General features: G+C 48.3%; 7 protein-coding genes and 1 long non-coding RNA gene across 18 annotated transcripts in view; 6 read left to right on the top strand and 2 right to left on the bottom strand.

Moving 5' to 3' along the window:
- Nucleotides 1–3,247: 3,247 nt before the first annotated feature.
- LOC119845361 lies at nucleotides 3,248–7,089 on the bottom strand. The gene is made up of 2 exons (XR_005289576.2): nucleotides 6,530–7,089; nucleotides 3,248–5,734 (listed from the first exon to the last, which is right to left on the bottom strand). It is a non-coding gene; the product is annotated as an uncharacterized LOC119845361 (long non-coding RNA).
- An 85-nt stretch (nucleotides 7,090–7,174) lies between these two features.
- On the top strand, nucleotides 7,175–21,693 carry BSDC1 (BSD domain containing 1). 5 transcript variants are annotated; one of them, XM_038377558.2, is made up of 11 exons: nucleotides 7,175–7,313; nucleotides 8,700–8,760; nucleotides 10,363–10,479; nucleotides 11,508–11,675; nucleotides 12,279–12,333; nucleotides 13,131–13,246; nucleotides 14,296–14,364; nucleotides 14,654–14,735; nucleotides 15,534–16,094; nucleotides 18,176–18,279; nucleotides 19,388–21,693. In XM_038377558.2, exons 1-11 carry the CDS (start codon nucleotides 7,246–7,248, stop codon nucleotides 19,418–19,420), a joined length of 1,434 nt encoding a protein of 477 aa, XP_038233486.1. In that variant the 5' UTR covers nucleotides 7,175–7,245; the 3' UTR covers nucleotides 19,421–21,693. The 5 variants fall into 5 exon arrangements, with proteins under 5 accessions (XP_038233486.1, XP_038233488.1, XP_038233487.1 ...); XM_038377560.1 differs by having other exon boundaries at nucleotides 7,299–7,357; XM_038377559.1 differs by lacking the exon at nucleotides 7,175–7,313 and adding an exon at nucleotides 7,322–7,357 and having other exon boundaries at nucleotides 8,676–8,760.
- A 1,644-nt stretch (nucleotides 21,694–23,337) lies between these two features.
- TSSK3 (testis specific serine kinase 3) lies at nucleotides 23,338–26,961 on the bottom strand. The gene is given in 3 exon segments (XM_038377564.2): nucleotides 23,338–23,999; nucleotides 26,792–26,865; nucleotides 26,867–26,961. Coding segments are annotated over 3 exon segments (831 nt in total).
- Nucleotides 23,969–32,195, top strand: FAM229A (family with sequence similarity 229 member A). 3 transcript variants are annotated; one of them, XM_043505958.1, is made up of 3 exons: nucleotides 23,969–25,045; nucleotides 28,684–28,821; nucleotides 31,408–32,195. In XM_043505958.1, the coding sequence occupies exons 2-3, from the start codon at nucleotides 28,703–28,705 to the stop codon at nucleotides 31,568–31,570; spliced, it is 282 nt and encodes a 93-aa protein (XP_043361893.1). In that variant the 5' UTR covers nucleotides 23,969–25,045; nucleotides 28,684–28,702; the 3' UTR covers nucleotides 31,571–32,195. The 3 variants fall into 3 exon arrangements, with proteins under 3 accessions (XP_043361893.1, XP_038233490.1, XP_038233489.1); XM_038377562.2 differs by lacking the exon at nucleotides 23,969–25,045 and adding an exon at nucleotides 27,024–27,583; XM_038377561.2 differs by lacking the exon at nucleotides 23,969–25,045 and having other exon boundaries at nucleotides 27,024–28,821.
- A 7,000-nt stretch (nucleotides 32,196–39,195) lies between these two features.
- On the top strand, nucleotides 39,196–77,613 carry KPNA6 (karyopherin subunit alpha 6). The gene is given in 16 exon segments (XM_043505955.1): nucleotides 39,196–39,220; nucleotides 57,598–57,737; nucleotides 58,672–58,767; nucleotides 59,140–59,239; nucleotides 59,675–59,769; nucleotides 60,790–60,921; nucleotides 61,146–61,234; nucleotides 62,815–62,914; nucleotides 64,753–64,916; nucleotides 66,258–66,336; nucleotides 67,371–67,496; nucleotides 68,105–68,207; nucleotides 68,210–68,231; nucleotides 69,612–69,703; nucleotides 69,706–69,789; nucleotides 70,296–77,613. Coding segments are annotated over 16 exon segments (1,620 nt in total). The 5' UTR covers nucleotides 39,196–39,210; the 3' UTR covers nucleotides 70,484–77,613.
- A 6,358-nt stretch (nucleotides 77,614–83,971) lies between these two features.
- TXLNA (taxilin alpha) lies at nucleotides 83,972–97,839 on the top strand. The gene is given in 17 exon segments (XM_038377838.2): nucleotides 83,972–84,205; nucleotides 85,859–86,002; nucleotides 86,004–86,107; nucleotides 87,089–87,427; nucleotides 89,041–89,082; nucleotides 89,085–89,131; nucleotides 90,870–91,040; nucleotides 91,932–92,126; nucleotides 92,738–92,831; nucleotides 92,834–92,856; nucleotides 93,208–93,282; nucleotides 93,856–93,969; nucleotides 94,603–94,698; nucleotides 95,245–95,284; nucleotides 95,287–95,376; nucleotides 95,379–95,448; nucleotides 95,450–97,839. Coding segments are annotated over 16 exon segments (1,755 nt in total). The 5' UTR covers nucleotides 83,972–84,205; nucleotides 85,859–85,892; the 3' UTR covers nucleotides 95,595–97,839.
- Nucleotides 97,840–104,914: 7,075 nt separating this feature from the next.
- On the top strand, nucleotides 104,915–113,038 carry CCDC28B (coiled-coil domain containing 28B). Of its 3 annotated transcripts, none has more exons than XM_043505953.1 (6): nucleotides 104,915–105,043; nucleotides 108,466–108,709; nucleotides 109,275–109,444; nucleotides 109,739–109,893; nucleotides 110,154–110,176; nucleotides 111,558–113,038. In XM_043505953.1, the coding sequence occupies exons 2-6, from the start codon at nucleotides 108,549–108,551 to the stop codon at nucleotides 111,610–111,612; spliced, it is 564 nt and encodes a 187-aa protein (XP_043361888.1). In that variant the 5' UTR covers nucleotides 104,915–105,043; nucleotides 108,466–108,548; the 3' UTR covers nucleotides 111,613–113,038. The 3 variants fall into 3 exon arrangements, with proteins under 3 accessions (XP_043361888.1, XP_038233961.1, XP_043361889.1); XM_038378033.2 differs by having other exon boundaries at nucleotides 104,918–105,056; nucleotides 108,477–108,709; XM_043505954.1 differs by having other exon boundaries at nucleotides 104,948–105,062; nucleotides 108,374–108,709.
- Nucleotides 113,039–113,175: 137 nt separating this feature from the next.
- The window catches only part of IQCC (IQ motif containing C), a 10,567-nt gene continuing 1,846 nt past the window's right edge, over nucleotides 113,176–121,896 (top strand). Inside the window, exons 1-4 of one of the 3 annotated variants that reach the window (XM_038377974.2) lie at nucleotides 113,176–113,985; nucleotides 117,871–118,014; nucleotides 118,706–119,051; nucleotides 120,618–120,739. In XM_038377974.2, coding sequence (XP_038233902.1) covers nucleotides 117,934–118,014; nucleotides 118,706–119,051; nucleotides 120,618–120,739 — 549 coding nt within the window. In that variant the 5' untranslated portion in view covers nucleotides 113,176–113,985; nucleotides 117,871–117,933. The remainder of the gene's footprint in view (nucleotides 113,986–117,870; nucleotides 118,015–118,705; nucleotides 119,052–120,617; nucleotides 120,740–121,896) is intronic. The other 2 variants (XM_038377975.2, XM_043505952.1) reach the window with 2 other exon arrangements.

Below are 121,896 nucleotides of genomic sequence, written 5' to 3'. Positions count from 1 at the left end.
TTTGAACTACCTGACAGAACATCTCATTGAGATCTGCTCAGCTTCACTTTGTGACCCTCTAATCATCTCCTGAAATGCTCACAATACACCCTGATGATTCAATTCTAACTACTATCCGTGCATCACATAATCATCTGTTATATTTCTATAGCACCTTTCATTCTGAAGACTCCCAAACCACTTTACAAAAATATATAAACTATACATACATTGCACCCACCTCTGAAATTCAGCCTCTTTGGGGTAGAACAAGCAAGCTGAACAGGAGCTCTACATGACAGATTAAAGCAGGAAGTGCAGGAGACAGCCATGTGAAGTTACAGGGGGATTCAGGGAAGCAGACAGTAATTGCTTGATCTGGAATTTGACCAGGGTACTGGGATTAAACACTCCTACTCTTGCAGAAATGGGATTACAGGATGGCAGTTTTACATCTCATCTGAAAGACAGTCCCTCCAGCAGTGCCCTTGATACTGTTCTGGGCCATTAGTTTAATACTAACTCAAAGGAAACAGTGCTTCCCATTGAATCACCAGTACCAAATCCTGCAAAAATAGATAGTCCTCACTATTACATACTACTATAATAAACATCATACTACTACTTACCTAGGCCAACCCTGCATAGCATGAGATCTGAACGAATCATAACATAAGATGGCCATTAGGCCTTTTCCCACTTACAGTCTCCTTTTCGTATATCACTGAAGAGATAGTGATTTTAAAATACTGCTGCATTCCTCGCTAATGATCCAAATCACCACACTTTACACTAATGTTTTGGGCCACTACTGTACAATACTGCAATACTGTTGTTGCAGGAGGGGTCTCCATGGAGTACAGAGAAGGGAGAAGCCTAAAATTAAGGCAGAATTTGAACACTGGGGGAGCATTTCTGATTTAACACATTTTTGGAAACGCATAGGTGTCTGGGTAGGAATGGGCTGGGAGGAATTATTCCCAGCAAATATATACAATACTATGGTTTCAGAGTAGCAGCCGTGTTAGTCTGTATTCGCAAAAAGAAAAGGAGTACTTGTGGCACCTTAGAGACTAACAAATTTATTAGAGCATAAGCTTTCGTGAGCTACAGCTCACTTCATCGGATGCATCCGATGAAGTGAGCTGTAGCTCACGAAAGCTTATGCTCTAATAAATTTGTTAGTCTCTAAGGTGCCACAAGTACTCCTTTTCTTTATACAATACTATGTAAATCTTTATTTTCTTCTTGTTTTGAGGCCATTTCCCATGCCCTTAGAGTCCATGATAGTTCTCCCACTCAAATGCTAAGAGCCAAGGGGTATCTTAACATATGCTATAGAACAGGAAACCCTCCGTTTGATGGGTTTTCCCTGACTTTCATTGTGGTGTGCAGCTATTCACCATTTTACTCTGGCTTCCCTACCTCACCATTATCTCTGGTGCTTAGTTTGTCTGATCCATGAGGATATGAGTGTCTTCCTTAGAAGCCCAAACAGATGCCACACACTGCTTCTGAGAAGGAGTAATGTGGGGTGATCTCTGTAGCTAGACTCCTTCTCCTCTAGATAGCACAATCCTATGATATTGTCACCAGATTCCAATTCATTGGGTGGAGCACAAGGTTCCCAAACCCATCCCCAAGTCTGGGGAAAAGGTCAGATGCCACCATCTCATCTAGGCTTCTTAATGAGATTTTTCATAACTCAACCAATAAAATATATAGTTAAAAAACCTGTATTTGCTCCTGCTGTGTCATGGAGAAAAATACATTAGTCAGAGGTAACTGGGGCAAAGGCTCCACAGGTTTGTTTCCTTATTTTTAATGTACTGAAGATGATAGGTGCTGAGCTGCCAGCTACAACATAAGCAGCAACTAAGCAAGCTTCTTCCTTCATGCGGTTCTTCATACTGTCCAAATAACGTGCTTTGACTCTGCAATGGAAGGAGTACCAATAGAGGCGAAATGGTATTTTTCTTCATGGCCCATTCAATTCTTGTCCCTGAGAATGACAACAAGGATTCTTCATGTGGGGGCGTGGTAACTAATGAAGAGGACAGATCACTGATCCAGAGCAATCTGAATCAGTTGATAAACAGGGCGCAAGCAATGTATGTTTTGATAAGGTTAAATATAAAGGTATACATCTAGGAACAAGAATGTAGGTCACAGTTACACTGTGCAGGACTCTATCCTGGGAAGCAGTGATTTTGAAAACGATTTGCGGGGGGAGGGAAATTATGGTGAACCTGAGATCTCAGCGTGATGCAGTAGCCAAATGGGTTAAAGACATCCTTGGATGCATAAACAGGAATCTCAAGTAGGAATAGAGAGGTTACTTTACCCTGTGTGTTTGGCACTGGTGCAATGGTTGCAGAAATATTATGTCCAGCTGTTCTAGTGTCCACAAATCAAGAAGGATGATGATATTGGTTCAGAGAATAGCCACAAGAATGATTAAAGGATTAGAAAACCTATCTTCTAAAGATGAATACATTGAGTTCCTTGAGTTTATTTTAACAAAGAGAAGGTTAAGGAGTGACTTGAACACAGTCTATAAATATCTACATGGGGAACGAGTATATGATACTGAGCTCTTCAATCTAGCAGAAAAAGATATATGACCCAATAGCTGGAAGTTGAAGTTAGACAAATTCAGAGTGGAAATAAGGCATACATTTTTAACAGTGAGGGTAACTAACCATTGGAATAATTTATCAAGGGTCGTGATGGATTCTCCATCACTGGCAATTTTTAAAACAAGATTGGATGTTTTTCTAAAAGACCTGATTTAGGAACTATTTTGGGATTGTTCTATGGTTGTGTTGTACAGGAACTCAGACTCAATGATCAGAAAGGTCCCTTCTGGCCTTGGAATCTCTGAATCAATCTCTGTGGTGGTCGTGAGCACATGTCCACTAGCAATGGTTCTGAGACCCGATTCATTCCAGCACAGATTCACCAAACAGCCAACAGCTGATAATAACTCAGTAACTATTGACATACACTGTCTTCAGACAGCATCCTAGAAGAGGAAAGACTCCCTAGCCAATTTCTATCTCCTGAGCCAGCCAGCCACCCAAACCCAGAATTGGATTATTGGTTGTTTAAGTGCCAACATGTTCAATGCTATACAGGACACAAGAATAAAAACAGTCCCAGCTTCAGAGAGCCTCTGGGGTTTCTTCTACCTTGTCCAAGATATAGAAATTATAGCAAAAAAGCATATCTTAATTACTATTAATTTTATCTTTACTTCAGATTCTTCAGGTCACTGCCATATCCCTGAGCTCAGGACATGATTTGCATAGAAAAAATCTAGCTCATGCTGGAATAGCTGGTTTTGAGAACTGACCAAAGTTCATGCATTGATTACAGAGACTTTGGCTTTAAATCAATGGTCGGAGGGTAGGAAGGAAAGAGAAAAACCTGCTAATGATGGACTGGGGACAATGGTTATTTGCAGGGCTCATGTATCATACAAGCAACAACTGTTTCCAAAAAGGCTTCATTTTTATTAACGAGCCCTAGGCCAGCAAAGGGACTAATGTCTCCAGAACAAAAGCTGTTAAAAGGGAAATTTATGGACTGGTTTTCATAGTGTGCACATGGACGCCTGCCTCCTTTTGTAAACCACGGCTCTTTAATAAATCATATGAGCGATCCTGAAAAGCAAAAGCCAAGGGTGGCAGCTGGGAAGGATGGCCTAAAGGCCCCTTTGCGGACTCAGCAATTCAGATTTCACCTGGTTCCTTTGCATCTCCTAGTCACCTCTCCAGAATCATCTCATGAGAGAAGAAAAACAAGGAGACATGATGCCCAAGCATAGCAAGGTTATGGGATAAACATGCTCAGTTTTTACAGTAAAATGAACACTCAGTCCTCACCAACTTTAGGATCTGGATGGGGAGAGACTGCAGCAGAAATGACTTAACTTGCATTATAAAGAGCATGGCCCCTGGGAATCTGCCAGCATCTAATAGCACCACATGGTTTTTGAAACACAAATATTGTGCAATCCAACATTCAACATTTCCCCAAATGTCCAATGAACTAGTCCCCATCCCCATCTAAATTCACCCAGATGGGCAGAGGATGAAATCACTAGTTAATCAGCAGTGTAAAAATTAAGCACAATTCCTGACATGCAGGCACATGGCAGCCTCTTGTTGGGATAATGAGAGTCACTGACCCATGTGAAGCTGTCACTCAGCTAGTAATCTGAAGCAGATGGCGTGAATTCATTCGCCATTTAATAGCCAAGCATGTCTCCTGTTCTGCATGAGGCATTCCCTCTGGAGTGGGCTGGGTGTGTGTGTATATGGACAGAGAGGGAGCACAGAAACATGAACATCTTCTCCTCTGTTACCAGCACAGGACAACCTTGTTCCTTATGCATCATCCCACCACTTGAAATCAGCTGGGACATAATACTAGCAGTCCCCAGGTCTTAATTCCTTGGGGGGGGGGCTGGAGGAAGGGCTTTATCAGTGGGGTGAGGGTGGCCTTGGCTCTGAAATCCAATTACTCCATTGGTTTGACAGAGCCAATCTGATGACCTGCAGGGCGTGTTGCAAGATTTACCTGTTTGCTCAGGCTTGCCCTTGTTCAGTTGAGTTCCTTTGCAAGTTGCGGGGAAGAAGGAATTCTTTTGTAAACTGACTTTGCTTAGTTTTGTTCTGTTATTTGTGGTGTTACAAGGCAGTTGTAAATGCAGCCAGCAATTGTGACAGGCACATAGAACTGAGTTAGAGAGAGAGAGTGTGTGTGTGTGTGTGTGAGAGAGAGAGAGAGAGAGAACCGGTGTCTATGAAGGAGCAGCTGGTGATGAGCGTATATGGTATGTAGGGGCTTTTTGCAGTTTGCTCTGTAGATTCCTTGGCTCTCTTTACTGACATTCTGGTGCTAGGACAGTGTGTGAAAAAGAGAACCCAATGGAGATGCTCTATTTGAAGTATCCTTTTCCCTTCCTGAGAAAACCTGGGGTACTGCTTCACAACATTTCTGGAGAGGGCAAGATGCATCTTGTCTTCATATTTTGCAGAGGAGGGTTTTTCTCCCCAGCAAAATACGACCATAATTCTTCCATTTTATGCTACCTCTGAGACTGTTCCATCTTGGGGCACAAAGTTAAAAGACTTGCTACCAACCCGTGCAGGCTACTGAGGCTGAACTTAAAGTACGCACGAATGTGAGAATGCATTGGACAGTTGTGCCCAGGTGATGAGAGCACAGCAATGGGACTTTCTGGACACAGTGACCACAGAGCCATTTCCACTGGGCACAATATCGACGCAACCAGAGAATAACCAATAGGTCACAGCAAAATTGGTAGGAGTCCAATCACCATTGCAATAGAAATGTTTATGAAGCATCATCTGTGTCTCCCTTTTCCTAGCCGAAGATCAAGTGTCTAAGTACAGGATGCAAAAAATTCACTCATAAGCTGAAACCAAAAGCCAGATCCTGAGACCACGAAGACCCCAACTCCTGTGCTCAGCACTTCAGGATCAGACATCCGGCCCTTCATGAGGATGCACCAAATAGGAGTATTTAGTGGATCAAACATTTTGTGGGTGCTGGGATGTTTGTCTTCATCACAGCCTCGCTGTTGGGGGTGGTTTTTCTATGGCTTTCTTTTCATGCAAGGCTGTGCATCTGAGCTAATTACTAGGACCACAGCTGTGCTCTTGCTGACACAGAAGCGCTGCCATTGAAGTCGTTCCCCTGAGGGAAGATGGGGCACGAGGTTTGCCTGCAGCAAAGAAATAAAGTAGAAAGCTGTATAGTGGAAATGGTGCACACATCCCCACCACCATCCTAACTGCCTCTGGCAAGCCCGCTCCTGTGGGGAAGCTCATGCTGCTGGATTCCTTGTTGATTTTGGCAGCTTGCTGCTGTAAGGAAGCTGCTGTAGCTGGGATCACAGCAGTCCCCGCTCTGAGGAAGAGCACTCAGCTGCGGCACTAGCTGCCTGGCACAGAGGAAGCTGCTGAAAGAAATCTCACACGCTGCTGGAGTCCTAGAGGATGCTGTGACACATAGACTTCACTCTACCAGTAATTATTTCCGATATAAAGCTATATTACCGTTAAGCAAACTAGAGAGATAAGGTGCCTGAGGGCTTATCTTTTATTGGGCCAACTTCTGCTGGCGAGAGAGACAAGTTAACGCAAAGAATCCTGTGGCACCTTATGGACTAACAGGTTTCAGCGTAGCCACCGTGTTAGTCTGTATCCGCAAAAAGAAAAGCGGGACCTTAAAGAATGCATCCGATGAAGTGAGCTGTAGCTCACGAAAGCTTATGCTCTAATAAATTTGTTAGTCTCTAAGGTGCCACAAGTCCTCCTTTTCTTTTTGCGAAAACAGACTAACACGGCTGCTACTCTGAAACCTTAGAGACTAACACATTTATTAGAGCATAAGCTTTCGTGAGCTACAGCTTCATGCATCCGATGATGAAGTGAGCTGTAGCTCACGAAAGCTTAAATGTGTTAGTCTCTAAGGTGCCACAAGTCCTCCTTTTCTTTTTGCGGACTAACAGACGTACTGGAGCAGAAGCTTTCCTGAGTGACTACCCGCTTCTTCAGCTGCAGCGGATTGTAGGAATACCCGAGCCCCGTCTCTTTAAGCTCCGAGGGAGGGGAGACAGGCTGGCACCGCCCGGTGGGACAAGTCACAGGCGGAAGCACGGTCCCGATGCTAGGGGACGCAGCAGTCAGCCCCGGGGGGGTTGATGTTAACCGGGAGAGCAGAGAGGGAAAGGGGACCCAGCAAGACCGGCACCCAAGGAGGCGGGATGACCCTCGGGAACGGCTTGAGAAAGCAGGGAGAGGCCAAAGCAGCAGGCAGGGACCCCCCCGCCGCCGCCGCCGCCGCGGGGGGGGTGCCTGGGGTGGGAAGAAACCAGGCGACCCCCCCAGAAGCGGTCCCGCAGCCGGGGAGGGGGCTGCGCCAGGGGCTCCCCGCAGCGCTGTGCGGGGGACCGGGGCGGGGAGGGAGGACCCCGGGGTAGCGCCCGGCGTGGGGCGGCGGCCATAGGCGGGCGCTGGGGAGCGGAGGCCCCGCCTCCCTGGGGCGGCCGGGCCCTGGGCTCGGGCTCCCGCTCCCGGGGGGGTGGGTGGGGGCGGCTAATATTGAGCGCGCGTGCGGAGCTGCCCGGCCGCCGCTCGAGCTCTCTCGACCCTCCGCAGCCACCGTAGCCGTTCCGGGCCGAGCCCCCGCGTGACGTAGGGCGTGACGTTCCCGCTGCGTTGCAGCCCCCGCATGACCCGCCCCCGCTGGGCGGTGGCTAAAAATAGCCCGCCCAGGAGGCGGGGCTTCTGGCGTCAAAGGTCAGTAAATACTGGTGACGTCAGGCGTCCAAAATGGCGGAAGGGTGAGAGTAATGCAGAGCTGGGGGGCGGTGCCTTGGCGGTGGGGGAAGGGATCTGAGGGGGGCGCCCTCGTGCGGGAGGGGTGGGGGGCAGAGGGGGGTGGGAAGGGATTGGTCTGTGCCGGGAAGGGAGTAGAGGAGGGTAGGAAGGAGTCTGGTTGTGTGAGGTTGGTGGGAAGGGAGCTGGCTGGGTGGGGTGGGGGCAGGGGGGCTGGGTGGGAAGGGAGCTGGCTGGGTGGGGTGGGGGGCAGGGGGGCTGGGTGGGAAGGGAGCTGGCTGGGTGGGGTGGGGGGCAGAGGGGGCTGGGTGGGAAGGGAGCTGGCTGGGTGGGGTGGGGGCAGAGGGGGCTGGGTGGGAAGGGAGCTGGCTGGGTGGGGTGGGGGGCAGAGGGGGCTGGGTGGGAAGGGAGCTGGCTGGGTGGGGTGGGGGGCAGAGGGGCTGGGTGGGAAGGGAGCTGGCTGGGTGGGGTGGGGCGGGGGGATGGGTGGGAAGGGAGCTGGCTGGGTGGGGTGGGTGGGAAGGGAGCTGGCTGGGTGGGGTGGGGGCAGGGGGGGTGGATGGGAAGGGAGCTGGCTGGGTGGGGTGGGGGGCAGAGGCGGGTGGGTGGGAAGGGAGCTGGCTGGGTGGGGTGGGGGGCAGGGATGGGGTGGGAACAGGAGAGGCTTAGAAACATGGTCTGGTTAAAATCCAACCAGTTTAAAAACCAACCAGGCCTGCCTTCCTCACTGTTACTGACTCTCCCTGAGATGATTAAACTAAGGGGGACTGACCCCTCTAATTTCCCTGCTTCCTATTTGGGTTGGGTTTACTCTGCAAGTCCTGCGGAGATGGCTTGGTTCATACTGTGGGTCTCGTGCCACAGCCTGGGGTGCAACGTGTGGGCTGGAAATGCTGCAGGGATGGTTTGCATTTAATTGCAACCCTTTTGGATCTTAAACCTTTGAAAGGAGAATTGCTGGGTGGGAGGGATAGGTTCTTTGAAGGCCCAAAGGGTTTGAACACAGCAAAGCAGTGGCTGTAACTCTTACACATGCTGTGGTATGTATCAGAGTAGCAGCTGTGTTAGTCTGTATTCGCAAAAAGAAAAGGAGTACTTGTGGCACCTTAGAGACTAACAAATTTATTTGAGCATAAGCTTTCGTGAGCTACAGTTCGCTTCATCGGATGCCAATGAAGCGAGTTGTAGCTCACGAAAGCTTATGCTCAAATAAATTTGTTAGTCTCTAAGGTGCCACAAGTACTCCTTTTCTTTTTGGGGTATGTATGTATGTTTTAATGGACTCCTTGGTGTGAATTTATAATGTGAAATTCACAATTTCAGCTTCATATGTTTGTCCTGTAACAGGGAAGATGGAGGCTGGTGGAGAAGCTGGTTGCAGCAAAGCTACCAGACTGTCAAAGAGAAGGTAGGAGGTTGCTTGTATGGAACAGGACAAGCTATTGCTTGAGGAGAGCTTGTATCTTCCCATAGAAAAACACAATAGTTTATTTGGATTTCTCACTCTTCTTGTGGGTTCTTCTGTAACCTGAGCAAACAAGGCCCAGTAAGGAGCTTCTCGTAGGGTGTTTTCTGTTTTGCTGTGTAATCCTCTTCCCTATGGAAATTCTTCCTGATTGTTTTTTAAAGTAACCTATGGGACTCAGTCACTCTGTAAATGTCTTTTTCTCCTGCTGAATTGTAGCCTGGTGTTTGACATACGCTGGGCATTAGCCATGATGTGGGTTTTATCATCTTCAATCTGCCTACATGTTCTCTGTTGCCTTCTAAAAATGCTCTTAAGCAACTATGCAGTTCTGGGGTAAGGCAGCCGTATTGCAGTGCAGAACTTTATTTCGTCACTTATGATTAGTATACAGTAAGCTGTGAAATGTTGGTTGAGCCCCTGATAGCAGAAAGCGTAGCTGCTCTGCAAAGTTGTGCATTATCTAGTTGCACTTAACCTAAAAGGAGCCATTGGACAAGGACCTTAGCCAAAATTTCCCTTCTTAACAATGTCGTGTGAGATGCCCTGTACTAGTTGGTTGCTGCAGTTCCCCCCAGAGCTGGCTGTGTTTATGTTATGAGAGGCTTTGGGATCCTTTGGCCTGGAGAGCCCTGTGTTAATGTAAAATGTTACTCTAATAATGGTTCAGTTCATTACTTCTATGTTACCATCTACTCTTGGGGAAAATCTGTTTACTGGAAAGTCTTAACTTAGTCTTATCCAAACAGAAACCGTGTCCTCAGATGTGAGCTGTGAAAAGTCACTTGAAAGCTTGAACTAGATAGTAGTTAAAGATCTGCACTTTGGAAAGGCCTCTTGTACTGGAGGCAGTGGGGAGAAGAATGCCCAGAGCATACTGCCCCCCCCACAGCAACTCGCAAAGGCATGAGACTGAGAAGTTCAGCTACACTATGATTAAAACTAGGCAACATGTGATTCATCCATATATTTGCAACTTTCATTCAAAGGCTATTGAAACAATAATAAAGGAGCCAAGAAAGCGTGTGGTTTAAAAAAAAAAAAAAAATCAAATCAGATCGCTTTGCTATGTCTAAAGTTATCCCGGTAGATCTGTGCACTAGCGACAGCTTTTATTAAGGCCCTGTAAGCACTATCGCATCGATCACCTCTAAACAGTCTGAAAACGTGATTACAGCACTGCTGTTAGAATATGCGCTGGCGTGTCCATGACAACTAAGGAGCCAGGTTTTAGCCTAATTGTCTGCCAGGGTTAAAATGTGATTTTTTTTTTTTTTTTTCCTATCTTCACTGGTAAGGAAGGAACATGCTGTAACGTGGTTTGGGCATAGTTCTGTTTCTCAGATGTGTTGTAAACATGATCATTTCTATGGCATTGGTAGGGCCTCACCTGCGAGAGCCCTGTCATCTCCACATACAGAATAGTCCCTCGGGTTAGAGGCCTCTGTTGCTCCAGGGTTTGTGATGTCTCAAATATTCCTAGGGTGAAGATGGACTTGTGTGAGGATCTGGGGTTGATATGCTCTATGTCCCTCTGTCTTGTAGTCCACGGAAGCATTGGAGTTCATGAAGCGGGACCTGACTGAGTTCACCCAGGTGGTGCAGCATGATACAGCATGCACTATTGCTGCCACGGCCAGTGTGGTCAAGGAGAAGCTGGTTGTAAGTAACAGCAGGCAAGCCACGATTCTGCCTCCTGCTCTCATTAGAGAGTAGAGCTGGCTGTCAAAGAGGATTCTGGCAGTACACAGACTAATCCTTTCAGGAAATGATGCCTTTATAGCATGACCTGAAGTCACATTGCTCTTGGACTTTGAATTTGAACTCCCTTCCCTAATGCAAAGTGTCAATGATGACCCTAAGTGATTCCCTTGTTATGGCTGCCAGGACTGTTTGATGTCAATGCCCCATTGACAGTTGTCAAGATGGGACAGGGGCAGGTGCATGCTGTGGCTCCCTAAAGGGCCAGCTTTTTCCTTTCCGTTTTTGACTCTCAGGGCGGGCGGCCTTTTGGAGCCACAGGCCAGGTTTCTGCACAGCAGTGACAGATGTTGCAAAGGGAATCCTGCAGCTAATTTCCATTTGCTTGGGGCTGGGGAAGCTCTTAGCTGAAAATGGGACTGTGTGATTAGGGGCGGGAGGAAGGTAGGATACCTAGTTGGATCTGCGTTTCCTGCTTGGAGACTGGGTGGAACTAATTTCTCTCCTGCCCTCTTTGGTTCCCCATTCTCTTTGCTGTTGTGAGGCTTGGAATCAGCTTCACCCTCTGCCTACCTGTGCCACCAGGTGAGACACAGAATGTTCTGCCTAGGTGTCAGGATAAGCCTGGAGATGGGTTCCCCTTTCCCAGACCCAAAGGAGACCTTTGCCCTGCACAGCTGTCATGTTACCATGACAACACAGCTCCCTGTCCTCTCCCCAAACCAGCCACTCTTACCTGCCCCCCATCCCATCCCACAGCCCAGGCTTGTTCCCTGCCTATCTGTTGCCATCACCCCGCCTAACCACCCATCCCCTCCCCCTGCTCATCTTAGGCCAGCCTGGACTGCACAATCCCCCACTACCACCCTTTAAGGAGAGGAGAATTGTCTCTCTTTAAAGGGACACTGACACTGGAAAAGACCACATGGGACTGTCTCTGTTTCAGGCACTATTGTTTAGATCATTCCCTTGTCTTTCTCTTTGTGAAGACGGAAGGCTCCTCAGGAACGACTGAGAAGGTGAAGAAAGGACTCGCTGACTTCCTGGGCGTCATCTCAGACACGTTTGCTCCTTCGCCAGATAAGACCATCGACTGCGATGTTATAACGCTGATGGCAACACCCTCTGGTACTACAGAACCGTACGACAGCACCAAGGTATGTGCCGAGCAGTGTTCCCTCTGATTTTTCCCCTGCGTGTGCGGAATGAATTTTGCTATGTGCACCAATATGGAGATGATGTGTGACATGTCCCCTCCATATTGGTGCATATAACAAAATTCATGTGGCTGTGATGGGGTTGAGGGGGTTTGGAGTATGGGAGGGAGCTCAGGGCTGGGGCAGAGGGTAGGGGGGTGAGAGCTCTGGCTGGGGGTGCGGGGTCTGGGAATGAAGGGTTTGGGGTGCAGGCTGCCCCAGGGCTACAACAGGAAGAGAGGTGCCTCACCCCCTTCCCCCCCCCCCCCAGCTCTCTGCCCCCACAGCAGCACCTGGGCTGTGGGGGAGAGGTGCCACTCCCCGCCATGGCAGCTCCGGGGCTGTGGAGCTGCAACCTGAGCGCCTGCGCGGTGCTTAATAGGCTGCTGCTCAGCCGTGCAGCTTAGAGGGGACTTAGGTGCCAAATGCCCCACGCTACCTGCTAGGTGGAAAACGCCTTAGCTCCCACCAGGGATGTATGTGACAGACTCCTTTCATCACTGGGCTCAGCTGCTGCCCCTCATGCTAATGGCTGTCCCTTCCCGTGTGTGTTGTCTCTTGCAGGCTCGTCTCTACACCCTGCAGTCAGACCCAGCGACCTACTGCAACGAACCGGATGGTAAGATGAGATGAGATGGACTGGAGGGGGAGACGTTGAGGTATTCGCGTGTGCGGTGGTGGTTGGTGGGTCTCAGGCTTAGGTTCCCAGTAGACGAGTGCCCTCGTGACCGACCACCACCACAGCTGGTTTCGTGGGCTGCTTGTTGGCAAAGAGGCAATGGCAACTGAGTTAACTTCGCAGCCTATGAGTTGACCCTGCCCAGGTGTGGCTGAGGCTCCATGCCCTGTGCTATGTGGGAACCTGCAAAGCTGCTGCCTGATTAACCTGTTCTGGGATTTCGGAGCTGGGAATCCAGCAGCTGGCAGTGTGCCAAAGAGTGAATGCTGACCCTCAGTTCCAGTAGAGACACATGGGAAGGGCAAGGCAGAGCAAGTGGTGTGTCTGAGATGGGGTGGGGAGTGGGTGGGCATGGATGCAACCCCTCCCCCCTACACACACACACACCTACCCAATGTGCAGTTTTAAAGGGATATTCTCAAGGACACTTCTAGCTCCTCTCAGTCCCCTGCTTCCTCATTGTGACCCTACCGCTTGTGGGCGGGGGCTGGTTGTGGATCCCATCTGTGTTTCTCCATGAGTATGCACCTCAGGCTGCTTAGCCAGTGAAGTGTGCTTCCTGCTCCCTTCCTTAGGAGTCAGGTTGTTGCCTCTGTGTTGCCCCTTGCTGTCTTAGCCTGATCCCTTCACTCCAGTGGCACCTGATCAAACCAGATAGCATGTTTCCCCCTTAACTCCCTGTGTTTCTGTCCCTGTCTCATTTGTTCCAAGGACCTCTCTCTGCTTCCCCCGTGCAGGCCCCATTGAGCTCTTTGAGTCCTGGCTCTCGAAGTTTAACCTAGACGAGAAGAAAGGGGAGATCTCGGAACTGCTGGTGACCAGCCCCTCCATCCGGGCTCTCTACACCAAGATGGTGAGGTGCAGCCTGGCTCCTGCACTCTCTCATGGTTGGGCAGGCTCAGACCTGCCTGAAGCCTCCAGTGTGTGGGAGTCAGAAGAGATATGAGTAGGAAACTGTACTCCTTGGGCTCCAGGGCGTGGGATGGAGGGGAATGGCAGCATGCTTTAGCCAAGCTGGATGGCCTGTGCAACTTTGCTGCCAAGTAGCTCATTGGGCTCTTCTTCTCTACCTGTGGATTCAGTATCGCAGATCCGGAGCCAGTTGTCATATGCTTCTCTGGAGCTGTCTGGCCTCTGTCTGTCTAAGCATCTTGGTGAATCCTTATGTAATGAGTCTCCAGCAGATGTTTGACAGCAAGTCATCTGTATTCTGAAAATGCAGGTTGCTTACGTAGGGCACAGTCTGTCCCAGGAGTGGTTGGAGCCAGGGGCGTATGGGCACTGTGGCCAAGTCATAGGGAGGTTGAATGAGCAGAGGGAAATCGGTGCTGTCTAGTGGTTAGGGCAGGCAATTGCGAGTCTGGATGCCTGGGTTCTATTCTCTGTAAACTGGTTAAGCCGCCCCACCTCTGAACGGAGTGATGGTCAGCCCAGGGAGAGCAAGCAGTTGCTGATGTTGGTAAGATTGGGAGCCCTTGCCTGAAGTGACCTAGAGTGGTGCCCGGTGATCTAAAATAAGAGATTTTGAGTATTGTCTTATTCAGGAAGATGGGATTGGGATACGCAGAGCAAGGACCTGTGGGTGGGAGCAGTGGCCTAGGCTGGGAGACCTGGGTTTCCCTGCTGTTCTCTCCCCAGGTCTGCAGGGCTGGGAGCATTGAGGTGGTGCAGGTGGCCTGTCATAGGTGGAAGGGTTGCTCACTCGTGATCCCTTTACTGTGTTGGCTTTATCAGTCAGTGGGTTCCAGTGGGAGCTCCATGGAGTTGTTCTCTGCCAGAAGGATAAAGGGTTTGCAGCGAGAAGGCAGAGGAACCCCAGTGGGAGTGAGGTCAGAGACTGCAACGTCCCCAGGCTCTCCTTACTGAATTCTTCCCTCTCTTCGTTCCTTCCAATGGTCCCAGGTCCCAGTGGCTGTCTCCCATTCCGAATTCTGGCAGCGCTACTTCTATAAAGTCCATCACCTGGAGCAGGTGCGTTCCGGGGGAGGGAGGTCTCCCCTGCAAGGAAGCTAAAGTGGAGGGTGCAGTGTGGTGAGGAGCTGTGCAAAGGGGCTGTTACTCAACATGCACCCTCCAATCAGAGGGAGAGTTGCTACCCCCTGAACAGCAGTAGAGAAGTGGGCTCCCTTCCCCAACTCCCTGCCATTAGTGACAATGCTGTAGGGAACTTGCAGGGGTTGGAGCTCTGCATACCAGGGCCGGGATCTGGGAGAAGATGGTGTGGGCACAGCTCTTGACTGCAGCTGCGAATTCCCCACAGGAGGAGGTTCGGAGGGAAGCTCTGAAGCAGAGGGCGGAGCAGAGCGTGCATCACGAGGAGCCAGGCTGGGAAGAGGAAGAGGGTAAGTCAGATTGCCGGGAAGCCAAGAGAGAGCTTCTGACACCCATGGTGGATCTGGGAAGAGAAAGGGTGCTGTAGAATGGTTCCTGCTAATTGTCATGAAACCAGTTCCCCAATCCAGCTGCAACACCCTCCCCCGCCCCGCCATGGGCTGTGTCTGTATTCGGCTTTGTGGCCCAAAATAGCTCACTGTCGCTATCGGCTGTACCATGCTAATGCCAGTGGGAGCCCTAGCACGGGCGAGGTGAATGTTCCCGGCACCACTGTGCTGTCTAGACCTGCTCTGAACAGGTTTGGAGGGAAGGCTGGTTAAAATGCTGGGGCTGCCTACTTTATAGGACTGACTCCTGCCACAGCAGTTTCAGAGTGCTTCCCAAACCTGGATGGTTTGATCCTCTCAGGTCCCCTGTGGGATCATCCCCATGTTACAGTTAGGGAAACCAAGGCACAGAGAGATGAAGTGACATGCCCAGGGCCACACTGAAAGTTTTGGGATGGAGCTAGGCATTGAGGACTATCTCCTGTGTGCATTAGCTCCAAGTCGGGCCTGCAGCTCTGGGGTGCTGCCTGGACCAGAGCACCCACTGGCAGGAAATATCTGGCAGGGAGGCTTAGCGAGGCCTATTCCCAGAATGGGCAGGGGGAACGAGCAGACTGTGGTGCTGATGCTGCTCCCAGCAGTGGCTGGAGGCTCTGATGCCCGTGGTTGGGAAGGGAGGTGCCCCTTTCAGCAGTTGTTCTCTGCCTATTTGTGCTTCATACAGAGGTGCTGAAATCCTTTTCCGTTCTCCCCTCACAGAGGAATTTTTGGGGATGTCGCCCCTACCTTGTGTGAATTTGAAATCTCCAGAAGAGGGAAAGCAAACATCATCTGTCCCTGCAGCAGCTGCTCCCCTGACCCTGGAGGGAAGTCCCATCCCCAGTATAAAGGAGCCAGCAGAGGAAAGCTGGTCTGGTCTTGCTGCAGTCCCAGCCCCGGCCCAGGTGACCCCGTCTGAGAGCAGCGAGAGTGTCTCTCTTGTGACTCAGATTGCAAACCCTGCCTCTGTGCCTGATGCACAGTTACAGACTGGAGCACAGCTGCCTGGGGCCAGGGACCTCTCCCAAAGGTTACTGGAAGCTACTTCTGAAGAGCAGGGCTCCCAGCCAAAACCAGCAGAGTCTGCACATCCTCCTACAACCACTCAGGAGCTGGCCGTATCTTCAGAGCAACTGGGGTCTGTGGGGCTCAAGGAACAGGCAGAGAGCAAGCCAACAGGCCAGATAGAGACTCTGAAAGAGGATGGGCTGACAGATTTACGAGTCTTTGAGCTGAACTCAGACAGCGGGAAATCCACTCCCTCCAACAATGGGAAGAAAGGTGGGTAACTGCTGTCAGCGCTGAGCCATCATCGGGGACCCTGCCCTAGGGAACGAAGCTCTCAGGGGAACGGTGCCTGATTTATAACGGACACACTTTATTGCTCTGTGTCCTGGGTTCAGCCGAAATGAGCCTTGAACTGTGACTCGTGGGTGAACAGCCTGTGAGCTGGAGAGTGCGCTGAACTGGTGAGCTGTCTGACGATCCCACGTTGGGAGCCTTTGATTATTCACGTTCTGTGTGTTGCTGACATTGCCAACCCCCGAGCTATGCCCGTCTACCCATGTATGCCCACACAGGCAGATCCTGTAGTGGTGCAAGTTCTAGAGCAGCCAAGTAAATGATTTCTGCGTCAGTCCTGAACAAACATTTCCCAGCTCGCTGCCCAAGGCATACCGAGGAGTGAATATGGATTCTCTGACTTTGTAGGGACTGCAGGGAGCTCCAGGAGGGAGAAGGGTGTGCTGGATCTGACCCTTCAGTGTGATGAATGGTGGCGAGCTGGATTGCCTCGCTTCTCGTTTAGAATCAGTAATGCACAATTTTGCCACTGGGGGCGTCAAACTTTGCAACTCAGTTATTGACAATCTGTGGTCAGGTGGCCTGGGATCGTGGTGTAGCTGTGGCTTCATCATCTCTAAAAAGCCAGAGTGCAGGGTCGGGGGCGTCAACAGTTAGTGATGGTGAGATTCCACCATCAAACTCTTAACCTTGGGGAGAAAGGGAAGAGTCTTGGCAACAAGTCAGACGTAGGCATGGGGTACGAACACCACCCTGACGTGAGCTGCATGTTTCCTGACTGTGTTGGCCTGGCCCTAAAGGTACTGGTGCCACTAGAAATACCTCTGAGTGCCAGGCAGCAGGACCTGGGAAGGAGGCTTAGTATGTTAGATGTGAATTTATACTGGTGGAAGGGAGTCCAATTAGAAGAAGAAATCTGAGTTTCCCAACAGGACACAATAGGGCACCCTCTTCCCCTCCTGGCCTCCCCTGGGGCTACAGAATGCCAGGATGGTGGCAGGTACTTGCGGATGTGAAATTCTTCCTTCCTGAGAGGCCCCATCAGTAACCTGGCCTCTGGTCAACTGGGAGCACTCCTCTCGGCCCAGAGTGCATGGGGGAGAGGGGGTGTTAGCTGGGTCATGGTAACACCGAATGCCTGTGTAGCTCTTGTCCCCTTTTACCTGCTGCATTTGCTCTGTGACTAAAGCTTGGCTCTTGTCTGGGAGTGGGCCTGGGCAGAGCTCCCCTTTGCTCTCGCCTCCCGCAAACAGAAGTGACTCCGGACACAGTGGAAGTCCGGGTCCAGTTCAGCCCAGACCTACTCCCTACCCTCCTCCACCTGCCAGTAGTGAGCTCAGGACACATTGCAGGAGGGCATGGCAGATTTCCCCATCCTGCTCATCTAGCTTCTTGTCTGCCTCGTAACCTCCTTGTTGGCATCTCACTGATGGATCAGAAATCCATGTACACAAATGCTTGTGGAGTGTGTCCTCGGCATGCACGTGCTTTGAAGAGGCTCCACCTGGAGACCCTGGGCACTGTCGGTATCATCTGGAAGTTTGCAAAGACTTGGTCGTGCTCTTTTATCTCAGGTCCCTGATGGTTAGCTATTAGTCAAGCCTGGAGGTAGGTGCCTTGGCATACCTCAATCTTGCTGATACTGTGGCGAGGTTGAGTTGGATTCTGTTACTTTGCACATGCCTTGTGGCATGAGCCAAGTCTTCAGCTCTCAGAACACCTGAGCCAGGAGACCTAGTCTGTTTAGTGGAGTCTGGGATGAGCTGCTTTGGGGACCCTGCTTTGTCCTTACTAACAGCTCGCTGGGGAATAGCGAGGCCAGAGGAGGGGAGGGGCCTTTTCGCTAATCCCAAATCTTGAGTGTCAAAGCTGGGGCAGTGAGCTGGCAGGAGCCAAGTGGGGTGATCTTGGGCTGATGAAATCTTCACTCTAAAGAGCAGGGACCCTGATGTAAAATATTTGAGAAACACAATGTATCATCAGGTCCCACCAAAGCCTTTCACGTTCCCATTTGCTCGTTGCCTTCTAGAGGGCTTAACCTCAGTGTCCTGTGATTTCAGGCTCCAGCACCGATATCAGCGAGGACTGGGAGAAAGACTTTGATTTGGACATGACAGAAGAAGAAGTGCAGCTGGCGCTCTCGAAGGTGGAGGTGTCCGGAGAGGTAAGAGACATTGCGAGTTGCGCGTGGCAGCGCTAACTTGGCAGAAGGTCCCTCCCAGGATGGATTCCACCATGCATTGTTGTTTTCAGTGGCTTCTCATTGCACCTGTGCATGAGCACAACCACTGTTGGGCGGTTCCAGCTTGGGGTCAGCCGCCATCTCCTTCTGTCATGGAGCTGGGTGCAGAGTGATCCAGCATGTCGGAACTAAGGGGAAATCCCTGGGTTTCAGAACAACCCCCATCCTCTCTGCAGACAGCAAGGCAGTGCAGCACAATGGGCTTTAGAGAGACACGGGGTTTGCTGCTTTCCTTGCCTCTCCTCACAAATTGAAGCTGGGCTGGGCAGCCAGCTAACAGCTGAATAACCAGAATTCTTCGCTCTCCAGCAGTGGGGACCCAGGGCACAATAGAACAGCCTTGCGGGAGCCAGATGTGGATCTGGGCTCTTGCCCACAAAAGTCATGCAGGGACTAGCTAGAGAGAGGGAGGGGATTAACCAGGGCTTTGGAGCTGTGCTCCGGCTCTGCTCCCGCTCCAGCTCCAGGCAAAAACCTGCAGCTCCACTGCTCCGGAGCTGCTCGGCGCTCCACCTCTGGGCTCTACTCCAAAGCCCTGCTTTAAACACTACTGGGACAGTTACTGAGTAAGGAACACTTGTTTCCCAGAAAGTGAAACTGGAGCAATCGGGGAGTGTTCTGTGTCTGCCAGGCTTTGCACTGACTTGGTTGCCTCATCTGGCCACTAAGGGCTAGTCTGTGTTACCGTGCTACATCAGCGCAGCTGCAGCGCGTCTGGTGAAGACACCCTTTGCTGACAGGAGAGCACACTCACATCAGCATGAAGACTCCACCTCAGCAAGAGACGGAAGCTACGTCGGCGGGAGAGCATCTCCCACCAACGTAGCACTGGTGTAGACAGTGCTTAGTTGGCAGTAACTTGTGTCGCTCTGGGGGGTGGCTTTTTCACACCCCTGAATGACGTAAGTTATAATGACTTAAGCGGCAGTGTAGACAAGCTCCAAGTGTCCAGTGCTACCGAAAGCACCCGGACGCAGATGGCTCGTGTATTATCTAAACCGACTGATAATTGTCTCTCTCCTGTTTACAGCTGGAAGATGAAGAGTGGGAGGACTGGGAATAAGGCGATTGCTTCCTCTGTGTGTGTCGCAGGCTCATTCCCACCATCCAATGTGAATTAAATCACAGATCGACTATTCCTTTCATGTGTAACTGTACTGGGGTTTTCGGTTCCAGGCTGGAGGAGTTTCTTCCCTGCTAAATCCTAGGGGTAGCTCAAACTCATGACCCATTCAGATGCTGGAAGAGGTGGTAGCGGGTGTTACACTAATATGCATAGGGATGCTAGGGAGTGGGGTGCATCTTCTCACTAGGTCCTAGAGACCTGCAGGGTTGAAACTGCCTGCCCAGATGGAGGCTTGGGGTGGGTGGCAGGTCAGGTGGGGCCCTGGGATCGAACTGGGCAGAACACCTGGCAGGACTGGTCTGCATTGGCATGATGTCAGTTTGCTGACTGTCTACTTGTGTGTGAATATAACCTACAATACAGCAGTTTAGAAGGCTCCTCAGTGCGAATTGTTCCTGTTCGCTCATTACTTCAGACTCCATGCCAGACTAACTCTGAGAGAGACCCCCGAAGTGGGACTGAGCAGAGGCTGGAGGTGCAGCACTGGAAGGCCCTTCATATTGCTACACTTACCACTGTGAGGAAAGGCAGTTGGCTGGAGGCTTTGATCTAGAGCCAGGCTTCTCTAGAGGAAACTAAATGTCGCCCTGCCTCTTCCTGAACCATAGCCTGGCCTGTTGTCTTAGAAGCTGCTACAGAAATCCCGGCACTTCCTTCTGTTTCCTTGGGATGCAGCTTTTCAGTTGAAAACCCAAACTCCCAGCTGCGGGAGCAACAGCCTGCCTCTGAAGGGAGTCATGTCACCCTCCCCCGCTTTGCTATCTGCTCTGCCTCTCTCTGCTGGGCGATGAGCACTTAATTGTCCTTAATTCCTCAGGCAATGTCCTGATGCTTGTAGCTTTCTCCTGAATGGCCTTTTCTGAGTAGGCAGTGGACCTGGGTCAGACCCAGGACAGAACTGCCCCGTCTGTGTGCACCAACCACCCGGCTTGGTCACTTAAACGACCCAATGTAGGTACAGTGGCCACCACTTAAACATTAGCCTTTGCCAGCAGGTCCCCCACTCTTTGCTGTTCTATGTAAAGCAGAAGGCAAAAGTATCTTGTACAACAGATGCTACCTGGTGACAGGGACTGGTCACTGTAGCCATTGATTTTGCTGCTTGAATCCCCCCCTGAAATCCACCTCCTTGGCAGGACCTGCCTGTCCCCCATGCACTCCAAACATTGCTAGATCATCTCTGCTTCTGTTCAGCTGAGCCCCCTGCAAGGCTCTGACTCTTTCTCCCACCCCGGGTGACTGCAGTAGACCCCCTTTCGGTCTGTCATCTCTGTCCATGGGGGGTGTTCCCTTCTCTTTGTCCTTCTGATCTGTCACAAAATGCTGTTCCCCAGTGGATGTCACCAGTACACAGTTATCTTAAAGGGACAGTGTCTAACCCCACTGTCTCTGGCCTTAAAACTATTGGTTTTATCCATGGTTTCTTTAGATCATTCTGCTTCTTTAAGGGCCAATTCACTGGAGCTGTGGGTTTCCTTATATTTTTAGACGGCACTAGCCTTCTGGGGTCTTGGAGTGTCAATTTTCCCATGGGGAGATTCTCTAGTGGCAGCAGCAGCTGATGTAGGTGTATCGAAGGTGGCTGTGTCATCCAGATCCCTGTCTGAGAGCCTGTCTGTGCCACAAAGCCCACCAGGTCTGGGGACCAACCTACAGCATGGCTCCAGCTTTTCATTGTAGAATTGATCAAAAGGGTCTCTGAGCCATGCTACTGCCTAGCTCTGTCCTAGCGATGCAGGTAAAATGCAGTTAGGTTCCCTTTATACTGAGATGGAGCCAAGTCAGGAGACATCCCTGTTATAACTAGGTCCCCCAGTATAGCTGGGCCCTTTGCAAGGAGACTGATGGCTCTCTGGAAGTATCTGAGACCATGTCGTTTGCGCTTGGTGCTGCACCCAGCGAGGACCCCCTTGTATATACTCCTGTCCCATTTAAAGGTATGGTTCCTGGCTAGAAGCTCATGTCCCAAGGTTGAAGCTGGGAGAAAGCACGGAGCTTGCCTTTCTCTTTGTAACTCTTTCATTAGTTAATTAACCTCTTGGTTATTTGTGCAATATTCTCTATTTTAAATTATACTGCATCTCCTGGGAGCATTTTATAGCTGGGGCAAAAGAAAGATTCTAACAGCTGTTAGTTTTGTAATGAGAACTTTCTCCTGAACCTTTTACAGACTTGCAGTTAACAGAAATTAAAGGAATTCTACAGAATCAGCTGCCTGCGTTGGGTTGTCTTTATTTCCACCACCTACAGGGCCATGTGTGGCCATCCTTCTGAAATGGGTCTGGGTGTGGTTTGCTGCCCAGTGGCAGCCCCTGCTTTGGGCATTGAGTCTAGTTTGGGGCAGGCTGGACAGTCCATTCAGAGCAATTTTCCAATTTGTCAAGGTTGTTTTTAATTGTGAGTAGATGACCTATACTTTCCTTCGTCCTTCTCTTGCTCCTAAAGTATTTAAAGAACCTCTTTTCTCATTGCCTATTATGTCCCTTGCTTGGTGTAATTCATTTTGTGCCTTAGCCTTTCTGAATTTGTCCCTACGTGCTTGTGATACTGTTTTGGACTCCTCCTTAGCAATTTGTCTGTTTCGAATTTGTATAGGTTTCCTTTTTGATTTTCAGGTCATGAAAGAGTTCCTTTGGGAGCCATATTGACCTCTTACTATTCTTCCTATCTTTCCTTCGCATCGAGAGAGGTTGCAGTTGTGCCTTTAATATTGTCTCCTTGAGAAACTGCAGCTCCCCTGAACTCCTTTTTTCCTTAGATTTTCTTCCCATGGGACCTTACCTACCAGTTCTCTGAGTTTGTTAATCAGATTTGCTACCAAGTCTTCCCTGTCAGTCAGAATCAAGTCTAAATTGGCTCTCCTCTTGGTTACTTCCTCCACTTTCTGAAAGTGTGTGGTCCGCCCAACCACATCCAAGAACTTGCTGGAAATTTTGTTTTGCCATGTTACTTTTCCAACAGATGTCTGGGTAGTTAGTTTCCTGTTACTACTAGGTCTTGTGTTCTGGATATTTCTGTGACTTGTTTTAGAAATGACTTATCCACCCCGTCCTCCTGATTTGGTGGTCTATAGTAGACCACTACTGTGACATTCCTATTGTTTACCCTTTTTATCTTTACCCAGAGACTCTCAATTGGTCTGCCTCTCACCTCCTCCTGGACCTCAGAACAAGTGTGTATATACTGATATATAATGCAGTACTGCCTTTCTCCTGCCTGCTCTTTTGGAACAAGTTGTACCCCTCTATACCATTATTCCAGTCACGATACTTATCCCACCAAATCTCTGGGATGGCAATTAAGTGATAATTTAGCTTCCAGTTCCTCCTGTTGATTCCACTTACTCCTTTCATTTGTATATAGATGACTACAATCAGCAAATTTTTTTCCCCACTGATTTCCCTCTTGTTGCTCCTAAGACCCTATTTAAATTTACATGTCTCCCCCAGCATGGAGGAGCCAACTTATCTGCTTACTCTCTCCTCTCTGTTGGGGTGTTCTCTGGAGGTGCCATCACAAGAGAGATCTTGGGAAGGTGGCCAGACACTATCCCATGTTTCCCCACGTTAGCAAGGTGCCCAGCTACAAAGGAAACAGCACAAACACTGTTAGGTTTCTTCAGACCATTCCATTTGTTTGAATGAGTAAAATCCCTGATGAAGGTGTGAGATGGAACAACCCCCCAATCCTCCCCTGCAGACCAGCCATCCTCTGCATAAGACACTGGGAGGAGGAGAGGTGTAGGGGTGTGTATGTAAGGATGGACTGGAAACAAAGCGTAACATTAAAATATATGTAAGCATTTTGGAAGCAATCTGTCCCCTTTATTTGGGGAGACCGTGACATGGTCTTTATCAGGAGTTTGCCAGCCATGGGTGCCAACCAACTTCTTCAATGGAAGGTCTCAGGATCATGTCTGGTTCCAAGAGGCTTTTCAGGAGATCCTGGCATTCATCTGAGATCTCCAGGTGCCCAGGAATGGAGACCCCTTTCTGCTGGTGGCACAGCATCTTGGGGATGTCTGTGTCGTCAAAGGGGAGGCTAGCGCACAGCATAACATAGAGAATAACGCCCATGCTCCAGATGTCCCCTTTCCGACTGTCGTGGGGCACGCCCTGGAGCACCTCTGGTGCAGCGTAGGCAGTGCTGCCGCAGAATGTCTGGCTCAGCTCCTTGCGATTCTTTGGGAGCAACTTTGCAAATCCAAAGTCCGTCAGCTTCAAGTTAAAGCCTTGCAGCAAGGCATTCTCACACTTTAGGTCCCGGTGCGCCACGCCACAACTGTGGCAGTAGCGGATTGCGTCTACCAGCTGGCGGAAGAGCACCTTGGCACGGCTCTCAGGCAAAGGACCTCCATGCAGAACGCAGTCAAAAACGTCCCCGTCTTCTGCCAGCTCCATCACCAAGTAGATCTTCCCATCAGCAGACTCCAGCATCTCGTACACCCGGATGATGTTCTTGTGATCCAAGCGTCTGACGATCTGGAGCTCTCGAGGGAGGAATCTCTGGATAAATTCTGAAGAGAGAGAAGACTGATTCATTCAAGGCCTGGGTAATCTCAAGGGAGCCGCTAGCTACTGAGAAGAGTGTGTATCATTTTTCATGGATACAGCATCTCTGCAGTGCCTGGGACTGTAGGCCATTCAGTGGAGGCTGTGTTGTAAAGGGGGGCAGGGGCCCTGTTCGTCACAAACTGGGGCTGAAAGGAGGAGCTTTCCCATTCAAAACCCTGGGAACTTGGCTGGTTGTTAAGTGATGACAGGGTCAGCTCTGTAACTTGTTTACTTTCAGTTGGCTTCATGGATCTGAGGGCTAGAAGGCATCATTCTGATCCTTTCGACCAACCTCCTGCATACTGATTTCACACCTGATTCCTGCATCCAGCCTCCTCTCTTCTAGCTGAACTAGAGCAGATCTTTCAACTGATTAATGAACGACAAACCTGTAGAATTTGCGCCCCCTTAGCAGCTTTCTGCTTTCCACCGAGAGAGCCCCATTTCAATGGTTTTACTTTGCTTTGCAAGGAGATGTAGTTGTTAGAATCTTTTATCTGATTTGTGGCTTTAGTCTAGGACACAGATCTGGCCAAGTAAACACCATTATGTGCTATAGGAAGTGATCTGAAAGGCACTGCGGTTACCCCAACCTACAAGCCGCGTGAGCTGGCTGAAAGAGGATTTGGGCTGAATTCTTGTACACGTGTTCTACGAGGAAAATTGAGCTATCTAAGTGAATCTGGCCCCCTTTGCATCCATTCAGCTACTGCACCACCCACCAGTTGGTGGGAAGAGTGGGAAGTCTGTGAAACACTGGTAGCAGACCCTCCACGTGAATTAGAGGGAAAGTCCACTCCCTTGGAGGAGTTCTGGAGAGACCAGCTTCCCCTTGGAACCCACCTCCTAGTAAACCTTTATTTTAATTCAATGCATCCAGTAAGGAAACCTGAAATGTGTATGTTTAGGGTTGTGGGTTACCAATGAAAAGTTTGTGGCAAGTCGCCGTTCCTCCATTGATGAGATAATGTGGAAGATGATGCGAGAAGATTCTCATGGTACTTCTCTGGTAAGTTGTTTTTTGTTTTTGTTTTTTTTCCCTCTCCAGAGGGTTTTTCTGCATAAGGGGGAAAGGAGGCCCTAAGCCGAGGTGGGCAAACTTTTTGGCCCGAGGGCCACATCTGGGTATGGAAATTGTGTGGTGAGCCATGAATGCTCACAAAATTGGGGGTTGGGGTGTGGGAGGGGGGGTGAGAGCTCTGGGGTGGGGCCAGAAATGAGTTCAGGGTGTGGGAGGCAGCTCTGGGCTAGGGCAGGGGGTTGGGGTGTGGGGGTCCTGGCTCTGGCTGGGGATGTGGGCTGGTAATGAGGGGTTAGGGGTGCAGGAGGGTGTTCCAGGCTGGGATCAAGGGGATCAGGGCTGGGGTGGGGGGTTGGGGCACAGGAGGGGGACAGGTGCAGGCTCCAGATGGCGCTTACCTCAAGCAGCTTCTGGAAGCGGCAGCATGTCCTCCCTCTGACTCCTAGGCAGAGGCATGGCCAGGCAGCTCTGCACGCTGCCCCATCCGTAAGCGCCACCCCTGTAGCTCCCATTGGGCTCCCAATGGGAGCTGTGGAGGCAGCACTTGGGGCAGGGGCAGTGTGTGAAGCCCCCTGGCTACCTCTACATGTAGGAGCTGGAGGGGGGACATGCTGCTGCTGCTGCTGCTTCTGGGAGCTGCATGGAGTCATAGCATGCGCTCTCCGGCTGGAGCTCGAGGACTGGATTAAAACATCTGAAGTGCCAGATGTGGCCCCCGGGCCATAGTTTGCCCACCTCTGCCCTAAGCAAAGCAGTGGAGATATTTGATAGGATGTGCAGTTAAGTGCACCGATACCTTGATGCCGGGCAAACTACAAGAAGACTAGTTCAAACCGGAATTATTCTGGGAAGTTCTCTAGCCTGCGTTCCAGAGAAGGTCATGGATTCTAAGGCCAGAAGGGACCATTGTGATCATCTAGTCTGATATCGTGTATGGTACAGGCCAGAGAACTTCCTCAAAATAATTCCTAGAGCATATCTTTCAGAAAACATCCAATCTTGATGTAAAAATAATCAGTGATGGAGACCCTGGCAAATTGTGCCATTGGTTAATTACTCTGTTAAAAAATGACAGGTTTCAGAGTAGCAGCCGTGTTAGTCTGTATTCACAAAAAGAAAAGGAGTACTTGTGGCACCTTAGAGACTAACAAATTTATTAGAGCATAAGCTTTCGTGAGCTACAGCTCACTTCATCGGATGCATAGCTCACGAAAGCTTATGCTCTAATAAATTTGTTAGTCTCTAAGGTGCCACAAGTACTCCTTTTCTTTTTGTTTCCCATATAGGTACTTATAGACTGTGATCAAGTCACCCCTTAACCTTCTTTCTGTTAGACTCTAAGAGCTCAATCCAGTTAGTTTTATCACTAGGCAGGTTTTCTAATTATTTAATCGTTCTCAGTGGCTGTTCTCTGAACCCTCTCCGATTTATCAACATCCTTCTGGAACTGTGGGTGCCAGACCTGGCCACAGCATTCCAGCAGCGGTTGCACCAGTGCTAAATACAAAGGTAAAATAACTTCCCTACTCTTACATGAGAGTCCCCTGTTTATGCATCCCAGGATCATATCAGCTCTTTCGGCGGCAGCATCACATTGGGAGCTCATGTTCAGCGGATTATCCCCCATGACTCCTCGGCCACGCTGGATGATCAGAGTGGTCCCTTCTGGCCTTAGAATTTATGAATATTCCCCAACCATCTAACCCAGAACCCTCTCCCAGAGCTGCCTCTTACCTTCCGGGCCCCGCATCTTATCAATAATTTTAACTGCCACTTTCTGCTGGTGCTTTTTGAGAAGGCCTCTTTCACTTTGAGTACGTCCCCTCCCCAATGGTCTTGCCCAGCTGGTAGCCATTGGAGAATAAAAACTCCTCCATCTCCTCTCTGAATTTTGGACTGGTCATTCTCTCAGGTCATCATGTAGATGCTGGGAGATGACATCTCTGTGCTCTGCTTCTCTCCCTAACCAGGGCCTGCAAGGGTTGCAGCCCTGGACACTAGATCATTTTCCTGCCTAGACAAAGTCCCGTGATGATGGGGGCAGCTGGGGCAGGACATTTTAAAACTTTCAGCCCCTATTATGATGTAACATTGTGTTGCATGGGTCAAAGGGGTTGGATTTGCACCAATCGGGGGGGCAAGTATCCCAAATGGGCAGTTACTTAACCTGCCCACAACCTTGCACTGAGTCACTCCAGGTGCAGTGATGGGATAAATCTCCAGAGACCTCTTGGTGGGGATCGTGGGTAAGGGGCTCCTATAGCATAATGTTACACAGGCTTTGGCATAATGAACAGACCCCAAATATTCCCCAGCCTGCTGCTGTATTATGACTAAATGTGCAGATCTGACCAAGTTTTCAAGGCTGGATCCAAGTGAATTTGAGGGTGGGAGAGGGAGGGTCCAGACCACACCTCAAATGAATACAAGGGCTGGGATGTCTGTTTGTATTGCATAGTGCTTAACAATACTACCTAGCTCTCATCTAGCACTTTTCATCCAGAGACCTCAAAGCGCTTTACAAAGGTCAGTATAATTAACCTCATTTTACAGATGGGGAAACTGAGGCAGAAAGAGGGAAGTGACTTGTTCAAGGTCACCCAGCAACCCAGAGGCAGATCCAAGAATTTAACTCGGGCCTTCTGAGACCCAGTCCAGTGTTCTAGCTAATAGGCAACACTGCTTCCTTTCTCTAGGGAGCCTTTGTCCTGGGCATTGCACAGACATGGAACAAGTACAGTCCCTGTCTCAAAGAGCTCACAATCTGAGTCTGATCAGGTGGACCTGGTTGGTCAAACAAATTGGCAGGATGCCTTTATTTGTTTAGTTTCTGTTTACAGAACAGGGTAAGAGTCCAGGGTGAGGGGCTACCCCAGATCTCCCTCAAAACCCCATGTTGTATCCTGACGGGGATCAGCTTCTAGGAGGGGGCAAAGATCAACCCCAAATACATCTCTGATCTGGGCACGGTCAAGGAAGGGCCCTCCTTGTCATGAGACCTGGAGCCTTTTGGGGAAGAGGCAGTTCCTCTGTTCACCTTCACAGCATGGTGGTGCTTTGACCCGAGACTAGCCCTAGATGAGAACTAGGTCAGTCTATTGCTCTGATGCTGCTGCCCCTCATGCTGACCAGTATTGTCTCATGGTTTCCTTGTGCTCCCCCATCTGTCACTTCTCATGTTATACTTAGATTGTAAGCTCGGTGAGGCGGGGCCTAGCTTTTTGTTCCGTATTTGTACAGCACCTCACACACGGTCCAGGACTGGGGCTTCTAGCTGCCACCGCAGTCCAAATAATAAATTGTAAGTAAGAAGGCCCGAGTCTTGTGCCCATGAGAAGGGAGAAGGTCGTACCCTGCCACTCACGGGTTGCATTGTGATGTCAGAACAGCCCTTCCGTGTCACAATGTAACAGCCTCTGGGCCTCCCACTGGCCCCTGTCACATCTTGCCCTTTGCACTAGGCACTGCAGGCTGCCAGGTTTATTCCTGGGAACCCCTCTTGAGCCTTCAAGAGGTGAGCCTAGGCCAGAGACGGGTGCAGCAGCTTGGGGCGAGGGTGGGCCTAAAACCATGGGCTCACCAGGCCCAGTCACGCAGGTGCTGACCTTGGTCCTCCTTTTCCTCAGACAGGTCTGGGGCTAGGACATGAGCTCCCAGGAGACCCCACAAGCTCGGAGATTTCCCATAGAGGCAGGAGATTCTCCCAGCTTGGCAGCTGCTCCAGAGACCCAGGAGCCAGTTGCCACTGAGCACACTGCAGCAAGGTAAGGGCAGCTGCAGCAGCTGTCAGCAAATAAGTCAGCTGGTGCCCTGTGCTTGGGAGGAAGGCAGACATCCTCCAGAGTTATACAGTGGGGAGTGGAGAGCTTACTTCCTGACCCCAGTTAGTAATCATGTTATGCTCTGAAGCATGAGAACTGATGTACTTTCTAAACCTTCCTCTTGATGCTGTAATGGCAGCTGCTGTGCTTAGATGTTGCTATGAACAGTCCCACTTTGGGATGGTCTGGCCCCCCTCCTTCCTTGTCCTACAGCAGAAAATTCCCCCAGGAAAGTGAAGCTTTCAAGCCCGAGAAATAGGTGTGTGGCCCTTCTAATCTTCACAAGTTCCCCCTTTGTGCCTGTTTTACAGGGCAGCGTGAATAGTGGTCATGGTCCCTTCTCTCCCCCTTTCACTAATCTCTGCCCCTCCTCCAGGTCCTCCCCGCCTCTTCTTGCCACGCTGCATCACTGCCAGGGCTGGCTCACCACATGTTCTGCCCAAAACACGCTGGGCTTCTGTGAAGGGCCAGGGATGAGCCCAGAGGGCTACGGCCTTGCAGGGCTGCATTCAGGAGCCAGTGGAACTGCACCCCCTCTTCACCAGGCCCACCCTGGCCTGTGAGCTCAACAAATCAGGCTTTGGGGGACAATGAAAGCCGCTGCCGTAGTCATCCTGCCCTAGTTCAGCGTCACAGCAAGTTCTTCGCTCTGTGCCCAAGGGAAAGGGAAGGAAACATGCTTCCCGCAACAGCTGCTCCCTGTGGTGGTTAGGATGGCTCAGTCTGCCGGCTAAACCATTCTGGGGCTGCAGCACGGCCTGGCTTGGAACATGCAGCGAGACTTGGAGCCTGTTGGTCGGAAGAGTTTGTTGCCATCTGATTTGGCCCCAGGGATGACTTTAGACAACTGTGGGCTGAATCCTGTACAATGGGGCTGAGGCAGGGACCCTAAATAAAGTCAAAATGAGGAAGCCAGTTTGCTGCCTCCCTTCCATCAGAGAGCGAAGGCTGGGGGTCAGACTCGCATCTGTTGAGGCCAAGGCAGCTCCCTGTAACTAACTCCAAGCCTGACCTCCCTGGGCTGTAACAGGGCTGTACCCTCTAGCTCTCCCTAGGGGCGCAAGCCTTGTATCTCGAGGCTTGCTTGCTCTGCCACACTTTATTCTGATGCAATTTCTCGCCCTGACTCTCCCCTTGTTATAGCTGATCGGACAAGGGCAAAATCAAACCCACTCCCTGCTGTAACTGCCGAGTCTGGGGGAATCGGGGCAACAATACATTGGCCTCTATAGGCTGCAGCAAGCGGAGAGATGCAAGCAGGAGCAGGCTCAAGATGTTCAGCTAGAGTGAGGAGCAGAGCGGGGAACAAATCGGGCAGGGGATGCTGGGTTAGTGAGGGGGGGTACGTAGACCAGAGGGTCCATTTATAAGGAGAGCTGGGTGCAGAACTGATTTTCTGGTTTGCCGGTAATTCCATAAAGTAAAAAAAAAAGTTTGGGATCAAACAAGATGTTTTGTTTTGATGTTGACCCTGTTTTACCAGTTGTGATCATTCGAAATAAAATTACAGGACATTTTGAAGTGAAAAGTGGGTTCAAACGGAAAAGTTTAAGCATTTCATTAGAAAACGTCAAAACAAAACGACTGGGTTTGTCTGAATTCGTTTTGATTTCTTCCCACCCAGGCAATGGGGTGAAATTCACAGGGAGTCACAAAATGGTTCAGGGTCACAGGAGCGGCATTTAGCACCAAAAAAAGTTGTGCAATTTTTTGCCCGGCTCAGTCTATAAACCTAACAGAATGGTCATGAATGGAACCCTTGTCTCTCCTGGCCAGGTCTTTAATCACCAGACAACAACCAATACTGTAATTAGCATCCTATCTCTATGAAAACAGGCAGTTCCACCTGGACCCTTAGCACAGCTGTGGCTGTACTGTGCATTTTGCCTCTTACTAGTTGTTTTATATATTGAGTACATGGCCCAGGTTGGGCATTTCTGAGCTGAGAGCCCTCACCATGCTCAGATCACCGCCTGGAAGAGGCGCTCTCGTTACTGCCTAGCACCGGCCTTCTCTCACTGATTGCCAACCATCAGGGCTTGGCCGCACCCCCTTGGTCGTTATCTTTTCAGGCACATGGTCTCTGTGCAGGATCTACGTCCCATCTAGGACTGACTTCGGCATTCAGGGCCCTTATTAAGGGGAGTGTTGGGGTGGGGGTGGGGGTTGGTCCTTTTTCTGCCAAAAGATTCCTAAGGCAGAAAATTCCAGAGTGGCCTTCAATTCCTGCTCCAGGCTGCTAGCAGCTGACAGAGAAGCTGAAGAGGGGGTGAGGCACGAAATGTGTGTCCCTAAATCTTCCCTCCCTGCATAAAGCTGGAGGAGGATGAGCACTGAAGGACCCTTTTGTGGAGTATGTTCAACAAGCCAGATGGGTTCTGATCCCTGGGCAGCTGGCCTAGGGCTCTTGAGATCTGCAGCCCTCATGGTAGGTGAATATGCCACTATTAGACCGTGCACCTGGGATGCTGTGTCTTTGCAACCGCGCTCCCTGGGAAGCTGGACTAACCCCTCTCTCTCATTGTGCAGGCAGCTGAGAAGATGCCCCGGGTGCCACTGCCTGACCCTGCCTAACGTTCCCATTGACGTTTACATTGCCATGGGCGGAACGGGAGGCCACGGACCACCTAACAGTTTCCCTGAGTTGGGCTCGAGTGCTGAGGCCGCTGAGCTGGTCACCAAAACACCCTGATAGCTGGAGAACCGCAAAGGACGCCACTGCCACACAAAACAGTGACGCACATTTTAATAAAAGGACATCTTAGAACGTTTCTGTGGGCACCGTTCCCGGACTGCACCCGGAGAGCAGGAGTTCTCTAGTCTTCCTATGGGATCGCCTGGGCCCCCTGACTTGGAAAGGGGTCACAGCAAAACAAGCCATTCGGGCTGGGTTGCAGAACGGGGTCACTGCATTACCCCTCAGTCCAGCAGAGGGTCTTGAATGAAGTGGTGTCAGTGCTCTGCCTAAGTGTATTGCCCTCCCCTGGGGTGTGTGGTCTCCCCTCCCAGCACCAGCGGTGGGGTGCAAGGGAGACCTGCCTACTTTAACTCTTAGCCTCAGGGTCCGGCTTTCCCCATCCCTATCCAGCTGACATGCTCTGGCTTGCCTGGCACGAGACTCCGCAGCCCGGGGGCAAGCAGAGTGCATCAGCTCCTTGCCTCCCAGGTCCTGCCCTGCACCTCCAGCTGCAATGCCAGGTTTGGCTGGGTGGCAGCAGTAGCTGCCTCCTCCATTCTTGAGTCTGACCCAGCCCCTACCATTGGTGGAGGGAGGCTAACTTGGTTTTTGTTGGAGGGCCTGATTCGGAGATGAGACACTTTTTGGGGGGGTTCATTTAGGGGAGGGAAAGAGGCTGGATGGGGGAGGAGGTTAGCGTGAGGAACGAGTGATTGGGTGGGGCTGGGGTTGATTTTGGAGAAGGGAGCATGGATTGTGTAGAGGTCAAATAGTAGCTGGATTGCGCGGTGAGCTGTGCAGGGTAGGGATCCTCCCCAAATCATCCCACAGGGGTACTGCCAAACTAGCTTCAGTATCCAGGGCGGGAGAGCGAGGCAGAGGGGGCCCTGGTGCTAATGTATGTCTTATGCAAACTGCTTCTCTTAGGCTTTTTTGTGGGCCACAGCCGGCAGATCTGGCTGCTGGTAATAGGTGGAGGTGAGAGTGGGGGTAAGGACGGGGTAGCAGCCGGGGCACACAGCCCAGCTTGTCCTGGGCAGGACGTGCTAGTGCCACCTTTCCCTTAAGGTGGCATGATCCCATGCCTCCAAAGTCACATGACTTGGCCAAGAGGGTGCACGCTGGGTGCTGTGCCATGCCTCCATTCTTGGGAAGTTTGAGGCCAAAGGGGAGAGCGGATTTGCCCCTCTGGGACCCAGCCACTTCTCCCACAGCCAGCAGGATTCTCCCTCCCTGCTCTGGCCCTGATGCATTTGAGTAACTCCAAAGAGTTGATTAAAGGGCACCAGTGAGTGGCTGGAGCAGAGAGGATCCCATTCCTCCACTCCAGGCTGGGCTTAGTGAAACACCCAGGGTTGGAGCCAGCCCAGGTGCTGGCCCAGATAACATGGGCTCTTTTCCCTATGATCTTAGCTTGTATTTAATTTTGTAGAAACAACCAGTTGGGCACAAAGAGCAGAGCAAATCCAGCTGCCTCCACTCAGCAGCTTGCAGGATCCCTGCAGACTTGAGAAAGGGTCCCCTGCAATGGGCATTGCCCTCAGCCCTTGCCTTTTCCAGCTAAGAGTTGCCACTGGGCCACTCTTGGAGGCCCCTTGCCTCCGTTCTCTGGCCTCACTTGCCTTTCCAGGTTGTGTGCACCTGAGCCAGCTGCGCAGGAAGTTACTACCTCAGCTCCTGAGCATTTGTAGCAGGTAACAGAACTTGCTCTGCGTTGCTTTCACAGAGATGCTGGAAAGTGGGTGGTCGCTGGATGTCCCCCAGCCCTACCAGCCTGGAAAGAACACTGATCTTCTGTGCTTGGCCACAATAAAACTTTATTTTAAGCCTCGTGTGTTAGTCCAATCAGCTGTGAGAGTTCAGTGTGTTCTGGGCTCTCCTAGGGATGAGTGGCCACAGTCCCAGCTGGCTCTGTGTATGTGTGACTGGTTGGGTCACAGAAACCCCCTTGGAACTGCCACCTGGTGTGCTGAGATTATCTCTGAACCTGTTTTCCCTGCCAGTTTGGGACTTCAGTACCCTGCCTTGGTGAGCCAGACATACTCGCTTGCTGCAAAACCCAGAGCTAGATCTGAACCACGTCCCCCAAAAGCTGTAGCCTTAACTGAAAACAGCTTAAGAAGTGCTCCTGTCTCCAGCACCCAGATACCCAGCTCCTAATGGGATCCAAATCCATTTTACTCTGTATAAAGCTTATACAGGGTAAACTCATAGATTGTCCACCCTTTATAACACTGATAGAGAGAGATGCACAGCTGTTTGCTCCCCCAGCTATTAATTACTTGCTCTGGGTTAATAAGCAAAATGAGTTTATTTAGTATAAAAAGTAGGATTTAAGTGTTTCCAAGTAATAACAGACTGAACAAAGTAAATTACCAAGCAAAATAAAACAAAAACACATAAATCTAAGCCTAATACAGTAAGAAACTGATCACAGATGGAACCTCACCCTCAGAGATGTTCCAATAAGCTTCTTTCACAGACTAGACTCCTTCCTAGTTTGGGCCCAATCCTTTTCCCTGGTACAGTCCTTGTTCAGCTCAGATGGTAGCTAGAGGATTTCTCATGCCTGCAGCCCCTTTGTTTTGCTCCACCCCTTTATATAGCCTTTGGCACAAGACGGGAAGCTTTTGTCTTTTTAGGTCCCCACCCCTCCTCCTAAATGGAAAAAGCGGCCAGGTTTAAGATGGACTTCAGTACCAGGTGACATGGTCACATGTCCTGTGAGATCCCAACCTTCATTCAAATCTCATGACAGGAAGGCTTGCAAGTAAACAGAGCCATCTACAATCAATTGTCCTAGTTGATGGGAGCCATCAAGATGCTAAACCACCATTAATGGCCCACGCTTTGCATAACTACAATAGGGCCTCAGAGTTATATTTTATATTCCTAGTTTCAGATACAAGAATGATACATTCATAACAAATTGGATGACCATGCTCAGTAGATTATAAGCTTTGTATGATACCTTACAAGAGACCTTTTGCATGAAGCATATTCCAGTTACATTATATTCACACTCAGCATATTTTTATAAAATCATATGGAGTGCAACGTCACAGTATATCTGTGGCATTTCTGCTCTGCTACCTTCTGTAGAGCCATGCCCTGTGACGGCTACCCTTTGACACTTAGGAACTAAGGCATGGAACTTATCCCTTCCTGCCAAATGTGAAATCTTTATTTTTGTTCTTCGCTCTCCCCTGAACAAGCTGATTTTGGAAAATGGTTGAAGCAAATGTGTAACCTGGGACGTGTCTTTGCTTTAATAACAGGGCTAGCCAGTGTTTGGAATTTAATGTTTAATCTTCAATACACAAGAGGGGTCTGCTTCTCTCCTGCCTTGCGCATGGGATAGACTCTTACAGCTGTGCAAAATGGGTGTTAACTAGCATTCTGATTTGGAATCATTTAAGTGACATATTGCAGGTGAAAGGCAGGGGGGAATCAGGACCCTGGGACAACCCACTGTTCTTGACCTAAGAAGCTTCCAGTGAAGATAATAAACAAGCAGTAACAAAAGTAGACTGTACATATGGAACTACCAAATCATTCTCAAGGAACAATCATAGTTTCTCAGTATTTTGGCTGAGGCTTTGCTCCTGTTCCTCTATTCCTTCACTGCCAATCCCACCCTTTGTCCATTATCAGCAGGTTATTTAACTGGGGACCTCTCTGTGTGTTTGCATTGTGATAAAACAGCTGCTTGGTCTCCACAATCTGAAGAAAGAGGTAAGAGAAGAGAGACCAATCAGCCCCCAGCTCACAGACGATTGACCAGCCAGAGCTTCATGGGAGGGGATGTTGACTTGTGCTCCAGCATTGTATTGGTAAAATTTGCTGATGCACATGCTAGCTCACAAGCTGGGATGTGTAGCTGACCAGTTCTGCAGAGCCTGGCTGGCGTACAGTACAGCCAGACGATGCCACCAAAGTGGGGCTGGGGATGTCATGCTGCCCCAGAAACCGTAAGCTCGTCCTCTGAGACAACCAGTCTGTCATTGATTAAGGATGTCTGGCCAGTGGAACTCTACATCGTTATGTGCTTCATAGAGACCATGCTCCTCTCTAAGCAAAGGAGGATGCAAAAACCGGAAGTGACTAGATGACACCTGGGCCCCCAGCTCTTCTCCTTCCATGTCTAATAGAGCTGGAGGAAGGATCATCTTAATGCTGATTTCTTCTCCCAAGGGTTGGGAGAGGGAAGTGCCCCCAGCCACCCTATGAGTGGGAGGTACATGTGGGTTGTTTGTGACTTATCCTTGGCAGAGCCATGACAAAAGCCCTTCATTGGGAGTGGCCAAGCAGTCCAGGGCTGGAGAGAGGGACTGATAGGCAGTGGGAGGGTGCAGGCAGCAGCTGTGCCTCATTAACAGGGAAGCCATCAAAAAAATTTAAGGCGTGCCCATGGGGAGGAGGAGGAGAGCTTCCTCCCATGCAAGAGGAGTTGGCAAAACTGAAGCTGGATTGTCTCCTTTCTGTCCTCCCCCCAACCGCCTCATCCCACATCCTTCTTCCTTTGAAGATTAGAGGAACACAACTGGAAGATGCTGCCACTGAAAGAATTTTATTCTGTACAGGTTCTGTACCATCGCCAGCAACTTCCTCTTCTCATTCACTCTATTAACAAGAGGAGAACAAGCATCAGCCATTTCCCTGGGTTCTTTCTACAGGATGCCCTAGCGCTCTATAAATCACTCCCACCTCCCTTAGTGAGTCAGCAGAACCCACTTAATCCTTTTCCAGCAGGCTTGATGCTGCTACATAACAAACTGGGTTTTGGTGGGGAATAACGGCAGGCTCAGACCTGCACTCTCTCCAGCATGGAATCATACACTTAACAACACTTCCTACCACAGACAGCAAGAAAATGTCATTCACCTGGATGTGTAAAGCTCCCTTGCCGCAGAGACAAGCAACCGGCTTCAACGCTTGCAACCTTTGTGGGGTGGGTAGTGATGCTGGAGGAATGGTTACTGGGCGCAGTCAGAATTGGGAACAGGATGGATCAGGGAATTAGTAGTGGGCAGTGCTGGGTTTACAATGGCTCCATGGAGCTGGGCCCATGTTCAGAAGGGGCCCCAGCTTGCTCCATTTGCTCATACGCCCCGAGACCCCGCTGGCCAGCCAAGGGCCCCCCACCCACCACTTGCTCCTCTCGACCTGCCTGCTGGCCAGCCAAGGGCTCCTCTTCACTCCCTGGTCCCACCCCCCGCTCCTCTCAGCCCCCTGGCCGGACCCCAGTGCACCTCCGGCTCTGGGCAGTCTCTGCTTCCCACCACCTGTGGGGCTCCACCGGTCTCCTTGGAGCTGAGCCATTTGGGACTGGTGCAGAAGCCTGGCCAGTCTCAGCCAGGTGTGTGTGTGGTGGGGGGAACAGTGTGGAGGGCTTGGCTGGGCCCCTCCAGGCAAGTGCGTCTTGACGGACCCCAGCCGGAGCAGTCCGGGCCTGGCTGATTGCAACACTCCCAAGGGGCCAGGGTGATTCCCGGCACTGGGACTGGCCCTGGCTGCACTGCCGGCTCAGCCCGGCAGACACAGTCGCCTCAGAGCAGGGCCAGTGAGTGCAACCAGGAGGCAGGGCTTGGGGGAGGGGATCTGTGGGGAGTATGGGGGTTGCTGGGCTGTGAAGGGATGGGGAGGATCTGTGTGTGTTGGGGCACTAGGGAGTGGGGGTTCTGTGGGGGGTGCTAGGCAGTTGTGGAGGGGCTGTGGGCAGAGATGGTGTTGTGCAGGGTGCTGTGCATTTGTGGGGGATTTGGGCATAGTGGCTCCAAGGGGCTTCTGGCCATAGGGAGTCGGGAGGTGTTGGATGGGTGGGGGGGGGCTGTGTGGTGCTGTATGGGCCCATCCCCAGGGGGAAGGGTCACGCTGGCAGCACAGGGCCAGGCAGGCCACTGTGCCTCTGGCAACTGCCGGTTTGTAAATAGTGCCCTCGCATTGGGTGGAGCAGGGCTGCCTCTGTCATGCCATGCCCCATTGTCTCCGGCTGGCCCCTCGCCATGCTCTATTGCCTCCATGGGGGCCCACAAAAGGTTAATCCAGCCCTGGTCATGGGATACGGAGCCTTTCACCTCTGGGTCCCAGCTCCAGTCTGGGGCGGGTGGCAAGTGGCAGAAAGTCATTGCACTGAAGTCTGCTGGGACATGTGCTACGGGACTAGCTTCGGGCAGGTGAGAGCGGCCAGGCCTAGGCTGTGCAGAGGGGGATGCTGCTGGAGTGAAGGGGAGGTTCTGATTGGCCAGAACCAGCCAGCCTGGTCCAGAGGAGGAACTGAAGGAAACAGGATGTCAGCCAAGGCTGGCGGGAGCAGGGGCAGGGCAGCAGGGCCAGGGCCGGCAGAAGCAGGAGTGGGGCTGGCAGGAGCAGGGGTCAGAGCTGGCAGGAGCAGGGTCTACGTGGCCAGCGCCAGTGGGGGCAGGGCAGGAGCAGGGGTCAGTGCTAGGGGGAGCCTGGCCAGGGCCGGTGGGAGCAGAGGGCAGGACAGGGAGCAGTGATGGGGGGAGCAGAGGGCAAGGTGGCCAGGGCCAGTGGGAACAAGGGTCGGAGCTGGTGGGAGCAGAGGGCAGGGCAGGGCCCGCAGGAGTAGGGGGCAGGGCAGGGGGCGGAGGGGGCAGGCTGGCACCGGGGCCCTGGCACCTCCAGCGGAAGCCCACGGGCACTGTGGGGCTCTGGCCCTGGGCTCCCAGCACCAGCCCCCCCATGGGCCAGGCCTGACCCCTCCGGGCAGCTCTGGGACCCCCTGTCTCGGGCTGGCGCCTTATTCCCCCGGCCCAGCCGCAGGGGGGCGCCCAGGAGCAGACACCTGCCGCGGGCGGGAGGAGGCACCTCGTTCCCCTCCCGCGCGGTCTCTGCCCCTTTAAAGGGCGGGGCGCGTTGTGGCGAGGTTTGTCCATTCCCGGCCGCCGTTCTCCGCTCTCCCGCCCCTCCCCCATCCCCGTCCGCCATATTGTGGCCGCCGCAGCTCGAGCCGGAGCCTGGTGACGAGCCGCCGGAGCCGGAGATGGGTGAGGAGGCCGCTGCGGTCCCTCTGCGCCTGCGGGGGGCGGCACCCACGGGGGAGGCTCCAGCCGGGCGGGTCCGGCCGCCCTTGCCCGCCCCGGGGCCCGCTCGCCGGGCTCGGACCCGGTGCCCATCACCCTGGTATCCGAGAGCGGGCCCCTGGGGTGGGGTTACTTCCCCTCCCCCCGTGTGTCTGGGGTCAGCCGGCCCCTTGGCGCCCCGCCCCCCTCTGCCCCCGGGAGGGATCTGGCTCGAGGGGGCGGGGTCTGACCCCCTGCGGCCGCGGGGCGCTTCCTGCCGCCCCGTGCCCCCTTCTGTGCCCCCGGGCTTAGGGGCGTGTCTGCGCCCCCCTCCCCCGCGCTCTGGGCTCCCGGGGCGGGAGGGGGGTGGCGGCGAGCGGCGGGGCCTGGCGTCGCGGGGCGGCTCGTCCGGGGGCCCGAGTCCTGCCCGGGGGGCGGCGATGGCGGTGCTCGAGGGGGGGGCTCCAGGGCCGCTCTGGGCGCCGGCGCCCTCCCGTCTCTCCGGAGGCGCTTCTGCTTATTCATTCTGCGCGCGGGTTGCTCGGCGCTTCCCCCCCCCCCCCATACCTGCCTGGTCTGTCTCCCGGTGAAAGCGGCCCCCCCACCACGGTGAAGCAGCATCCCGCGTGCATGAATGCCGGTGAGGGGGGGGTAGCTGGGACCCTTGGCTTGGGTGCAATTTAAGGGTTGTGCGGGTTTTCTGGGAGAAGCCATAAAACGTTGCTGCAGCCTGCGGCTGTGGGAGAGGCACAACCCCCCCCTTGACCGTTCACATAATAGGGGTTTGTCCCAGTGTCCTAGCGAAAATTCCCCCCCCCCCCCGCTTCGCTTTTCTTGTAACTAGTCTGTTGGCTGACGTCTTCCACCCCAGAAGCGGTAGCATTTCAGAGGTACTGTCCTTTTCCCCTAGAAAGGAAGGTGCTATATTGCTTTGAATGTTGCATGGGAAAGAGTATTTGTTGGGCTTCTTTAAAAGCAATACTTAGAAGCGAGAAACAGACAACCGTAGTCATTTTGCCGGTACCCAAAAATCATTGCAGCAATGGGATAGTTGCCAATCGTGGGCCTATTCCCCTGGCTGTCAGGCTGATATGCCAGCCATAAAATGCAACGGGGGGGAGGAGAATTGCTTTATCTCTTGACTTATGTGCTTACCTAACCGCTTTTTGGAGCTGGGCATTGTCTATTTGCATGTCTGGGAAGCACCTAGCATACTGTGGCTATCTAAGTAATGGTTGGTGTATGTATGAAGACTAAAACATAAGCTACTCACTGTCTGCTACTTTCTGCAAAATGCTGCTAACTATCCCTTCCCCTCTGTCATTGAATAGATGAGCCTTTTACACTTCCTGAAGGTCAGTGAACCAATTCTTCCTAATTCAAGGCACCCTAGCTCTGTGTGTATGGTATGTTTTTTTTTTTTTTTTTAACCAAAGTCCAGTTCTGAGGCAAAACTTTCACTGTGTATGTGGGATCAGTCTAGGACTGTTTCCTAGTGACTTAGTAGGGGAGATATCCTGAGGAAGGAGAATTAAAAGGAATGAGACTTAAAAATGCTTCTCTGTTCTGCAGATCTATTTAATCTTTTAGAGAGAAGCAGGCTGCTGAGCAGGGGCCTGTATAGCTCTGCACATCTGCACAGATGTGGGTGGGTTTGGTGCTCTGTCCTTGGTTTCAAGCTAACTAGAACAGCTGTCGAAATGTGAGTGGTGCTTACTGGTTCTAGCATTGTTCTCTGAGCAGTATGAAGAGGAATTACTTTTCTGAGAGCTTAACTATATAGCTGATCTCTCCTGCCTCTAAGTACTGGTTATATAGTACTGCTATATTATTCTTGGGTTGGGGCAGGGGAAGCCCTGTTCTGCCTTCAAGGAAACTGTGCCAGAAACCTTCCAGCAGCAACAATGTTCAAATGCAGCTGTTGCTAGCAAATCTTCACCCACAGTGTGAATATGGTCTTGTGTCAGGGGTCTCATTTAATCAATGTGTATCTAGGGATCCTGGACTGCTTTACATTTTAAGTTTCATAGAAGGTGAAGAATAGATTAGCAGAGGATTGTACAGAATGGACTGCTGTGGTTGTGACCCTCCGGTAATGGAGATGCCACATAAGAAGGTGATTGGAGAAAACTAAGCCTGTTTTCCTTGCCGTGTTAGGGAATTAAAGTTTTGCAGGATAGTGCCGTGGTCATGTTAAACATATCTGGGTCTTCCATGGGTAGCCAAGACCAAACTGTTGTAACACTATATTAAAATGGTTCAGACTGTGTTTTAAACACCTGATTAGAGTGCTGCTCCGATCCTGACTTAGGTTAAAATAAAATCCTAGTTAACTGTAACTACTCGGTTTTAATGTTATATGTAGTCCATGGTGGTGGTAGACAAGTACAGTGACTTACTCAGTTCTATAGGCAGCAGCAACAGCTGCTTTAGGAAACTGCAGTCCTAGAGTTCAAGTGCTGATCATGGACTTCACAAACTTTATTAGACTCTTCTGCTGAAGGCAGAAGAGTCTTATCTTCTTGCGTTGTGTAGAGAATGAGAGGAAACTCTCATAGCTGGGCTATTGTCTAGGCCTAAGCAGTGTAGTAAATATTATGGTTTATAGCTGTAGCAAACACATCTACAAACAAATTACAACTGAACATTGCCTTTCAGAGACTACTTTAGTAGCATCCTGAGAAGCTCTGATCTTCTCTCATTGGGCCTGAAATGAAGACTTCCTACCCAGAAAAATGCGAGACTCTGTTTTCTTAGGTTTTAACTAGAAGGGCATGGTTTGATTTGGAGGGGGAAGAAAGGACAAACTATACAACAGACTAAAGATTCTTTGTAAAAGCAAGGACTAGCTTCTTGTGTGAGTTGATATTGTCTAGTAAGCCAGCTCTAGTTCAATGCCCTTCATGCTGGGATACAACCAGCACACTTGACCTTGCCACAAGCTTTTACTTCACCTCCAAATACCTCTTCTGTGGCACACCCCAAAAATCCTATTTAAGATGGCCACAAGTCTGGGAAGGAGATGGTTAAAGATGTTCTAGACTGTGCAATTCTATAAGGACTCATGATAGAGCTTGGAATGTAAAATCCTGACCAGAGAATTAGATATAGATTTAAAAAAATCACAGTAGAAGTGTCCGATGCTCTGAACAATTAATTTTCAAAAAATATATTTCTCAATCTAAAATTAATGGTTTAATCCAAAGATCACTTTCCCTTCCCCTTAATGTCTTACTCTTATTTTAAAGAGACCTACAGTTTTGTGACAATTATTTAATTCAAAAAAGACCATTCATTAAAATCCCACACTGATAGAATGTTAAGGTAGCATGGCATGCTGGGACTGGACAATGGGGGATGGATCACTGATAACTGCCCTGCCCTGTTTGTTCCCTCTGAAGCCTCTGGCACTGGCTGATCAGAAGATAAGATACTGGGCTGGATGGGCCGCTGGTCTGACCCAGTATAGCTGTTTGTATATTAAGTGCTCAAAAGTCAGAAACTTTCAAAGTTGAGGTGGTGCAGATGGTGTTAACTCTGCCTCTTTATGTATCTATAACAATAGGCCAATGATTTGACCATGTATTTTGTCAAATTAAATATACTCTAATATGTAGTGTTAGAGAAGAGCTCCGAAACAGGTGTCCATTCATTCACTGTGCAACTTGGGCATATAAATGATGACGTTGGACTGTTTATCTAGCATACCAAGTAGCACCAGTGTTGGTACGAAGACAATACTGTTTGGGTCCCCAAGTTGGCAAGTTTAAGTAGTTAGGTGGCTATTTTAGCTTGATTGTACATATTGGTCTGGATGCAGTGAGCATATATTTAGTATTGGGATAATTGAATGTGCATTAAAATAGTTAGTATAATAAAGGTAGGGGAATTAATACCCCCATTACCTAGGGTTAAAAAGTAGTAGTGTTTTTTTTTTTTTTAATTTCTAAACAAGTAAGCTTCACATGCACCTAAAATCTTATTGGAAAAAAATACAATACTATCTGACTCTTAACAAAGAGCCCATGTTAGCAAAGATGGGAACGCCAGGATTTATATACCTCGTTGCCTTGAAACTCGTCTTGCAAGAAGGCTATCTGGAATGGTGCAATTGTCATGAGTATTTCAAACACTGAGTTTAACTGTTTGACTTAGTCAAATGCCTAATCCTCTTGTTTAAGCACTTAGCTGTGGCAATATTACACATTGTAGATTTTCAACTCCGTCTATGCTGGGGAACTGCCCATAACATACAAGGAGAGCTGCACTTACTCAGGTGAGAAGGCTGCTGAAAACTTCAGAATCTTGGTTGGGGAGTGGCTTGCAAGCAGAACTGAAGCTGGAAAATGTTTTTGGCAGTCAGCTGAGGAATGGATGGATACCTTTACATGGAGATATGGGGAGAATAAATGCAGCCTTAACTGGATTGAATTTAATGAATGCTGATTCCCCAGAAGAAAAACTTGACTTTTCCCTCTCTAAGCAGCCAGCTCTATGAGTAGACTGGCTGCATGTTCCAGTAATGATGTCACATCACTAGCTCTTGGTAGCTAAAACGGAAGGGAATGAGCCAATAGTGACTGGTGCACCAGACAGCCAAAAGAACTGCGTGGATAAGCGTTTTACTAGCACAGAATGTACTGTGTGCAAAGCACACAGCTATGGGATGTAAGGCAGGCTATGTTAAGACAGTTCTCAGCATTCACTGTATTTGGTTTTTATTTGTGTTAAACATTCAGGAGTATGTTCAGTTAAACTACCTTGAGAAAATGTAAAGGTTGCACGGTCAAACGTTTAACACAGAAAATACCCTAGTTAAAAGAACATTCTAAAGTCGAACTCTTGGCAGAACCTTTTCCCTATTAGTGTTTATAAGTAACACTTAAAAATAGTGCAACTAAAATCAGAATGAATATTTTCAGTTTAATCTGTGCATTTGGTAGTACTTTCCAGTAGTTGGTTTCACTCTTTTGTGTCTTCCACTAGGGGACAAGGACAACTTGAAAAAGTCACTGTAAAACTGCACAAATTAGCAAGGGGACTGAATGGGAGGTGCAATACAAGAAACCACTTTTAACTAGTTGTTGATATTAACTAGACTTCAAGTTGTTGCTGTCCTTTTAAGGTTTATATGCAACACTGACTTAACCCCTTTGTGCACGTGCATTACGACAACTAAAATACAACTTAGGGTTTTTTTCTACAATTGTAAACATCCTGCAAATTCTTTTGGCTTAGTTATGAACTCTTCAAGAAGGGAGTTCCTAAGATAAACGTTGACAGGTCCTTATCTGTAGCTGCTGCTGGTAATCCTGTTTGTGGAGGAATTTCTTTGCCAGCTTGTAAAGCAAAAGACTGTTCTGTAGAAACTAAACTCCTTTTTAATTTTTTTTTTTAAAGGACACTATCCATTTGAATTCTTTAAAAGAATTGTTCAGAATCCACTTCGATAGCACACCTTTGAAATAGTGTCCCGAATTTTACAAGGGTTATGTTTCTGTTCCCCATTAAGATTAGTCTCCCTTCAACAAGGGAGAAACTGACTACAGAAGAAGCCCTGAACAGGCCATATACAATGTGCTGACAATTACACAAAGTAAACTGAAAGAAACAATCTTTTTGCTAACTTAAGTCAGTTACAGTAATCTCTGGTACATACAAAATTTTTCCACCTGTGCTTTTCAAATTGAATGTGTTTCTTTAAACTTTCTAACATAGTGGCTAGGTTGAAGGATGGAAGAAAGGGGAGAAGGATTAAAATGAAATTCCAAAATACTTTAGGAATACCTGTTGCTGTTTCATTATCTCCATAACATTGAATGGTTTAGTTTTCTAATTGAATGTGACAGTTTTGCTGCCACTTCCTAGCAGGGGGTTGGTGATATAGTTTATGATTAAGGAAGTGCCAATTAGCAGATGAATAGAAGAGAGGCTGGAGACTTTCATTTATACTATGTTAGTTTATTTAGTAGAAAATTGTATTCAAAACTTTTGCACATTCATAACTCTTTCTATTCAAGGATCTCAAAGCACTTTTGAATATTAATGAGTTAATCACAGCACCTACAAGGTTGCTAGATAAATCCAAAGTAGTATCTCATGAAACAGCAGGGCATACTACTCACACTGAAGCAAGTTTCCATGATCTAACATGATACTTGCACACATCAGTCACTTAAGATTTTCATGACTAGTCCAAACATTGTATGGTGGTGATCCACTTAATTGTTTGTTTTTTCCCTGTCTTGGTTTCCAGTATCATTAAATAGCCATTAACTCATCCTTCTAACCCATGAAATGCTCATCTCTTTTTGGAGTGAAGGAGGGTGTGTTCTGTAGTAGGTTTGCTTGATTTTTAAACCTAAGACATGCCTTCAGAGCATAGTCTGTGGAAGGGCAAGCATTTCATCAGAAACAATCCCTTCAAAGAAAGGAACCTACTGAGTGTCACCCTAGTAATTATTAAAATTGATCTGTTTCCTGTTCAGTGTATGTGGGCCTGTTGATCTCCTTGAAGATAGTTGTGTAATTTAGCTGAAAATGTTGTTCTCCTTATCTGCTGCAGGCAGCTGTTCGGGATTCTGCAAAATGAAGCTGGGCTTGGAAGACAAATTTCTCAACAGAAGTAGAAACTTCGGAGAAATGGGGAAAGAAACTTTTTTTTTCTATTGGAGCTTGATGATTCGGTCCTTGAGATGCACATGCAGTGCAGTCAATTTGTATGCGTCTGCGGGCAAATACGTGCCAAGCTGTATTGTAAAGCCTTGGCCACCCTATAATGAAACTCTGCTAGCCACGTACACACACACACACAGTGTGTATATATAGCCATTATGAGACAGATCCTAAGTTTAGAGGTGAATGATGTTGTAAATCGGTGTCTAGTCCACTGACTTGTCTATTAGTGCTGCCCTTTGTACTATAGTTTCAATTCAGCAGTACTTTATTGGCATGACAAATCAGGTAAATGTTGACAACATATAAAGGACCTTGGGTATCTGTCAGAGGTAGGTATGAATTGTGTTCTGTGCTTTATTGTGTGCCTTTGTTATTACTATTTCTGCTCCAGAGACAAGATGAGAATATAGCACTAGGCCATCTCTGCCATCTTTCTCCTTTCTTCCAGGCCTGGGTACAGGTTCCACGCCCTGTCCCCCTTCCCCTTGCTGTTTGGTGGAAAGTTTATTATTCTTGATAACTTGAGTATTGGTCTCGCTGATTGGGTTAGTAGGCTAGAGGTCAGGTCGGGGCTTTTGGTTGCTGAGATTGTCACATTCTAACATCTGATATCCTCGATAAAGTAAGAGGAGGAAACTGTGTTAACTGCACTTCATCTAGGTTTGAAGTGTTGGATTGAAATGCTCCAAAACCAGACACATGGGTTCACCCAGGTTGTTTTCCATGCTGTGGTTGGGGGCCCCTCTGATTTCATAATATAGGAAGAGGGTTTTCCTCCCCACCCCCGCTTGGAAATGTTCACTGTCCTGAGCTCCTACAAGGCAGCTCCTCACATCCTCCCAGATGGATAAACTGAGTTCAGTGCAGCTTCCAGTACTAGGATCTCTTGGATGATGTCAGCCCCTTTCTATTCTGGATGGCCATATAAAGATCACACTTGTAAGGAGGCAGAGGGAAGGGACTGTCCCTTGTTCCACTGTTGTGTTCTGGGCAGCTTGACTAGTGGTTTCTTTCCCAGAGATGGTCATGTTTGTGGTGCTGTAGCCTTGTACTCTTAAGTGCCCTGGGATGGACAGAGCTATGGATGTGTACAGTATTGTTTGGGGGGAGAAGTATTTTGATGTGCGAGTGTGACTCTCTTTGAAAACCCCAAACATCTGATAACTTGCCTTCTCAAGGATGCTGTGTGGTCAGAGATGTGCAAAACATGAGCATGAAGTGTGTCTCCTGCTCACTTTCCCCACTGTTCACCCACTCCATCACTGTAAGTCACAAGTCTGCAGTGAGGGAAATCTGAGGGGAATTTATGCAAACTACAGGGTGGCTTCTGTTAGACCCCGGCAAGTTAGTCATCCCAAGAAAGCTGTTTCAATGTGTCAGGTCAATAAAATACCAGGAGACTGAGGTCAGCAGTGACCAGGCATTTTTCAGCTGTGGGTTTTATGAGAGTAAGGAAGGGCTACAATGCAGCAGGAGTACTTGTGTGCAAGCTCTGAGCTGAGAAACTGGGAGGTAGGTCAGAAATTTTGAGTGGTTCCTTGGAACTTGCAGACAAGTCTCAGAAAGGAAGAAACTCACTCAACTAAGATGAGGAAGATACAGCTAAAACAAAGAACATAGTAAGTGGTTGAATGGTACTTGGCAATCTCCATTATTAGTGAATTTTTCTGGAATTTGTCATAACTTATTTGGTGCCATGTCATGGTAACCAGCTTCACAGCTGGTCAGTACTGTTCAGCAAATATGTTAGATTTATACCAGTGGAATTCATCAAATGAATTTATCTACAACTGAGGTAGTCAAATATATATATTTTTTTAAAAAAATGTAACTAAGCTGATGATGCTACAGTTGAATACACCATATAATAAACTTGACACAACAGGTGTCTGTCCTTTTTAAATCTGAAGATGTGGCTTCTTGTGGTGGGGGTGTAGTGGCACGTGTCTATTTCACCTGGTTATTAGGCTGTCTGAGACAGTAGGTGTCAGGTGTGGTTTCCCCCTGTCCAGCAGCAAACTGCTCTCATATTCCATTTTAGCTATAGAAACTTTCTTCCAAAGCTGCCTTTGTGAAAGGGTGTTTGGGCTAAAAAAAATCCATGTTGTTAAATTTGCTAATGTAATTGTTTCCCCTTTGTCTGCTTTTGCCTCTGACTCAGCAGCCCAAGTCCTGATTTAGCCATGTGAGTCCCTGCAATGACTCAGCTAGGAGGCTTTTAACCAGCTGCCAAAAGGGAAACTATTTGAAGCAGACATGTTCTGTAATGCAGGGGGTGAGAATAACAGCCTGAAAATTCCTAGTTTGGTTTCTGGTCCAGCAGCCCTAGACTGTCTCACAGGAGGTTTGTAATGACCGCCGCTGATTTGAGCGGGAGAGTAGAGATTGTAGCCGTGTTGGCCTGCATCCAGATGCTTTTGAGAGGTCAGAATGAACAGTCGTTAGACCAATGTTACATAAACATTTCAGGGATTCTCCCTTTATTTTAATTTCAATTGTTAAAATTATTTACCCTTAGCACTAGTTTATGATTAGGGTTGGGGTGTTTGGGGGATGCAGAGGGAGATGAGCTGCTTCTCTAAAATTGCAACAGCACATTTTAAATTAGCTTTACAGAGCCTCAACGGGACTTAAATCAATGACTTTTAAAAAAGTAAAAAAAATTATTTAAATCCTTCTACCCTGTTCCCAGCTATGAGAAATAATCACTGGCTAACAGGGTATGGTTTTTGTCATACATCACTGAAGCCGAGGATATACTAGTAATTTTAGTGAGGTGACTAGACACCATGATGTTGGGCATGGTATTAAAAACCTAGGTAGGATTTTAACAGATCTTTTGATAATTCTTCCTGGGTTTCCTGGCAGAAATTATTTTAATTTTTCATTTCCTTTTTAATCTCTCACCTGCCAATCTATTGCCTGCCTCTCATTGGGAAGAGGAAAAATAGTCCAACTGTAGAGGAATGATTTAAAAAAAAAAAAAAGAAATATGTACCCTGCAAATAGGACTTGTACTTAGGTATTTGGTTATAATTTATTCAATACTCAAGTGCATTCACCTGCAAAAAAAAAGTAGACCTGTCCATTCTTGTGTATTGACATTTGATAGACATGCCTGGTCTCTTAAATATGTATAATCGGAGGTCGCTCAGTACAATCACTAGAAACATGTCATAGGTGTTATAATGATGCTCACTCTGTCATATGGTAACACCTTGTTAAACAGAGATCTGATGATTTACAATATAATGTCTCTTTAAACAAAAGCTACATAGTTGTAATTGTTTTGTTTACCTGGCAAGGATTTGTAAACCTGTTACTACTACTACTTAAATAGTAAAAACCCACCCCGCCTCCAAAAAACCCTCAGGTAGGATTTTAAAACCACTTCCATTCTGTCTCATTCTGTTGCCAGAATGGAAAGGCGGGAGACTGAAAACAAGTCACTTATTTGTAATCCAGGCAACCACTAGTCTTGTGTTTTGTGCCACAATCCTCTGAAAAGACATGACATACTGTGTAGAAATAGCATGAACATCCAGTTAACTCTCATTAGCTGAATGCCTTACAATCCTGTAAAGTGCATAATCTTATTCACTGTTCAATTTCAATGCATATTCAGAATTGATTTGAAAAGGCTTCTTTTTTACGTTATGTACTTGCATTCATTCTGTGAAGAGTGTGCTATAACTTCTCCCTTAGTCTTCAGTGAACTGAGCTGCTCATCTGCAGCTGATTTTTCTCCTCCTAGATGCAACCTCACTAATGTTAATCCAGTCTCGTCAATCTTTGAATCTGAAGCCTTGTTTGGTTTCTGCACCTGTTCAGGTTTTTTAATGGATTCATCTGTTCCCACTGGAATTCAAATTCAACTTGCCTTTGAGAAGCTATACTGCAGCCACAACCTTCTTGGTCAAGAAATTAGTTTGGTTTCTCACTGGAGATTATAGCATTGCTCCCTCACTTAGCCTTGGGGTGGGGAGTGGTCACTTCCCCTTCTTTCCTGTGTTGCCAAACTCAGACTGAACTCTCGGTCTTCCCTAGACTGGGGATGACTATCCTTCCAGCCCACCCAAGGACTACGTTCAGGACTAGCAATCTAATGTGAGTTTTTTTGCACATCTCTACTGATCCTTTCCACTGCCTGGTCTCCTTGATCAAATCTTCACACAGCCTTGCTCCATTGTACACATTGAACCATGTTGCACAGTTTTTGGATTTCCTGAAATACTGGTCTGGCCTATTGAGCTAGGGCTGTACTATATGCATTCAAGCTGTGGAAGAACATTTACTACTTGATATGCATAGCCTGTTCTTAACAATTTAAGGTGTCATTTTTAGCACAGTTTATTTGATACATTTGATTTGGCATCTTGGGGGCTAATAGCAGATTTGATTTGCAGGTACAGAGCTCTGGGATTCTTAAGGAAAGAGAGGAGCTCTATATAAATGTGAATAGTAGCTCTTCTACTCAATGGAATTGCTGTGAATAAACTTTATTGCAGTAAGGAGCTTCTTAACTATGGAACGCATCAGCCTATGAAGGAGTATGATATCAAAGAGGGATACTTCCATCTATGAAGAAGTGGAAATCTGTCCCAGACTTGGCCAGAGTGATGTGATTAAACTGAGACTAATTAGACTAGCCACCTGCATGTTCCTCTTTAAGGAAGAGTGTGAGCTTTATTTCACATGATTAATGAGGAGCAGCTTCTCAAATGGGCTTCATCCTCAGAGTGAAAGAGCCAGGAGTTCTTAAAGATTAACTGATTTGTTTTTGTTGTGCATGCTCAGAGGTGCTGGAGTGACAGCCCTTCAGTCTGATGTTCTTTAGCCACAGAACAAGCATTGTCTAGGCAGAAGCAGTGCAAACTTCACCTATGCTGCTTTGCCAATGACTGTCATCCCTGCCTGGACACCTGCCACCTGGGAATTAGATATACTCTAGTTATAACAGGAATTAAATCAGGGAAGTCCTGTGGGCTGTGCTGTCTAGAAGGTCAGACTAGGTGATCACAATAGTCCCTTATGGCTTTATAATTTATTAATTGAGCTAAGACCTTCCCAACTCCATTTGTACAGGTCAGTGACCAGCCATCAAATGCCTTAGTGGTCTTCCAGTTATGAAACTAATGGGAACATTTGTGCCTGTAAATTAGGATAAAATCACTTGTGGTGTTGGTGGTGGTGGACCTCTGGGGTGGGGGGCTTTGTAGGTTACTGTGCTTTTTTTTATAAGGGGTGTCAGAGGTTTAGGTGTGTTGATGAAGTACATCTCTCTGTACTTAACAGATTGGCTGCACATCAGTTGATATGATTAGGTTCGTAGCATATAATTCTACCAGCACAAGGGAGAAAATGACTTAAGGCCGGTGAACCTGGCCCACAAGAGGGCAACTAGGACACTGGTAACGTACGCTCTTCATAGCCATTTATGAGGCAAGTGGTAATACTTAACCAGTCCGTAACATCTGCCATCCAAGGATCTTGGATCTTCAGACACCGACTCCCTGCCTCACAGGGAGTGTTGTGAGGCTTAATTTTCTCCTTTTTACTGATGGCAGGCAGAAAAGCAAAACTGAACTAGAGAGGCTGTGACATGCTGGGATTATGCAGCGTGATGGAAGAGGATTCCCAGACAACTAGAGTATTGCTGCCTTTGGCAACATGAGAGGAGAGTGAGGACCAAGGGCAACCTAGTGAAATGAAGTACAGTAGGCTGGGCATGCTGCCTTGTTGTCCTGAGAAAAGGATGTTCATGGTCCCCTTTGCAAGAATCTTCTGTATTCAGGCTTTATGTCCATGTTTTCACTTCCCTTTGAGTTGCCAGAGGAGGGCAGGACTTGGCTCTTGTCAGCCAGTGCTGCTACCAAGGGGGCCAGAGGGTTTGCTACCAAATGTAGAGACCATTCTGCACTCTGGGGAGCAATCGGGTGAGCTGAGCATGTTGCTTGAGCAGCATTCCAGAGCCTAACTAAAGGAAGGTTGAGGGGAGATGTGATTGCTCTCTATAAATATATCAGAGGGATAAATACAGGAGAGGGAGAGGAATTATTTAAGCTCAGCACCAATGTGGACACAAGAACAAATGGGTATAAACTGGCCACCAGGAAGCTTAGACTTGAAATCAGACGAAGGTTTTTAACCATCAGAGGAGTGAAGTTTTGGAATAGCCTTCCAAGGGAAGCAGTGGGGGCAAAAGATCTATCTGGTTTTAAGATTCTACTTGATAAGTTTATGGAGGAGATGGTATGATGGGATAATGGGATTTTGGTAAGTAATTGATCTTTAAATATTCAGGGTAAATAGGATTAATCCCCTGAGATGGGATATTAGATGGATGGGATCTGAGTTACCCAGGAAAGAATTTCTGTAGTATCGGCTGGTGAATCTTGCCCATATGCTCAGGGTTTAGCTGATTGCCATATTTGGGGTCAGGAAGGAATTTTCCTCCAGGGCAGATTGGAGAGGCCCTGGAGGTTTTTCGCCTTCCTCTGTAGCATGGGGCATGGTTGACTTGAGGGAGGCTTCTCTGCTCCTTGAAGTCTTTAAACCATGATTTAAGGACTTCAATAGCTCAGACATGGGTGAGGTTTTTCATAGGAGTGGGTGGGTGAGATTCTGTGGCCTGCACTGTGCAGGAGGTCGGACTAGATGATCAGAATGGTCCCTTCTGACCTTAGTATCTATGAGGAGGATAGGTTTCAGAGTAGCAGCTGTGTTGGTCTGTATTCGCAAAAAGAAAAGGAGTACTTGTGGCACCTTAGAGACTAACAAATTTATTAGAGCATAAGCTTTCGTGAGCTACAGCTCACTTCATCGGATGCATTTGGTGGAAAAAACAGAGGGGAGATTGATATACACACACAGAAAACATGAAACAATGGGTTTATCATACACACTGTAAGGAGAGTGATCACTTAAGATAAGCCATCACCAGCAGCGGGGGGGGGGGGGGAGGAAAACCTTTCATGGTGACAAGCAAGGTAGGCTATTTCCAGCAGTTAACAAGAATATCTGAGGAACGGTGGGGGGGAGAAATAACATGGGGAAATAAAGAAAAGGAGTACTTGTGGCACCTTAGAGACTAACTAAATGCACCTGATGAAGTGAGCTGTAGCTCACGAAAGCTTATGCTCAAATAAATTTGTTAGTCTAAGGTGCCACAAGTACTCCTCTTCTTCATGAGGATAGTTTGCTTTTAGATAAGCTCTGCATTTGCTTTCCTTGAAACAAGCACAGTAGTTAAGATTGGTTCTCTACCCAATATATTTTTTGGCATAGCATAGACATGACTGGATGATTTTGGGCAGTTATCTCATCAGATCTTGACTTAATGGGTAGGAGGACTGAATCAGTGCTTGTAGAGGGGAAACACTCTCCTAAGGGGAACTCAAGGTGACTGGATAGGGGGAACCCTTGTAGGGAGTCAGAACAACTTAACTTGTAAAATGCTTTAGGATCCTCCAGTCAGAGCAGCCATATAAATGCAAAATGTCTAGATTTTAAACATCTAAAACTCTAGAGCAGTTTTTTAAAAAGAAAAGTGCTGATATCCAGGTTTATCTTAAGCTACAGCCCTTCTGGTTGTGAGAAACATAGTAGCATTTTAAAGCAGGACTCGGGACATTAAAATACCAAGTGGAAGTGTGGCTTGAGTGGCATTTAAACATCTGTCTTCAATATTTTAGGCCATCTTGGAGCTTTAACAGATGATGGCTCTTCCTAGCAGCTAAAGATTTTAAACTGTGAATGGCATTATCAGTGGGGCTGTTCTGTAAGTAGTGAAGTGAAGTTTGAGTTAATAGTTAACATTGACACCGCTTGACTTGCAGGTAGGCTTTAATGTGGACTTTTTCTCTGGAACAAACTTAAAAAGAAGCAACTTGTGCACAGAGCATTTTCCTTAGCAAAGTGCTCTCTTCCATATATTTGCATTTGCTGAAGAGCTTGTACTTCACAGCCTAGCTTCTCCTGCTGCTTGTTTGTAGTGAAATCCTAATCCTGTATTTGTGACATCTCTCTTGCCATGGAAATGGGATGTAATGTCACAAATTCAGCATTACAACTTCACTAGAGGATCAAGCAGAAGACACCCCGGGAAAAGAGGGATGAAAGCACCTGAACTAGTGAACATGTACAAAAGGTAATGGAAAATAGAGTGTCAGGTAAATTAATGCCTGAAGTCTGCTGTGCTTTGTTTTAGTCAGTATGAAAATCCCTCTTGAATGGCTCGCTGAATCTACAGGGCCTCCCAGCAGTAGCCCAGCATTTGTAGCACACTCAAATCCATAAGGCCTTTTGCGGGTGAGGTACACGGCAAATTTGGCATATTCTAAGAACTTGGATCCTGATGAAACTTCCTTTTGGTGCTGGTTTCACTATGCTGTTTCTTGGCGCCCAGAACCTAAGAGAGCTGTCCAGAGCACCAAGGCGTGCCCAGCCAAGAACAGAGATTGGGATTGTGCAAGTTTCCAGGCAGCTGAACTGTCATGTGTCATTTGGCTATTTATATGACTAACAGGCTAGTAGTAATCCTGTATATCATACTAAGCCACTTAACTATTTTCCTCCCTTTTCGTTTTATTTTGTCCTGTTCATTAAAACTGCCTTTAACTTGAGCCATCACCTTTTGAAGGGGAAATCTTGATCTGGAATTTTTTGGATGGCTTTGTAATGTTTCAGAACATAATTAGTTGCAGTTACTGTTTACTGTATGCAGCTGTAATAGAGCCATTAATGTTAAGACAGCTGTATGATTATTTATAGGAGTGGTACTAATGGTGTTGCTGTTTGTTTCATCCCAATTAAAGTTTGTGTTTATCTAGTCTTATGATGCTTTTTGCCAAGGGTTAAAAACTACATTGGTTTGAAGTGCAGAGCAAAAGCCCCATCCATAGAGCAACTATATGGTAGCTGAGGGATCTGTCTGTGACACAGAGTAGAACTATATCACCCTAACTGGGTGAAACCTAGACAATCCAAGTTTTTTGTCCAAGTCATAGGGATTTGGTTAGGTCTTCCCTGTTAGAAGAGATAACTGTTGTAGTTAGGCTCCCTGCAGAAGTAGTCGATATATGGACTGTGAGCCAAGTCTGGACCACTAGATGCTTTTGAACACACTGAAATCTTTTTATTTACGTATTTATCGCTGTTGCATTTTATATTTTCTCTGGAGTCCAGACCTTGACTATACTTTGACCAAGAAATTTGGACCTTGACAAAAAAGAATTACCCCTGGGTCCCTGATGTGTGTAGTATAGACAGGGCCTTGGTAAGTGAAAATGCACTGCCATTTAGAAGAGAGACCAATGATTGTTAAGGTTGTATGATCTGCCAGGGCTAGAAACATTTGGAACTATTACAAATGTTTCAGGCTGAAAACTTTTCCAAGCAGTGATCTAGGATCAATGCTCACTAAAAGACCTTTTAGTCCTTGACTTACTGTTTCTGAGAAGGTAAATAGGGACTGCTGTACCAAGGCAGAGCAAGCAATTTTTAATTTTTTAAAAGGGTTTTCATTCTTCGGTTTAACTAGACTTGTACCAATAAGGAACTGCCTTTTTATCTGGGCTTTGAGATGTTAAGCAGAGTTGGAAGTAAATAGTTTGTATCATCTTGCAGTCCATCCTGCTGCTCATTCCATCTCTTGCATCTTTTGTTCTCTGGCCCTCAGTTGTCTTGCTTGTCCATTTCACAACAAGGAACAGCATGGGGTTGAGGGGCTGGCTGCTTGCAACATGCATATTTGGAGTGGTGCAGATATCCTGGGAACCTTGGCTTTTTTGCTTTTTATGTGTTTGAAGAAGAGTTCCCCCCCTCAGTTTTTTTGGCTGAGGGAGAGAATGTCCTCTAAAGAGCAGATACTGTTACAAGATTCTCTTTCTGTGATCATGTCCATGTTAGGGTTTCTTCCATCCTTGTGGCTTTATTCCCATGGGATGTGGAATCCATAATTCACTTAAATCTTACCTTTCCTGTTCACAGGTGAACTCTCCTTACTGTTTAACATGCTTTGACATTAAGATGTTGGTCACTCATACATCTTATTTATATAACCTGCTTGAATAAAAGCTAACCCTAAAACTGGGTCTTACACTAAGCTAGTAACTTGCAACTTAAATTACACTATAGCCTGAAAACCTTTTCCCTTACTGTATCTTGACTAAGGCCATGTCTACACTACCAGCTAAATCAGCACTGGTGAAATCCATGCAACGGTGTTGGTTTAGCGAAGTGAAGACACGCTAAATCAATGGGAGTGTGCTCTCCAATCAATTTGTGTACTCCACCCTCCCAAGAAGAGTAAGGGAAGTCAGCAGGCGAGCGTCTCCTGTCAACACAGCGTGGTGTCTACACCACGGTAAGTGGATCTAGCTACGTCAACTTCAGTTACGTTATTCACGTAACTGAAGTAGCGTAACGTAGATCGATTACCGTGGTAGTGTAGACCAACCCTAAGTCACTCTGAATACTTACCTAATAAGCAGCAGAAGCCTGAGAATGCATAGCTTGCCATGGTCTCAGATTGAGACACAAGCTTTCATACTTACTGCTCTGGTCTGGGTGGTGATTAAACAATAGCAAAATAAAATTTTGACAACTAATCTTGTGCTTTGTCTTTTGAGAATACTTGGTGAATGAACAGGAAAACCACTTCACATTCAGTTTCACTTAAATCTAGGCTACTGTTTGCATTGGTGAGGCTGACCAAAGGTGGAAGGAGAGTGAGCTGTGCTGTAAGATGAGCTGAATGTTGTGGAGGAGAAACTATATACGAGTTCTATTTATGACCCCTTTGTCCTGTCTATGATGCAACTGCTACTTTGGGGTACCTGGGTAACGGTTCAGTCTCTTTTTGTGTAGATCATGGTTTGTGCCTCAGTGTAACACTTTGGTGGTGTTTGCTTAAAGCATCCCTCCCTGATGCTATCCTGCTGGGAAACCTTAAATGATTCTCCTGACTCACTGAGGCTTATGGCTTTAACTCTCCTGAATATAAAGGAGGAGGGAGAACCTTTAGAGAGCTTTGGGTGGAGTAGTCTTGAGAGAAGAAACCTAGGAGCAGCCAAGCTTTTGGGGGGTGAGGAGACTTGTACTGAACTTTGTGCGTGGTGTTTCTCCCGGGAAGGGATGCATGGTTTTACTCTACACTCTGTAAATTGTATCTTAGAACAGGGTTAGGAATGACACCTGCTCATGCATGATTTGAAACACACTAAACACATGGCTTGGCTGAATATGTACTTGAATACCAAACTCTTTTAACCTTTATTGAGACAGTATTATCTTTGCATAAACTGGATACCACTGAGAAATTTACATAGTCTTACATCTGAGTTCCTCTTTTGTCGCTAATGAGCAATAATTGCTCTCCCTGTACCAAATGCAAGAATGTTTGTTTTGTGAATCTCTAGAGTGGAATGTGTAGGCACCAGTTTAAAAGACACAATAATTAGCAGTGCTTCTCAGAGCTGAACACCATCAAAATAGTCTAGCTCTCTGAACAAGCCTGGGCTACATACCATTCCCAGCTAAATGATGTATTGCATGCTTGTAATTTTTTTTAAGGGTCTGGAATTAGGCTGAAGTTTGTTTTGAAATGAATTTTGCTGAACTGTTTTATGCCTTGTCTAGACTTAATTGTCTTCAGACCTATTTATGTTCACCTCTGAATGGTTTGGAATTGTGATCGTACTGTTAAATTTATGGAAGTGTGAACTTCATAAATTGCAAAGTCTCCCTGCTTTACAACATAAATGGGTCTAAATGGAATGTCTTTAGCTCCTAACTCAATGCAACACCTTCTGTGCAGACCAGGCTGTTCTGAAATGTCATCAAATTCTTGACATGTTAGCATGCTGTGAAGGATGTGGGGTGGGGAGGAGAGGAGGAATAATCTTATTTCAAGGTGCTGTTTACACTTGTGATTTTAGTAAGGTGCAGGTACTCTTAGCACAATCTAAAGTATTGAAAATCCAGGTAGCTTCAGGCTTGCTGCCTCCTGAGGACAATGGTATAGTTCAGTGAGTACTAACCTCACACAGTGAGAAGTGTGCCTTGTACAATGAAGTACAGGTCCAGGGTGCTTTACAGAGTGGTAGAGATGTTTGTGTCACACTTCTAGCTTAGAACGTTCTCACTAACGCAACAACACACCAGGTCAGCAATGCATTTTCTAAGTTGGATATCTAAACTGCATCTTATGTTCTTAAGAGATTGTGCCATCGCACAGAATAGTTCAGTTTAACAATGTGTGCCCACTTTCCTTTGGGGAGAAGAGTAGTATGATTGCAGTGAAATCTGATCCTACTTTTCGTATTTCTCCTTTCATAGAAACCATGGCAAGTCCCGCGAAGGATAAGGATAACTATCGAATGAAGAGTTACAAAAACAAAGCCCTAAACCCTGAGGAAATGCGTCGGCGAAGGGAAGAGGAGGGGATCCAACTACGCAAACAGAAACGAGAGCAACAGGTAACCTGCCCTTTGGTAACCTGCATGGAGCGGGATGTTCAGGGGCTTAATTCAACCAGAAATGTTTTGTTATCCAACAGTTGCCCCTTCAAGGGGCCAGCTGATGAAGAGTTGATGGGTCACTTTTTTTTCCTCTTTCCCCCTCTCTGGGCCTCTTCAGCATATGGATGTGGAATGTTTCTTGGTTTTTTTTCCACACCCTTGTTCAGAATGTGGCTTGTCTGCAGAGCTCTCTGCTCCCTGTGGGATTCACAGGTATTGTGCATGCCACAAATGCAGCGCTCAAATACCACAGTGGAATTCTGTCTGGCTTTCTGTGATCATGGATAAGGGGAAGGCTTCCTAGATATCTCTCTCATTTTATTTTTGGAGTGTGTGGGGGGTGGAATCTAAGGACTTCACGGCCAGCTTAAAAAATGGCACTGCCTGCTCTTGAGGATTGGGAAGACCAAGTAAAACGAATGGGCTGCAGCTTTTCCTTGTCCTTAGGTGTGGTTTTTGGGTTTTTTTTTTTTTTTGGTTGGGGGTGTGTGTGTGTGTGGTGTGGTGTGTGTGTGAGTGAGAGAAATGATAGGATCACATGTTGAACTAGCAAATGCTGCAGGCCTCCCACACAGCTCTTCCCATGCCTCAAGCCTGGTCCACAACCTGGCTCTTCTTTTCTAAACTCATTGGGCCAAGTTCTGCACTTGCCTACACCCTACAGTCCCAGTGAAATCCATGGATACAACTAAGGGTAGGACTTGGTCCACTCTTACCAGGATTCATAGGTCAAACTATTCTGCAGAGGGTTAAGCTGCCACCCCTATTAAGTTGCACTTGGTCTAGCAGATGGCATGTTCTTGTTTGTGGAACAAGACTACCCAGTTGTGATGGCTCTAAGTCCGGCATTGCCTTCTGACAGATACCACTCACTCTGGTTATCTCTTTTCAGCTATTTAAAAGGAGAAATGTGGAACTTATTAATGAAGATGCTGCCATGTTTGATAGCCTCCTCATGGATTCCTATGTCAGCACTGCCACAGCTGGGGTAAGGCTTCTTGAGTAACTTAGTCCCTCCTTTACACAGACTTTTAATTCTGTGGATCACAAAATCAACAAACTTTAACCCTTTACAAATGCATAGGTACCATGCCTTAGTACTCCTTAATTCACTACCCTTCGTAACCCCTTGTACTCCTATCTTCTACGAATATTGCAGATGGGATTCTGGTGAGTTTTAAAAGCCTTCCAGGATTAGACTTTCAAGAGTAATGTGGTCCTAACTTGGATTAGTCTTCAGATCAAAAGGATGCGCACAGGATTCTGGTGGTACTAAGTTCTGACTTTGAGGTCTGCAACCATAAGTTTGGAGTTGTGGTTCTATCTGACGCTGCTTTTCTTGCCCTTCCTGCCCTCTTAGGAGGGAGTGATCACAAGAGAGATGGTGGAGATGCTTTTCTCAGAGGACCCTGATCTGCAGCTAGCAACTACACAGAAATTCAGGAAACTGCTCTCCAAAGGTAAAAGCAGAGCTCCTTTTTCTTAGCTAGTTCATAAGCTCTCACAGGTAACTCTCTTAGCTGTGTGAAGCACTTAGCACAGTCTTGGTGCTGTACAGGGAATTAATAACTTTGGGTTTGGGGGCAGAAGAATTCCATCTAATGTCACTTATGTCCATTGCCAAGTTTGTTCCTGATTAACTCTGGGTTGGGAGGGAATACTAAACCTATACTGACCATTAGTATTGTCTCTTACTGGCTTTTCAACATTTAGAAAATGCTCCAGTGACCCACAGCTGGGTGAACTGTGGAAAAAGCCTTCTTCTGGCTAGATGCCTTGTCAGCTCAAGTACAAGTTAAAATCGTTGGAGTGGATGATTTAATGCAATTAACTAGATCTCCTGTATTAAATTTAAATACCCCTACTGAGTTTTGAGCCTGCCTTCTTCTTCCTAGAGCCAAATCCTCCAATAGACGAAGTGATAAATACTCAGGGAGTGGTGGACAGGTTTGTTGAATTCCTGAAGAGAAGTGAAAATTGCACACTACAGGTAAAGGAGAGAACCATGAAGGATTCATATTGTGAATAAAAAGCACTTAAATAAGATGACACTTCAGAGCTGAGCAGTGTGAACCTTACAGCAATGAGCTGGCAAAAGTGGCATCTTAGAGCCCAGAATTTGCAGAGTATGAGCCTTGCTTCTTTGAGGAGACTGCGTTTTCTCACACGACTGAGGGTGTTAGGCAGGTGGTCATCTACTTCCTTTTCCTCCAGGAGGTGTCGTGTCATAGGGATCCATCTCTAAGGAGAATTGAATGGGAGCTTAGCCATTAAAGTCACTCATAAGAGGGCAGCAAAGGGAGACAAAGAGCAAAATATGAAGCTCTCTCACCTGGGGCTCAGCTACAAATGCCACACCTGTACTGGTATCCAGGGGAGTGGCATGGGATAGAGTTGGCTGTTCGAGTAGAACAATCTCTTCACTTCCCACCCAATACAAAGGTCTGGTCAGGAACTCTTCTGGGCCACCTTGAGACTATGTTCCTCATAGTGGGGAATGGTCTGAGGCTTTGGGGTGTGGTGTCATTGAGGTAGTGTTTCCTGGCCTGACCACTGAAAGTGGAAGTGAGCTTTGGTTTTGTTAATCCCATGCTGAGAAGAACTGCAGTGCTGGCAGAGATGAGACTAATGTGTGCAACTGCTTCAGTTTTTCAGTGTCAAAGACCTGTAAAATGATATTCCCTTTGCTTCAGGTGGATGTGGGCAGGATCTACCCTGGGAAACCCAAAATCCACCCCACTCTTATATATATTAAAAAAAAAAAGCTGTAGATTTCCCTAGAACTACCATTGTTGTGCCAGAAACTAGTACGCTCAGTGAGCAATCATCCAGCCAGATTGTGGAGGAAAACTTACTGTCTTGTAAAACAATCCCCCCTGTAGATATGAGAGCACAAGATGAAAAGAGGATAGGCTAAAATCAATAGCAAATGTTTTGCTCTGGTTAGGGTTGTTGAGCTTATGCCATTGTGCATCTGCTCTGTAACGTGTTACTGATCTGCTTGTTTCAGTTTGAAGCGGCATGGGCTTTGACGAATATTGCATCAGGAACCTCCCAACAAACAAAAATAGTCATTGAGGCTGGGGCAGTTCCTATCTTCATAGAGCTGTTAAACTCTGACTTTGAGGATGTCCAAGAACAGGTATGGTTCATTAGTTTTCTTTGGATAGGCTGAGTGTTATAGACACTGAATTTCAACTAAGTGTTTAACATGCATGAAGGTGTTTAGCAAGCAGCTCCAGAGCTGGAGCTTCTGTCAGTCTGGCCTAGTTACTTGGAGTCATAGAAACATTTTCCTAGGACAGTGCTCCCTTCTTCCTCTATTCAGAGACTGTGCGAATGCTAAAACTGCTGCTTTCCTTCCAGGCTGTCTGGGCGTTGGGGAACATCGCTGGAGACAGCTCTGTGTGTAGAGATTATGTCCTTAACTGCTCTATTCTTCCTCCCTTATTACTGTGAGTAGCCATGAACACTTGGCAATACAGTTCTTAAAGCTCCAGTGTACTAAAGCAGAGTATCCTCTTGGTGTCCAGGTTGAGTGAACAGAACTACCGAAGAGTGAGTGTGAGTTGGGAGTCATCTTAGCCTGTGAATAGGCATCAGATGAATTGGCAGTAGTTTGGACTGGTATCTGATACAACTTGCTAGACAACTCACCTCACACATCCTTATGCTTGCTGTGCACGGCATGAGCGCCTATTGCAGGGTATGCCAGATAGCCCTTTCTGAAGTCACGGGCCTATTGAGAAGTGCATATATAGTAAGTGCAGAGAATCCAAAGAAACAGCTACACTATAAACTTCAAGAACCCATTAGTCTGAGGTCTTCCCAGGGTTGAGGAGAAGAAGGTCTTTGCACTGTGCTCTCTGCCTCTGTTTAACACACAAGTCCTGACAACTGCTTCAGCACACTAGAAATGGAGATGGGAAGATTCACCTAGACTGAGGGCTTTCAAGTACTAGCCATATTAATTACTCTCAAAACAGTCATATTCTGGGTGGACTGATGCTGCTTCTAGTAGCAAGATAAGTGCTTTGCCACAGATGGTTCAAGTCAGTCAACAGCCTTTTCTTACAGTAGCTGCTGACTTCAGGCTCCTTGAGGCTAAGCTGGTGACTTTTTCTGTCCAAGAACTAAGGGATTGGTTTTATTTGTGGTGGTGATTGTGATGGGTGCACAGAGCTGGTCATGGTCCAAGAGGAAAGCACCATATTGCCCCATCTTATTTCATGCAGAGTCCAAAAAGTGGGTGGGAACTTCTCGCTCTTTATGAACCATGAAGTGTTAGAGAACAAAGCTTCTAATTTCAACTGGACCCTCTAAGGTGGTCAATGATTTAGCTCTTTAAAAGCTGGCTTTCTCCTGAAATGCACTTTACCACAAGATAAAGCTTCCATACTGTCAGCACTGGCAATGGGGTTGCTACCAGCAGAAATCAGTTTGTTGAAAACATTTTCAAATCTTTCACCATAATTTCTATACAGTTGTGTAGTCTTGAGTGGTAGTTTTTTTGGCAAGAAGTGGCATTGATTGTATTGCAAATAGCATTGTTCCTGGGTCAGTACTGAACTAGTATTCTGGGGTCCTAAAGCTGCTGATCTTTTCAGATGAGATCTAAAAATGAGGTCCTGATCACTGAAAATTCCATGGACCTCTTCATCAGAGTACGGGTGCTTATCTGGATGTCTTAGCCAAATTCAATCGTGAGAAATCACATTCTGCCAACCTAAATTCCCCTAGCAATTTTAGTTGAAGACAGTATATGCTTCCTGTTCAGAGTTGTGCTGTTAAACAGCTATTGTTTCTGCCCTAGGGGTAGCCACAGTTCATCTTTCCTCACGGTCTATGCATGATGCTCATGAAATATACAACAATAGCATGATATGTTTTCAGACCTGGGCTTAGCAAGTGGGTGCAGCTGTCTCGAACCTCTTGGACTCTTACTGCGTTCCTTCATATTAAATCATGTGCTGGTTTTAAAGGCAACTCAACTGACTTAACCTGGGAGTATAATAGCTGTTGATTCTCTTTTTAGGCTCCTCACCAAGTCCACCAGGTTGACAATGACTCGAAATGCTGTCTGGGCCTTATCAAACTTGTGCAGAGGGAAGAACCCACCACCTGAATTTGACAAGGTGAGGAATGAATCCTTTCCTGTTAATGGGAACAGAAGCTGTTGTGGAGAGGGAACCCCAGCAAGACCCTGAGGTCTGCTACTTCTAGAGGTCATCAGAAACATTCAAACACTTTTTTTGGAGTTTGCTGATCTCCATCTAAACATTTGATGGAGATGGTTCAATTTTGATGAAACTCTGCTGGGAATAAGGTGGGGGCCTGATGGGACAAGGGCTGCGAGGCAGCATTTGAAACCTGCCCATTTCCTGCTAGCTTTCCATCCCTAGGCTCCTTGGCAGTCTGGACCTGCTGGACTGCCTGAGTCAGGGACCCCAGGGTCTAGGCCAGGGGTAGGCAAACCTTTTGGACTGAGGACCACATCTGGGTATAGAAATTATATGGTGGGCCATGAACGCTCACAAAATTGGGGTTGGGGTGTGTGGGGGTGGCTCTTGGTGGTGCTTATATCAAGTAGCTCCTGAAAGCAGCAACGTCCCCTCCCCCATCCTGGCTCCTATGCCATGGCATGGCTTGGTGGCTCTGCTACACACTGCCCCATCCACAGGCACCGCTTCTGCAGCTCCTATTGGCCATGGTTCCCAGGCAATGGGAGCTGCAGGGGCGGTGCTTGAGGCAGGGGCAGTGTGTGGAGCAGAGCCTCCTGGCTGCCCCTAGGCATAGGAGCCAGAGAGGAGCTATGCTGCTGCTTCTGGGAGCTGCACAGAGCGGCCCCCGACCCCACTCCTTGGCTGGAGTGCAGCAAGCCCCAGACCCCGCTCCCCAACGGGAGCTTGAGGGCTGAATTAAAACAGCTCGGGGGGGCAAATCTAGCCCCCAGGCCGTAGTTTGCCAACCCCTGATCTAGGCCATGCAGGCTGCCCTAGAGCTGGGGCTCCATTCTCTTTAGTGGAGAACGCAGAACTTTGGAGTTTGTTCCAATTTGGAACAAACCAAACTTCAAAATATAGAAATCCTTCACAGCAGCCTTACTTATAACCCATGGAAGGCCTTCTCTTCTCCACGCCCCTTTGTTTGGTGCCCCTGTCCTCCTTTTTTAAAAAAAAAAAAAAAAAAAAGATGGTCAGTAACAGCATGAACATTAAGCGGGTCTGAAGGATCTTTGCTCCCTATTTTGGTTAACACTGTGGTTAAGGTCTGTTACTTGACAACTTCCTCGATAAGGCTGAAGAAGCTGCAGTGATGGATAATCAGAAGTATGTGTAAGGCTGTGCACCATTGCATAGGTTACCAAGTATGGCGGTGACTGTTGGGGTCCCTGTCAACAGTACTGGCTATTCAAGATTATCAAAGGGGCAGGAAATGAGGTGGTAGTCTTCCATGAGAAGAGTGCTCGTCATCCAAACTGCAAACGGTCCAGCTGTTGCTCATTTTATAAAGAATGGTAAAAAGCTTTATAACTGGATATTTAGTTTTGGAGAGAGATGACCCCTTATATGCTGGATTAGTGAGCGTTGGAGAGGCCTTGTAACTCGAATCTCTTTTTTTGTTACAAGGTTATGTGAACTATGTAGGAACCTGTGTATCTAAAACTACCCCTATTACATCAACAATTCTAACACTTTGTCAGACAACTGGCCCCTGAACAAATATGTAAGGTCCTATGTATCAAATGTATGAATGGAAACTTTGGTTTCTGATGTTACTTGAACCAGTTCTTTGGTACTGTTAATTGTGGTAGGTTTAGAAATCTAGGTGAGAACCCCACCTATAGGATGGCATCCAGTTCATTAGTCACACACACTGACATTTGGCATGCTTGCACACAAAGCTGCCTTGCCTCTTCTCAACGAACCTTTTCTAAACTCTCTGGGGTGGGGGTTGTTGGTTATTCTTTTAGGTGTCTCCTTGCTTGCCGGTATTGTCCCGATTATTATTCAGCAGTGACTCCGACTTGCTGGCAGATGCCTGCTGGGCACTCTCCTACCTATCAGATGGCCCCAATGAGAAAATCCAAGCAGTAATAGACTCTGGGGTGTGTCGGCGACTGGTAGAGCTGTTAATGTAAGTGTGTTGCCCTGCATAAGAGGCAAAGACCTTGGACTGAACAGCCCATGTGAATATGGGTTTGTCTTGTTAACTCTTAGCTTATCAAGGTAACGCTCACCACAGCACTAATGTTTTAAACTGATGCCTAATGGGTAGAAAACTAAGGCTGCTTGTGTCAGAGGGATTATCTAGTATCGATGGGTATATGGGAATACATGACATGGGTTGTGCTGGCCTATTGGACAGGGGAAAAGTCTCTGTATAGTGCTGCAAGTGTAGCTGTAGTGCCCTATGCTAGGAAGAGCATGATGCACAAAGACAATGCTGGTCCTGAGAGCTAGTCTAACCCATGAATGGGCAAAGGCTATGGTGTTGATGCCAGACTAAGACCGTACACTCTGTGCTGCTCTAATGCTTTAAAACTCATCTGTGGAAGCTTAAAGTAATCTTTTGTTGGCTCTATTATAATGTTAGAAGAAAAGGATCAATAACAGAATAAATACAAAAAGAAAAGGAGTACTTGTGGCACCTTAGAGACTAACAAATTTATTTGAGCATAAGCTTTCGTGAGCTATAGCTCACTTCATCGGATGCATTCAGTGGAAAATACAGTGGGGAGATTTATATACATAGAGAACATGAAACAATGGGTGTTACTATCACTTTCGTTAGTGTGTATGGTAACACCCATTGTTTCATGTTCTCTATATAAATCTCCCCACTGTATTTTCCACTGAATGCATCCGATGAAGTGAGCTGTAGCTCACAAAAGCTTATGCTCTAATAAATTTGTTAGTCTCTAAGGTGCCACAAGTACTCCTTTTCTTTTTGCGAATACAGACTAACACGGCTGCTACTCTGAAACCTGTCAGAATAAATACAGCACATTCCAAATAAACTTGTCTTTTGTTGACACTCCTGTAATTATCCATTGAACTGTCTGTAGAGTCATTGCTCTATTTTAGATTTGTTGATTTTGTGTTGTCTAATGCAGATGGCTTTCATTTGCATTGCATCTTGAGGGTTTGGAGAATAAATGCATTTTCAGGAGTGTTCTAATTACTGTTAATTGGATGCCACAAAAGTGAGGAGGGGCATAAAAGACTAAAGTTTAGGAGTGATTTGAAGGTGACAAGAAGTGGTCCATGATGAAGCTTACAGTTGTAAGAGGATAAAGAATGTTCTTATGGTGACACAATCCTTGCTCTTTCAGTGACAGTCTTTGGTTTGGACACATTTTGCTGTATTCTTCTGATGGTGGAATTTTAACTAAATGGGGGCGATGTTGGGGGGTGAGGATGGTGGAGGGATTCTGTTGCAAAGGGCTTGGACTGATTCTTTCCCTTTTTCTTTTAGGCACAATGATTATAAAGTAGCTTCTCCAGCTTTGCGAGCTGTAGGCAATATTGTGACGGGTGATGACATCCAGACCCAGGTGAGTGGGATGTGACTAGGTCTTCTCAAATTCAACGTTTGAGCAGGAGGGAGAATTTAAAATGTCTCGGATAAAAACCCAGATCATCACTAAGACGACAGAGTAAAGGTCTAATGACAGATCTGCGCTCAGATTTCTAGACTTGCCACTAGAAGATGAAATCTAGCTTAGAATACCCAGCCCTTAATCGAAACAGGAATGGCTCAACCTGCAGGGTTGCCCATAAGATGAACTAAGCCATGATTGCAGCTCAATCTTGAGCCATGCCACAAAAGTCCCTTCTATGTATTGGTGCTTATGGAAAATATAGTGTATACAAGCATTGTAGGGAAATGTAGCCAATGTTTGTGTAGGGAAACAAATCTCAGGACTCCAGTCATTGAAATTCCTAATTTCCAGCATCCAAGAACTAGGGATGACTCATTCTGCTTCCCCGCCTCCTCCTTGAGCTCTGCTACAACAGGAGATGAGGAGCAGGATGCAGCGGAGGGAGGCTTGTCTTCTGTCTGCCTCCTGAACCACATATAGTGCATTCCTGGTAGAACACTTGGCAGTTGGGATGTCTGATCCTACAAATGCCTCTTTGGGATAGGAAAAGCATTCTCTTCCTGCTGCTGCCCAGTGGAACACTTCATTCAGTGACGGGAGTTTCTGGAAAATGTTGGAAGAAAATATTCTTCCCCATAAGAATTCAGTGAAGATGTGCTGAAAGTATCCAGGTTTCAGAGTAGCAGCCGTGTTAGTCTGTATTCGCAAAAAGAAAAGGAGTACTTGTGGCACCTTAGAGACTAACAAATTTATTAGAGCATAAGCTTTCGTGAGCTACAGCTCACTTCATCGGATGCATTTGAAATGAAATGAAACGAATTTGAAATGCATCCGATGAAGTGAGCTGTAGCTCACGAAAGCTTATGCTCTAATAAATTTGTTAGTCTCTAAGGTGCCACAAGTATCCTTTTCTTTTTGAAAGTATCCACTATCTGGAAGTGGAAGAAGGCGAATGGTGTCATCCTATCCTGTACTCTTCTCTTAAGGTGATCCTGAACTGCTCAGCTCTGCCTTGCCTGCTTCATTTATTAAGCAGCCCCAAAGAGTCTATCCGGAAGGAAGCTTGCTGGACCATTTCTAACATCACAGCTGGAAACAGGGCTCAGATACAGGTACAGTTTCTAGAATCCTCGGCAGGTCCACCTGCAGCACTCTTGGATCCACGGAGCACCATTAAAACAAAGATTGTGATTTTTGGTTGGTGTTTAAAGGCCATTTTACACCCTGGACTTCCCTTTTTCTCTATTTATTTGCAGGCACAATTAGTGTCATTGTTCTACTTGACTGCACCCACAATGATAGTTAGACATCTAAGTGATGCTAATTGTGCCCACAAATGGAGCCTGGTCTGAAACATGCTCTAAATGTCTAATCACTGAGTGAGCTTGGGGAGATGGGGATTAATCTGCCTCTTCACTGTGGTTCCAAAGTTCAGATGTACACTTAGAATAATGCTTTTCAATGGGTGTACAGCATTTGATGATTATCCTTTCTAAGGGCCTATATCCAAACAGGTGTACACAGTGACCAATGACTTCCTGTGGTATTGGTGCAATAATAGGAGAAGTTCTTGGACAGTAAACTTAATCTTACACTTACAGAACATGGTAGGAAAGCTGATGGGGATCACTGAAAAGGTTATAGATTTCTGTTCCTGGAGCCTGCTAGCTTTTTAGGAGTCACTTGGCCTGTTCTAAATGCTGCTTCTCTCTTCCTTCAGGCAGTCATAGATGCAAACATTTTCCCAGTGCTGATAGAAATCTTACAGAAAGCAGAATTCCGCACAAGGAAAGAGGCAGCCTGGGCCATCACGAATGCGACATCAGAGGAACCCCAGAGCAGATCAGGTACATTTGAGAGGTTGTTTTATCTGTACTTTGTCTCTGACTCCATGAAGCTATAGGAACTTTGTACAATCAGTTTGCCATCAGCATTTGTGGCCATCCGTCCATCAACTCCTCTAGTTACTTTGGCCTTGAAAGAAGCTCCAAGATATATTCAGAGATCCAACATGTATCTATAGCTTTCCCTAGGCTCTAATTCTCTCAATGAAGAGAATACATTTTTGCTGTAAAGCCATTCAAGTAGGGATAACTTACTGGTGCTGCTTCTGCAGTCACCATTGAGACTAGCTGTTGAGAACTAGAAGAGTCATTGTTCATAGTTCAAAGTCTGAGCTATAGCTTAGTGTAACTTGGTTTTATATAACTAAAACACACCTCAAATGTAGCATAAACAGTATTGATTTAAAAATCTTGTACCACACAAAGGATGCACTTATAAGTCTTCAGCATGTTGGCCATGCAGTATAATTCTGGAAGTGTCTGGTTTGCATCATGTACCTGACATGCATATGCTGACACTCTGGCTTGGGTACAATTCAAAACCCAGTTAAGCACTTCAATTTCCTAATCCATCAGTACTTGCTCTTGGGTTTAAAACCCTTTCTGTTCTGCTTCATTCAAAATACATTTCTATGTCCTTAAAATTCTATTAAGTGTGCATCTAATAGCAGCAGCAGCAGCATTACAAGTGCTCCTATAACTTTGTCGGTATTGTGTGCTTTACACAGGAAAACATGTAATATGGACTCTATGCAGGTGAGTTAGTGGTGGTAACTTTGTTTTTCTGCAGCCTGTGTAGGAAATGCACAAATTTTGCAAGTCTAAATTTAAACAGATGTTGGGTATAAATCTTTCACAGTATCAGAGTATAAATACCTGGCTAACTATAGGCTAAATAATTTAAAGATATGCTGCAAAATTTAAGACCCATGGGAATCTTTTTTAAATTCCAGTGAAGTTTTTTGTTGGGATTTAAATAGTGCATGTGACTGTAAACAGTGATATAGACTCCAGTTTCATAGTTTAGTTTGTCATTCAAGCAGCTTGGACAAACTAGACTAGAATGTCAAAACTTGCCTGCATATAAAGTCAGGCACCTTTTAATAGATCTGGATTCTGACTTCAATAGGAGTTGAGTGCTAACACATTGTAAATAAGGGCCCTGGTTGTTAGCGCTCTTGAGAGAGGTTAAAGTGCCTAATTCAAACATCCAGCTTTGATAGCTAATGGTGAAAAGGGTATTACCTGTTGAGGCAATATTTAAAATACAAATTAAACCTTAAACCTGACAGTGGCCCTTTAAACCTAAATGAATGCCACATTGTTACTTAACTTTCCTTCCTGATAAACTGAATGTTTGTCTTCCCTGTGCCTTCTCTTCAGGTACTTGGTAAACCTAGGCTGTATCAAACCTCTGTGTGACCTGCTGACTGTCATGGACTCCAAGATTGTTCAAGTGGCCCTGAATGGCCTGGAGATATCCTGCGGCTCGGTGAGCAGGAGGCCAAGCAAAGTGGCACAGGCATCAACCCCTACTGCAGCCTCATTGAGGAAGCCTATGGTAAGTGGGCTCTCACCTGCCTTGCTGCTGTGACTTGTTCCCAGGAGGAAGTAATGCAGGATAGTGTTAGAGCAGAGGTTCTCAAACTGTGGTCCGCGGACCACTAGTGGTCTGCAAGCTCCATTCAGGTGGTCCGTGGATAGTTCCTCTAATGTGCACTCCTGGGCAGCCCCACACGAGAGAAGAAGGGCCATCCACCTTATTATGGAGCCACACAAGCATGGCTCCACTAATTAGGTGCCTGGAGAAGATGTACATGTAAAGTGAGGTGGTGGCCGGGGGGGGGAAGGAATAGGAGGTAGGGGGGAAAAGGAATAGGGGGGTAGGTGGGAAGAGGGCATGGCCTGGGGGAAGGGGTAGGTGGGCAAAATGCAAGCTGAACAAATGGTGGTCTTGTGGCCCCAAACAGTTGAAAGGGTGAAGGATGGATGGAAGGATGGATGGGGGCAGGGAATAATATGGATGTTCTGATCAGTCTTGCCACATTCCATTTTCTCTTTCCTAAGGCTTGGATAAGATAGAGTTCCTGCAGAGTCATGAGAACCAAGAAATCTACCAGAAGGCCTTTGATTTGATTGAGCACTACTTTGGAGTAGAGGATGACGACTCCAACCTGGCTCCCCAGGTAGACGAGAACCAGCAGCAATTCATCTTCCAGCAGCCTGAGGCCCCTATGGAAGGCTTCCAGCTATAATGTGTTCAGATGAGGAAGAACACCACAAACTTGCCAGAAATCAACTGGGAGCAGCCAGAGTTATAGTCCCATTTCCCCCTCCTAACAAACGGAAGGCGCAAACACCCCCGCCACCCATTAGGAAACAGTTCCTCCTTCAAGAACAGCTAGAAGCAATGCTTTGCTCTCATGGAAAGAAGGGGATTTTATTTTTTACACTTTCTTTGCTGCTGCATACATGTCTTTAAAGCAGGCACCAAGGTGGAGGAAGGACACGGAGGTAACAAATTGCACCTCTTGTTTTAATTTGTGGTGATCTTTCACAAATATTGTGTCACTTGTTACCTCGGGTACTTAAATGAAATTTCATTGGGGGTGGGTGGGGGAAAAACACAAATCAAAAGTTAAGCATTCTTTTCTCTGACAACATTAATCCTGGAAGCTAGGGTTGATCTATTTAATTTTTTTGCACATCTTACTCTTTGTTAAGGACTCTAATCTGCCAAGAGCAAAGTTTAGCCCCTCACCTTTTCGCAGCTCTCCTTCAGTGGACTGCACCATTGGACATGGGCCAAGTTCTCCTTGAAACATACTGTAAATGGACAAAGGAGAAGTGGGGAGACTTTTCCTGGGGAAGGATTTTTTCCCTTTGTTTAAAATTTTTTTTTAAAGAACTGTTATTGGTATTTAAAAAAAAAAGCAACAAAACCCCAAAGATGGTAATTGTGAAGAGGTGGGGGAGATGTTTTGGTGGTCTTTGAAAAGAGGAAGCACAGCTGCCATTGCACGGGCTTCACTTGCATTGCTTGATTGAAGTCACAGAACTGTTGAAATGGTGAAACCCATCTTCATCTTTACTTGAAAATTGTTTCATGAAAACATGTATTAAGATTTGGATTTTTTTCTGAATGGATGGGGTGGGGGTGGATTGTTTGTTATGGGGTGGGGAGGAAGGAGGGCATAGCTACACTTGACAGGAGCATTGTGTGCGGTGTTAACTCCAGTAGCAAAGGGCCTGAGTTTTCAGGATTACTTTCTGCTCACAGTTGGATCATGTACATTTTACTTCAAAAGGAAGAATCAAAGCTCTGTATTTTTTATATATATATATAGGTAGATATTTGTCTAATTGGGCTTCAGAGAAAAATATATATGAAATTTCTGTAATTTATGTAAATAGAATACTGTGAGGCAGGTACACCTGGAAATGATGGTCTATGAACTCACTCACTCACTGGTTGTCCTGCTTCTTTTCCTGTTTACTCATGTACTGTACAAGCAAACATAGATTTGTCTTAAACTCCTTTTCCAGATTGAGTTTACTTAGCCAAGAGTGATAAAACACAATAGGCTATGGAGAACCCAAACAATTTTGGGATTTGAGGGAAGGGGATGGGGAAACATGGTTCACCGAGGTGTCTAATAGACTTGCTGTGTGCATCCCCTCCCTGTTCTTGCTGTCCTAAGCAAGTGCAAGTTTTGAAGCCTTTGGGACTGGGAATTTCAAGAGAGTAAGAAACAAAGCATGGTGCCAGTTGTATGAAATCAAGAAATCCAATTTCACAAGTTCTTCACATTTAAAAAAAAAAAGTAAACACCGGTGCATTTGACTGGTGGCTGGCTGTGGCTAGTGATCTCTAAATGCATTAAGTTCCTTTATCACTTGCTGCAGCACAAGTTTGGGGTGGATTATTTAATATTAGATATAGCCTTGTGGAGCACGTGTGAAAGCTTAACCATGGTGTACTGGAGTGTTGTGCCATTGCAGGATCTTTAGAAGCCTACCAGGGAGCTTGGACTCCTAGCGAGCACGTTAAAATTGGAACCTTCATTTATCTGTGAAGAATGAAACTGAATATTGCATTTTAAAAAATGTTAAGGTTTGTGAGGTTACTTGACAAGCCACTTGCATTAGCCCAGTGGCTCAATTACATGCCTCTGGCTAGTGTGCATCCCCTCCCTCTTCTCTTTAAACAGAGTGGGGAGAAATCCTTTTGTCCATCTTCTAAAGCTTGGGTTAGCTGCTAAGTCTTTTGTATTAAGGCTTTTATGAAAGAAAGATTCATTGTGTAGTTCAATGTAATATGTATTGGGGTAGCTTGTTAAAGGAGAGCATGCAAATTAAAATCTCTTCTAATGAATCCTTATGCAGTTGATGGAAGATGAAGAAATAAGCGATCTGGACGTATATTCAAATTCAAGCCTAGCCTTCTGCTTAAGGTCTCGAATACCATCAGTATGATCGCAGAGTATATTCCTGGATGCTGGGATGATGCAGGGGTCAGCCTACCTACAATCTAATTGGTCCAATCTCATTCAAGAGTCTTGCTTGCCTCAAGAGATTTTTTTTTTTTTCCCCCTCCATTACAAATATCAGTGAGCAACTGAGGGTTAAGTGAAATTTACACAGATGGGTGTTTTCTCCTATCTCTTTTGTGAGGCAGGCGGGGGGGGGGGTTGCTGCTATTTTTCCTTCCACTTGTAGGCCTTTCAGCACTAGCATCAATGATGTGTTTCCCATGGCCATGCATATGGTACTTTGGGTTCTAGGATGTACCCTAAAGCTCGGTTGTTGCACTGACACCTGTCTCTCACCTCTTCTCTTTCTGTATCTGCAAATAATCCAGCAGTGGATTTGGAAGAGAAATGGATGCTGTAGCAAACTGCTTTGCAGGGATCATTGAAACTAAAAATTGCCCTGAATTGATGTATAAGCAGACACCCACTTTGTGGAGAGTAAGAAGAGAATGTGGATGAATAAAAAGGATTGTTCTCCTGCATGGCTGTTTGGGAGACCTTCAGGGGCTGGATTTGACCACAGGATGTGGTAGCCAGGCTGCTTGAAAGCCTGCAGGTGGGGTAGGCTAAATCTGCAGAATCAAGCTGTTTGTCAATAGGAAGTAACCAGTTGTTGAATAGGAACTGTTATCAAGTGAAGGGCTTCAGAGGAACAAAATTCATATGATCAGTTTCATGGAGACAGTAAAATTCACTATAGGATTGAACAGTTCTCCAATCAATAAACCTTATTTTAAGCTTAGGGTAAACCTATTCAGTGTCTAATTTTTTTTACCAACTAGACTCTGGATATTCATATTGTATTTGAAATTGGATCTACAGCCAAGGGAAGTTAACAACTTTGAAACCCAGAACTGGAGAAGACTTGTGTGGGACTCTCCTGTTTCCTTCCTTCCTCAGCTCTGTCTCCCATGAGGCGTAGTCCTTCTGTGATATCTGGTCAATACTGAGCCCCATCTTGTTTTACTCTTCCAAAAAGGCTCCCTCTTTGGCAAATGAAAAGCCGTAATGTATCCCTTCCATAGACAGGTTCTATGTGGAAGGCCTTGAGAAATGCTCCAAAGCCACCTGTGACCTTAACTGATGAGGGACACATTCTTGGAGCTGCTGTTCCACCAGTCGGCTATCTGAGGTGTTACATGAACCAGAGTACTATATTAGGTCTGTGGTGAAGAGAACGTATCCTTCCAGGATAGAGCCTGATACCTCCATGGCTTTAGGATGGCATCTCAATAGCAAAAGGTAACCAAAAGATCTTGATTCATCCACAATCTTAGTCTTCTGATGTAAATCACTTAAAACCCAAGGTTTTATTTGTTCTATGCATTACCTCGGGACCATGCAAAAGAAATGGAGCTCTTCACTCCATTGAAGCTTCTTCCATTCATTGCAGCATGAAGAGGCATTGGGATCTGCTTTGCAAGATTGCTTTTTTAAATGAGACTTTTGGTCCCTGAAATAAGACTGGACTGAAATGATGTGGAACTACCTAACAAACTTGTAGCAAAAGCTGCAGAGGTAGTAAGGATGGCTTTTTGCTTAGAGTGGCCCTAATATCTTCCTGCTGTGAGGAAGCTTGCTTCTGTCCTTGATAGCAAGAGCCATTCCTACACAAAGCAGTATATTGTCTAAATTACAACTCAAACCTTCCCTTAGCAACCAGAGAAACTAATACTTAAGCCCAAGCCACCTATTGAGGTATTGTTCCTTCTTGTAATTAGCTTGACATCTTTTTATAGAAAATGGGGGAATAACTGGTTTAGCAAAAAAAATCTTGCACCCTGCCCTCCCCCCCATAAACAAAAAAAACAAATCTTGTGAAAAGGGCATCACTTCCTGCTGTCTTCTGAATTGGAACTTTACAACTGATATTAGGAAACAAGTTTGGCTTTTGGCAAGCTGCTCTTACAGAGTGCAGGAGAATCCATGCTGATGTCAACCTTGTTGAATTTATGCTAAGTGTCTGTAGATAAGCTCTCTCCAGAACCTCCACAAATGCTGTGGGGTGTGCCACTGCCACTTGGTTTTTAACAAACATTCATTTCTTTCCCCCCCCCCCTTGCATGTAAGCTGCTTCTATTTTTCTCAGCTCAAGTGCCGTGTAGATCTACAAGAGATATTGAAATTCAGGCATTCATCTTATGGGTCTACTTTTATTTTGAATATTACTGTTTTTTGTTAAACAATCTATTGCCTTTTTTCCTAGCAATATTGCACTGCAGTGGTTGCACTACAAACTATGCCAACCCATTCAGTTAACCTTAGTGCTACGTTTGTGCTGTCAGCAACTTGGGTATCAAATCCCCTAGGTCTGGTGTCTACTTCGTACACTTATCTTCTGGGACCACCATCTCTTCGGTGCTTCCAAAACACTTTGGAGGCTAGTTTACTTCCTGCACACTATATTGCTCAGTAATTGTGTGCATCTAGCATACCTCCAAGTATGGCATACCCAGTGAATGCTAGCTAAAAACTAGCTCTACATTCTTGTCATGTAGGGACTTCTGACTGTTGGCAGTACCTCCTCTATATTGGTTACCTAGAGCAATAGCACTACAACCTAGAGTGAAAGCAATATCAACACAGAATATGTCAGGGATAATTTTGAGGAAGGATCCTCAGGCAAGCATGCAATTACAGTTAAACTGCTAGTGTTTGGTTTCTCTGGTCTCTAGTACATGACCAGGGCAGATAACTGGTACAATGAAATCTCTAAGTATTTAGAAGAAGTTTAACCTGTGCCACTATACTGGATCCCTTCCCTCATAATTCTCAGATCTCTGCAAGTATCATAACTTGAAGCATTCTTGGTTGTGGTTTTTGTGGGGTTTTTTTTATTCCTAGACCAGCCTCTTCAACACTACTGCATTAAACCGCACAGCCTCTTCTCTCATAAGCTGTCTTGGCATGTTTCTCACAATCCAGCTAGAACTCATGAATGTTCTGACCTTTTAAAGCGTGCAGTAAAGCTTCAATTAGGACAGTGTTGAACCAAGGTGTCCCAAAGGGGATTATAACACTGCAGTAGCAAAAAATGGAAGATCCATTGATGCAGAGGCCTTGTATAGTACTAAAAACTGATCCAAATTCTAGTGTTAAACTGGTCTAAATCCAGATGGACTTCATCTTGGTTCTGTATTTAGCCATGTTAGATACTTGCTAATATGTTGCAAATTACCAGTGATGTCTAAGCAAAGTACTACTTTCTCTTGACTATCAGAAAAGTCTTAAGGCTGCCCACAGTAGGTACCATTCTGTCCTGTCATATAAAAAATGTGAGGACCTTATCTCAGTGGAGTTTTGGATCTTCTTCAGCCAAATGTACAGACTAAAATCTCTTGCCACATTTCCTAATCCGTAAGCATTGGGCCTGTAAGATGTGCTGTAAAACACTAGTACTGAGCTTCCATTCCTGACAGTCTCATTCTGAAAACTGAATTGCATCAGACTGGTGTGGCAGACATCTCCAGATTAAGGTGGCGAGGGGGTTAGAGGCTGCTGATTCATATCAGAGTAATTCCAAAGGGATCACTCTATTTTTAGTGCAAAGCATTCCAGGCTTCTAGTATCTCCATCAGTTAGAACATTAGAATTAGCTAGTCAGTCTAAACTTCTAGTTTTCTCCTTTTGGCCCTGCGTTAATGTAATCTTTAATACCTTATCGCTTCAGTTTGGGGCTAAGATTTCATCCTTTTACTATGTGGAGCTTGGGCTACTTCAGTTGACCTAAAGCAAGTAAGTTCTCTGTATTGTCTGAATTTGATCAAGGGATGTATATCCTCCTTTCATTTAAGACTTGACCTGTGCTTGGTGTCTTATATAGACAGGCAGCTGTAGTCAGAACATGCAGCAGCTGTCTGCATAACAGAACTGTTGCAGTGACTTCAAAAGAGCCCTAAAGGGTGGAGCTCTTCATCTGAATCTTATTTTCCTTCACTGGAGGTGCAGATCTAGTTTCTCTAGTAAACCTGAACTCCTGCTTGCCACTTACCCTTCATTTATTACAGATATGGTAAACTCCTGAGTGAATAAGCCTTTTATCAGCACAGGTCTATGCAAAAAATCTAACTGAATATTTTTGTTTTAAGAAATTACCTACAACCAGTGTCACAACTGATCTGGATTTTAAAATTAATTCTGGGGAGCACAAGAGGGGAAGAGATGGGTACAACTGTCAGACCTAGCTACAATACTGGGCTGGAGAAAGACTATTGAGGAAAGTTTCCAAAATACTATTCACTCCATCTGTTCTGGATCCCTCTTTAGAACAATCCAGGGACCCAGAAACTGAAGATGTCTACTGTTTTTTAGAAGCAAACTGTTACAGGCTCTAGGAATGGCATTTAAAAGGCTTATTCTGCTGCAGTAACAGTGCTCAAAGCATTAATCCATATGAAGCCAAGCCCTTGGGGTGGAGCTTGGTGCTGTGTTCTGATATTTTTTTTTTTTTAAATCTGCTCATGTGTGGGTTGTGTTATGAAACCACTAGTGAGCATGGCACAAGGGGAGGAATAGTATGTGGTTGTTTACCCAAATCAAAAGTCTGGGAATGGGACTTCAGGATGTAGCCACATCAACAGCCAACAGTGATTCAACTTTTTTTTTTTAACTTTCTTTTATAAAAGTCAAACAAACAACTCTGGCTATTTTTCCAATGTGTGGCCCTTTAGAGGTACATTATAGCCGTACCATGGTTGGTTGATAGGCCTTGTGAGGATACACACCTGACTCTAGTATGGACTAGTATGATGTGTACAGATTAAAGATATTTATACACATTCAGAGTTAAATGTATCTAAGTTTCCAACACTGTAATAGATACAATGCAAAATAAAGAGTCTGTTCCAAAGCTGCTCTTGGTGCTCAATCTGTCTGGATTATTTTGTGTCATAGTTTAGGGATCCGGGCAGCTGGGCTAAAGTGTACCAACAGGGTGCCCACATGCCAATATACTGGTAAAATCATTGTGACTCTTATTGGCAAACTGCAAGGAAAACTCTCCAAAAAACTTGGATGGAGGATTGTTTATAAATTTTCAATGTGTGAAAAGCTGACATGGGCAAAGGACCACTTTGCAGGGCAAGCACAGCTTCTGTCTACCAATAAATTTGAACTGTACCAGCCCATCCTTGCCTATTACTATATTGGGATCAGCCTGTTATGCCTATTTCACTCTTTAACCACATAGCTGGAGGAGGAAAAAGTACTAATCAAAGCAGTCTTCAAACTCTGCATTCTGTCCTTTCCACTCAGCTGGGACTGAACATTCCTAGCTGTAGGAGGCCATTTGCAGTAAGACTAAGCCCAAACTATAAAGGTAGTAAACGCTACTTTAACCATCCTATATCCCATACAGTTTTGGATGGCATGTAGGCAGCACTGTGGAAATGGAGACAAGTTCCTGCCTCAACACACTTGCACTTTAAATTACTCAACTAATTCATTCACAGGGGCAAGGTTTAATTAAACAGCATGATGCATATATTGCAGATCATATTGGGGACATTTTCATACAGGTTATCTGGTCCAGCAGTAATTAATCCATGAGTGTGCTGTTTTACATGTTAACTGCTGGGGCTGCAATTAGTACAGTAGAACCTCAGTTATGAACTGACTGGTCAACAACACACAGCATTTGGAATCAGAAGTACACCATCAGGCAGCAGCAAAAAGAACACATACAGCAAGTACTGTGTTGAATGAACTACAAATCAAAAGGGAAATTTTTTTAAATTGCCAAAGTAAGGAAACTTTCTGTGCTTATTTCATTTTTCCGCATAGTAGTTTCAAAGCTACAAATAACTTCCATTCCCAAGGTGTTCGTAACTGAGATTCTACTTTGTCAAGACTGATTATTTCTTTAGACAAAATATGGCCCTCTAAAGAAGACATCAGTGCCAGGGGTGTTGTGAAGGCCAATACTATAACAGGGTTCAAAAAGGAGCTAGATAAATTCATGGAAGAAAGGTCCATCAATGGTTATTAGCCAGGATGGACAGGAATGGTGTCCCTAGCCTCTGTTTGTCAGAAGCTAGGATTGGGTGACAGGGCATGTATCACTTAATAGCCTGTCCATTCTCTTTTGGGCACTTGCCAGCGGCTACTGTCAGAGGACAGGATACTGGGTTTGATTAGATCTTTGGTCTGACTCAGTATGGCCATTATATTCTCTTGGTTACCTTTGCTGAGTAAATGGTATGTTGCAGCCCAGACCTGTTCCTGGGATCAAGTGTACAACTCACAGTTGCAGAACCAACATGTAAAGGATGAGGAACGCAATGTCCATCTTAGCTAACATCAGTTCCATGTTTGTATGAAATGGTGCAGCTGTTCCCCAAACAGCTTAACAGCCCTCAGAAAACTCAAAAAGATGTTTCAGAGTAGCAGCCGTGTTAGTCTGTATTCACAAAAAATAAAAGGAGTACTTGTGGCACCTTAGAGACTAACAAATTTATTTGAGCATAAGCTTTCGTGAGCTACAGCTCACTTCAACTTCCTTTGTATAGTAGCTAGGGCTACATGGCCTAGCCTATGTCTGTTTCCATTAGGTCATTTTCTTGACTTTATCAGTGGCACACATTTGCTCCAGACCAAGGCTACCCTTCTACCTGCAGTGCAGCTAAGGGCGTTTGAATCTGCACTGGGGTGTAGGGAAACTCTTAACATTAAGGTGGCAAAATAGCCTCTGCCTGTCCTTTAGGATTGCCACCTCTTAAATTGCACAAAACCAAATACCTTTCCCACAGCACCTTTCCCACAGCACCTATCCCACCCCTTCTCTAAAGCCCAACCCCATTGCTCGTGCTCTTTCCCCCCCATCTACCCTCCCTTACTTTTACTGGGCTTGGGTTGGGGTGTGGGAGGGGATACAGGGCTTGGAATGTAGGAGGGGGCTCAGGGCTGGGGCAGGGGGGTTCAGGCTCCAGCCAGGCAGCACTTACCTCAGGTGGCTCCTAATCAGTGGTACAGCGAGACTAAGGCAGGCTGCCTGTCTGCCCTAGCTCCATGCTGCTCAACGAAGTGGCCAGCATGTCTGGCCCATAGGCAGAGGCACAGGCAGGCAGCAGTGCACACTGCTCACACCGCCCCTGCAGCTTCTATTGGCCGGGATTCCCAGCAACTGGGAGCTGTGGAGCCAGTGCTCAGGGCAGGGGCAGCACACAGCAAGAAGCCTGCCTTAGCCCTGCTGACTTTTAACAGCACTGCCAGGGTCCCTTTTCGACTGAGTGTTCCAGTTGAAAACCAGAGGCCTGGACCCCTACCTGTGCTCCACCCATAACATTTGTCAAACACAACAAAAAAGCTGCTTTTGTCACTCCCTAAAGCAAGGGGAAAAGGTTGCAGGGGAGAGGAGAACTAAACCTGCTGCTGAATTTATGGTTGAGACATTGCAGCAGCCAGGCTAGTGCATGAGGCCTCCCCTTTCCTTACAGCTCCTGGACCCACCACAGGGGGTGTATCTCCTAGCCCTTCTCCTCACAGCTTCCCCCACCCCCAGGGTAGTGCCTCCCTACCCCCTCTCCTCACGGATTCCCCCCTCGGGCTAGTGTCTCCCTGCCCCCTCTCCTCACAGCCCCCCCCGCTAGTGTCTCCCTGCCCCTCTCCTCACAGCTTCCCCCCCAGATAGTGTCTCCCTGTCCCCTCTCCTCACAGCTTCCCCCCCAGATAGTGCCTCCCTGCCCTCTCTCCTCACAGCTTCCCCCCCCCAGTGCCTCCCTGTCCCCTCTCCTCACGGCTTCCCCCCAGCCCCCCTCGGGCTAGTGTCTCCCTGCCCCCTCTCCTCACGGCTTCCCCCCCTCGGGCTAGTGTCTCCCTGCCCCCTCTCCTCACAGCTTCCCCCCCGCTAGTGTCTCCCTGCCCCCTCTCCTCACAGCTTCCCCCCCAGATAGTGCCTCCCTGTCCCCTCTCACAGCTTCCCCCCCAGATAGTGCCTCCCTGCCCTCTCTCCTCACAGCTTCCCCCCCCCAGTGCCTCCCTGTCCCCTCTCCTCACGGCTTCCCCCAGCCCCAGCGGGCTAGTGTCTCCCTGCCCCCTCTCCTCACGGCTTCCCCCCCCGGCTAGTGTCTCCCTGCCCCCTCTCCTCACGGCTTCCCCCCCTCGGGCTAGTATCTCCCTGCCCCCTCTCCTCACGGCTTCCCCCCCTCGGGCTAGTGTCTCCCTGCCCCTCTCCTCACAGCTTCCCCCCTCGGGCGAGTGTCTCCCTGCCCCTCTCCTCACGGCTTCCCCCCCTCGGGCTAGTGCCTCCCTGCGCCCTCTCCTCACGGCTTCCCCCCCCCGCTAGTGTCTCCCTGCCCTCTCCTCACGGCTTCCCCCCCCGCTAGTGTCTCCCTGCTCCCTCTCCTCACGGCTTCCCCCCCGCTAGTGTCTCACTGCGCCCTCTCCTCACGGCTTCCCCCCCGCTAGTGTCTCCCTGCCCTCTCTCCTCCCTGCTTCCCCCCCCGCTAGTGTCTCCCTGCCCTCTCTCCTCACAGCTTCTCCCCCAGATAGTGTCTCCCTGCTCCCTCTCCTCACGGCTTCCCCCCCCGCTAGTGTCTCCCTGCGCCCTCTCCTCACAGCTCCCCCCGCTAGTGTCTCCCTGCCCCCTCTCCTCACAGCTTCCCCCCCCGCTAGTGTCTCCCTGCGCCCTCTCCTCACAGCTTCTCCCCCAGATAGTGTCTCCCTGCTTCTCCTCACGGCTTCCCCCCCCCGCTAGTGTCTCCCTGCCCCCTCTCCTCACAGCTTCCCCCCCCGCTAGTGTCTCCCTGCTCCCTCTCCTCACAGCTTCCCCCCCCGCTAGTGTCTCCCTGCCCTCTCTCCTCACAGCTTCTCCCCCAGATAGTGTCTCCCTGCCCTCTCTCCTCACAGCTTCCCCCCCCGCTAGTGTCTCCCTGCCCCCTCTCCTCACAGCTTCCCCCCCCGCTAGTGTCTCCCTGCGCCCTCTCCTCACAGCTTCTCCCCCAGATAGTGTCTCCCTGCCCTCTCCTCACAGCTTCCCCCCCCGCTAGTGTCTCCCTGCTCCCTCTCCTCACGGTCCCCCCCCGCTAGTGTCTCCCTGCCCTCTCCTCACGGCTTCCCCCCCCCGCTAGTGTCTCCCTGCTCCCTCTCCTCACAGCTTCCCCCCCCGCTAGTGTCTCCCTGCCCTCTCTCCTCACAGCTTCCCCCCCCGCTAGTGTCTCCCTGCCCCCTCTCCTCACAGCTTCTCCCCCAGATAGTGCTCCCTGCCCCCTCTCCTCACAGCTTCCCCCCCCGCTAGTGTCTCCCTGCTCCCTCTCCTCACAGCTTCTCCCCAGATAGTGTCTCCCTGCCCCCTCTCTCACAGCTTCCCCCCCCGCTAGTGTCTCCCTGCTCCCTCTCCTCACAGCTTCTCCCCCAGATAGTGTCTCCCTGCCCCCTCTCCTCACAGCTTCCCCCCCCGCTAGTGTCTCCCTGCCCCCTCTCCTCACAGCTTCTCCCCCAGATAGTGTCTCCCTGCCCCCTCTCCTCACGGCTTCCCCCCCCCGCTAGTGTCTCCCTGCGCCCTCTCCTCACGGCTTCCCCCCCCCGCTAGTGTCTCCCTGCGCCCTCTCCTCACAGCTTCCCCCCGCTAGTGTCTCCCTGCCCTCTCTCACAGCTTCCCCCCCCGCTAGTGTCTCCCTGCGCCCTCTCCTCACAGCTTCTCCCCAGATAGTGTCTCCTGCGCCCTCTCCTCACGGCTTCCCCCCCCGCTAGTGTCTCCCTGCGCCCTCTCCTCACAGCTTCCCCCCCCGCTAGTGTCTCCCTGCCCCCTTCCTCACAGCTTCCCCCCCCGCTAGTGTCTCCCTGCGCCCTCTCCTCACAGCTTCCCCCCCGCTAGTGTCTCCCTGCGCCCTCTCCTCACAGCTTCTCCCCCAGATAGTGTCTCCCTGCTCCCTCTCCTCACAGCTTCCCCCCCCCGCTAGTGTCTCCCTGCCCCCTCCTCACAGCTTCTCCCCCAGATAGTGTCTCCCTGCCCTTCTCCTCACAGCCCCCCCCGCTAGTGTCTCCCTGCCCCCTCTCCTCACAGCTTCCCCCCCCGCTAGTGTCTCCCTGCGCCCTTCCTCACAGCTTCTCCCCAGATAGTGTCTCCCTGCCCCCTCTCCTCACAGCTTCCCCCCCCGCTAGTGTCTCCCTGCTCCCTCTCCTCACGGCTTCCCCCCCCGCTAGTGTCTCCCTGCTCCCTCTCCTCACGGCTTCCCCCCCCCCCGCTAGTGTCTCCCTGCTCCTCTCCTCACAGCTTCCCCCCCCGCTAGTGTCTCCCTGCCCCTCTCCTCACAGCTTCCCCCCCCCGCTAGTGTCTCCCTGCTCCCTTCCTCACAGCTTCTCCCCCAGATAGTGTCTCCCTGCCCCCTCTCCTCACAGCTTCCCCCCCCGCTAGTGTCTCCCTGCCCCCTCTCCTCACGGCTTCCCCCCCTCGGGCTAGTGTCTCCCTGCCCCTCTCCTCACAGCTTCCCCCCCCCGCTAGTGTCTCCCTGCCCCTCTCCTCACAGCTTCTCCCCCAGATAGTGTCTCCCTGCGCCCTTCCTCACGGCTTCCCCCCCCGCTAGTGTCTCCCTGCCCTCTCTCCTCACAGCTTCTCCCCCAGATAGTGTCTCCCTGCCCCTCTCCTCACGGCTTCCCCCCCCGATTGTGTCTCCCTGCGCCCTCTCCTCACAGCTTCCCCCCCCGCTAGTGTCTCCCTGCCCCCTCTCCTCACAGCTTCCCCCCCCCGCTAGTGTCTCCCTGCCCCCTCTCCTCACGGCTTCCCCCCCTCGGGCTAGTGTCTCCCTGCCCCCTCTCCTCACGGCTTCCCCCCTCGGGCTAGTGTCTCCCTGCCCCCTCTCCTCACAGCTTCCCCCCCCGCTAGTGTCTCCCTGCGCCCTCTCCTCACAGCTTCCCCCCGCGAGTGTCTCCCTGCCCCCTCTCCTCACAGCTTCTCCCCAGATAGTGTCTCCCTGCCCCCTCCTCACGGCTTCCCCCCCCGCTAGTGTCTCCCTGCGCCCTCTCCTCACAGCTTCCCCCCGCTAGTGTCTCCCTGCCCCCTCTCCTCACAGTTCTCTCCCCCCGCCATTTAGGGCACGAGGAAGGGGCTCCTCCTCCCATGCCCTTCCTGGCGCGAGGCACGCCGGGAGATGTACTAGCGCCCCCTGGCGCGAGGCACGCCGGGAGATGTAGTCGCACCGGCTGCCCGCCTCGAATGCCGCCGCTTAGCAGTATTTCCCGGCAGGCCCCGCGCCGCCCCGCTCGCGGATTGGCTGGCGAGCCCGGCGGGTGACGACGCATGCGCTCTCTGTACCCGCTCAGGGGCCCGGGCTGGAGGCTGCAAGCGCTTGCCCCGTCCCAGAGCTCCGCCGCGGGGAAGAGGGGCCGCCGAGCGCCGTGGGGACCCGTATGTAGGGGGCTCTCCAATCTGCCGGGGTGCGGCCGGCGGCCGCTACTGATTGGCTGAGGGTAGGGCGCTCACGTCAAGCTACTCGGCGGTGACGTCACGTGGTACGTCGGTGATGTCATTGCAGGGTGGGGTGACGTCCCTGCCTGCAGCCTTGGGGGGCAGAGGGAGGGCTGGTGCGGGGGGGGGGAGCTGGGGGAGGTGTGTGAGTGAATTGGGGCTGGGCTGGCTGCTGTGGGCGTTGCGGGCCAGGCGAGGGCAGTGTGGGGAATCACGGGGTATCTAGGGCAGCTTGGGGGGCACAGTGCAGGGGGGGCTGGCATAGGGCGCTGGCAGGGGATGCTGAGGCAGTGGAGCCTGTGGGCTCTAGAGCTGGGTGGGGCACATTGGGTAATGTAGTGATGCGTGCAGAGCGTGGGATGCCACAGGGAGAGGGAGCATTCGTGACAAAGGGGCTGTGTGCAGTGTGGGAAACCCAGTGCTGCTAGGCCTGCATGTGAGAGATGGGCCCATCTTGGGGCCTGTGCATGAATAGATGCCGTGCTTGCCTGTCCCCGTTACTTTTTAACTTCCTCCCCTGGCCTCACGTGGGGTTGTGCCCTGCGTTGCCCTCTGAGAAGAGGCATAGACTTACCCGTGGGGAACTATGCCCAAATTTGGGACAATGCTTTTCTCTCGTCAAATGTGGGATCCGAATTGTCCTGGGACAGATAAGCTGCCTGTGCGTCATAATTATAAGTGTCTCTGAAATGGGAGACTGCAGAGTTGCTGCAGCAATTGCTTTTCCTGTCATCTGCATGGTGAATGAGAGATTGAGGGTGAGAGAGAGAGTGTACCCCTGGAGGGGCATGGAAATGGACAGAAGGTGGAATTTGGCCTGTGTCTGTCTGTTGTGTTTCATGGAGCTGTTGATAGATCTCTTTGTTGCTGACCACCAGCTCTTCTTGACAGGTTTCAGAGTAGCAGCCATATTAGTCTGTATTCACAAAAAGAAAAGGAGTACTTGTGGCACCTTAGAGACTAACAGATTTATTTGAGCATAAGCTTTCGTGAGCTACAGCTCACTCTTCGGATGCTCTTCCTGGAAATTGCATATTTTCCCTCCAGCCAAATGTGCCTGTTGTTTTAATAGACACTGGACCCTCTTCTGCCTGGAGAATCCTGATTCAAGATTTTGGCCTCTGTCCATTGCTCCTGAGCTAGGAGGGCCTATGTGCTTAGTAAAGGCAATGCATTCAATCCTAGAGAGAGAGGTTCTCATGTCAGCCTGCATGGGCCCCTATAGGCTAATGCTGTGATCCATGGAACTCATTTCCTGGTGGCTTGTGGAATGAAATGTTCTGAGAGAAAGCATGAAGTGAGGGGTGGGAACTTGGGTCCATCCGAAGGCTGTGGTCTGCAGAATACGAAAGTGAGAGAACCATTTACTCCAGGGGTTTAGAGGAACAGTTATCCAGGCATGGAACCCTTTATGGCAAGCGGGATAGCTTGGAGATATGGGAGAAAGGATGCGTGCGCTTTCCAATAGCAGAATGGGGTTAACAAAGCTGCTGTTGAGTGAGAGGCAGCATATGAGTCTCACAACTAGCAGTGGATGGGGAGGGTCAGTGAAGAACCTTGTTCTCCCAGTTCTGAATGTGTCGATCCCTGTTGATTTCACCTTGCAGTCGGTCTGTTGCAGGGTGGTGATTTCTGCTAAAATCCCATGAATCCTCATTTCTTACAGCTAAACTCAGGTGACATCTCTCTTTCACCAGGGTTTATTGAGACTGAGTGGGGAGAAAAGCCTTGATGAAGAACCAAGGTGGGGAGAACAAAGCTGCTCTGCTGCCTGCTAGTCCTCCCAAAATGAACAGCAATCTGGTGCTAGAGGAAGGAGACTTGGCCGAGGCTGCAGCCCCCTGAAGCTGGGGACTCCCCAAGCCAGTCCAGGACATGCACCTCTGAGCCTTCTGCTGATGGCAATGCTGAGAGCCTGACCAGTGAGGAGCAGGATAAGAATGAGGGTGTGTTTCCATTTTGAACTGAGTGGCCAAGTCTGGCTGTGGCTTTCTCTCTGGGGTGGCTGTTGTAACAAATTTCCATTCACCCACATGCAGGAAGCCTGTGGCTTTAGAAGCAGAGTCCTGGGTTTCATATCAGGTGTGTGTAATGTCTGTATACGTGCAGTCCCAAAGTAGTAACCGTGTAGGGATGGTGGATACAAAGGGATGAAGATGCATCCACCACTGGTTCTGAGCTGGCTGTATTGAATTATTTACTGTTCACCTATTGCTCTGACCTCTAGGACTTCAGAGTCAAAAAATCACAGACCTGCTTTACTGGGCATTATTATTAGCTGCCCCCTCACCACCATCACCTATGAGCCTATGCATTTGCTCTCTTATTGGTGTTATAGAAATAACAAAAATAACCCTCCAGCTGGGAAAGCTCTCTAGTCAAGTAAGTAGTTGGTTGAAATGAACCCTGCCATCCACACTGATGACCAGTAAATTTGGGGTCTTGTGAATGCCCAGTGGCTGCGATGACTTCATCAACTGCTGTCAATCTTCAAGAGATCAAATCGGGATTCTCAGCAGGAGGACCTTACTGACCTCAGCTGTCAGGGTGGTGCATAAGGAGAAAGGTTCTAAACCATATACTTCACTCCAGGGATGGATATTAGTAGGCTGTTCTTATGAAGGAAAATGCACGTTGAGCCTGCTCCCAATAAACGTAGTGGGAGTTTTGCCACTGACAGATGTTGGGAGCCTGGTCTTGCTCCCTAGATTGGAAGGGAACTCAGGAAGAATTGCAGCTCCATTGTCAGAGCAGCTAGTTAGAGATGCAGTACCCCCGGAGAATGTATGTTGCTGAAAGTGCTGGCCCTGGTAGGAAGCCTTTTCACTGCTCTCTGGTTATTACACAGGGCTACAGCAGAGAGGAGCTAGCAGGATAGAAATTGTTAGAGAAAGTGTCATGCGTTTGTCCTCACCTATCTCCCATAGCTTCTCGTGCGGAGGAGGAGACAAAATCCTCTCAGCCTGCCATGTGTGATGTCTCTGAAGAGCTGAGCAGGCAGCTGGAGGACATCTTGAACACGTACTGTGTGGATGCCAGCCAGGAAGGTCCAGGAGATGATGGTGGGCAGAGCGAGCCCGTGGAGCCAGACGAAGCAGACAAGTGCCGGAGTGAATCCCCCAGGAACGGCGAGCAGGAGCCAGGCTGCCCTGAGATGAATGGAGAGAAGGAGGGCTCCAAGGGGACTGAAGAGTTCCGAGCCAACGACGAGTGTGGGGAGCGTGATCAGAAACGGGCCCAGGAGAAAAAGAAAGCCAAGGGTCTCGGTAGGGGTTCCTAGCCTTGATCTGTGGCCAGTCTGGGGTGGGGAATTTTCCTCCTGGGGCCTTCCATTTTCATAGTGATTTAACTGCCCTCTGCTAAAGCCAGTGAAATAAGTATCCTAGCCATGTACTGCACAGCGATGTTGAAAAACGATATGGCTCCGTGTGCCATAGGGATGTGAAGAAATATGCCCTGTGCTTCTCAGGCACAGACCAACCCTAAGCACTGACGGAGTCTCTGAATTCCGGGTGCACACAGCTTTGGGCAGGGCATGTACAGCTTTGCGCTTCAGGCCGGGCTGAGTGCACGGCTTCTAAGAACTGTCTTCCCCCCCCACGCTCTCGATAAAAGAAAAGGATGCAGGTGAGATCTTACAGAGACCATCAGTTATTCCTGCATTTGGATGAGAAAGTAAATTGCCCTGTTTGATCTGCATAAGCTAGCAACAGAGGATTTCCAAATAGGGTAAGCGTGCAAAACGAATGTGCAATTGCCTGTCTAATTTGCATCTACGTTTATTATCATTGCATTTACAAATTAGGCATGAAATTGCACACACAACTATGCACTAAACTTCTTTCTGCTGCTGCATTTACCGGGGGTTGGGGTGGTTTAGTGGTTAAACCTGGATGTGCGAGTCCAAGACTCCCAAGTTCTATTCCCTGCTGAGCCACATGCTGTCTGTGCAGCCTAGGTCAAGTTGCTTATCCAGCCATCTATATTAGTATTGATAGGACCCCCCCACTACTGTAATATCTGAGCATCTCATTGATTTAATGTGCTTATTCTCATGGTACCTGTGTGCAGATGGGGAACTAAGACTGCGGCTCAGATCTTCAAAGGTATTTAGCTATAAAGCCCTGCAGCCTGACCCGAAAACCTGTGGGATTTGACTACAGGTGTCGGGTCTGGGTCAGGTGGGAAAACAACCAGACAGGCTCTGGTCGGCGCTTCTCCCGCCCGGGGGTCAGCACTTGGATGGCTGCATGCCCAGCTCGTACTGAGCACCACCACTTCACTGCACCGTGTGAGCTGCAAACTGGTTGCACTGAGAAGGCCCAGTGCACCCAGGCACTTGCAGCTGCTTCCACACTGATCCCATGGGCCTGAGGAGCAGATCCAACCCCCCTGCAGGAGAAGGCAGTGGTGTTGTTGCAGGTTTGGGGGTGGGGAAGTTGGGGTCAGGTTGGGAAACAACTTGGGTTTATGTCAGGTGGGATTGGGTCTGAGTCAGGCTTAAAAATTAGGCCTGGGAAGATCTCTATTTAGGCACCTAACTCTCATTGAAATCTTTCTGGTGCCTAAATACCTTCTGAGGACCTGGACCTAAGTAACTTTCCCAAGGTCGCACAAGAAGTCAGTGACGGAGCACGGAATTGAACCTAGGTCTCTGGAGTCCATCCTCCCAAGGAAACTGCCCCAAATTAAATTACGCTGATGGCTCAAATTCATGTGGAGAATCTGAGAAGTGCATCAGGGTTCCTAGCTGTGGTTTTGGGTGTATTTGGAGCAGAGATGTAGCAGCTTCTGGTTTCCACCTGGGTGTTTCCCCTTTGCCTTGTGACCCAGAGCTCTGGGTGAAAGAGCTGTTTCTGCTTTCTGTCTTGCATTCCAGGCAAGGAGATCACTTTGCTGATGCAGACGCTGAACACACTGAGCACCCAGAGGAGAAGCTGGCGGCACTGTGCAAGAAATATGCTGAGCTGGTCAGTTCCTAGCACTACACTTCAGGCTCTAGGGCGGGAGACGTCTCTCACTACCGAGGGATCGAGATTGTTTGGCGACACAGGAGACAGACATGTCCCCAGGTTGAGGGGGATAGCCCATGCATACGCTGCAGTTATTTCACGAGAAACATGGCTTCCTAGGCTCTCTGGACACCTGGGTTAAAAAATGCAGCTAGGCCCCAGGTGGAGAGAGTTTGTTAGCCTCAGCCTGTTTTCTAGTGACCATTTAGCCATCTCTGCATAGCAGAAGTATAAGCGAGTATAGAAGTGCCTTGGGCAGATTGGTATTGTGGGGTGAATTTCCAAGCTCCACCTTGCTGTCGATGTCAGGAGTACTATATCTGGCCATTTTAAAGACCGTCTTTCTTTCGGGCCTGCTAACTTGGACCGTACTCTGCACAGAGAGAGCAAAACAAGCCAAAGAGCTCAAGTGCAACGAACCAGCTGTGGTGCGCTCCTGAGATGGATCCGGCCCGGTATTCAGTGTCACCCTTGTGCTGTTATATCTGCTGGCAGGTCCCATTTTCCCAACACACTGCACTGAGAGAGGACAAAACAGTACACAGCCCAGGAAACATAGTGCTTGGGACAGAGATAAGGAGGCTCAAGGGAAGTACGTGCCAAAGGGGAGACTGACTATTCAGAAAGGCAGTACTGTCTAGTGGATGGAGTTTGGGGGCTAAGAGCTCCTGAATTTTACTCCCAGCTCTGATACTGACTCGCTGTGTGGCCTTGGGCAAGACCCTTCTTCTCTCTGTACTTCAGCTTCCCCAACTCTAGAACTGGAACAATTTACCAAGGGTCGGAGTAAATTCTACATCACTGACAATTTTTAAAACAAGATTGGATATTCTTCTAAAAGATCTGCTCTAGGAATTATTTGGGGGAAGTTTTATGGCCTGTGCCATAAAGGAGATCAGACTAGATGATCACAATGGTCCCTTCTGGCCTTGGAATCTGTGAATCTAGAGCAAGGGATAATGTTACCGACCCATCTCTCACGGAGTTTGTGAGGATTTATTAATACTTAGCATGTCTACAGCACCTTGCATTGCAAGAAACCTCACAATCCCTCTACCAGGCGGGTAGCCTCATCACCATTTTACAGGTGTGGAAACTGATGCACAAAGAGGGAAATCACTGCCCCAGTATCACTGACACAGCCACAAATGGGATCCAGGAGTCCTGACTCCCAATTTCCCTTGCACCAACCACTAGACATCACTCCTCTCCACAATATAACAGCTATTGTAATACCTGAAAGAAGCACATGGATATAGATTAGCTGTACAGGGAACGGCCTGACTCAGAGCCTTCCTCACAGAAATAAGTTCCATCAGAATCCAGAATAGCAAATGCTGCCCAAAGTGGTTCCTCTAGAGTGATGAGTCCAGGGATAGAGGTGCCCAGCCATTGAGAGAACACTGCACTCCACCCACCACTTGCATCTAACCCAAGGACAGTATTTAATGCTAGAGCCAACCCCTGACTGCAGGAAAGGTGCTGTGCCCAGTGAGAGCCCTTGCTGGAATGGGGGCCTGTATAAGCCATGGATTTCTCCAGGCCTCATTACTGCAGTGGCTGTTTGCACTGGGATGCTATCGTTATTCTCTTTGGGGCTAGAACATTCTCCCCCTGAATCCAGAACCCTCTCCCTGGGGTGTAGCTGGAGTCTGCTTTGCTGCATCTTTCCCTCTCTGCTTCTCCCTCCCTCCAGCTGGAAGAGCACAGGAACTCCCAGAAGCAGATGAAAATCCTTCAGAAGAAGCAGACACAGCTAGTACAGGAGAAGGACCATCTGAGGAGTGAACATAGCAAGGCCATCCTGGCCCGCAGCAAGCTGGAGAGCTTGTGCCGTGAGCTCCAGAGACACAACCGCACCCTCAAGGCAAGAGCCTCCTCGCTTCCCACCTTGGGGGCTCTGAACCTGAGAGAAAGGCACCAACAGAATAGAACTGCTTTCTCTCTTCTTCCCCAGATCAGTGGTTGCCAACCTGTTAGGGTAATTGTTCCCATGTACCAGAGTAAGGGCTTGGCTGTACTAGCCATTGCCTACTGCCTGCCATTCATTAGTGTGCTAATCTTGCACTGCTTCTTTGCTTGCATAGACAGTGAAGACTGGGGATTTGGCATGTCTAGTGAGACTGTCAGACAGTTTAAAGCAACTAGTGCTTTGTGATGGGCTGGAGCATCCTAGATGAAGGAGGTGTGCAATGGCAGTTCCCTGGCCTCCAGCACAGAGGCTCTTTGGTAAGGTGGGAAGCTGGGAGCCTGGAGTACCAGTTGCACTCTTGAGTTTTCGTAGCTGGGAACCCCTGGGTAGAAAGCAGTGTCTGGCGTTCAGCCATACCCCACATGGGAGGTCAGTCTGGTCTATGTGAGACGGTCTGAGGCCAGCCCACTTTCTGTATAGCCCTGTGTTAGATTTCACTCCATGATACTGCCCATCTCTTCCCCGTCGCCAAACCTACCCAGCGGAGGACAGGACAGCTGAAACGGGCAGATCTGACTTGTCCATCTCGCCTGCCTTTTGTCTCAGGTGGATGGATAGTTGGAGATGGCGGGGGGGAAGGGCACCAAGATGGGCTGGGGACGGGAGAGTGCAGGGCAGGAGCCACTCAAACCTCTTTCCTCTTTGGCCTAAACAATAGCACCTGTGCCCTGGAGGGCAGGGTGATCTGGGTAAGTTGCTCTGTGGGTCAACTGGTCCAGATGTTCCCTGTGCATTACACGGGGGATTGACCTGGGTCCCTCTGTTCCTTTTCCTCTCCTCCCATAGGAGGAAGGTGTCCAGCGTGCACGGGAGGAGGAGGAGAAGCGGAAGGAAGTGACATCCCATTTCCAGGTGACGCTGAATGACATCCAGCTGCAGATGGAGCAGCACAACGAGCGGAACTCCAAGCTGCGCCAGGAGAACATGGAGCTGGCAGAGAGGCTGAAAAAACTCATTGAGCAGTATGAGCTGCGGGAGGAGGTGGGGCACCCATCGGAGGAGAAATCCTGGGGCCTAGGAGGGATAGGGTGGGGGCTCTGCAGAGCAGGTGGAATCCTTGGGCCTGGGCTGGTTGGGAGGGGGATGTTTCCTCCTCTGTCCTTCACATACACCCCCGACCTGCACCCCAAGGTGATGTGGATTCCTGGAGACTGGGATGACATTAATTTATGTCATGATAACACTGAATTGCAGTGCTGTTGGCCGCACAGAGCTATTCACCCCAGACCTGCCTGATACTCCTTATCACCATTTTACAAATGGGAAACTGAGACATAGAGAGGTGAAGCGAGCCAGTGGCAGAGAGAGGATTAGAACCCACGAGCCTTGTGCTCTAAGCACCGGACTGCTGCCTCTCCCGTGCAGTCACGTGGGTTATTGGAACTGAAACCACTGAGGTCCCTCCTTCGGTAACCCAGGTACTATGAACTAGTGAGCATGCCCCACATAGAACGCACAGGGCTACTGGGTGGCCTGTGGACGTGTCTCCTGGGTCATATGCCCCTCTGCTCCTGCGGGATCGCTGATGCACCATGTGGGGAGCAGAGCCTAGGTGACCATGTTAGTAACAGCCCCTGTATTTCCCTTGGCAGCATATTGATAAGGTGTTCAAACACAAGGACTTGCAGCAGCAGCTGGTGGATGCCAAGCTCCAGCAGGCCCAGGAGATGCTGAAGGAGGCAGAGGAGGACACCAGCGGGAGAAGGACTTTGTAAGTCTCCAGCTTTTGCAATTATCTTAGCGAATCCTGTTGAACCTTTTAGCTCTCGCCTCCCTGCTAATGCTTTCCTAAGAGCAGCTGGCCTGTTGGGAGGTAAGGAATTGCCCAGCCAGATCAGGCTGTCCCAGTCCAGTATCTTCTGCAGTGGCCGTCCCCAGCAATAGAAGCCCTGGTCTGTTCTTCAGCACTGGCTGTGCTTCGCTATTGGATCAGTGCCAAGCCCCTGCCTTGCAGGGGGGGTCTGATTCTGACCCAGCTGGCCCTTCCCGAACTAGGATGGACTTGAGCTCTTCCCTGGAGTCCAGTTAGCTAACTGCATTCCCATCTCCTCGTCTCCTGTAGCTGCTGAAAGAAGCCGTGGAGTCTCAGAGAATGTGTGAGCTGATGAAGCAGCAGGAGACCCATCTCAAGCAGCAGGTGATGTAGCACAGCCCAGGCTGTCTGGATCTTATGGTTCCCTTCATCTACAAAGAGGTGGAAGGAAACCAGTTTCCCTGGGGGAGGAAGGGGGTGGTCTGTGCTCGGTGTGGCTCCTGGTACAGCGCAGGAGTTACAATGCAGGGTGGGACCTCCCTATGCCCTTTAACCTCTCTGCTTCCTTGGAGGAAGGAAAAGGCCCCAGGGTTACCAGCATCTTTCTCAGTGCTGGGGAAGGTTGTTCTTTCACACAGGACAGAAAGCCTGATCCTGCGAGATGCTGAAGTCAGTGGAAGTTGAGGGCATGCACCACCTTGCAGGACTGGGCCTAAGCAAGATGGGAGGATTGTTCCCCTCTGTCTAGTCCAGGACTGAGCATAGCAGCTTGGTGCTGCGAGTTACACCATGGAGCCCTGAGCTCTACAGAACCACAAGGGCTTGAATCCTAAGAGTCAGCCCAGTTCTTCACAGAAATCTAGCCTCTCCCATGCTGGATGCTGAACTGGGGAGGAATGGGGAAGGGAGGCTGGAACAAGATGCTTGCTGTGCAATGTCAAGGTACTCAGCGCTGAGCTGTAATTCCCTCTCTCCCTAGCTGGCCTCTACACAGAGAAGTTTGAGGAGTTTCAGAACACGCTTTCCAAAAGCAGTGAGGTGTTCACTACATTCAAACAGGAGATGGAAAAGGTACTGTGGCTGCCACCCCTATTGGCCAGAGAGCTGGCATGGTCCCTCTGGTGTGTTAGAGCCACTCTCTGCCACCATCCCCACTGGGTTTCCAAGCTGGTAAAGCGGCAACTCCTTGATTACGTGGAGGTCAGCTTTCACCATCCTCAGAAATCTTCCAGGAGCTATGTACTCCTGGGAAGTAAACCAGTTGGATTCAGCAATCATTAGCAGAAGGAGCTTTCCTGTGCAATGGGGTAGGTGGAGTTGGTTTGGGGTGGGGTGGGAGAGGTTGGTCGAGGGTTAGCCATGATAGGCAGAGCCTGCATGTGAGCCTTCCCAAAGGTTAGGGGAGTTTAGAGCTGGGCGTGGGGGTGGCTTTAGTCCCAGCTCTTGTTTAGGTTTGTTGTGCCCTGGTCAGTGGGTGGTGGGTATCAGAGGCTTGGGGAGGCCTGGTCAATATTCTCTCTCAGTGAAACTGACTCCAGTGGGTGAGATGAGGCAAGGCGGAAGGGCCGCTGCACTTTCCTGGGCTGGCTGGCATCTGACCCCTTGCTCTGGGAATGTCCAGGCCTCCTCGAGAGTGCTGTAGACACTGTCCGCGACGCTCTGTATCACTGTTTCTCTTTTCCTTTTATTGCTGTGTTTCTGTAGATGACAAAAAAGATCAAGAAGCTGGAGAAAGAGACCACTGTGTATCGGTCTCGGTGGGAGAGCAGCAACAAGGCTCTGCTGGAGATGGCCGAGGAGGTAAGCCCGTCCTTGGTACCATGCGGCACCTTGTCAGGCATCTGGTTCAGCTCTGCATTTTATTGGGTACACTGAGACTGGCAAATAGCCAATGGCGAATGCGTCAGAGAGCGATCTAGTGGTTAGAATAGGCAACTGGGAGTAAGTACCAAGAGTCTGGTTCCTGGCTTTGCCTCTGATGTGTGTGATCTTGGGCAAGTCCCTTCGCCTCAGTGTACAGATGGGCAAATAAGGCACAGGGGAACGAGACTCACCAAACTAGTGGTGGGGAAGCAAGGGTTAATGATGATGTTTGAAAGGAAGGTGCTAGCGGGATGGACAGTCACTCCCTGCCCCCCAAGGGAACAGGTAGATTGAAGAGGGTGGTGACAGCATATGAATGTTGGGTCCTTTGCTGACTGCTGATATGTTTGCCTGTGAACTTGGCCTGTTCTTCCAGGAGTTTCCCTTTGCCTCTCTTCCCGGCCTCAGATCCTAGATTTCCGTATTAGCTGTAAGACTCTAAATTCCTCACCTTCACTGCTTAGGGACCGTTGCTTTTTGCAGAAAACTCTTCGGGATAAGGAGCTGGAAGGGCTTCAGGTGAAATCCAGCGCCTGGAGAAGCTTTGCCGAGCCCTTCAGACTGAGCGCAATGACCTGAACAAGAAGGTGCAGGACCTGTGTGCCCACACGCCCCAGCTGAAGCAGACACGCTGGAACCACTAAAGGACCCATCTCAAGACAGCTCTGGTGAGCCAGCACTAGGGGCGCTGTAGCACAGCAGTGCCCAGGGAGGATTGCCTTCGCTCAGCAAAGCCAATGCACTGCACAGAACCTGCGGAGAACCCGGGAGAACTGAGCATAGGAGCTTTGGGTCAGGCTGGGACTGAGGAATGGTCTCGCTGTGCTGACTAAGCAGGTGGAGACAGGGGAAGGGATGGTAACATGAATGGTTCCACAGACTGATCTAATGTCCTTTCCTTAGTCCCAAGAGGGGGCTTTGAGATTTCCAGTTTAGGCTTTTGGAGATTTTTTTTTTTTTATATATATATATATATATATATATATATATATATATATATATATAAAATAAAACGATGTGCAGGGCAACATACACTTTATATATGGATATATATAACTAGATTGACCCACTTCCTGCGTGGCGTGGATATCTAATACATGGATTTTCAACTGATTGGCCCTTTGCTAAAAGACCTTATTAGTGGTGGGCTGTGATGCCCTTTAAAAGCTAGTGCAGCCCAGGGGGCCAGATGGGTGAACTGTCTCCAGTCCCTCCCGCCAGCTCATAGCATCCAAACAACTGGAAATGTCACGAGTGCAGTCTGCAGCCATCCTGCTTTCAACGTGACTTTAAAGCAGAGAGTGAAATGGGGAGAATTTGAAGCATTTCCCAGCCTTGGATGCTCCTTTTTCTCCTTCCTGCTTTAAAACCGACCTGCTGAGGCAGGCTGCTGGAGTGTGCTGGCTTATTTTTTCCTGGTTAGCACTTTCTCTTTCCCTTAGAAGAAGGAGGGTAGAGGCTGTTTTCTTTGTCATACAGTCCATGTATTGTATGGGAGCAAAAGGAAATGGAGAAACAGGCGGGGTCTTGGACACATCAGAAAGCCCCCTAGCAGCCGTCCCTCTGGGCCTTTGATATTCCAGAACCTGCTGATGTCTCAATAGCCTTATAATTCACAGTTGCCTCTACGCTATACGCAACATGCACAAGTGTATTAAAGAGTTAATCCAAAGTCTACTTCCTATTGTTTTGCACATGAATACCGTGATGGGGTGAGGAGGTCCTCAGGTTATTGTCTAGATCCCTTTCCCTGTGGAGGGCCTCTGTGCTGCCCACGGTAGGTGTTTACAAAGCAGTGGTTCCAAAGACAAAACCTCAGCTTTGTCCTTGGCTGAATAGTTGGGCACTGCGCAAGCTGCTACGATTCACCTGAGAAGGGAGCCATGTCCACAATGGACTAGTTACTGCTGTGACATGCTGCTGCTCCAGTGTTCTGGCAGGTCCTTTTGATTCTATCTAGTAGCACACATTCACACACAGTATCCACATCCCCCCCAGTAACATACCCATCTGACGTCTTCCTGGCTGACAGCTGCTCTGCGGGGAAAGATTGCTGAGAAAAATGGATGCATGCAAACTCCCTTCAGCAGAGTGTGAGAGCAGCGCATCATTTCTCCATCCTGTCAGTCCCATGAGATGGGAATCTGCTGCTTTAACCAGTCCTTATGGCAAAAGGCACTGACCTTATGGCACTGACTTCGGTTGGGAGCGTGCCTGAGCAAGGATTTCTGGGATTGGCCCTCAGATAACCATTTCTCTAAACCTCCACTCATGTAAATCTCCCCAGTCTCTGCTAGTTTTGAAGCAGGCCTCACTAAAACTTTAGTTCACAATATACTTTATTTTCAGTACCATCTTCCTTTGCTTAAAAACCAAATGATCAGCCCAGGTAAATTTCAGTCACTCTCCACTCTTTTATCTTTCTTAGACTGGAGCGGTTTGGTGGGGAACTTTAATTTTTCTTCCCACTGTTTCTCTTCTGGCAACACTGCTTAGCAGCTTATCTCTAGACAGCTGCACAGGGCCCTTGTAAACCATCCACAGTGCTGTTTTTGGGATCAGCCAGCAGAAGATGCTACTGTACACTCATCCTGTCTCCACTTGAAGTTCAAATGGTATTGAACCAGTACGACTTTTCTGGTTAATGAATTAAGTCTCTAGTGGAGACAGGACCTAACAAGCTGGAATCTTTCTGGTCATCACAGAGCAGGAGGTCTTAGCCTGCTGATTAGCCTGGGTCTCTCCTTAAAGTCAGTGGAATGTATTCAATGGAGCTTGGCTTTGGTTTTGTCTTCTGGCCCCGTTGCCTGAAGTATCACTACTGTCAGCTCAGGGAAGTCTCTCTCTGCCTCTCAATGCAAACTGGGACTTACTGAGCAAGAGAATGTATTTATGACCTGATGGGACCACGTCTCGTTTTGGAAGGTTAGTTAAGGTGAAGGGCTGCAGCCTGTATCCGGACTTTCCTCGGCTCCTGCTGTTTAGAAATCCACAAACTCTTTTTGCGACGGTACAGATAACCTGTGTCTGGGATCTGTTGTATGTATCTTCATATCCAATAGAAATGCACATAAATTACTTGCTGGTGTGTCTGTACTTCTTTCCCCCTGCACCATACACAGCGAGCCAAGTTTTCTGTATCTTTCTCAAGAGAATGATGTTCTTTTCCTGTATCCTAATTACAGGCTGCATCCACCATGGAGCATACATAAAATATTTGCAAGTAACCAGGGAGAGCAGGAAATGCTTGGCATGGAGAGGGTCAGTGCTCTGATGCCGGTGCATCACTAGATCCTAGAGCTGCTTGTGGGGCTCCTCCATAGCAGGGCCCTCCTTTGGGTGTTAGGAGGAAGTATTGATGAGCTGGAAGCTAGTTCAGCATTTTCGCAGGAGTTGGGGGCAAGGTGCAGTCAGTACATTGTACCCTTTCCACACAAGGATGCTGATGCGGTGTCTATGCTACAGACGTTTGCTAGCAGAGCTTTGTCGGTCCGGGATGCGAAGAGCAGTGATCGCTGACTGACTGAGCTGTGCCAACCGAAGCCACTAGTGTAGAGACAGCTATACCACCAAATGGAACTTTAGCTTGTCTTGGACAGGGTGGCTGGAACAAGCCACATCAGCAGAGGCACAGGTTTGCTGGTTTTAAGCTGCGTCCACACCAGGAGTATTTTGCCAGTATAGTGCTGTTACAGTTATGGTGTAGACGTGTCCTGAGCCTGCCGGCCTCAAACAGCATTCAAGGAATCAGCTGCTTTACCCCAGGCCTGGGCCTTTGTTCATCACTTGCCAAACATTGGCACTGGGTCTTGTCCCCTGTTCGTCCTCCCCATGCTCTTCTCCTCTATGCCATGTAACCTCTGTGGCACTGAGCTGCAGTTTTGATTTTGCCCTCATGGGGATGTCACTCCAGATGAGCCCAGTTTTACACAGGTCTTATGGCTGTTGAAATGGGCTTGCATTGTATCTTGTCCCCGGGCAGAACAACCGCTCCTGCCTCCTGGTGGAGCTGGGGGTGGCAAAGAACCAGCCTACTCAAGTCAGGATTGTCTTTGAGCATCCCTTCAGGCTGTAAGTGGTGCCTACGCTTAAGGAGAACTAGAAGCAGGGATTTCCATTAATGAGATGTGAAGGGATGAGATCTCAGTGGAAGCACAGCTTCTCCCTGGGCTGTTAGGCAAAGATTTAGTAATGCACCAGCCCATGGAGCTGGAGGCCTTTGGGGGCTGAAAACTACCAGGCTTGGCTTTAAATTTAAGGTGTCAGGGAAACTGACTCCTCTTGATGCCATCCCAACAGTCTTCCCCTGGTGAGGGATTCTTTCCTCAGCTTGCTGTGTGACCCTTTGTACTAAGCACTCCTATGGCTGACCCTGCTCTGAACTGCAGCTACCCCTGACGATCTCCCCAAATGGTACCTCTGAAGCACCAGTCCTGCCATGGCTGTTAATGATCAGCCTGGAAGGGGCTGAGGAGTGGAAGGCAAAAAGCAGGCGGTGCCTTTTGAAAGAGGGAGGGCTTGGCAGGAAGCACTACCTATCAGGAGATACTGCCCAACCTCCACAGATGTCATGGAAATGGATCCTGCTGCTGGAACCTGTCAGCACTGTGAGGCTGGGAATCAGCATCTGTACGGCTTGTATTGCACCTGTGGTGAACCTCTCCCGACCCCTGCAGGAGATGCACCACTGTGTACTTGCCAACCAGCTGGGCTGTTGTAGGCTCTGGCATGGGGTGTTCTGAGAGGGGGATTGAAGGTTACGTTCACCCAGCTGGGCCCAAGCCCTCATTTACAGCTAATCTTTAACATTTCCTCACCAAATAAAATGTGATTCTTTAACTGGACAGTGTACTGTTACTGAGGCAGGCCTCAGTCACAGTGCACGTGAGCTGTGGTAGTTAAAGTTAAAATGTCACTCCTGTAAATAGTTCAGCCCCGTGTGCTGTGACAGGACCACTGCTCACTGCAGTCTCACACTCAGACCAAGTTTCCTCCCAAAAGGCAGCAGGACCTCTTTCATCTCCCTGCACGTGTTCCCTTTTCTGAAAGCCTCATCTAAAGTATTGGCACCATAAAGTATCAGCCTCTTCTCTGGACTCCTGTTAGAGAAGGATTTGTTACAGGCTGAATCATTGTGGGCTCAAAATCAGAAACATATTTGGTGAGAATTAAATGGCCAGGCAACCTCCAGATACCTGCTGGTTTATAGTCCCCTTTGTTGAGGAATGGAAGGGATGACTGGGTGCTGTAAGCATGAGGTTTGAAATCATCTAGGACCCACAGGCTTTTACTCAGTTCTTTATACATCCAAGACAGATACAATATGTTCTGGGCAATTAATACAGGGGAATCTTTCCAACAACGCCATAAAAGCCCAGATCTCATCTGTTCTGCATGGATTTAAGGATATTAAACCAGCTGAAGCTTCTAGAGCGTTTTCTGTGAGGGAATGGGTCAAATTAGGAAAATGGTGCAGCTTTTCCAAACTCTGGACACAAAACCAGCTTTGCCTGTGTGAATCACCAAGCAACACCACTCAGGGTATGTCTATGCTGCAGTTTGGAGCAAGCCTCCCTGCCCAAGTAGACAGACTTATGCTAGCTCATGCCAGGTTAGTGTGCTAAAAATAGCTATCTACTTCAGTCTTTTACAGTATGTGTTAACCCCTTAAGAATGTAAGAACAGGCATACTGGGTCAGACCAAAGGTCCATCTAGCCCAGTATCCTGTCTTCCAACAGTGGCCAATGCCAGATGCTTCAGGAAGGAACAGAACAGGTAATCATCAAGTGATCCATCTGCTGTCACCCATTTCCTTAGGCTTAACAATCTGTTCTACCTTGTGTTTAACTGTAACACTGAGTACCTTTCCCAGACCTGAAGAAGAGCTCTGTAAATAGGAAATCTTGTCTCTTTCACCAACAGAAGTTGGTTAAATAAAAGATATTACCTCACCCATCCTGTCTCTCTTAGTTGAATGAGGCAGTTCACACCTCTCTGAGCTATTGTTCCAGGCTCTCTGCAGATTTATCTCTGCTGCAGTTTTGCTTGGTTCACATTTTTGAGATTTTATTCACAACCATAACAGAGACTTATTTATTATGATTATTTAATTTTATGTATGAAAGCTGAGATTGTTGCGAACAAGATGACAGTTTGAGACAGGTGCAACGCCACTGTCCCGCATACTAGCCCATTCTGCGCCCTGTCAGGAGCAATATTTCCCCCTCTCTATATCATTATGTGCACTACAGTACTCACTACCCTGCTAGGGTCCACAGGCAGTGGGAGCAAGATCCAGATCCATGAGGATGGAAGGTTCAAGAGGAAATGGCAGAATCAATTTTAGCAAGGTCAATATTTAATAATTTTTTCAATATTAAAAGTCTGTTTAAAAACATGATATACTTATAAAGATATATTAACGCTACAGCATGTTAGTAGAAGTATTAATAGCTTTCTAGAATAATTTACCAATACAGTATAATATGGATACTATGTATTTTATATACCATTTATTATGGTCATACATCAGTTCAGGGCAACTGCACCTGCATTCCTCCTCTATGGTCTGGCAAGGGCACCCACTCTAGGCTGCTGGCTCCCATCTCTGGCCTCTCTTGGGTGGAGACCTACGGTTCTCTCCCTTCTGATCAGGGTATTTCCAGGCTGAATGGTTGCAAGCGTTTTAGACCCAAGGTAAAAGCAATACAGACAAAACATATTAAAAATAATAAAAGAACCTACACACATGCTAATAAGCTTCCAAGAGATCACCCAAACTCCAGCATAGGCTCTGGCTGGTGAGCAGGCCTTTAATCCACCCAGGGGTTTTCCGGTGGTTTCAATTTTGTTAACACCCTTTGCTCAGAACAAGATCACTCATGGGTCAGTGCGTGAGTCCTTTATCCACAATCGGGGTCTTCAAAGAGACCATGAAAAGGTAATCAGCCAGACAATGGGTCCTCTTCCTGGAGGCAAAACTTCCAAAAGTCAAGTTCTTGATTAATAAGATTAATTATATAGCATACTCCTGCCTCCTAGGGATTTCCTGGGAAATCCACTTAATTTTAAAAGTTCATATTGTTTCAAAAAGTTGCTTGAAGTTCCTACCATTTCCCAAGATTTATATTAGTCGTGCATCTTAGGAAAATTACATACAATCCCATAATGACATGTCAACAACTGTATTTTAATACCATCAACACCAAAGGTATTTAACTGAATTCAGTAAGGTTTAACTGAATTCAGTAAGGTCCATCCAGGAGATTGCCCTGTTTGCCACAGTGAACCTTAAATGTATGTTTACACAGTATTTTGGACCAAGTCTCCCAGCCTGGGTCCACAGACATATGACCCCCCCCTTCCCTATGCTGCAAAGCCTAAACTCCAGCTCAAACTGCAACTTCAAAGCACTGTCAACACTGGTATTTTTAGAGTTCTAGCACAAGCCCCCCTGGCCCATATCTTTCGACCCCAGGCTGGGAAGCTCACTCCGAAATGCTATATAGACATTCCTTGAGAGTTAAACAAATCATGAGGCAGGCCCCAAAAATCAAGAGAATGGCTTAATTTTTTAAAATAGTAAATGTCAAATTTTGTTCTTCTGGGGGGGTCACATTTTCAAGCTTTTCTCTGCAGCCAGGAGGGCTAGAATCAGAGAATATCAGGGTTGGAAGGGACCTCAGGAGGTCATCTCAACCCCCTGCTCAAAGCAGGACTAATCCCCAACTAAATCATCCCAGCCAGGGCTTTGTCAAGCCTGACCTTAAAAACCTCAAAGGAAGGAGATTCCACCACTTCCCTAGGTAACACATTCCCATCCTGGCTGGAATGATTTAGTTGGGGATTAGTCCTGCTTGAGCAGGGGGTTGGACTAGATGACCTCCTGAGGTCCCTTCCAACCCTGATATTCTCTGATTCTAGCCCTCCTGGCTGCAGAGAAAAGCTTGAAAATGTCACCACCCTCCTAGTGAAAAAGTTTTTCCTAATATCCAACCTAAACCTCCCCCTCTGTGCCTTGAGACCATTACTCCTTGTTCTGTCATCTGCTACCACTAAGAACAGTCTAGATCCATCCTCTTTGGAACCCTCTTTCAGGTAGTTGAAAGCAGCTATCAAATCCCACCCCCCTTCTCTTCTGCAGATTAAACAATCCCAGTTCCCGCAAAAAGAAAAGGAGTACTTGTGGCACCTTACAGAGTAACAAATTTACTAGAGCATAAGCTTTCATGAGCTATAGCTCACTTCATTTGATGCATACAGTGGAAAATATGGTGGGGAGATTTTATATACACAGAGAACATGAAACAATGGGTGTTAACATACACACTGTAACAAGAGTGATCAGGTAAGGTGAGATTACCAGCAGGAGAGTTGGGGGGGAAACCTTTTGTAGTGATAATCAAGGTGGGCCATTTCCAGCAGTTGACAAGAACAGTACGGGGGGGGGAATAACAAGGGGAATAGTTTTACTTTGTGTGGTGGGCCATTTCCAGCAGTTGACAAGAACAGTAGGGGGGGAATAAACAAGGGGAAATAGTTTTACTTTGTGTCATTGCAAAAAGTAAAACTATTTCCCCTTGTTTATTTCCCCTGTACTGTTCTTGTCAACTGCTGGAAATGGCCCACCTTGATTATCAACTACAAAAGGTTCCCCCCTCCCCTGCTCTCCTGCTGGTAATAGCTCACCTTACTGATCACTCTTGTTACAGTCTGTATGATAACACCATTGTTTCATGTTCTCTGTGTATATAAAATCTTCCCACTATATTTCCGCTGTATGCATCTGATGAAGTGAGCTATAGCTCACGAAAACTTGTGCTCATAAATTTATTAGTCTCTAAGGAGCCACAAGTACTCCTTTTCTTTTTGCGAATACAGATTAACACGGCTGCTACTCTGAAACCAATTCCCTCAGCCTCTCCTCATAAGTCATGTGTTCCAGTCCCCTAATCATTTTTGTTGCCCTCCGCTGGACGTTTTCCAATATTTTCACACCCTTCTTGAAGTGTGGGGCCCAAAACTAGACACAGTACTCCGGATGAGGCCTCACCTATGTCGAATAGAGGGGAACGATCACGTCCCTTGATCTGCTGGCAATGACCCTACTTATACATCCCAAAATGCCATTGGCCTTCTTGGCAACAAGGGCACACTGGTGACTCATATCCAGCTTCTCGTCCACTGTAACCCCTAGGTCCTTTTCTGCAGAACTGCTGCCTAGCCATTCGATCGCTAGTCTGTAACAGTGCATGGGATTCTTCCGTCCTAAGTGCAGGACTCTGCACTTGTCCTTGTTGAACCTCATCAGATTTCTTTTGGCCCAATCCTCTAATTTGTCTGGATCCCTCTGTATCCTATCCCTACTTAGAAGCTTATTTTTCTTTTAAGATGAGATAATCACATGACTCCATGAGCTGGGGCTTTAGGAAGAAAAGACCCTATGTTGTGAGACTCAAGATAAAATTGTGAATGCTGGCAACACCATCTCATTTTAATGAGTCTAGTGGTTTCAATGCACATTTCTGCTAAAAGGAAAATTGGAATATATTCTAAATAGGAAAGGAAAGGATGAGAGTGCGATAGAGACTCTGAGCCAGAGCTTCAGCAGCAGTAAAGTAACACTGTGGCGGCGGCCTGTGCCTGTGAGAGAGAGGGAGATCGTGATCCTGCAAAAAGAAAAGGAGGACTTGTGGCACCTCAGAGACTAACCCATTTATTTGAGCACAAGCTTTCGTGAGCTACAGCTCACTTCATTGGATGCATTCAGTGGAACATCCGATGAAGTGAGCTGTAGCTCACGAAAGCTTATGCTCTAATAAATTTGCTAGTCTCTAAGGTGCCACAAGTACTCCTTTTCTTTTTGCGAATACAGACTAACACGGCTGCTACTCTGAAAGGTGATCCTGCAGTTTCACACCCCTGGAGCTGTTCTATGTTCGTTCACTGCCAATGAAATCCGGCCGGGGAACCCAACGACATAAATGCAAACCCCGGGCTTGAACTCCGCTCCCACGACACGGGTGGCAAGCAGCCGTTGCCCCACTGAAGTCAGGGCAGGGGCGGCGTTGCGCGGGAATGAAGTCAAAATCTGCCCCTGGGCGTGCGTGATCTGACCTCGGGCCAGCTGCCTGCGCCTCTGAAGCGCCTGAACGCGAGAGAAGCTGGAGAAAGGCCCCTTCCCCTTTAAATGCAAATTGTTGCCGGGGCCCGGAGGCTGTTGACAGCGAGACTTGCAGGGCGCCGTGCCGCTGGGAGCAGAGCGGGGTCAGGCCGCCGCCGCCGGCTCCTTCAGGTCAGTGTCGCGTCGCAGGGCGCTCGGGGCGGGGGGGGCGGTGGAACGGAGACGGGGCGAACGTTCGCTTTTGGAACGCTGCCCGGCTACAGTGTCGCTCCGCGGGTTCGGTTCAGCGCAGTGGGGCTTGTGCAGCTCTAATCTGCAGCGGTTTCTGCTGTGGGGTTTTTTGGGGGGTGGGTGGCGGTGGGGAGCAGGGAGGTTAGCGACCATTGTGCGGGAGCCCTGCCATTTGCTGGGGAGGGGAGGCTGGCGTCCTCTTGGTCTCGCACCGTGGCATTTCTCTTCTCTGGAAATTGGCTTGCCGGGTGCAGCTAGCTCCCCAGGCTTGTAATGCTGGGGTGGAAACGAAAATAGGTTCTGAATCTGCTCATGACCGTCCAGCGTCTGGAGGGTGGATATGCTGCTATTGAAAAAACAAATCAAACCAAGCCGGGATACTCTGAAATAACTGTCTGGGTAACTTGTTAGGCATCCCGGCCATTTTCACGCTGAACAAAGCGGGATCTGTTTCCACCACCTACGACAGGGCTTTGATCAGACCCAGCAGCTACCAGCCTCAGCTGAGGTGCCATTGTACAGAACAATGGGAAATGAGTGTGGAGGAAGACTAGCAGGAGCCTTGCTGTGTTTTATTAAAGCTTGATCAATGGGGCTGGTATAAAGTCGGAAGGAACCCCAGTTCTGCTGAGATCGCGCCATGCTGAGGGCTGGGTTTGGGCTTGTTGGTTCGACCTGCCAAAGTATTTCCATGCTAAATTGCCAGTGTAATTAGGAATCCTAGATTGCAATAGTGCCTAGAGGCTGTGATTGGGGATCTGGCTCCATTGTTCAAGGAGGCATTGTACAAACACACACAATCCCCTGTACTGAAATGTACAGTCTCTAAAGAATATAGACAGAGAGTTCTGCACAGCTTAGGGTGATGGGATAGAGCCCTTCGTGGCTTGGTCACAGGTTCAAATCCCATGTCAGCAGTACGTTAAAGGTGTCTTCATTTAGTGACCTCCTATCTGGTGTCTGTTTAAAACAAAACAAACCCTCTCAGTTGGAATTAATTAGCCCATGGCTGATAGCCTCTGCTGAGGCTGGAGATCCAAATCATCATCTTTCCCTGCCTGATGTGATTTCCCCTCCACTCCCTCAGACTTGAAGAACATTAGGGTGGGTGAATCTTGCCCTGCCCCATCTCTGGGGAGGTGCACAGTTTGCTCCCTAGGGTTCCTTTTGCCTAATTCTTAACAAAACAACAGAGAAAATGACTGAATAGTTTTTGATTGTTCATTTAAATATAAAATGTTTTTAAATAATACTAGCTTGTGCAGATCAAAAATCACTGCAGGTAATTAAATAGAAATAAACCCATAGCAAGTGTCATCAACACCTTCCTTCATCTAATTCCTCTTACTTTAAAAAAAAAAACAAAAAACCCAACCCCAGAATGTCATTGACCTCCCTTCTTGACTTGGGCTCTTACTCTGAGCTTTAGTCTGCTTTTCCAGCCTGGCCTTTTCTGTTTGACTGCAATGGGCCAGATCCTCAGCTGGTGTAAATCTAGGTCTATGGAGGTCAATGGGCTGGGTCCCCAGCTGGTGTAAATTGGCAAACTCCTGACTTCAGTGGAGCTATGCTGGTTCAGGCCAGCTGAGGATCCATAGTAGGAAGATATCATCTGCTGGTTGAGATTAGGACGATCAGTGTTAAATGCTTGCTTGAGTGTGTCACTTTAAAAACCAGGATTTGATTCTTCTTAAACACTAACATTTTTATACAGCACTTGGAGAACAACTGAATAGCTGCTTTATTTCCTTGCCCCCACTTCCCTGTCTTGTTAGATACAAAGAGAGCCTTGAAACTTACAAATACTCACACATAGAGTGCATTTTAATATGTTAGCGGACAGATGTAGAAAGAAGAGAAAGTAAAACTTTGGGAAAGGCACCAGGGCGGGGGGGGGGGGGGGACACAGGGTATTTCCTTGTTTGGACATGTGGGTATTTAAATATTTCTTCTCATGCCTTGAGAACCAAATGCATCCCCTTAGGCTATGATCTCATCTGATCTTGTTAAGCAGGGTCAAGCTGGGTAAGGGCAATGGGCCCCGCTCAACATAGTGACTGGTTTGAAAATGATACTGTGGTTACTGAATCTTCCTGGGGCAGTGAGTAGTCACTGTTCTGTGGAATGCACTGTACTGATACGAAACCTCCAATGGCAACACAGGTGCTTGTGAATGAAAGTAATACTGGCCCCAGCATGGTGCGAAGGGTCCTGTGCTACCAGGGTGCTGTCCTCTTCTGGATGAGATGCAAAACCAAAATAGTAACCTTCAGCATGGACAGAACTGGGGACCTTCAGAGCTAAGAGCATGAGCACTACAGGCCTGAGTCCTCCAGCTGGGACCTGCATCAGAGGTCTGCCATCAATATAATGGGCATAAAGGGGGATATGTAATACATGCTGAACAGGGGGTTACATGCACTCCTGTATCTAGCTCCCTCTTATCCCAGAGGTGGCCACATTTCAGCAGCAGATGGTGTGGCTCCTGGTTTGGCAGGCACTTGAGGATCCTCCTGGTTGAAAAGAGAAGCTTCAGTGGAACTCATTGTCACAGACGCAACCAATTCACATTAGCGCTTATGACCCAAAGGGAGGGATGGGGAGTGAGGCAGGACTAGAGGCTGGGCAAAGCAGGTTGTCTGGACCCTGTTCTATTGGTCATTTGATTGTGTAATTTTTCCTGACTCCTCTCCTGGCTCCTGTTTGCAGACACCCCTTGCTGCAGGGGTGGTTTCTGGAGAGGCTCTGGGTGCTGTTCCCACCCTTCAGAAAAATGCTTCCCAGTGACAAGGAAAGAAGCCCCATGGTTAAAGTGCTACCTTGGGGGTCAGGAGAACCAGGTTCAAAACCTGCTCTGCTGTACTACTTGTGTGACCTTGCATGAGTCCCCTCTGTGACTCAATTCCCCATCTATTAAGTGGGGATAACACTTCCCTGCCTCAGATGAGTGTTGTAAGGATAAATACCCTCAAGACTGTGAAGTGCTCAGATAAATACCTCAGGCGGATCTCCTGATCTGGGGCAGAGGGAAATCTGAGCATTCTTTTTCTAAGCCCCCAGGTCAAGGGTAATCCATTATTTTTTATCAAGGTCCAAATTTCTCAGTCTAGATATAGGGAAGGTCCAGATTCCAGAATAAATAATAATAAAAAAAAATAAGTCCCAATTAAAATATGGCGGGGGGGAGGGGCTGTTCAAAAGTGTCTGGCAGTCTGGCTTGGGCCTGTGGTCCACTGATTGATTACCCCTGTTGTAAGTTATCCACACGGGAGCAACTTCTGTCTGCATTTGAATAGCTGGAGAAAGGGGCTGAAAGACAGGGGCTTTGTCTCCCTTGTGAACAGTGTCTCCTTCTTTCAGTGCCCAGAGGTTCCTTGCTGCGTGTGTTACTGAGCCTGCAACTGGCCCCCGCCTGGGGATCGAGTTCTCAAGATGGAAGACAAGAAGAAGAAGAGGAGTCCAAAGCCTGGCTTAGCTCAGCCTGTGTCATCCAGTGCTCTGCGCAAGCTGCCCGTCCCCACCAGCAAAAGCACCACCTTCTCTCTGGGGCTGCCTCACCTGCCCTCACCAAAGCAACGGGCCAAGTTCAAAAGGTCAGTGCTGGGGGGCTGGGATGGGGAGATTGGGTTACAAATGCTGCATGTCCCCAGGTATTGCACCTCGGACTGCGAGCACCAAAACCACAAAGGCCACTCCTGCGTGAGCTACCCAGGGCTCGAGTTGTGCCGGAATGCTCTGCGGTGCCAGTCCGGCACTTTGTACTGGAACGCTGCTTCACCTTCCACCAAATCACTTACTGCAAATGCTGGGAACGCACTCCAGGGGGGAGAGAGAGAGAGAGAGCGAGAGAGAGAGATTTTTTAAAAGGACTGGAGCTACAGCAATAGCTCCCTTTACCTGTAAGTAGCAGGCTGCTGTACTTGTCTCCCTCTAGTGGCTGGGTGCAACATGCTCACACAGGCTAGACCAGCGCATTGCATCATGCAGAACGGCTTCACTGGTGGTAGCGCCTCATGGGTCCCTTATTTCTGTTGTGTAGGAGGCTAAGCACTGTGAGCTCCTTGGAGGAAACACAAGGCTAACGAGTTAGGAAGCTGCATCTCTTGGCATGGAAAGGCCTCCCGGCAATGTTCACGTGGGTTTGTGTTTTCTATCTAGGGTGAACAAAGAGAAATCTCGTTTGCCTCAGCCTGGGGGTAGTGGGGGCGCGGCACTGGGGGCCCCTCTGCAGCACTCCTTCCTGACTGACGTCTCGGACGTTTATGAGATGGAGGGGGGGCTGCTGAACCTACTCAACGACTTCCACTCGGGCAAACTGCAGGCCTTTGGTAAGCAGGGGGCAACTCCTCTAGGGGGGTTCAGCAGCCTGAATGGGGTCCCCAACGTATCAATGCCTGGCCCTGGGGTGCTGGAAGCTAGGGCCACCCAAAGCCACCATGGCTGGCGCTGGAAGATCTGGCTAATCGGGGGAGGCTCCTGCTACACATCTGTTGTGTGATGTCCGGGGCAGGCCCAGTCCATCTGCAATGGGAAACCCTGGGACAGCGGATCAGGCATCTCTACTGCAAGAGGATGTGTTGTGGAGGCTGAGTGTAACCAGGTCCCTCTCCTGGGTGGCACAGGAAAGGAGTGCTCCTTCGAGCAGCTGGAGCACGTCCGGGAGATGCAGGAGAAGCTGGCGCGCCTGCACTTCAGCCTGGATGTCTACGTGGAGGAGCTCTCTGAGGACCAGAAGAAGACAGTGGCAGATAGGAACCTAGATCAGCTGCTAACGAATGTGAGTACCAGAGAGTTCCTGCCCCATGGGCTGACCCCAGAGCCCACCCTCGACTGCATCCCTGCTTCCTTCGAGCCCCGCGCTTACACTGTGCTGCTCTGAGTGCTTAGTGCAACAGGGCCCCGACCCCCTCTGTGGGCTACCACAATACAGATAATGACCCCTAATGATCTTCAAAGGCAAGGCGGTGCCTTGTTCCCTTTTTTATCATAGCTGCTTGTGTCACCTTGTTCTAATGGTGGTTTTGCTTCCCTTTTCAGTTGGAAGAGCTCAGCAACTCCATGTATCCTTCCGCCGGGGCCTATGGGGGCCGTGGGATTCTTCAGGAGGCCTGTTTTGTATGTGCACAGTTGAGTGACCCCTCAGGCAGGGCAGGGAAGAGGGAATCAGCTTTGAGACACTTAAGCCCCACTCTCCAATATCTCCCGAGAGTATGGCATTGGATATGGGGTGCCATTAATAGATGCTGGTCATCTTCTACCAGAGACTCTAGGCAGGGAGCCCGGTAGAGCTTGGAGACTCCTTGGGAATTGCCAGGGGTTTCAAAAGCCAAGACTCTGCTGGCGCCAAAGGTTTCCAGGCAAGCCTATCATGGAGACATCTGTAGGACGCCATATTAGAGGGAAGGTTGGGTTGGAAGGAGGAGCCTGAGGGTGGAATCTGGAGGTGTGAGTAACATCTCTGAGCAGCACGTGCCATTCTTTGCCCATCAGTGGGCAAGAGGTTAGAGGGAGCCCTAATTTACTGAGCCAGAGCGGTGAAGGGTGCTGGCTGGAATCCACTGCTAAGGGTAACCAGGCGCCACCTGGAGTGAGTAATTTTGGCTGAGTCTGTGAAGGAGCTGGATAACTGTGGGACCAGTCTGAATTAGCATGTGGTACTGGCCACTCTTGGAGACAGAATCCCAGCCAAGGTGGCTTGGTGGTCTTTTGCAGGATTTCCCATACTGGATCATTGGCTGTGCAGGATAAGAGGGAGTAAAATCTCCTGCTTCAGGCTGCTCTCCCTAGAGGTCAGGAAGGAACCCTTCCCCCATCTCTGCCATGCACGGTTCCCCAGGAGTATTTTTCTGTTATCTGCACAGTTTCATGCATAGACCATGGCTGGAGGGTGGAGACCAGACTTTTTATTGACCATTGGTCTGCCCCACTGCGGGCAGGGAGATGCTATATTCTATGGATCATTGGTTTGATGAGGCAGGATACTGCGTGGTACAAACCATTGACAAATCCTGCGTTCCTGTGCTTCTCAGGCTACCAGCAAGGGAGGGGGCGGTACTGGTGCTGGAACCAGAGGGGCCACAGGCCATGCCCACCACTTTTTAACATGGATGTAGCTTGGGCAGCATTGCCCCTCCAAACTGCAAGCCTTGGGCAGGCACTGAATGGCCCAGTCCCTGCCAGCGCCACTCCATGCCTGCCCAAGTCTTGCAGTTTAGGGGGGCAATGCTGCCTCTGGCCTCCCCAAACTATGCCCATGTTAAAAAGTGGAGGGGCCATGGCCCCCCCCAAGTTCTCCCGGTTCTGGTGCTGTTGCTACCGGGTACAGAGACTGGCTCGGTTGGAAGGTTTGTGTTGGGAACTCCAGCCTCTCCCCTCGGGGATCTTGTCAGTGATGGGGCTGCAGCTTGATCGATGATTCTTCTTCCTTAACGTAAAACTCAGCCAAAAACTGCATCTAGCGGAGAATCCAGACCTGGAGGACGCTGCCACTGCCTAGCTGAAAAGACTGCCTGGTGCCTCCATAGATAACAGAGGGCAGCATTGAGAATTCTGGAGCCAAGGGAAAGCTCCACCAGCTTGAATCCGTCATGTCCACCTCTGAACTGTACAGAAATGTAGGGGTATAAAAGGAAGGACACCCCTAAGAGAAAGGGTTTTGGGGGTGGGCTGGGCTGGGAGAGGGGCATGTTGTCCAATGATTTTTGTATCAAAATCCAGAATTTCTAGAGCATCCGAAAAGGCCAACATTGTCAAGGTAACTTGAAAAGTAAACAAGAAAATTTTAGAGGAAAGACTGGGAATCAGTGTGCTGGGTTCTCTTTCCTGGTCTGTTCCCAGCTCACCGTGTGACCTCGGGCAAGTCGCTGCACCTCTCTGTGCCTGAGTTCCCTGCCCCCCCTCTTTTAAATGGGGTTAATTATACTTAAGCAACCTTGTATAAAGCTCTTTGAGATTCCTGGATAAAAGGTGCCAATCCAAACAAAGCATTATTAAGGGGAGATAGAGCCTTTCGTTTTCTGGGCTGTTGCTTCCACTCTGATTCAGTTTGGACCATTAGAGGGGCGTGTGTGAAATGAGTTCGGTGGGTTTCAGTCAGGTTCCTAGTGGACAAACAGCTGTAACTGGCTTCCTTGTTGACTGTCCTCCCAGCAGAATGATCAAGGCCTGGAAGGCCATGAAGATTGAACTCCCCTCTTTCCTCGCTCCCAGACCTTGTCTCTCCAAGACAGGGTGGTGAAACGGTGGAAAACTACAGCCACTAGCTATGCAGGACATTTAAAATCTCTCTGGCTCCAGCCCTGTGGATCTGGCAGTTGTCACCAGCCTGAAACTACCTGAAATGTAAACATAGAAGTGGCAGCCAAGAAAAGCTCAGTAAAGGCTTTTACTGGTTTAGCTTCTACCTGTTCTAAAATGCAGCGGCCAACACGGAACTGAAACCATGCAGGAGAAGTATGATCACTTGAAACGAAACAGGTTTTGGGGCTTGCAGAAAAGTTTCTGCTAATAGTGTAACAAGTCATTCACCGATGCTGCTATCTGATCCTTTTCCTTCAACATTTTTTAATGGTTGAGTTTTTGCAACAATAACTTTTTTTTGCATTGAGGCCTATAACTACCCCTCTTGCAAAATACCCCAGGCCTTTTATGGAAATTCTTTCTATGGGAGCTGGGTAATATTTCCTTTCCAACAAGGATAGAAGTGATGGCTTTGCTAGACCAGAGACCACAAATAAGAAGAGAGGAGTTTAAACAACTAACATTTCCACGCTTGCACGCACATCCAGTCTTAAACAGCTAAGTTGCTTCAATTTGACACTGAAGGTGAATAGTGAGTGTATGTTTACATGTCAGAATGTTTTTCTAGTAGTAGAATGTAACACTCAATAATGAAATTGTAATGTAATAAACTAGTTGTGGTATTTTGATGTTTTCTCCACCACCTTAATTAAGGTTGTAAAGAAGAAAAATGGATGGAAGCTTAAAACAAAGGAGGGGGTAGCCAGGACTCCTGGGTTCAATTCCTGCATCTGCCCTAGGCTTGTGATTTTTTAGAAGTGACTAATGCTAGGGGGTGGCTAATGTGGGATACCTGAAGGGGGCCTGACTTTCAGAAAATGCTGAGTGGGTTCCAGCTCCTTTACAATGTCTTGGGTTAGGATCCTAAATCCTGAAGCTTGTTATTGTCTTGCAAATTGCGCTCCGCCTCCGTTAGCCCATCTGTAAAAGAGGGCTGAGGATGGATGGAGGAGGCATGTGGGTAAAGCACGGGGAGATACCCTACCCCAGACAAAGAGGCACAGGGTCCCTTGGAAAGCAGTTGGTTCAGGGCAGGGGTGCACCCAGAATTCTGCTAAGGAGGGGGCCAGGCTACTGGCCCAGCTACCCCAAACCTGAGGGGCAGAATGACGCCCTGTGCTTGGTCACACCGTCACTCGCTTGCATTTGGCCCGGCCCCCCCTCCATCCTGCCCGCAGGAAGGGGCTCTGCTGTGAGATCACCAGCTGGTCAGGGGGCAAAGAGGGGGACCCCCTTTTACCCCTCCAGAGAGTCACTACCGTCGACTGCCTGGGGGTTCAGAGGGGGGAGCCCCCAGCCTGTGTGGCACTTGGACAGGGGGCCGCTCGCTGCCCTTCCCCCGGCTGGCCCCAGGATTGAGGTGGACCGACAGTAATGGGTCCCGTGCCCGCAAGCGGCCAGGCTCCATCCCCGGCAGGCTCGGCGGGACGCTGCAGGGAAGGAGGCGGAAGCGCCAGTCCGGCCTGCTGTCGCCACTCGATGACGTCATCGGCCGGAGCCCGGTTACCAGGCGCCGCGGCGGTTCGGGGGGAGAGGCGGCGGAGCAGCAACCGCTGGTGACGAGCTGCAGGTGAGGCGCGCGCGCGGCGGGACGGGTATTGGGATAAGGGGGCAGGCCGGGGGGGGGCTGTATATCTGGGGGGTGCATATCTGAGGGGGGGGGTGTGCTCTGGGGGGCGGGGGGTGGGAGGGTGGGGGGGGTGCATCTGGGGCAGGCGGGGTGTGTGCATATTGAGAGTGGGGGGGGGTGCATCTGGGGCAGGAGGGGGTGTGTGCATATCTGAGGAGTGGGGGGGTGCTGGGGCAGGCCGGGGTGTGTGCATATCTGAGGAGTGGGGGGGGTGCAGCTGGGGCAGGCCGGGGTGTGTGTGCATATCTGAGGAGTGGGGGGGGGTGCAGTGGGGCAGGCCGGGGTGTGTGCATATCTGAGGGGGGGGGGGTGCATCTGGGGCAGGCCGGGTGTGTGCATATCTGAGGAGTGGGTGTGGGGGGGGGGGTGGCGGGGGGGTGCATCTGGGGCAGGGGGGGTGTGATATCTGAGGAGTGGGGGGTGCATCTGGGGCAGGCCGGGGTGTGTGCATATCTGAGGAGTGGGGGGTGTGCATCTGGGCAGGGGGGTGTGTGCATATCTGAGGGGGGGGGGTGCATCTGGGGCAGGCCGGGGTGTGTGCATATCTGAGGAGTGGGGGGGTGCATCTGGGGCAGGCCGGGGTGTGTGCATATCTGAGGAGGGGGGGTGCATCTGGGGCAGGCCGGGGTGTGTGCATATTGAGGAGTGGGGGGGGGTGTGCATCTGGGGCAGGCCGGGGTGTGTGCATATCTGAGGAGTGGGGGGGGTGTGCATCTGGGGCAGGCGGGGTGGTGCATATCTGAGGAGTGGGGGGGTTGCATCTGGGGCAGGCCGGGGGGTGTGTGCATATCTGAGGAGTGGGGGGGGGTGTGCATCTGGGGCAGGCCGGGGTGTGTGCATATCTGAGGAGTGTGGGGGGTGTGCATCTGGGGCAGGCCGGGGTGTGCATATCTGAGGGGGGGGGTGGTCTGGGCAGGCCGGGTGTGTGCATATCTGAGGAGTGGGGGGGGGTGTGCTCTGGGGCAGGCCGGGGTGTGTGCATATCTGAGGAGTGGGGGGGTGCAGCTGGGCAGGCCAGGGGGTGTGTGCATATCTGAGGAGTGGGGGGGGTGCAGCTGGGGCAGGCCAGGGTGTGTGCATATCTGAGGAGTGGGGGGGGTGCATCTGGGGCAGGCCGGGGTGTGTGCATATCTGAGGAGTGGGGGGTGTGCATCTGGGGCAGGCCGGGGTGGTGCATATCTGAGGAGGGGGGGGGGTGCATCTGGGGCAGGCCGGGGGGTGTGCATATCTGAGGAGTGGGGGGTGCATCTGGGGCAGGCCGGGGTGTGTGCATATCTGAGGAGGGGGGGGGTGCATCTGGGGCAGGCCGGGGTGTGTGCATATCTGAGGAGTGGTGGGGGGGTGTGCATCTGGGGCAGGCCGGGGTGTGTGCATATCTGAGGAGTGGGGGGGGTGTGCATCTGGGGCAGGCGGGGGTGTGTGCATATCTGAGGAGTGGGGGGGGTGCAGGGGGCAGGCCAGGGTGTGTGCATATCTGAGGAGTGGGGGGGTGCAGCTGGGGCAGGCCAGGGTGTGTGCATATCTGAGGAGTGGGGGGGTGTGCATCTGGGGCAGGCCGGGGTGTGTGCATATCTGAGGAGTGGGGGGGGGTGTGCATCTGGGGCAGGCCGGGGTGTGTGCATATGAGGAGTGGGGGGGGCATCTGGGCAGGGGGGTGTGTGCATATCTGAGGAGTGGGGGGGTGCATCTGGGGCAGGCCGGGGTGTGTGCATATCTGAGGAGTGGGGGGGTGCATCTGGGGCAGGCCGGGGTGTGTGCATATCTGAGGGGGGGGTGTGCATCTGGGCAGGCGGGGTGTGTGCATATCTGAGGAGTGGGGGGTGCATCTGGGGTAGGCTGTGGGGGGATGCATCTGGGGCAGGCCCCGGGGGGGTGGGGCAGTATATCGGAAGGGTGGGGGGGTGCATCTGGGTGTTGGCACATCTTGGGAGACAAGGGGCAAAGTTCTCTTAATCTGTTTCTGATGCCCCAGCTCCTGCTGTCTCTAGCACTTACGCTTAGTCTAGAGTCTCTGGGTCAAACACTCCCTGCCATAAGCTGGTGCAGCACCACTGAAGGTGGTGGTGAGTTGTTCTCTTACTCCAGGGCTGAGTTTGCCCCTCACTGAAACCAGAGCAATCACAGCTCCTTGGTGTGCCTGTCTTTAGTTTTTTTTTCTGTATGTTTCATAGAAACAGGCACAATATACAAATAACATTAGGGGCCTTGATCCTGCACTACTCATGTCAGTGGCAAAATTCCCATTGACTTCAAAGTGGGTGCATTTTTATCTGTATTCAGAGTTTGTTTGCATTTGAAAGTTGATTTGGATTAAGGTAAGGTATGAATTTAAGGCACAGTAGCCATTCCCGAGTAGATCGATGGTATGAGACATGGTAGACAAGCCCTAAAATGGTATAAGTAAGTCACATGTTCCTTAAAGAGTGGATGCCTTTCTCAGAAACGTTCATCATGGTGCTTGCTGTGCTTTTTGTGTGTGTGTGTGTGTGTGTTGTTTTCTAAAAGAAGCTAACCACTGGTCTGGGGCAACAGCCCTATAGTCGAGAAATGTACCTCCTCAATGAAAGAGGTTTCCCAAGACCTGGAATCTTACCCTCTAAGGAAGTGACTTGAAAAACACACTTGGAACTATGTTCTTCATTCTATTTCTAAGAAACTTTAAAGAGACTAAGTGAGAGAATTTAGGCTTTGTAAAATAAGTTTTACAAAACTGAAATTAGGAGAAAACAAAATCCAGTGGAAACAGTTTTAAAACACGCACAAACATCCCCCTGTAGTGTTTGAAACCTGTTTATTTCAGATCAATCACTTTCATCTAAAAAGTGACACTGACTAGAAACACAGTGAAATTGATGGGCTGTTTTCCCTGTCTTAGCCAGAAGAAATACAAAAATAAACCAACAAGTTGCCTAAGCAGTAACAATAAATTAGGGCCTGATCCTGCAAATATTCACTACTTATGGCCAGAAGCATTATATCTGGTAGTCTATTTGACTTAAGTGGGACTACCAGGATAGTTAGCATCGTGCCTTATATAGCGTTTGCAGTATTGGGCTCTAAGATTTATTAATGATTGATTCCGTTTAATAATCTAAGATATTGTGAAGTAATAGTAATGTTGGGAACCATTAGGAAAGGGATAGATAAAACAGAAAATATCATAATGCCACTACATAAACCATTGATATGCCCATGCCTTGAATGGTGCATGCAATTCTGATCACCTCATTTGAAAAAGATATATTAGAATTGGAAAAGGCACAGAAAAGGGCAACAAGAATGATTGGAACAGCTTCCTACAGGAGAGAATAAAAAGATTAGGACCGTTCGGCTTTGAAAAGAGATGAGTAGAGGGGAGGATATGATAGAGGTTTATAAAATCACGGATGGTGTGGAGAAAGTGAACAGGAAGGTGTTTTATTTACCTGTGACATAATACAATAACTAGGGGGTCACTCAATGAAATTAATAGGCAGCAGGTTTACAACAAACATGAGGAAGTACTTCTTCACACACACAGTCAACCTGTGGAACTCTTGCCATGGGATGGTGTGAAGGTCAAAAGTATAACTGGGGTCAAAAAAGAATTAATGGAGAATAGGCCCATCAATGGCTATTAGCCAAGATGGTCAGGGACACAACCCAATGCTCTGGGTAGCCCTACCTCTAATGCTAGAAGCTGGTTGTGAATGACAAGGGATGTATCGCTCAAAATTGCCCTGTTCTGTTCGTTCCCTCTGAAGCATCTGCAAATCTTCTCTGTATTGGGAAACTTTGTCAACCATCTCTATGACTATTTAAGGATCTCTGTCTTATCCTTCATAGGCCTATGTCAGGGGTTATCTTGTGAGGAAGAGGTTCCGTAGCTTACAGGAGGACTATGAGAACATGGTAAAGGAGATTGAAGGGGATTTGGGTCAGTTGCAGTGGAAAGGACGCTTCATACCAACGCCTTTCTTTCCTCAAAAGGTATGGTCCATTCAGTTCATGGTACGCTGTCGCTTCTGGCAAAGGCCGGCATTGCTGATATGATTGGCATATTCTCTGTGAATAGGGATTTCTTACAAAAAATTGTGTAGCTAAAACGGTATTCAGCACTTCTGCATATAGCAGGTAGTTTCTGGACTTCATTATCACATGATTTGTGCTTGGATTCAAACTATGGTCTGGCTAAATGCTATAATTGCAGCCATATTGGGGAAATCTATTTGTCCTCTGACACAATTAAAGCTTCCATCTCACACTATAGACTGAACCTAGCCATGTGTTAACCACCCGAATCATGGTGCTGAAGCCTGCAAGAACCAACTCTCTCTTCTCCATGACAGAGCCCATCTGTCCATAATACAACCAGGCACTATCTGAGACTTGCTCTCTTGTAGTGTTTGAACATGGCTCATTAACAAACTTTATTAAAAAAAAAATGTAGCTTGGATATAAACTGTTAACCATTTCTGAAACCATGATCATTTAAAACTCATTTTGTGGGCAGAGTGAATTTCTGGAAAGCAGTGAGGAAAGTTACCAGAGCTGGTTACCAACATCTACTAAGCGAGATGATCTTGGCCAGGAAGAACCTAACCTTGTTGGATTTTTTTATTACTTCCCTCTATTCGTTAACTCTCCTCCATGTTTAATTTCTCAAACATTGTTTCTTCAGAAGCAGATGAAAGTAAAGCGATTAATTGATCAGGAGTCTGGATCCAAAGACCAGAACAACACTGATAAAGGGCAGCAAAAGCTTTGTCCTCTTGAGACACTAGAACCAGAAAAGGACTGTGACTGTAGGAGTTACTTGAAACCTCCAGCCCAGCTTCAAGGTGAGGAGATGGTTTCAAGAGGTGAAAGCAACAGAGTGAAGCAAAATCCAGAGTGTGCTGCAGATAAATCCACTGGACAGGACTGCAGCTTGTCAGGGGAGAATATGGAATGGAAGAACTATAACAATGCATCATCTGTATGGAGCAGCACTGTTCCGGAGACAGGGTCTACTGCAGTCAACCAAGGTAAGAAACAGGAATAGGGATACACATTATAGCCAGCACCTCTGAACCCTTCCAGCATGGCATGTGTAACCTGGCAACATACCCACCTGAGCTAGATTGTTGGGGAGACAAAAGCCTCAGGAATACAACAGAGAGACTAGACCAATGAATCTTATCCAAGAGGTAGCATAGAATAGAGTCTGGGGCACCTCGCGTGAGTCTCCCGTTTAAATCATATCTCCTCCCCAAGGTCTTGTCTACACTACGAAATTACCTATTGCAGATTTACATTATTTAACTGCAAGGACAAACTAAACTTGGTTCCACACCAGTTCAGAAACCTTGATCAACCCCTGTTTGGGGCAGGGTTCCCAGGTTTTTCATCTAAAAACCGCTCTTATTCAAATCCTCCCATTTTCCATATGTAGGTTCTGCCTCCCAGTGAGCATCAATTGCAGGGGAAAATACACCCTCTTATTCAAACCTTTGTTTGCCTAAATACATTCCATGTCACCTCTTCTATTAGCATAGGGGACGGGGGAGGTCCTTGCTGTACTTGAGATCAGAGTAAAGATTTTTCTGCAAAGCCTTTGATCGCAAGCAAGATAGATTTTTCTATTCCAAGCAGCTTTATGCATACTCTTCAAGCTCATAGTCTTGCTTGGGCTGCTTAAGTTAGGAACTTCCTTTCTTTGTAGGTCCTAGAGACTAACTGCAGATCCTCAAAGCGGGCAATATCTCAGTGTTATAACCTCTCTACATAGGCACCATGATCAAGTATAGAGCAGAGTCTAGAGAACACTGTGTTGGAAAGACTCTAGGCTCTAGCCCTAGAAAACTCTGATAGTCCATCAGGATGGATTTTGTTCAAGAGTGTAGGGATTTTACCCAGAAAACTGTTTGATTTTTATCCTGTTTGTGGACGTGCGTGCATGTGTTTGTTTTGACACAGTCTGAAGTGGGTTAGTATCCAAGGTTTCTCTCTCTTGATGTACAAGACACAAGAAAATAAACAGCCTCTTCTGGAGCCAGAAAGTGAATAATACAGATGGATTGGCCCAGCTTTGCCAGCAGTAACCACACAGGAAAATTAGCTAGCTTCTGTACACACTAGCTTCTGTACAGTATGACTCTGCAAACCAAGGAAGGTGATGTTCATCTTTCATAAGATGTGAGGAATGCAAAGAGGTTAATTTTCTAAATAGCTTGCTCCAAGTCTGTGTGCACTGGCTTGGGTTAACAGTCATGTGTTCTTGGATACTCAGTGATGATGGCAATATGAGAAGCGAGAATAGTACAAAATAGAATTCTGGTTCCAAATGTGGTGACCTGCCTCTCTTTGTTGCAATGGGTTGTTGGCTTTGAAACCTGTTGACAGCAGTTTGCATGTTAAGGTGGTTAACTGTTTCACAGCTGATTCTTTTATCAAAACATTCAGTTCCCCTGGAATTGTGGGTGGAATTTGGGAAGAGTACCTCCTGCCCCTGTCTGGCCTCTGAACACAAGAGGGGATCTAAAGAGGATCTAGACTATAAAACCAAATAACTCCTTAAATGGCATTAATCTCTGTTTTCCATTTCTGTGCAGAGCTCCCATTCAAGAGCATAAAACAGGAGCTGCCTCAAACTCTTCCTGACCTCCAGTGCTATCGAAATCACTTGGCCATGGAGCTGCTGTGGCTGCAACAAGCAATCGTGAGCCGTAAGAATGTAAGAGCCTGTCTTTGCCTCTTGGTGTGTTCAAAAGTTGGTTTGTCCAGACAAATGTTTGCAAGAGGAATCTGCGGTTAATCACTGTGGTGGGGATTGGATTTCCAGGGTGAATATTCAGTTACATAGGAGTTTAATCAGATGATGGAGGTGCATTTCTCTTCTCTGCAGGAGATGATAATATTTAGCACTTGTACAGCACTTTCCATCTGTAAACATCAGCTAATTAGATGAAGATATGGTTGAAGATAGCTATAGGTGTGTTGCAAAGACTTCGCTGCTCTTCTAGAATTTACTACAGTCCATATTCTAATCTAAACCATACTTGTTCATCTAGTTTATCCAAATATGTTTTGTGAGGTAGGGTCTGTTGTTTCTTTATTGTTGTGTTTCAGAGTAGCAGCCGTGTTAGTCTGTATTCGCAAAAAGAAAAGGAGTACTTGTGGCACCTTAGAGACTAACAAATTTATTAGAGCATAAGCTTTCGTGAGCTACAGCTCACTTCATCGGATGCATTTGGTGGAAAAAATCTCTCCTCTGTTTTTTCCACCAAATGCATCCGATGAAGTGAGCTGTAGCTCACGAAAGCTTATGCTCTAATAAATTTGTTAGTCTCTAAGGTGCCACAAGTACTCCTTTTCTTTTTATTGTTGTGTTCTCTCATTTGCATGCTAATCTGCCTTTGTGCTAATCTCCAGGCATGAGTTTGAATTAGCAATGATCAGTTGGTAAAGAAATAAAGATAGAATAAGGCTTATATTGTACCTTCCATCTCAAGGTCTCAAAGTGCTTTATAGATATGGGTCAGTGTTGTCACATCCATTTTATAAATAGGGAAATGAGGCATGGTGAGGTTTGGTGACTTGTCTGAGGTCAGACAGTTAAGTCAGTGGCAGAGCAGAGGTAGAATGCAGGAATACTGACTCTCCTGGAAGTCCCTTGCTTCAACCGCTAGATCTCTGCCTCGGTTTCTGTCACTTTCCTTCCGAGATGTGGGTATGGAATTCTGTGTTTTCCCTGAAACAGTGGATGGGATTAGTAATGTAATCATCGGTGTGCGTGTGTGTTAGTAAGAGTTCCTGCTGCTGAAGGACACTGAGGGTTGACAATCTTACACCATAACCTACTCTAAAAACAATTAAACATGGAGGATGTTG

The sequence above is a fragment of the Dermochelys coriacea genome, chromosome 19, assembly GCF_009764565.3.
Source record: "Dermochelys coriacea isolate rDerCor1 chromosome 19, rDerCor1.pri.v4, whole genome shotgun sequence".
In the NCBI taxonomy this organism is placed as follows: domain Eukaryota; kingdom Metazoa; phylum Chordata; order Testudines; family Dermochelyidae; genus Dermochelys; species Dermochelys coriacea.
The sequence above is the reverse complement of the archived record's forward strand: the minus strand, read 5'-3'. Positions and strand labels throughout refer to the sequence as shown.

What these genes read in the sequence shown, in the direction of transcription:
- BSDC1 (XM_038377558.2), top strand. Translation starts at nt 7,246, where the DNA reads ATGACCCGCCCCCGCTGGGCGGTGGCTAAAAATAGCCCGCCCAGGAGG. An exon ending in AACCGTACGACAGCACCAAG is followed by an intron (nt 11,676 to 12,278) that starts GTATGTGCCGAG and finishes TGTCTCTTGCAG; the next exon opens with GCTCGTCTCTACACCCTGCA. An exon ending in GGGCTCTCTACACCAAGATG is followed by an intron (nt 13,247 to 14,295) that starts GTGAGGTGCAGC and finishes CAATGGTCCCAG; the next exon opens with GTCCCAGTGGCTGTCTCCCA.
- FAM229A (XM_043505958.1), top strand. Translation starts at nt 28,703, where the DNA reads ATGAGCTCCCAGGAGACCCCACAAGCTCGGAGATTTCCCATAGAGGCA. An exon ending in ACTGAGCACACTGCAGCAAG is followed by an intron (nt 28,822 to 31,407) that starts GTAAGGGCAGCT and finishes CTCATTGTGCAG; the next exon opens with GCAGCTGAGAAGATGCCCCG.
- CCDC28B (XM_043505953.1), top strand. Translation starts at nt 108,549, where the DNA reads ATGGAAGACAAGAAGAAGAAGAGGAGTCCAAAGCCTGGCTTAGCTCAG. An exon ending in CAACGGGCCAAGTTCAAAAG is followed by an intron (nt 108,710 to 109,274) that starts GTCAGTGCTGGG and finishes TTTTCTATCTAG; the next exon opens with GGTGAACAAAGAGAAATCTC. An exon ending in GAAGAGCTCAGCAACTCCAT is followed by an intron (nt 110,177 to 111,557) that starts GTATCCTTCCGC and finishes CGTAAAACTCAG; the next exon opens with CCAAAAACTGCATCTAGCGG.